The sequence below is a fragment of the Rutilus rutilus genome (assembly GCF_951802725.1).
Source record: "Rutilus rutilus genome assembly, chromosome: 15".
NCBI classification, from domain to species: Eukaryota; Metazoa; Chordata; class Actinopteri; order Cypriniformes; family Leuciscidae; genus Rutilus; species Rutilus rutilus.
In genome coordinates this window covers 34,662,682-34,806,860 of record NC_140220.1, presented here as the reverse complement: position 1 = coordinate 34,806,860, position 144,179 = coordinate 34,662,682, and the positions used below count along the sequence as shown (strand labels likewise).

Here is a 144,179-nt window from a genome sequence, read left to right as displayed (position 1 = left end):
GAACATTATAAAGACACCTGGACTCGGTCGAGACCTAAAGCCATATTTGGCAAGACCAGTGGCCGAGACCGAGACAAGTCCGAGTCCGAATTACAGCGAGTCCGAGACAAGTCCGAGACCATAGAAAAACGGTCTCGAGTCCAGACTCGAGTCCAAGACCGGACTCGAGTACTACAGCCCTAGTTTGAAGGTACGAAGTATCAGTACATGGTCCTACCCTTCGAGTGCTCCATAGCCAGTTGGGTCTTCAGGTCAACTGGGAAAGAGTAAACTCGCCCAACGAAGGAGGCAGACCTAGCCCTGGCTTTTTCTCTCTCCGTCCGTTCAAGTGTTTCAAAGTTTCCCAAGATGCCCGTGCCCACCTGGGCGGTGAGCTCCTCCTAAGCGAGGGTATTGCTCCCTCCTAGGCGTTGACACAGAGTGCCTCGCTGAACAGATGTTAAATAGAGTTGGGGGCTGGGCAAAACATATACACGTTCGCTAGAGAACTAGCCTATGTGTCGAACCGTTGCTTCCCGTGGGCTTCCTTCACATGAAGCCAGTTCACTGTAAGCATGGTTCGAAGTGTCGGCTTGCTGCGCCATTACCCTCCTATGGACTGGATACGTGTGCAGTTCTTGCTTCAGTGAGTTCCCCTTATTAGCCGAACCCTGACGAGTTCCTACATACCCTTCGGCAACAGACGTGGCGGAACGTCCGAAGCCAGATCTATCACTCGTATGCACTGGTGGAACCTGTGTTAGGCTGGGTCCATATGTTGTGATCCCTACCTCAATCCCATATGTGTATTCTTCCACGGTACGGCTCCCTGCGGCGAACCCACGTCTTACCTTGGCAGAGTCCGCTCTGCCGTCACTGTTCGGTTGACCCCCCCCGTTATAGGCTGGAGTCATCCCAGTGACATTCCATATGTTGTACTGCCGGTCATCCGCTCAGTCCATATGTGTATTCTCCACATGTCACCTCCCTTCGGGCAGGATGTGGTTTCCGCAGCGTCCCTTCCTTCCATTGATAGGGTACGCTTTCCCAGTGGTCCTGTGGAACAGCAGTTGACTTCCCTGGCCTAAGCCTTGCCCTTCTCCGCCTCAAAATTGCGGGGGTCAGGAGGCTTTTGTCCAGGCACTGGAAGGTGGCAGCTCTAGAGGCGCTTTCCATTGTAGATCCCATTCAGTCGACGTCGACTACGTTGAATGTGAACGACTCAAAGCGAACATCTCGGTTGTGTATGCAACCCTCATTCCCTGAAGGAGGGAACGGAGATGTAGTCCCTTAGCCACTATAGCTGGACCACCGCTGACTCTAGTGCATGCATCCACTTCCGTATTTATACCCGCGCCGTGGGGGCGGAGTGTGTGATGCGAATCACGCACGCCAATTGCATTGGCTAGTTCAATAGTACTCGAAGATGACAGGGTCCCTAGCGTGATCCCATTCAGTCGAAGTCGACTACGTCTCAATTCCCTCTTTCAGGGAACGAGAGTTGCATACGCAACCGAGACATTCCTAGCCATATCGGCCTAGAAAATTGCAACTTTTCATTTTCCGTCGGTCTAAGTACACGATGTAACTACAGAAGAGTAAAGTTTTAAATAGGAAAAATATTGAAACTCTTTGGTCATTTTTTTTGCGAGAGATGCTAACGGTCTAATCAGATTCAATTCGATCTATGCTAAGCTATGCTAAGAGTGCTACCGCCAGACCCGGAGATCTGCTGAATGGATTCGAAAACGGTAAAACTCAACTGTTTAACACCAGGGGAGTTGGAAAATGAGCTTATTTCCAAAAAAAAGTGGAGTGTTCCTTTAAAGATGAACGAGAAACAGCGAGTGCTCTTTGCCATCGCGGCTATTTATCTGCAGCAAAATGGCAAATGCTGGTCTATATGGGCTCACAAATCCATTCAGGTTCAGAGTCAGCATGGCGAGTACCACCGAATGTAAATGGAAACATGTCATAAATTATAGGACAGTTGCTGACCTCTAAAATGAGCTTCTCATTCATCTTGCCTCGGCACTGAAGAGCGATGGTCCGGATCACGTGCACTCCACTGACTATACACCTATTGGTTGTCGCTCCCGAAAGTCGCTCTTCATTTCCATAAAGTTGAACAGATCTCAACTTTGTCAAGTCACTGGACACACCCCATCCGGTTGCCAACGGTCGCTGTCGACAGAAATCGCCTCCTCTCCAATGAAATAATTCGTCTCGCTTTGTCGCTTGTAGTGTGAATGCAGCATAACAGCAATCGCACCAGGGTTCGTATTAATAAAACCAAACCAGCCAAGTGTGAACACACCCAAATATAATACTTTTCTATTATTATTTCAGGAGCTTGATGATCATCCTTATTTTTTGTTGTTGTCTAAGCAGAAACGAAACAGAATAGCATTTTAAGATTACAATCATATTGAAATCAGCATTTTGTTCAGCCAGGTAAATCTACCCTTTACAACAAGACCAAGGCATTTTAGTTAATTGCTTTCAAGAAAATGTACAGACATAAATAAATCAAAATTAATTTTAATACACCAATCCTGAATGCTTTCCGTTGTGAGTCTACGACAAGAGAAATACATTCTGTCTCTTTTCGAGAGCCTTTGACACCTTTGGAGTTCTGATTCATCTGAGGACACATTTCATCTATAAATAATCTTGTGTCTGATTTGTCTGTCATTCCATCAAGAGTGTCAAGTGGGTACGAGAAGGGCGAAATTTACAGTCATGGCTTGACAACTACAGTAGTCCTTGCAGTGATGCTGGTGGCTTAAAATTTGTCTCTGATCTCCATGGCAACTGTGCAATCTCTCCGTCTCAGCCCAGCGATCTGGATGTCAGAGGTTGCAGCGCTCGCTAAACAGAATAATACATTTACATTCAACTGAGCTGTAATGTGGCATCAACACAAAAATCATGTATTTTAAATATTTTGGTCTAATTGGATTGCATTGAATGATCATGGAAACAAATTCATTGCATTCAGTAAGTTCATTAACAGTAGTTGTGATGTTACAGGGCATTTTGGGTGGTACCTTGAGGTCTGATTGGTTTGGGTGGGGAAGGCTATTTGTGTCAGGATTGTGCATGTGACTTTCAGTCTGGGGCAGGAGAATCATTAGACACTGTATGAAGAGAATCAGAGATTGAATATTAAATGGCTACACGGAGACACCACCACTTAAATTCACAATAGTGGGAGATAAAACTGTAGGAGACATGCATACAAGACAGTGAGGTATATATAAGGATCACGTGACACTGAAGACTGGAGTAATGATGCTGAAAATTAAAATTAAAATGTTAATTTAATTTTAATTTTAAGAAATACATTTTAAAATACATTCAAATAGAAAAAGTTATTTTAGGATGTAATAATATTTAACAATATCGGTAGTGTATATGGACATATATGATGCACTTGTATCATTTTGTTTCAAAATGTGTCCTCTGATAATATAAAAACAGTCTCCATACTGGAGGGCCTTCTGTGAGCCTGTGAGGGTTGCCATGGGAAACAGTAATTAATTAACCATGAACTGAAGGCACCTGTTCCCAATTATACACTAAGCATCCTCTGAGAAAGGTGAGCATGTTCTCCCAATGAAATCTAAATACTCTTCTCATATCCTCCTTCATGTCTGCAGTGGAAAAGGTCAATGATTTGAGCTTGTCTAATCTGCATATGTTGAAGTTGCACAGACCCATCATGTTCATTAACCGTGGATCAGCTGTGAGTTGGGGATACTGTATGCATCAGCAAAAAATAAAATGGGTGTCTTGTATGCTATAATTGTGTCCTACATTATTTTCAACAGAATACATTGCTATATACAGTAAAGGGCTATTGTAGAACACCAAAGCAATGCTAAGTACAATGTTAGAAGGTTAGAAACCTGGAATGTCTTGAACGTTCACTTATTATGTCCCATATCACCCTTTTCTAGGTCCAAAAGCTCCTTCAGATCCCAAAAGCAAACAATAAACGCTGCTAATATACACTCATGGAAGGCAATGTCTTTTGTGACTGTCAAAACATTTGGTAACTAAACAGAATTTCAATACGTTTAGTGACAACATTTTACAATGTTTACATGGCACAATGACTGGTAGGCTACTGTATTTATTAGTGCTTGACACAAATTTCACAATTTCAATTCATAAGCTTATGATTTGATTCCGATCTTGATTCAATATCAGTTAATTCAGATAAATATCAGGTATAGTTCCTACATGTAAAATGTTCTCAAGAAAAAAAAAAAAATCTCAACTAATGCTGTAAACATACAGGGAGCCCTGTCAGCTGGTATTGTTATTAAATATTAAAATGACCAACTAGTTAAATTAATAACTAATAATAGTTATCTTAGACATGTAAATCTGCTTCCCTCTCAGTCGGTCACATTCGACACCACGCCGGACTGACCGAAGAATAGGAATGTCGCTAGAGAGGCCAATCTACTTCGAGTCTAACTAAACGAGTCAATGCACATTGGCATGCAATAGTTGCATTACTTGCATATTTGCTTTGTTCCTGCTTTAAATCTTCGAAGAGTGTCTTCTGAATCAGAGCCAGTTCTTCTACCCTTTCTGTTTGATCTTGGTGTTACGGCACTACAGCGGCAGTCCGGTTTCTCTCATTGAGCACTAAAAATCTGTTCTGACAGCTGGTGAGTGGTGCACTTTAACAGTGTGCTGAAAATCTGTTCTCACTGCTGGTGGGCGGTGCACTTTCAGAGAACGCTGAAAGGCTGTTCTCACAGCTGGTAAGTGAGCGTTTTCAACATCGACATCGTTGGACATCGATTGCTCTGATCGATTGCTCTTGTCTGCCTTGTTGCTCCTGCTGCTGCGTTGGCTTTTAAATCATTATTTACTATCATTCCTTGTTGTTTATACTGCTAAATATAACTTACTCAACATCACACATTAACCTGACATCGCTAGCTTCAATCTAAATCGTTATTACTAGCACAACACGCTAGTAATTCGCTAGCCTGTTAGCGTGCCATCCGTTCGCTCTTTATTTATTTTTTTCTCGCGTGTGCTCGCGCCTTTTACGAGTTCATCAAACAACTTAGGTGAGTAGGATCAGTCAACAAACACGGTGAGTCATGTTATTGTTACTTGCATCTCATGTAACATGTTTAGCATAGCCTTCTCTGTCAGCACAGGATTTACATGTGATAAATGCAGGGAGATAGTCAAGCTGACGGGGAAGATTTCAGAACTAGAGACACGCATCCAAACTTTAATAGAGGATAGTATACATGCAAGGGCTTTAGATACTGCTTTGGATGCGTCTAGCTTAGTGAACTCTGTACATTGTTCCTTTCCGGCTGTAGAGCCCGTGCAGCAGGGCAACTGGGTGACGGTGAGGTGCTGTAGTCGCGGGACAAAACACCGCTCTTCCATTCCGGTTACTACTTCAAATAGATTCTCCCCACTCAGTGAAACACCCACTGAGAATCCTGTTGAATGTGCCCTAGTTATTGCCGATTCTATTACACAGAACGTGAAAATAGAGACACCAACCACCATAGTCACATGTTTGCCGGGAGCCAGAGCACCTGACATCAAAGCAAATTTAAAAGTGCTGGCTAATGCTAATCGTAAATTCTCTAAGATTATTATTCACGTTGGCACTAATGATGTTCAACTCCGCCAGTCGGAGATCACTAAAATTAATGTTAAAGAGGTGTGTGAACTCGCAAGTACGATGTCAGGCACTGTAATTTGCTCTGGCCCCCTTCCTGTTCGCAGGAGTGATGAGATACTTAGTAGATTGTCCTCACTCATTGGCTGGTTGTCTAAGTGGTGTCCGCAAAATAATATAGAATTCATAGACAATTGGAAAAGTTTTTGAGGCAGACCTGACCTGTTGAAAAGAGATGGTATTCATCCCTCCTGGGATGGTGCTGCTCTTCTCTCTAGTAATATGGCACAATGTCTTAGAGCTCAAGCATAAATTGAGGCTCAGGTCAGGAAGCAGACAGACTGGCTAAACCGACCGTCGGCCAGCCGTCTCACGTCACCAAGGTCAGATAAATCCCATCACATAGAGCCTCTTTCACCTAGATATCATCATATAGAGACTGTGTCTGTTCCCCGAATTAGGACATACAAAAAACTTCCAAACCCATCTAAGGATACAAATTTGATTGATGTTCAACAAATAAAAAACTGATATAATACAAATGAGCAAATGATAAAGCTTGGGTTGCTGAATATTAGATCCCTTACTTCAAAAGCACTTATTGTTAATGATATGATTACAGACAGTAATCTAGATGTGCTGTGTTTGACAGAAACCTGGCTAAAACCAAACGATTACATTACTTTAAATGAGTCCAGCCCGCAAGATTAATGTTATAAACATGAACCTCGTCTGAAAGGCAAAGGGGGAGGTGTTGCTGTAATTTATAGTAATATTTTTCAGCACTTTAGACACAGTTGCTCCATTTCACTTAGAAGATTAAAGAAAATAGTCCAATGCCGTGGTACAACGAGCACACTCGGACCCTTAAGAGAGCAGCCAGAAAAATGTAGTGCAACTGGAAGAAAACAAAACTAGAGGTATTTTGCATTTCATGGAAAGAAAGCTTGATTGCATACAGAGAGGCCTTAAAAGCTGCTAGATCTGCTTATTTTTTCAACCCTATTAGAAGAAAATAAACAAAACCCTAGGTATTTATTTGAAACAGTGGCTAAACTAACGAAGGTTAGACGGCTGGTTTCTCGGGGTGGCTCGCGCTGGTTCTCAGCGTCCTGCCCCGGTTCGTTTCTTCCTGGAGGTGCATGAGGAGCTCATTAGGTCCTGGACGGCACCTTTTTATGGCACCTCGATGGTGGGGCGGCTAGAGGTTACGCACAGATTTCCCCAGTGTTCAGTTCAGTTCAGTTCAGTTCAATTTATTTGTCATTGTTACAGGATAACAACGAAATGTTGTTAGAGCAAAAACAGACAGACAGGCATATAGTTTTAAGTTGTTCACCCATTTGCCTTATCAATATATGTCCCCATGAATTGAATTACCCATGACTTTGTACCTAATTTAACTCCCCATAGAAAACCCCATAAAGTGCTATGTCCAGTAAAGTGCATGGTGCAATTGATAAATCAAATAGAGGTAAGGTTGTTGGAGTGTTTTTGCAGCAATGCAATGTCCAGGTCACAGGTATTGAGGGTGTATGGACAGAGACATTATGTCACAGAGGGATGTCCGATGAGGAATGGGGGGGTAGACTGCCCATTAAGCAGCCTGACTGCATGGGGGTAAAGACTGTTGGCCAGCCTGCTGGTTTTGGCCCTGATGGACCTATACCAGTGGAATGGGCCGTTGCTATGCAACTGTGCCCTAACTCTTCCTCACGGGGAAATCTGTGTCTCATTTCCCGAGCCTGTAAGCACTCGTCTGATTTAACGGGCAAGGCTTACTAGGCTTGTGGAGAAGCCACCTTACACGCTATGGTGTTGTTGCTAAGGCACAGGCACTGAAGGACCTGCACGAGGGTGGTCACGATCCAGAAGTTCAACAACAACTTCTTACCGCAGCAGACCTCGCACTTCGTGCGACGAAGGTTACGGCGCGATCTCTGGGTCGTGCGATGTCCACGCTAGAGGTCCAGGAATGCCATCTCTGGCTGTGTCTGGCCGACATGAGGGATGCCAACAAGGTCAGGTTTTTAAATTCCCCCGTATCCCAGACCGGCCTCTTCGGCGATGCAGTCGAGCCATCAAGCACATCCTGCCCCGGCTGACAGCTGCTGCTTCCACCTGACCGTTGGCCGCTGGACACCAGTCTGCTCGTCACCAAGTGTGCCCCCCTGCATCTGCCCCAGCTCCCGTGCCGCAGCAGCAGCCTCCATCCAAGCAGCACCATGGAGCCGGTCGCAGGAACGGCGTCCAGTCCGTCCAGGCCCCTTCCAAGCCTGGCAGCAAGTACAAGTCCAAGAGACTCTGAGACGGTCTACCCGGAGATGGAGGGGACAGCTCTTTGGGAGATGGTGACCGCACCACTCCCTCCCCCAGAGGAGGGCCGGGTGGAGAATCCTTTGTTTCATTTTGTTTTTGTTCCCAAATTCTCAATAAAATAGCAGTTTCCTATATCTCTGGATCCCAAGAGGGCATGTAGAGCAGTGGACAGTGCAGAACCGGACCACTCTCAATATCCTTTTCTATCGCCACCGGGCCGGTTCCCTGCGTTCCACCTTGCTGCTCCACTGCGTCTCGCTGGCTCATTCGGACCATCAGGCTCGGCTATGCGATTCAGTTCGCCCGCAGAAACGCATTTTCAAATGTATCCGTCCACAAGATTGGTTTGCAGCGATCGACCTGAAGGACTCGTACTTTCATGTCTCGATTCTCCCTCAACACATGCAATTTCTGCGCTTTGCATTCAAGGGTCGAGCACATCAGTACAAGGTCCTGCCCTTCGGGCTGACCCTGTCTCCCCGTGTCTTCACTAAAGTCACAGGGGTGGTCCTTGTTCCCATGAAAGAACGCGGCATTCGCATCCTCAACTATCTCGACGAGGCTCAGTATGGAGTTGGATTCGGTCGGACAGACAGCACGCCTCACATAGGAATGGGCTCAGTCGGTGCTGAACTGCTTGAATACGGTCACCGGCTCGGCTCCTCAGCAAAAACCTAAAGATGCGATGCACCTTCTGCTCATTATATACCCACGCTGCTAGGCAGAGCAGCTGATGCAAATATTGCATGCCAATGTGCATTGGCTCATTTAGTTACACTTGAACTATATTGGCCTCTCTAGCGAGATTCCTATTCGTCGGTCAGTCCGACATGGTGTCTCTGTTCCCTCCTTCAGGGAACAAGGGTTACATATGTAACTGAGATGTTTGTGTGCACAAATAATACGTTTCACAATGCCGCCTAAACATATTCGGTGATTGTCACGCAGGTGGGTATTATATACAGTGACCCTGTACGGGGAAAATGTGATTGGTACAGACTGGTTCAATTAAGAGGTTGCAGGTCTTCTTCATTGGTTTAAATAAAAATCATACAGTACCTTGTCAATATGTGCGTTCGACTTGCAGTGCTGCGCAAACCGAATGGCATATGACATCAAAATACAGCAAGAGTGACTCGAAAGCAAAGTATTCTTGATGTCATACACCCAACGGTATGTATAGCACGTTGGCTTTTTTATTTGACGTGAGATTTACTTGGGCAGCGTGAGAGTGTGAGTGTCTAACGCCAAATGCATGAGAGTTGGCAACCCTGCTCACGGTGTGCTGGAAAACCATGATCTAACCTTTATCTCCATACCGAAATCTCAGTTGGCCTGACAGTGATTTATTTTCTCTCAATCATAAAAAAGTGCTGGGAGTATAGTAACGCAGCACATTAAAAACAGGATTGGGGCAAACAAGCTGCGCTGCCACAACAAATACTTGCAGTGTTACACGCTTTGTTGATTATAATGGGAGCAATGTAGTTTTCTTCCATCACCATGCACCACTCTGTCTCAGTGTGAGAGTAAGTGGAGATTATTGTGCTTAGTGTAAAAGTTTGTCTTAATTAATTGTGTAAATAGTGGGTGGGGGGATTAGAGAATTCAACACACTGAAGAAGTCCCACGAGCCATAATGTCTGTTATATTATTCCCCTGTAAAATAAAATGATTTTTTAATTTTGAGTACGGATCACAGCTATATTCTTGAAGTAATTAAATAGATTAACACACAAAATCAGAATACAAGACATGAGACGAGAGAGCGTGGTGTAAATGACTCTGTGGAACCATAAAAATTATGGTGAAGTGCATAATTTTATTTTATTGTTATACTTCAGGGAAGTTAGTTCCCTGATCATCTATTAAAAAAAAACAAAAAAAACGTATTACACTCTGGCTGTTTTGGCCATTTTTGAAATGGAACAATACATGTGTTGTGACCCTTTTTAGAAAAGCTTAAAAGAATAGTTACCTTCAAAATGAAAATTCTGTCAACTTTTACTCACCCTCAAGTTATGTCAAGCCTGTATACATTTCTTTCTTCAAAATATCTTCTTTTGTGTTCAACAGAAGAATGTCGGTAACCAACCAGACAGTTGATGGACCCAAATGACTTCCATTGTAGATTGTACTATGGAAGTTAATGGGGTCGACAACTGTTTGGAAATTCCTACAAGTTTGAAACAACTTGAGGGTGAGTAAATGATGATAGAATTTTCATTTTGAAGTGAACAATTGCTTTAAGAATGTAAAAAAAAAAAGTCTCCCACTAGTAATGATGACATTGTGGTGGTGTTCATGTGTACTAATCTCATAAATACGATCATTTTGACATGACTGAGGGCAGGACTGTTATAATCACATTCACTTACCTTTTGACTGTGCCTCTGTGCATTTGGTCATGGACGGTTGGGAATGTTCAACTTATGATGTCAATGAATTTCCTCACTCCCTCGCTGCAGTGTATGCCTGCAGTTGGGACAGAGTAATACAAAAGACTTGTGTGATGTTGTGCCTTCATTATGTGCTGGGCTTTGCAGACATTGTCTTGGAGTGTGGTAGACTTGAGTGAGCTCTCTGTTTCCATTGCAGGTGCTCGGCTGCCTCATGCAGTGCCGGAATGCTGACATCCAGTAAATGCCACATAAATGCTGTCTATACTGACTATTCTTGCAGAAGAATGATAAAAAAATTATAAAAAAAAACCTTTCATGCATTTTAGAGCTATCCAAAAGGGGGGAGGGGGCACTCGTGAAGCATCTACAGTATATTAATATGTAACTTTAATCATATATATTACAAATAACTCATTATTTAATCAGAATACATGGCTATTTTTGCATGGACGTCAATGGAGCACAATGCTCTTTGTCCACACAATGGTGTCATTCTATTTTCTTTACATGCGATGTATGGTCTTGTCTTTGTCCTCTCATTTTTCCTTTTGTCTTATCCTTCCTTATAAATCCTATATGTTTTGCTCTCACAGTTTGTCGGTGAATGCCTTTAGTTCCAGTTCATTTTGTTTGTATTGTACTGATATCTCGATGGTCAGCGTAATCCGGGATGAGGCCGTTGAGGTATAAGCTTCCGCTTCGTACAAATGTGTAGGGATACAACTCTTCTCTCTGATCTCCGAGGTTAACTGAATGTGCACGTTTCCCTGGTGTCATCTGCTGATTGATGGGTGGGCTGAGGTTTATTTCAGCGGACAGCTTGCGGTTGACCGATGCAGCACGCTGGAATTTGTCGTAAATGTCGACACTAAGTCGCCGACGAGTCTCCTTAAACTCAGCGGACACGTTAGCAGTCCATTCAGCGGCATGAGCTCGAAACTCTCCTACCTATGACAAAAAGAACAAGATTAAAAGGTTACTGCGCCAAAAATAATGTCATGCCAGACCAGTATGTTTTTTTTCTTCTTCTTTTTTTCTGAAATACAAAAGGGGAATTTCTGAATATTTTTTATACAATACCTCTATTTCCATACTGACACAGTGTCAAGCTCCAAAAAGGACAACAACAAAATAAAACAACATATGCAAATATATACCAAGTCTTCTGAAAGCATGGTAGCTTTGTGTGAGAAACCGACAACAACTACATTCAGTAATTATATGCACATGTACAGTATATGGAATTTTTTTTAACTTTAGCTTAAAGCCAAATGCCATAGGTTCTCACATGCTTTAATCGAACACAATTTTAAATTTATAGAATGGAGAATGACATTTGAGAGCTGGACCGAAGGCTAATATTATCTGTCAGTAATGACTTAAATTACATTTTGGTCAGTTCTTTACACTAAGCTATCATATGACGTCAGAATAGTTAGTACATTAATTTAACTGTATGGATATTAATGATACATCTATGGCTATTTTATAGTGTTGGTTTGCCCTATTTAGGGCTTGACAGACATGCTGACTATGAACTGCCACTGGAAAAAAAGCAGTGCAAATATTTAAAAAAAAAATCTCCTTTTGTGTTGATGTACAAAAAACATCATATGGGTCTGGAACATTATGAGGGCGAATGATGAAAAGCAACGTGATATTTAATTTTGACAGTTGCTAGGAAAACTGGAGCTATATCTGATATCCTAATATAACCATAACCATAATATAAGTAAAAAAAAAAAAAAAAAAAATGGTGCTTTGTATTTGTATATATCATTTGTGACCCTGGACCACAAAACCAGTCACATGGGTCAATTTTATGAAATTGAGATTTATACATCAGATATTTATACATAAATAAGCTTTCCATTGATGTATGGTTTGTTAGGATATAACAATATTTGGCCGAGATACAACTATTTGAAAATCTGGAATCTGAGGGTTAAAAGAAAAAATCGAAACATTGAGAAAAAAATCATCTATAAAGTTGTCCATTTATGTTTGCGATTATACTGCACTAATGATTTTTGGCATAAAAGAAAAATCTATATTTTTGACCCATACAATGTATTTTTGGCTATTGCCACAAATATACCCGTGCGACTTGTGACTGGTTTTGTGATCCAGGGTCACATTTCTGATAATAATCTTGTTTACAACAAGTGACAAACTTTTGAAGTCAACATGAATTACTGTTTATGACCCATTTGACTTCTGTAAATATACATTTTTAGTGATCTTATTCATTGGGAATTGATTTTATTATAGAAATATTGGAGTTCCAAAGCAGAATGCAGTCAGATGTAAATTAATGGTTGCAGTTGAAAAAATATTGCAATGTTGACAAACATGATTCTTTAGAATAAAATGGTCTGATTAATTATTTACATAATCAAAATGAGCAGATTTTTTTTGTCCAAAGAGACTTAGGGCCCTATCATACACTCGGCGCAATGCAGCGCCAAGCGCAACACAAGTGTTTTTTGCTAGTTTCAGCCCGACGCAGTTATCATTTTCACGTTCTGCGCCACGTTGTTTGAATAGCAAATGCATTTGCGCCCATCTGTGCACCCATGGGCTGCTGGTCTGAAAACGAGGTGTGTTCAGGTGCATTGTTGGTGCGTTGCTATTTTGAGGCAACTGAAATAGACTGCGCCATTGACCGACAAAAACCTGGTCTCAAGTCAATGGCACAATTTTTTACAAATTTTTATTTAAAGAGCGCGTTAGTAATGTGCGCCTATAGGCGGGTCTACAATGCGTGTACATTCTGCTTATTAAACACACAGGGATGCACAGCAGCACACAAACATGCCAAATATTAAAAATAAAAGGATAAAAATTTAAAAGATAAATAATGTGTACATAAAGATATGGTGGATTCCCGCTTTAACCTTGCGCAACGAGCAGATCCATTTGCGCTCTGGAGAAGCGTTCAGTTTTTCCGCTTGCAAATTCCGCCATGTAAATAGCAATCCGCCATGGTGCGTGCACATCTGGCTTTTAAAGGGAAAGGGAGATGAGACTCTGGTTGGTTTATTTCACGTTATGCTTAAAACACACCCATTACTCATTAATAATAGGGACAACCCTTTTTAGACCATGCGCCATTTTTCCGGTCGTTAAACTAGCAAAAGTGGATTTGGATTTGGTTTACACACTGTCTCCGAAACTTTCATCCGTCATAAAACAATTCGGATCGGGTTCGATTTTCTGCGTTTTTTGCATCCGTAGCAAGCATTTTGAGAGGTGTTTTGACAATTCAGAGTCACCAAATGACGAATACGAAAAAAAGTATAAAAAAATTTCAGACTCAGTGTGCAAGGACGTAAAAACGTATTAAATGCTTAGTAGAACATTGTCCAGGAAGCAGACACACTCTGTCAGTTCAAAGCTAGACTAAAAACACATCTCTTTGACCTAGCATACACATAACACATTATAGACTTCAACAATTAAATGTTAGGCTGCATAGATTAGGTCAGCCGGAACCTGGAACACTTCCCATAAATCCTGATGTACTTGTTACATCATAAGAAGGATGGTGTCTACGCTAATATTAGTCTCTCTGTTTATCCCGAGGTTTACCGCAGTCCGCCAGATCCAGGCCGTATCCAGATCTGATTAAGGACCCGGACACGACGACAACGCAGTCCTGAAGTGTCAACTAGTCTCTCCCCTGTGAAGGCCTCCTTCCCTTCCCTTTACCTCTGTACAGATAAAATGTTGTCGGGATAATTCCGGTTCACGTGGCTACGCGGAAGCGATAAATAATTATTTATTATACATTTGTTTGTTGAGGGTTGGTTTGTAGAGAAGGACTACACGCCTGGGCACATATATATTGAAATGCGCATCCCTATAGACTAAACAATGATGCGCATGTGCACGGCGTCTGCGTCTAAGTGCATGTATTGTAAAATACAGTGCAACCTAAAAAGTCTTATGGGTTTGGAACAACATGAGGGAGAGTAAATGATGAAATAATTGTTATTCTTTGGGGTAACTGACTTTAAAGCATTGCACAGATTTGTGGGTGCAGATGTTGTTTGAAGGTGACATAATTTATTGCATCACATGAGAACACACCTCCTCCTTTGTTTTCTTGGATATGACACGAAACCAGTCTCCAATCATACTGAGAACAGCGGCGAAATATGCTAAACCAATCAGGATCCAGAACCAGACCAGGGGCTTGTAATAGTCCAAGTACTCCAATTCAGAACCACCTGAACAAACGAGACACAATGCTAGAATCCTTTTTGAAAACAGCTGCAAACATGCAGTCATGCGTGTCCTGTGTTAATGCTCACCACTGCTCTCTTCATGGAGGCGTCGCTCACCCTCGCCCGCAACAAAATCTCCAAAGCCGATGGTTGTCAAAGTAATGACGACAAAGTAGATGGACTCCAGCGCACTCCAGCCCTCAATGTGTTTGAATATGACGGCCGGCAGAGTGACGAAGAGGAGACAACCAAAGAGAATGAAAAGAAAAGTAGAGATCACACGGATCTTGGTTTGACTCACGTTCCACTTCTGAGGAAAGAAAAAAAAAAAAAAGCATGGATGGAAAGATGTAGGTGTTAATAGATGGATGGATGGATAAATAAATATATAAAGGGTTAGTCAATCCATGGATGGACAGTTTGATTTGAAAGTCTGATAAACTAATTTGAAATACAATATGTGACCCGCGCTGGCAAAATGAGTTGCAATGGGCAAATTTTCAAAAATGAGTTATCGTAATAACACCCTAGTAAAAACACCAATTTTGCCACAAACCAAGTCAAAACCAAATATCTATAGGATTTTTTTTTTTTCTACAATTGTTTGATTAACATTAATGAAACACACAGCCTATATATATTAAGACCTACTGTACCGCATGGATCTGATATAAATGTTACACATCGGATGTTTTTCCTCAACAGGTAACCAAACGTTCACTTATGAATTTTTTTCCCCCCAGATTTGACAGCTAAGTGAATACTCACCAAGAAAGAGATATTTTGAAATACTGTAATTCTGTATCTAAGTGTATATCGGGATTGTGCACTGTCTGAGGCGTCTTTGTGCACATGCTTCGGATTGTCAGTCAGTGCCAGTAAGATCATTTTGTTTACATCAGCATGAGTTTGAAAATCACATTTCATTGGTTCAGAGTCAGACTCATGCCATCGAGAATTCGCTATGAATATTCACAAAGTTGGAACGCTGCACTTTAAAACAATACCAAGCTTGTGCTGAGGGGAAGCTCCTGTCATCGAGAAGCGAGCGGAAAAAACGGAATTTAATTGCTATTTGGAGCATTGGGGGTCGGTAGAAATAGCAAATTTTTCTGAAAACCTCAAATTAGACCAAAAATAAATAATTTCACTCTTTTCCCATTTTTGACATTTCAACTAATTGTGCCAGCACGGGTCATATATAACAAACAGATGGAGGCATAAATGTACAAAAATCCACTGAATACGGTATATAAAGAAAGAAACAAGACAAGTCCAAGACTTTGATATCCTAGAGCTGATATATGACTTGGGCCTCCAAGGTCACAAAGAATGTATAATACAAATACACAGGTATGTACTTGTTGCAATAGCTATTTGAAAGAAAAATACTAGGCGCATAAAAATGTATATGTGCCATTCTACTCTCTAAAAACTACAAATCCACTGCTCAATTTTCAAGTTATCAACTATTTCATTTGTTATCTAAAATTTCATTAATTAACCCAGAAATTACAGTTAAAGTTGATATAATGAACAGCATTATTATGTCAACAGAACTTAAAATAATGTTTGCACTTATTAGGTTTAATTCAATCATTTATAATTGAACGTACAACCATGCATGTAGTTAAGTTGTAGTAATAGGTCCCCTGAATTTCTTTTTAGAGTGTAGTTGTTGGGCTAACTTTGTTGACCAGCAGCAATGAATAAATGGGGAGAGATAAAGCATTGAGAAGTGCCACGTGTGAGGAGGAGAGATGGCCAGATGGAATCAGGCCCAGGGTCCTCAGGGCATGTGTGAATCAGCTGTTTGCCTGGTTTCTCTCAAGGTTTCGTTCTCTACTAATATCAGCAGATGGGGTTTTGGTTCCTTGCCACTGTCGCTCTTTGGCTTGCTCAGTGGTGGTTTATATTCAATCAATCGTTTTATTTCTAAAGCACATTTAAAAACAACACGAGTTGACCAAAGTGCTTTACAGACCCGAACTTACAACACATATAGACAAACACACCATAAAACAAAACGAAGCAGTAAATAAACCACATGTAGCTAAGAACAGTTAAAAGCAGCAGAGAAGAGATGGGTCTTCAACCTAGATTTAAAACACTCAATGGAATCACAGGATTCAATGTGTAAAGGGAGACAAAGGCACAATCTCTCCCTGCCCACATTTAAGGCTTTTACAATGAGTAAAGCTAACATAAGAGCATGTGTGACAACCAGTGCTGTGAACTCCGGATAGTAACATATGTTGCTTGCCAGAGATCAGTTAATGCTGTGGACGACTTAATGGACATACTGAAAGATGAGACCGGAGCATTCTAGATGCACAGAACCAAATGTACAGCTGCCATTAAGTTCTTGCACTGCATTTTAAAGAAGAACTTCAACAGGACATTGGAGACTCACCTTTCTCCTTTTATTTGGATGAAACAACCGACATTACATGTGAGCACTTCCCTGGGACTGGCTGAGCTTTTTTGATGTGGATATTAGTGGGATTGTGGATGCCAACATTGACTTTATGCAAGCTAATTCGCTGGTTATAGCAAATATGGTTGGCATAGCAACAGATAGAGCAAACATCTTGATGGGAGACATCATTCTGTGTATAAGTTGCTCAAACAGAAACAGCCTAATTTACAGTTAATTTGATGTGTATGCCATTCTTTGGACATTGTAGCTCAAAAGTCAATTCAGCAGCTGTTGAATATATGATCAGGGAGACTTACAGCTGGTTTGCACATTCATCTAAGCATCAGAATACCTACCAAACTCTTTATGAGACTAAGTTAACAGCAGAGGATGTTCTTTGAAAATGCTTTCTCCAGGATCTCACCGCTGGTTAGTGCCAGCAGATTGCATTGACAAAATCCTCGAGCCAAAAGATGCATTCACTTTACATTTTAGAGTGAGTGAAATGTACAAAGACAAGACCAACAGCCTTTACATGCATTTTTTAATATATTTTTTAATAATAAAAGCTGTCTACAAGTGCTTTTAGATAGAGACCGGTGATAGCCTTGCAGTTTTTAGGGATCTCAACCGGGGGGATTTAGGGATCTAAAATCCTCACTCTACCCTTAACCAACACTTAAGTTGAAAGAGCATTTTCTCAAGTCACTGCTAAGAGATGACACCAGAATTTGAATGGGATTGCCGCTCCTTTCGATGTGCGCTCAGGGCTGGCATGGAAGGGATGGACATTGTCTACTTTTCATCCTCCTCAACAGCTGCCAAATATCGCTTGCTGTAAAGGGACTTAAAGACGTGAAATATTATTTCCAAGCATTTATATTGTCCTGCCGAGCAAGACGAGGCATGATATACAATTTCTGCTAATAATCTCAGATATTGTAATGTAGGGCCAAGCAGGAACAGAATGAGCTCACCAAACATTTCAGCCAAGAAGGACAAGACTCGGCAAGGAACACTGGGGTTTAAATGAAGGGCAAACAAGACACACCTGGGAATAATAACAGAACTAATCATCAAGAACTACAAAACACAGAACGGGAAGACATAAAAGTCCACACAATGACCAGGGGAACACGGGCTGGGATCATGACAGATATCTGTTCATATTTAATATGAGTTGAAATGAAGTTGCTTCTACCGGCATGGCGCCAGTGTTTGGCTTCGCCGCTGCGGCTGGAGGTTCATCCCGACTGTCACGGTTCATGGTTTCACTGACTCGCCCTCGCTATGTGTGTGCGTGTTGTGTGAGTGGGCGTGAATGTGATGTCCTATATACTGTTTGTTACTTCGTCCTGTTTTTGTCAGATGATTGTTGAGGCTCACCTGGGATCTACTCACCGTGTTTCTCCTGCATTCCAGTCCTGTTTCCATGCAGTGGATTTCCTGTGGTTTCCCGGAGGAATACCTACCTGTTCTTGTATCTACGTCTGCCAATTGCATCCCTGCGTTACCGAGCCTGAGTCTTCTTCTGCCTGCTTCCACTCTGATCCGCACTACTATCTACTAACTATTGTGTCAATAAATTCTACTGTTCACTCGCAACTGAATCCTTTTGACTGTTTCCTTCTGAGTTCTGACACCGACTCGTTTTATTTCTTTAGAATTTTGCCAAAGGTATTCTGCTGGTGGTTTTGAAAGTGATAAATGACACTTTAAAAACACTTTAAAGACGTCTAACTGCATGCTTTACGCAAATAATTTCCACAGGGGGAAAGAAGGGTGGGCCACACTGTGTGTGTCCCTTCTGATGCCAGCAGCCAATCACAGCACTGGAATGGAGAAGCACCAAATTGCAATGTCCTCCTCCTGGGAAAGGGATAAAGGTATCCTTTCAGCAGACACTCCTTGTTCTGAGTCCTGACCTGCAAGGGGGAGACTGTAACAGATTAACCACGTTCTGAGCCTGCGGCCCGTTACAGGGAAGGCAACAACAGATACAAGTTCTGAGTCTCAGGCCTGCAAAGGTGAGACAGAAACAGATCAACCAAGTTCTGAGTCTCCCGGTGAGTCATAACAGATGCACTGTTCTGAGACTTTGGTTCTTCCAGAGAGACAACAACAGATTCCATGATCTGGATCTACAGCTTGTGAGGCAGCAAAAGATACGACCACGTTCTGAGTCTCCAGTATGTGAGGAAAGAGATATTAACAAACGGAAATTAATATTTCCGAGTCTTTGTTCAGTGAGACAACTACAACACGTTCCAAGTCACCATTCCAGAGAGATAAAAGCAGATTGACCAAGTTCTGCGTGTCTGGCCCACAGAGACAGAAGACAAACAGACATTTGCAACAAGTTTAAGCTCCGGAGAGCAAACCTTCACTTCAAGGTTCCTTCGTCCAAGTGTTCCAGATTGTTAAGGACCTTCTGCATCTACTTCAGAGCCTCATCTGCGTAATCCAGATTTTAGGACTCTTTGGTGCTCCAGGAGATCAGAATCCCATAAAGGTTTGTGTTCAAGGCTGTTGAAACTGATTCCGGCTCCTTTCCCCACTGCATTGTCACCTAGCACAACCAGTGGAAGATGTCACCGCAATCGGACTGCTCGACAACGTGGAACGTAAATATCACTTTACCAAAACTCTTTCCAGAGACCTTGGCATTGTTGTTTATTATCAGTATATGATTTTCTAATTTACATTAGAGGTAATATAGCTGATGATAGTTAATAACAAATAATCTTTCATTTATTTGTTTGATGCAGAATAAGTTTCTTCACCTAATTAGTTTCAGAGAAAAACTGTTTATCTTTCCATTAGATAACGTAACACTTCTGTAGCCACACTCAACTTAATCACTTGTATTTTATGCATCTCATGCACTTTATTCCTTTATCATTCATGGTATTCATTTAGTAGTTGTGTTAGTTATTCTTGTTTGTCTTTTGTTATATATTTTAATATCGTAATACATATTTTCCCACCGAATCCCGAAATGAATGCAGAATATTATGCAACATTATACAACATAAAAATTGTATATTTTAAATATTTGTCTATTGGCATCTTTATAATAAGTGGAATGAATTAAGGCCAGTATCTCCAATACCAATACTGCTATGTCTTTATTAAGTGGATTGTTTCTTAATTTTTGGAAATGAAATAAGAAATCATACCAATTGAACATTATACTTTTTGAAAAAACATTTATTTTTATTTTATTTTTTTACATTTAATAGGCTTAAAAACATTTATAAAATTAAGTGAACTTTATAATAATCATCATAAAAGCCCATTTAAGAAATGCCACAACATATGTCTTTGTTGTATATAGTGTAAAAACTGATTAGCCACAACATTAAAACCGCTGATAGGTGAAGAGAATAACCTTGATTATATTGTTACAATGGCACCTGTCAAGGAGTTTTGTAGAATTGAACGTGTTGGAAGCAAGAAAAATGGGCAAGTGAAAAGATCTGAGTAACTTTGAGATCTGCTGCTAATGTCTTAGTGCCAGATACAAGACACAATATTAGGCAGATGGTTTTAATTGTTTGAATGAGAGCTGTCAGTTCATTTCTCCCCCACTAAGTTTATTTTGCACATTCATTTTCAAAATAAGTAAGAAAATTACTAGTTAAAACATTTGGTATAAAAATTTGTATGTGATCTATCAATCTATTCTCTCGAAGCAATACTAGAATCGCAAGTATTTCAATTTATTTCCGCTGATATACCTGCACGTCTTAATCCTTGAGACAAGTTTGTTACTGACAGAATCAAATACAGACCCTGTGGGTCTTGTGTGCCCATCGGTCTACCACAGCGCGGCTGATCACAGAATAGGCCTACATGTGGACCGCCTCGGCCACTCCATCTCGCTTCACGGAGCAGGTGAGCAGAACTCAGATAGAGTGATCATATACTCTAATGCTTGCCAAATGATGTGGAGAGACATTAGCATATCTACTTAAGGAAGAGGAAAAAAAAAGATGCTGAGTTAATTACATAAAATATTTTTTATGTGTTAAACCAAAAAAATTAATCACATAATTAACACATTATTTTTTGGTAACCATAGTTTATATACCAGGTAATTATTTTGGATTAATCTGTTCAAGATGTTCAGAGATATGTTTCTCCTGCTACTTCATGTTGTTGTTTTTCACACAGTGTGTTTTTTCATTGTCTGTCACCCAGTATGGGTCAATATCACACTGAAACATTTCTTTTTACCGTTTACACATGGCCACATGACCACATAAAAGAGAAATAACAACAAACCTACATTGACTTCACCAGGATAAGTACTGCATTATGCTGTCAGGATGGTTAGGGGGAGTCATTAAAAAGATAATGTCATAATTTTTTTAAACAAAGAGAAGATGAAATGGAACATTTGTGTTAAGAACACTCTATAGAAATCATCTGTGATACATTTTGAAGTGTGTTATTTTAAACTGGTATTTTAAGAACTAATGGCAGAGTAAATTATGGGACAGGTTTTGTCACACATATCTCTGTGAAACGCCATTGATTTTGCTGTACAAACAGTCAACGAACAAGTCAACGGAGCGCAAATATATACAATTTGAAATTGACTTTATTAGCTCTGAAGGTCTGTGTTTGGTTAGGAGTGGACAGATGAAAGATTGAGATAGTCTGCAGTGGTGGGAATGTATGTGACATACAGCTACACTTTATTAATCTCCTGAATGAATGGAGAAAAACAGAGACATGAGGACCATAAGTGTAGAAATGTGTAGACAGGTTGAAGTGGTTATGATGAGAAATGGAAAACATCTCTGCTCTATGGGGAAATAATTCATTTGATTCACTATCTCAGGCATGTACAGTATACACCAGGATTGGGTACAACCCTGTGTAATATCACTTATTTAAGATTATTGAAAATTGTATCTGTTTTATGGACTTTTAGTTTGTATTTCCTGGCTTAGCCTATGTATGATGTTCCCTGTCTCTTTTGTTTCCAATGTTACATATTATGTTCACCTGCACCCAGTGGCAGCTCCTAACCATACATTTGGGTAGGGCAGATTCTGGGTCTTGGTACTGGAACACAGCTGATCACATGCAGTCACACTTTTGGCAGTGGTCTAGTGTCCTTGCGTTATTCAGCCTGAGTGAAGCACTCGACATATGCATAGAATGCTATCTTAGAATTTCCCAAATGTTGCCTCAGAATATTTTAGAATATTCCACGCTTGCGCATCCTGGAGCGCTTTAGCAGCGCCGCTGCCCCTCCAACTAAAATGTGTACTGCTGAATGTTCAGCAATTCATCCCTGGTAAAACTAATTATAGGGATATAACTAAAGACAGGACAAACTAACAAAAACAGTAAAACAGCTGTGTGCAGCGACACCCCGAGACAGCCTTCGGGGGCGCCATCTTATTCATCATGGACTCTCTGGTCTGACCAGTTCCCTAGACCTTCCTTCCCCTCCTGGTCCCATCCAGAAGTTTCCTCCTCGCCTCTGGTCCCGCCCAGCCTCAAGTCTCCTTCATCGCCACTGGTACCCCCCAGTCTCAAATATCCTTCATCGCCACTGGTCCCCCCCAGCCTCAAGTCTTTTTCTTCGCTGCTGGTCCCGCCCAAACTCAAGTCTCCTTCTTTGTGGATGGTCCGACCCAGCCTCCCATTTCATCCACCTCTCCCAACACCATACTGTTCCTCGGATCCACCTTGGGCTTCCAGGTCTCTTCATGTATCTCTACTTTTAATCACAAGTGTATTCACTATTGTTGCATTGAATTTTGGGGCCTATATTTTCAATATAGTATTTGTTTTTAGTTGTTTATAAGAGGACTTTTTTTTTTATAGTATTTGTCAACTTAGAAATATTGTAATTATTGAGAGGTGATACAATTTATAGTCATTTGACATTATAGTGATATTGCACTGGGGTGTACTCACTTCTTTTGTATACTGTAAGTAAGAGGTCTTCAACCCTGCTTTTGGAGTCCCATTGTCCTGCAGAGTTTAACTCCAACCCTAATCAAACACACCTGAACCAGATAATCAAGGTTTTCAGGATCGCTTGAAAATTAAAGGCAGGTTGGAAATAAATCTTGCAGGACATTAGGTCTCCAGGAACAGGGTTGAAGATATCTGTAAATAATGAAAAAATGTAAAATGGTTCTGTACAGACTAAACAAATATTTATTATCGGTGTAAATATTTAAAAAAAAACTGCTTTAACTCACATCAATCATACCCTCTACTTTAGCGATTGCCTTTCCGAAGATTGTTCCAAGCTGGTCTCCCACTCCTGCCAGCAAGAATCCGAACAGAGGAATTCCCAACAGGGCGTAGATAATACAGAAGATGCGTCCACCCTCTGTGTGAGGTGAGATATTCCCAAATCCTGGAGTCAATAAAAGTAAAGTTTAAAAAAAAGTATTTATAAACATAGTTATTATTATTATTATTATTATTCAATTTCTCTTGAGGTGAAGTTCTTCAGCATGAGAAAGCCTATCAAGTGATATGAATTATGCATGTCTGCATCAAACAATGCATACATAATATGACAATAGCTGATTGGGTGATGGTGGCAATGTATTTTGTATTTCTTTTTGTACCAAACTCATTTTGTTCAAGTTACAGCTATTTAAATAAAATTGGTGAACCCTTACATTATTTATTCGAACTCTTGTAGCCATAGAAGATTATCATAAAACATGAATAGTAGAGAATGTATATAAATCTGGTCACCAAAAGCACCTTAAGAAGAGAGAGAGATGCAGCGACGACTAAAGGGGCCCCAAACACCTCTGATACTTTGAGAAAAGCTAATTAGAATTGGTGAGTGCAATTTACACGTGCCAATCCCTGGACTTAAAGGAATAAAAGGAGATGGTGTGCATCCACTCATTCAGATTTGTTCTTTGGAGCTGATCGGTTGCTCAAGCAATTTATCAATCCATTCACCTCTGCAAAAGGAAACGTTTCAGCTGTAGTTTACGGCATATATCAGTGGTCTCTCTATCCTTTCCATTGCAAAGCTAACTGCAGAGAGTTCCCCTAGGTTTCCAAGAGCACGATTGCATACAGAAAGGCCTTAAAAACTTCTAGATCTGCTTATTTTTTTTACTCTCTTAGAAGAAAACAAACACAACCCTAAGTATTTATTTGATAGAGTAGCTAAATTAACATGAAATAAAGCTTAAACTTCTGACATTTCCAAACAGCACAGCAGTAATTACTTTATGAACTTTGTAGCATCTGGACTGAATCACGATGACCGATTCATATCAAAGCTTTTAACCTTTTGTACTTCATGTAAATCACAGGCCTAGCACCCGATGAGTCTGGATCGAATTGCCCCTTTAGTTGCCTGGCAAATGCTAAACAGACAACACCTCAAAGCTCCTTCATGAGGTTCAAAAATATCTTAATCAACTCAACTTCCCTCCTATGGCAGGAAAGTAAGGCCATGTGGCATGGACATTGGAGAAACTAACCCAATTTACATAGACATAGAAATTATTTCCATTTAACTCATAATTAAGTCATCCCAGAATGTATATGATATATTATGTATGTCCCCCACATTATATTAGCCTAGTTACGACTTTTTAGTTGTGTTAGTTAAATTCTTAGTGCTTATATTCAAGTGTAAGAATGTATCTCTAATTTTATATCTTCCATCCATATGTGCCTTGCTATTGCAATATTCCACTCATTACGCCTTAATTAACGATGTATAGTATGTTACGATAAAATGTATTATAATATTTTTACCATCCTTTGGAGTAAAAATTACCAATTCTGACACCATCATAAAACATGCAAATTAGGCTGTCAGAAAGAGACAAAGAAAACTCTCTCCTGCTATGGTCATTTCACCCAAAATAGGTGTGGACTGATTTATCCTTAACCCTCTGAGGTCGGCAAACGCGCCGGCGCGTTTTGCTGGATTTTCTTCACATTGTAGCACTATAAACTTAAATTACTCCGTCATTTATGGTCATACAGAAAAAAGAAATATAAAAAAAGAATCTGTGATATTTCTAATTTTGTATGTGTCCACTTACAATCAAATCAAAACATTGTGCTTTTGTAAAATAAAGAAAATAAACAGGGTGTGCGTTCTGCCTCTCCGTTGCGGTGAACTTTTTTTTCTTGAGCACGTCTATAAACTGAAACAAAACTCAGCGAATATTTGTCACACATTTATGAGCCATATACCTTTATAAACATTTAAGTGTGTACTTTTAAATGATCGGATTCAAACTGAAAACAAATATTCTCTGTTTAAGTAATTTGTATAAAACCAACAAGATGTCGAGCTTCTCAAACGCTTCCTAATTATTTTAAATTTGAACAAGCCCACTCGCGCAAAAGAGATTGACATGCTCCAACTGTAAATTTTGTTGGTTGACCTTTTATTTAAATTATTTTCTGCATATCAAATTCTCCTAAGTCCGTCTTACTGTTGGGTTCACCATCCTCCAGTGGATTACGAATTGAGAGTCTGACTCTCATGCCGGAAACCCGAGTTCATGTCCTGGCTCTAACAGAGACGTACAATTCTCAAAATTACCGAAATGCATAGCTGAAATAAAAAATTGGATGACTAGTAATTCCCTACTACTTAATTCAGAAAAAATAGAGTTTCTAATTATCTAGAGTGAGCTCTTAAACCATTATAGTCCTTCACGTCTATTGCAATCTCAAAATTCTGGTTAGTTGATAATACCTAGAATATCAAAATCAACTGCAGCCGTTTGATCCTTTTCCTATTTAGCACCTAAACTTTGGAACAGTCTTCCTAGCATTGTTCGAGAAGAAGACACACTCTGTCAGTTTAAATCTAGACTAAAAACACATCTCTTTAATCTGGCATACACACAGAACATTATTCTAGTCTAATTTCTATTATTCAAATCAGTTAAATGATTGTTATGCTGCATATACTAGGTTAGCCGGAACCGGGAACACTTCCTACAACACCCAATGTACTTTTTATATCATAAGAAGAATGACATCTGCACCAATATTAGTCTCTCTGTTTATCCCGAGGTTTACTGTAGTCAGCCGGATCCGGGCCATACCCAGATCAGATGGTGGACCTGCGCCTAGACACGACCACAACACATGTTGTTGTCAGCCGGATGAAGGCCGTATCCAGATCAGATGGTTGACCTGCGCCTAGATGCGACCACAACGCATCCCTGAGGTGTCAGCAGAGATTGTGTCAACTAGACTCTACCTTGTGAAGGCCTCATTGACACAACAGCCAGTGGCACTGATCTTTAACAAACCCGTCTCCATACCGGCGTGATGACTACAATCTTCAACCAGATGGAACTGGATAAATATTCTGAATGTTTCGATCCCAAGTGCCTCAAACGAGGTGGAGTCCCCTCACATATGCCCCAATCTAGTTCTTCTTCTGGTGCACCAGAAAAGGGCTACTTCTGCGTATAGCCAGGGTGACCGGAGGATTATAGTGTGGGCTTCCCCGCCCAGTAACCAATCCGTGTGGGCCCCTCATTCCTCTATCGCATTGCAAACATGTTGAGACTGTGTTTGTGGGTGGTTATATTCTCTTATGAGAACATGACCACGTCAGCACGTTGTTCGTCTTGCCTTTCTCATTAAGGCTTAATCGATCAGCCTTCGTGTGCCGTCGAGTTGAACGCCACATTCACTCTCTCACATGCCTGGCTGCTTCTAGATGGGATTGCTGGTCATTCTCATGTTGGACCTAGCATTTCATTTGGGGCTCCAGGGAAGGATTAGATATCAATCGCTGCATCAGAGAAATGAAGATGATGCTGAGCTCCCACTATAATGTTGTGCGTGCTCATGCTGAATCAGATTCAGACTTGACAGTCATGCTTTCAAGGGTTACGCTGGGAGAATAGTGCGACGCGGAATCACCTTGCCCCGCCCTTTTTGCAGAAAAAATTACTTTTTGCAGTATGTAGGCATTTTGGCGCCAAAATGGCAAGCCATCTGTGCCAAAAGCTGCAGAAAAAGTTTTCCTCTCTCACTACCCTCAATGGTGGGGCGGCAGTGCTACATGTGACGGCCACCCTGCAAAAATAAAATAAAGTAAAATGTGGAAGGCCAAACAGTCATAATGCATGAGGGTAGTTCTGAGTCGGGGTTGAGTCGCCAACACTGTTGGAGACTGTGCCCAGCGGATCTCCACAGTTCAGAAGCAGGCTGAGGTAACCAAAAGCTTGCACTGATGTGCTCGCTGGTGGGCTGCCCCTCAGTCTGTTCGTCGCCAAGGGTGTCAGTCCCCTGCAAAAAAAAAAAACTCTGCCACAGTCAGCTCTACTGCTGACTTTTCATGCTGGAGCCACCCCAGTGACATTCCATATGTTGTATTGCCCCTAAGCCGGCCAGTCCATATGTGTATCCTCCACATTACCTCCCTTCGGCAGGATGTGGCTTCCGCAGCTCCTCTGGAAGGGCACGCTTTCCCAGTGTTATCCAAGAGTTCCACAGTGTGGCTTATATGGAACAGCAATTCGAACTCTCTCTATGCAGGCCTTCCGCCCCAGTCAGCAGGGGGTCTGAGAGTCTTGCGTAGGGCGCTGGATGTGGCAGCAACCGTGGCGTGTTCCATAGGGGTCCCAATTACATCGGCACGTCGACATGACGTTCAGGTCAACAAGGGAACGGTCCTCCTGAAGGAGAGAACGGGAGACGTTACGTCTAAGTGTCGACGTAATTGGGATCCCTATGGAACACCCCACGGTTGCTGGACCATCGCTGTGTGACCGAACACGTCTCGGCTCATCAGCGTAAAACAAATATGCGATGTACCTGTTGCTCGTTATATGCTTGCGCTGCAAGGCAGATCAACTGATGCAATTATCACATGCCAATGTGCATTGGCTCGTTTTAATACACTCAAATTAGATTGGTCTCTCAAGGCGATCCCAATTATGTCGGCACGTCGACATAACGTCTCCCGTTCACTCCTTCAGGGAACGAGGGTTACATACGTAATCGAGACTTTTCATGCGAGAAATGCTCTTTTTCTAAATAAACTTTCAGTGTGAAAGCACCCTAAATCAATGCTTGAGTTTATAAGATAAATACATAATATCTAATAAGCTATGGCCCTTAACATAGCATCATGTTAATGTCTGATTTAATTAGAATCAAGTGTGAGTCAAGTATTTTGTGAGAGAGTTGCTATCTATGTAGAGTCTTCTAAATCAGACATTTATCAGCAGTCCCAGAGTGATATTAAATAAGTATTCATTAAAATTAGTACAAATATTAATATTACAACAAACAAACACACAAGTAGCAGGGATTGTACAGAATTCCAATTCTGAGGAAAGTTCTGCAGGAGCCTGCTTTTGAGATTCAATAATGGTTAAGATGCTGCTAGTAGACAGTGTGATGGCTCACTAGGTTTTAGAACAGTAATATAGTGTTTGCTAATGTGCTTGCATGTGTACTTTAGTACCTATAGTTGTAATAACTGTTCCAGCGAAGAAGAAGGAGTTGCTGAGGTCCCATAAACTGCTCTGATTGGAGTTTCCTGAAGGGTTCACTCCTACTCGTAATGCTGACACCACTTGCTGTTATAAGAGAAAAAAAGGTTTGTATAATTACACATATTCCAAAAATATTCATAATTGCATGCACATTTTAAGTTAATATTGTTTCTGCCTCCACGTATGAGAATATTTAATCCACCAAATCAATGACAAAAATTTTGATCCAAGCAGATTTCTTAAACATTCCTTCATCTGTAATTGTTTGGGCAAACACTTAATCCCACCCTAAATCACACCATTGGCTGAGCAGGAAGTTCATATATTGAGCAGCAGTTTTCTCCTGTGGCCTGTTGCACGAAGCCGGATTCAGCTGCTACCCAGGTAAGTTTGACATTATTTTGAGCAAACTCTGTTTTTTCGGGCTCAAGAAGGTGGATTGGTTTTAAGCAGGTTTCATTGCCATGGTAACTTACGCTACATGGCTAACCTGCTTCGGAGCAGGTTTTTTTCTGGGTTAGAGATCGCAAACCCAAACTGGACCAATCAGCTGTGAGCAAAGTGAGTAAAGTGAGGTTTTCTCCAGCGAGAAGTGAATCAAACTGACGCTCTCCATGTTCCATGTGATTGGTTGTTCGCTGCACGTGTCACACTTTCATGTGCACACGCTTCAGAGTTAATCACAAACTCTGGATCAAACCTGCGTTGACAGAGAACATGTATACCGAGCGTTGGATTTATATGCATACCTGTCAACATTTGGATAACATTTGGATACCATTTGGGGGGGTATATATATATATATAAATGCCTCCTCTCGTGCTGATTGAGTAGATTGACCGAGTGTGCTCCCCCCGAACTTTGTTACCATACCATATACTTGGTATCGCACAGACGCCAGTGCTCTGAAGTGTTTACGTTTTTTTTCATTGATATTTAAGCATTATTTTATGGATATTAATGAATGAAAATGAAAATTTGTGATGATCAAAATAAATGTGATGATCAAGAAAAAATTAAACAACATGTTCTTATTTAAAAAATAAAAATGAGTAAAACAAGCCCAGCATCAGGTCAATATAAGATGACATAATGGACAGATAAACAACCCTTAAATGTGTAACCCAAGTAGCCCAACATGTGTTCAGTCCAATATTTGGTTTGTGTGCACGTCTGCTGTTTTACCTTCACTAAATATTCCAGATCTGAGGAGTTCACACATGGATGCTGCTCGAGGAATTCCAGTTTTTCCACTAGGATGGCCAGTTTCTTTGACATCTCATGAGGCTGTTCCAACTCTTTAAACACAGTTGCTCCAATAATTAAGTACAGCACCACCAGCAGGAAGACGGTCAGCACTGTTTTCCAGCGCATGACGGTCACACGAGTCTCAAAGTCTTCAGAAAACTTCCGCAGCACTGGCTGAGCCGAGAATGAGAGACGAGGTCTGGAGTTATGAGCGGCTGTTTTAGGATCAAGGAGGTCAGGAGCAGCCACTGAAAGAAAGAAAGAAAGAAAGAAAGAAAGAAAGAAAGAAAGAAAGAAAGAAAGAAAGAAAGAAAGAAAGAAAGAAAGAAAGAAAGAAAGAGCATGAGATAAGCTAATGACAGTGAATTGAAGAATGTTTTGCTCACCAGATTATACACACAATCACACCAGTAGCCCAGTGGTTTTCTGATTAGCAGGATTTGTGTGTCCGTTCAAGTGCTCTTGTTTCAGTCTTTCAAATTTGCACAGAACAGAATAAAGATGCAATGTCAAATTGAATGAATGTGTTTACTAAGTTACATAATTTACTGTGTGTTGAACATGTTTAAATAATCTCAAACTTTACTTTTATGCTTTTAGCATTACTTAAAGCAACATAATTATGAAACAATGCAACATGCTACTTTTAGAATTTACATAATATATTATAATTTACCATCAAACATTCAAGAGCATATAAATCTAAACTTTATGCTAACTTTATCGAATAAAATGGTAAACCAAGGCAGAGGTATAAGACAAGCTTTAGGGGTGTTGATGGACTCAAACTATGTTTTTCTATGATGTAGTCATTAGCAAAAACGTGATTTTCTCACCTTTTTGTTCAAAATGTTCCTTTTTTTAAATTAAACTGAAAATGATTTTGAAAAAAATGCTAGCGACACATTTTTGCTGGCAAATTTTTTAATAAACGCTGGCAGGGAAAGTGTTAAAGGACCCCTATTATGCTCATGTACATGGTTTATCTTTTTTTTTTATTGTTCACTAGAATAGGTTTTGGTCTACTTGAATATGTCTATGATTTAATGTTCAAATAATGTTCAGTATTTTGTCTTATAATTACACAGTTGAAGCACATGTTTTTACCCTCTGTCTGAACATGATTTAGTTTTGGTTTCTTTAAAACTGCCTTCTGAAAAGCCCAGTCTGCTTTGATTGGTCAGCTGGCTAAGTCTGTGGTGATTAGTTAACCTCTTAGAACGTGACAGAATTATAACACCCCTCACCATAACTGGCACATTCATTGCTGTAAACAGAGAGTCTATCTCTCCTTTCCCATAAACCGCAACGTGGTGTCTGAAGGGTAAAGTTGTAAAGCACTGGCACTGGTGTAAGCACTGGCACTGATCCCCTTTACTAGTGTTATCTAACCATTAGTGGTTTATGAATAAAAATAATCTGTGGAGAACATTTCTCAGATTGGCTTGGGCTTCATTAAAGTTTTGAAAACTTTAGTCCCATTTACTATGGAAGATATAAATATTTCTTGTTTTGTCTGTACTGACTTTTACATTTTCTTGCAGACACTCATTTGGTCTGGCAATTATAATTACTGAAACCTCTGCCACTCTGCTCACTCTCACCCACATTTTAATTGCACACACCTGGCCATCATTACCTGCTCAACAGGGATGGCTGCATCTGAACATTTTAAAATGCTACCTTCAGAGCATGCATTCCAAGGTAAGGCACATCCGAATCCAATGTTAGCTTCACTCCCTGTCTCCTAAGGTTTCTTCATCTGATCGATTATTGAAGGCAGCATTGATGTATCCTTCGCCTTTGTTATCCCACAATCCTATGTGCTCCATTCGTTGACAGTTGAGCTTGAAAAAGAAAAATGGCATCTGAAAGTTGTGGTTGCTGGTCAGTTTGTGTGTAAATGTACGTTTTTGACCAACGTTTTCCACTTCTGATGTCATTTCTAGCGAGAAATTACTACTGTAGTAATTCAATATTTGCTTAACTATAAAGCTCTCCCTATTTTGCTGTAGATCATTAAACTGTTACGCTGCCTCAGATGTCTGTCCGAAATCAGTTTTGTGAAGTACCTTTGTGCGCAAACACTGCCTGTAAAGTCTTTGCATGATAATGCAGTGAGGCAACAAGTCCGCTGCCAAAGTTTTCGAATGCAGCCCATTTATACTCACTTTGTCTGGTCTCGTTATTGTTTACCAAAGAATGTTCAGACTCTTGTGTTGATCTTACCTGGTGGATATACTTACATGGACATCTCCATCGTCTGTTCACCATTACCTGTTCTCCATTGTTTTCCTTCATTGCCTGTCTGCTCCTTTGTTGATCCGCTGTGTTTACTCCATGGTCTCCTTGTGTGCTCGTCTCACTTGACAAGAGAGAACTGTTAACATCAAGTCATGTTCTTTCCTTGTTTTATCTATCCATATACTTACCTGCATTACCTGTCATTCCACAAACCTTTAAATAAAACCCTACTGTTGAGTTCATCTTCTGTCTTTGCCTCTGAATGAGAAAAAGACAGACCAATCACACTGAATTCAGCGGGAATGGATTTCATCATTCCAGAATTTAGCCTCATCAGCCTCACCCAGGCCAATTTTACCCTCAAGGAACAAATTTGTGAATTTTTACTAATGGCAAATGTTGTGAATTATGAGGATGAAATACTCATTAGTTTCTTCAATAAGAAACCCTTATGATTACTGTTGTCTGTCAGTGGACCACAAGGGATGCTCTGCCAGTTTCTGGTTCTGGCCCTTTAACAGAATGGATTCTCTCTCTAGTGCCTCCACTGTTCCCTGTGATTATCCCAGAACCTCCAGAGTCCACTCCAGATTTCCTTCCCGCTGTCCCTCGCAGTCCCCATCCTCCAGTCTGGACAATGCACTGACCCTAGCACAGAGGAGGAGACCGAAAGAGGAAGAAGTCTGCCTCAGAACACTCTAGAGAGCTATCGAGTCTGGTGGGCCTACAGCTCCCAGTCCAGTAGTCCCAGAGCTCCCAAGTATGACATTCCCAGAGTTCCCATGTCCCGTGTCTCAGAGCTCACAAGTCCAGTGGTCCAGGTAGTCCCAGATAATCTAGTCTGGGTGGTCCCAAGTCCTGTGATCCCTGTCACAGCCATAGAGGCCACTCCTTACTCAGCTTTCTCTCATTTGTCTTGGCCAAAGAGTCCGTTCCTTGCTCCTTCATCTTGGCCGTGGAGGCCATATTTCGCTCTTTCATCTCGGCCATGGAGGACGTTCAATGCGTATTTGTCTCTGCCACGGCGTCAGAGACCGTGTGTGTCACTCTCTGTTACCCCTTTTCCACCAAGGCAGTGCTGGTGCCGGTTCGGAGCCGGTGCCTACTCGCAAACCAGTTCTTTGTATTTCGACAGCCAAAGAACCGGTTCTCGGCCAGGAAAATTGGTTCCAAAGCGGCACCAACTCTTTGCTGGACTAGAACCATTTTTTTACCACGTCATGCTTAAGTCGGGGGCTGGGGGCGGGGTTATTGTCGACCTTCTTCTCGAACGTAACCTCCGTCAATAGCAATCCAGACGAGCAGCACAAATGTGTTCTAAACGTCTTCTTCTAACCCCAATATAGGATCGCAAAGCCAGGAGAAACAGTTGCAGAAAGACGATGTAGTCCGCCATTGTAATTGTTATGCTTGAAGTTCTGAGTTTCTGGGAAAGCTACACAGTGACGTAACGACGTCGTTCGCTGGGCTCTCAGGTTCTGAGAAGGTTCGCAAGTTGAACCAACTTTAAACCAGCACCAGTTCCGAACCAGTTATTTTTTGGTGGAAAAGGGGTATGTGTGTCACTCTCCTTCTCTGGTTCCATCTGCTCCACCCTGGTCCTCAACCCTGCTGTCTACGTTGTGGTGGTATCCATCTCTGCCAGCTCCACTATGGTCTCCTGCTCAGCCAGGCTCCCCGTTCGGCTGGCACTCCAGAGCTAAGCTGGAATTCCAGACATCTCTCGCTCACACGGCACGTCTCCCACTCCACTGTCACTACTAAGATCTCCCACTTCGTCCGCACTCCCAAGGTCTCCCGGTCCACTACCATACGATGACACACAGACGACTGAAGAAGACGAAGACGAGACATAGGTGAGTTTTCCACAGGTAGGTAGTCAGGTAAGAGTCCAGTGTCGAACAACAAAACCAGACAATGTGAACTGGGGTGTGCTGGTCTTTATGGTAACTGTGATGATTGCATGCAAGTGGTGCTGATTAGTAATCAGGTGATTGGGAGCGTGTGTAGGAGTGACGGATGGTGTGGCTGATTCTATGACAATACCTATGTAATACCTTATACTGGATAAATGTACCTCTTGCTTCCTATATTTACCTTCCACTGTAGGACACAATTCTGTTCCAGGTGTCCTTAACTATGTCACTATTAATGTCTCTTTGCCAAATCAATCTCAGATTTTCACAGTTCTTATCACCAATCCTTAAACTGAGTTGATAAAATTTTGATGGTAGTTCACTAAATTTTCGAAAACATTCTTCTCCCATAGAAACCTTTGCCACCAAACAATTTCTGATCTGTAAATATTTCCAGAAATGAAATTTCCGGCATCCTAAATGAAAATTTTATTTTAAATTATTTCATAATCCCTTTATAATCACTACATAAATCCTTTAGAGTATGTATTCCACTTCTAAACCACTGTCCCCAAAACTAGGGCTTTTCCCTACCTTAACACAAGGATTATTCCATTTGATGAGTAATGCTGAGACATGTGAGAAATCTTACACTTTTTGTGGACGATTTTCCAAACCTCTTTAGAATGGAGCAATATTGGGTTGGTCATATGATGCTTTAAGTCCCCCTCTGAGTTTTATGAAAAAGCCTCTATTGGCCGAAAAGGGGAAGTAAGTTGTCATTCTATTAATACCCAATCTAAATCTAAATCATATTCCCCCCAGTGTCTAGCGAGCTTAGACATCTCAAATGCTATTTTATAGAGCTCTACATTCGGTAATGCAACCCATTCGGTAAAATACTTTATGTTTGTTTATTTGTTTATTTGTTTATTTCCACAATTTCACACATTGCATTTGTTGCTACATCAGAAAAAGTTGTTGGGGTTAGCAATCACAAAAAACAAGTTACAAAATATATTACTTTTCCAGCAGTCAAGGACTACACACTTTACCCACACAAAATATGATAATATATCAATCATCACAATACAAATAACTTGAGTTTCAGACAATCATAATGCAGCATGCCAACTCAAGCTGGATACTGTTGTACAAGATCTGCAAGAGCTTATAGCCAACGTCGAAACAAAAACACAAGAGAATGGGTAAATGAAAATCTTTATCTGCACCCCGGCTCGGTGGTATCACTATCATTTCAGTCCATATCTTGCCAATGGTGTCAAGCAATTGAAGTAGTTACTCAGTTACACAGCTACATTTTTTTTTTTTTTTTTGAAGCAGTGTAAATTTTACGGTACAAAACACATTACATTTCAACTGCAGCTACAACTAGTACACACCACAATTCAAGGTAACTTGATCAACAGCTGTTCTGAAAAAAACAAAAAACAATTGTGTTTTATTGTGAAAAAATGAACTCCCAAAAAGCAATAGCTTATAAATAGGGGTCCATCCCACCACCAACACCACCCCACCCACCTGGCAAAGATTATATAACTGGTCCAACTTTAGATGCCAGGACAACCATTCTTTAAATTATGGGTGTTTAGAATTCAGTTACCTTAAGCAGACAAAAAAAGAAGAAAAAAAATAAAAAATAAAAAATCTTAGTGGGCTGTGAAAACTCTCTCAGAAGCTGAGCTTGATGCTGGAATGCAAAGGTAATATTTGGCAAACATTGAAATAATAGGGAGGCTTGATTCATGCCTTTTCCACCAAAAAAGTGGAATCTGTGGCATTGTTCTCATCCATGAAATTGTATGTTTAGAGTTCTTTGTTTAGTCTGTCAGCTGGCATCTTTAGATATTCTCTCTCGGCTTGACGTTCATATCCCTTTCCCCTCTCTTTTCTTGTTTTTCTCTTATACAATAGTTGACAGGAGACTACCCAAGTCTAGTTTTTGTTTTTGGCAGCTGTTTGTTCTTCCTGCTCTGTTTGTTCTCCATCAATGAGTGTTGATTCGGGAGATCAGCTGTTTCAGCTTTTTGCATATGTACTTCCGTCACTTCCTTCTCCTTAGTTACAAATGTGTTCTTAAATCAAGGATCAAAGAAGGCTGCTGAATTAAGAATGATTTGTAACTCTTCAGTGCTGTATCTCATCTCCAGATATTTCCTGATCTAAGTTTTCATATTGCAGGTTAGCAAAGAGTCTGTATCACTGTCCTATACATGTGACCGTATCTTCCACATCACAGGGATGACAGAAGAAAGTGTTGCCACTTTTTCTGCACACAAGGCATCCATGGAAGTAATTAGTGGGCCCAGGGCCTCTCGCACTGTCTCCAGTGTGGTGATGTCTGTGCCAGTAGGCATTAGGCACCACTTATTCACAGATGGCTTGCTGCTGTTCACAGAAACGGTCCACCATATCAACTGTAGAACCCCAGAAAGAGGTGAAGGCTTCAAAAGCCTTGTCATTTTGTTAGATCTAGAAAATGCAAATATAGTCTTTCTAAGTCTAGACGCCACCCAGGCTTGTAGCCTTGTTCACTGCCAGATGTACTGTAGGTTGTGGCCAAAGCATGGAACCCAGTGGCAAGACTTTCCCTTAAATGCCTTGATGTTTGAGGATGCATTATTAGTTGTGATTCCACTCAGGAGTGTCATATCCAGTTTCCATGTTTGAGTTACTGTTTTTTCAAGAACCTCCCTAATATTATCTCCTGTGTGATCTGAATGTATTTCTGCACATCCAAGACACCAGGACTGCATTTCCCAAGAGTCACTTATTAACTAAATTGTCTACTGTTCGACTCATCCAGAGGTCTGTTGTACAAGCAAAGTAAGGCTATTTGGACAGTTGTGACTCAATCACATACCTTGTTTCATTGACCTAGATTAATAAATGCTATAATACTGTTAGGTAAGGTTACCTAATAAATGTTGCCAAAGTGTAAATATTATTAGACCTTCATTGGTTCTAGCGTTTCATGCATGCACAGTTGAGCTTTCGTCTTTACCGTGTCATATTTAATTTATACACTCTTATATTTGTGCGTTGATCAGTGTTGTGAATAAAAGTCTAAAAATCAGTTGAATGATGCACTCACCTGGCAATCTCTCAACTCTTGTAACAATTCAGGAGGAACAAGCGACAAATGCTTTGGCAATATTTGATGTGTTGCCTCACGTGAAAACACATGATTTATAGCAGCGTTTGCAGATTGGTGCATTAAGGTCTGTTGGTTCACCTTTTTCATCAATTGAGAAATTGAGCAAAATTATGATAATATATACCGGTATAATTATAATTAAATATAATATATACCGCTATTTTTTTCAGTATAGTCACAGACCTGGTGGCATCATAAGCTGGGATCTGATCTGTAAGTGGAGAAGTCATTTGGTGTATGCGATGGACACATAAAGAAACGTTTGAAGGTTTCTTTGTATGGGCAGACTTTCACCTTTTGAGAGTCCAAGTCCTTGGGGTGAAAAAGCTTGCATTTCAGTGATGGTGTTTGTGGCAATTTTATGCAGTTTAAGATCTGATTCAAAAAGTGATGCCAGAGTGTGCTTGAGCAGATTGATGGCCTTAGAATCTGTGGGAACAGATATATGGCTGCATTGTCCATGTAAAAAGTGCCTCTTTTAATTATTTTCTCTGCAGCTTGAAAAAACAAACACACAAAAAAACATGTACAGACCATCTATAATGGTCTAAAACAGAATAATAGAATATACCTTTTAAAATTTTACTTTGTGTTCCACTGAAGATTAACACCCATGGCCATAAAAAAGGCTCAGGGTTAGGGCTAGGTTTGTGAGTTAAATTTCACTGGTCAGTCATCCTGAGCAGGTAGGTCAGAGTTTTAGATCATCCTACTCAAACCAAAATTTCATTTAGATTTTCATATTAAGATTCAGTATGGCATCTACCCTAATTAAGGTTTTATTAGGGTAATTCGGGTTTATTAAGGTTTAATTAGAGTCAACAGACACAAAGATGATCACTTCATCTGGCCCAATGAAGTCCAACCATAAATTATGGCCATTTATATTCCGTTGGTAATCAACAGTATGTACAGACATTACTAATCCAGGATCCAGAGGCAGGGAGCTCTGAAGTACATATTTAGAGGCATTAATTAACCCTCTATGTCTGAGGTGTTTTCTGGGCCCTGGAGGTGTTCTGACATGCTCTGACATTTGTGCTTATTTCTGTTACTTGTAACATGGCTAAAGTCTGATTACACGGTATTCAGCACAAACTCTGCTACAATAATGTCAGCAGCATGTATGTAAAAGTTTGTAGTTTTGAGAAAATGACGTTTATGTGTGGTTTGTGAAAAAAACAAAAAAATTGTCACTGAAATAAGGTCATGAAACCCATACTGATTATTTCTTCACATAACTTTTGAAAAATTGTATCATGTATCATGTAGAAGATTTGCTTCAAAACTATGTGAAAATCATCCTGCCTACTCATTCAAATAAAACAATATATTGATTTCAATTTTGTAAGACATGTTTTGTGTAAGAAATGCGAGGAGGCATGAATCACCATATTGATGTGTTTCACACCTGGGAAGGTGGGACTGTGAGGTACCCAGAACAAAGAATGAGGAGAGATTTAAGAATGGCTTTTTGATTGTTTGGATTTATTTACAACACAACATAGTACAAAAAAGCACACTACTGAACACACTGACTGTCACAGTGTGGTGCAGGCAGAAGAAGAAGAAGAAGAGTCAAAAGTTCCAATGTAAACTTTGAATCACAATTTAAATCATACAGGTACATAGAAGATGGGCAGAAGGTTCACACACACTTAATACGACATAGATCAGACCAAGACTGACTGAACAGATAGAACTTAAATACAAACACAGATTACACTGATTAACAGAACACAGGTGATACATATGATGACGATGACTAAACAGGTGACAAAACTGAACTGATAATGACAGTAACCATGGATACAATGGAATGATGGGAAAAGAACAGAGGAGAACAGGAACCAATCAAAACACAAACTGAAAGTCCAAACAAACACTGACACGTGACAGTACCTCCCCCTCCCGGAAGGCGCGTCCTCGCGCCTTAGACAGACCAACTGCGGAGGGAGGGGGTTCAGGAGGAGGACGAAGAGCAGGTGAAGGGCAGACAGAAGACAGGAGTGACCAGGGCGGAGCAGACGGTGCAGGCGGTCAGGGCGAAGCAGGTTGTGCAAGCGGCCAGGGCGGAGCAGGCTGTGCAGGCGGCCATGGCGGAGACGACCATGCAGGCGGGCTTGGCGGAGACGACGGAGAGAGGAGCCATGGTGGAGAAAGGGCTGATGACTCCAGTGGGGCGACTGACGGAAGCGGAGCAGGTGGAAGTGGAGACCCGGATGGAGCCGGACCAGACAGGGCGATGCAAAAGATCCCGAGGGGGATCCCGAGGGACATGCCGATGCCGACGGCTCTGGCGACCGAGGCGCAGGCGGGGATCCAGAAGGCCGCGGTGGAGCCGGAGCGACAGAGGACCAAGGTGGAGCTGGAGGGAGTGAGGAGCCCAATGGAGCCAGAGGGACGAAGGAGCGAGGTGAAGCCAGAGGAGTGTAGTCCCAAGGAGAGGGCAGGCCAACGAACGACCAAGGTGGAGCCAGGGGAACAAGGGAGCCCGGCAGAGCTGGTGGACTGATGGGCCACGGTGAAGATTAGGGAAGTAGGAGCCCAGGTTGAGCTGATGGATCGACGGGCCGAGGTGGATTCCTGGTGGAGGTTGGAGCTGGAGACCGGGGATCCACCGACCATGCTGGAGCTGAACACTGGTAGACCTGCAAGCTCACCTCACTAAATGTGGCATGTGGGTGAGCTGTGGGGCTAGCAGGGTTGCGTGGTTGAGAAAGGGATGATGGGAGTAGGTGGGAGAGGGAGGCTGGGTGGGAGTTCAGGAACAGGCTCAGGCTCAGGCACCATCTCAGGCTCAGGCACCATCTCAGGCTCAGGTTCTGGAACAGACTTAGGCTCGGGAACAGGCTCAGGCTCGGGCTCGGGAACAGACTCAGACTCAGGCTCAGGCTTGGGAACAGATACAGGCTCATGAACAGATACAGGCTCAGGAGCAGTCTCCGGCTCAGCAGGCATGACGAATCATCTCTGGCTCAGCAGGCATGACGTGAACAGGCTCTAGAAGGGTGGTCTCGACAGGACGAGACTCTGGAGGGGTGGTCTTGGCAGGACGAGACTCTGGAAGTGTGGTCTCGGCAGGACGAGACTCTGGAGAACGTAGGGGAGCGGCCTCTGAAGAATGTAGTGGAGCAGCCTCTGAGGGGCAGACTGGGACTGACGAAGATGGTGCAGTTAATGTGGCAATGAAGATGGCTGGTGTTTGTGGTTGAGCGGTGATGCCATATTCAGCCTCACCCACGGTGAAGGCTGAACCACACAACCTCAGCACATGATCCAGGTACTGAGCGAGGGTATCCGGGATCGCAGCTGCTGGAGCTTGCTGGCTGCCCAGTTTACCTCTTGAGAGATTTCCAGGAACTTCTCAACATATACTTCAATCTGGCGGCCATCCTGGAAACAGCTTACCAGACGACTAGTGGGATTTAAGAGGGTGCGGAGAACACTCATCTTTTAAATTTGTTGGTCTGATCTTCTGTCACAGTGTGGTGCAGGCAGAAGAAGAGTCAAAAGTTCCAATGCAAACTTTTACTCACAATATAAATCATACAGGTACATAGAAGACGGGCAGAAGGTTCACACACACTCAATACGATGTAGATCAGACCAAGACTGACTGAAAAGATCAAGAAAGAACTTAAATACAAACAGATTACACTGATCAACAGAACACAGGTGATACAGATGATGACGATGACTAAACAGGTGACAAAACTGACCTGATAATGACAGTGACCATGAATTCAAAGGAGTGGCAAGAAAAGAACAAAGGAGAACAGGAACCAATCAAAACACACACTGAAAGTCCAAACAAACACTGACACGTGACACTGATCCAAAGACAGAGACTTGAACAGTCACACACCTTTGTGCCATTCCTGAAACATAGTACATACCTGTCATTTTCAAGGTGTTTGACTTTTCATTTGACCATGTTCATGTACAGAGACTCATGTGAATGTTTAAGTCAGCAGGACTCATCAGTGGTATCAGGTCCCTGTAAAAAACTAAAAAACAAAAATGAAACAACTGTGAACATGCTGATATCAATAGAAACTATAGGGCTGTGCTATTTTGGGAAGACATTTTTTATTTTTCTGGTTAAAAAAAAAAAAAAAGAAAAAAAAAAGAACACATTATTATAAAATAATAATAACAATAGCCTAATAATCATTTGTACTTTACAAAAATGCAGGCGACCATAACAATAAATCGTTAAAAAGGAACACTTCAGTACACTACACTAGAGAAAAATATATGGATTATCATATGTTACTTCAAATTTTTCCATTCGTTATGACGTTATGATATGAGATTGGAGTAAAAATATGAAGCCTGATGTTTGGCGCATTTTGCTTTTCAAACGCACAGCGCGAGTGACTCAAACTCACAGCGTGTGCAGAGACCATTTACTGAAGCGATCAAGTCAGACCAAACTATGAAACATTACTGTTACCACATTATATCTAAGTTTGAGCAGATATCCACAAACACAGTATTTAACAGTAAACACGGGTCTAAACATTATAATATTCACCATAGTGGTGTAAACACTAGCCTACTTTTATATCATGCTGTGTTTTATTATCAAACATAAAAACATCCTTGTGTCGTACAAGTATATAAATTTAGCATTGAAAGGTTGCCTACCTGTCTATAGTTCATATTTCAACATGTTTCTGTCTATTTCATACATTTTAGGCTGGCACCAGCTTAACTAGTTGCTACAATGTGAAGCTTATGCAACAATAACATGCTTACTATGAGTGGGAATTGCTTACCTTAAAAATATTTTTCATCTTCAAATGGTGTTCTTCTAATTCTTCTGAGGTAAATCCAAGGTAAACAGCACAGCACATCAAAACGTGTCTTCCAAACTTGATGAAAAGCAGAGGACTGATGAAGTCTAATGCTTTGCTTTGAGGTGATGGAGGCGTTTACAGGTCTGCATTCCTTCACGTGGACTATTTGCATGTGAAATGCTCTTGCGCGCGTGGGTGTGGTCAGATTAGAGCTAATGAGGACACGCTTGAGAAACTGTACATCTCATTGCTTTCATACAGATTACTTAAACAGAGAATATTTGTTTTGATGTGATTTACATCATTTAAAAATAGAGACTAGCTTTGTTAAGACATATGTCTCTGTGGCAAGCATTCGCTGAGTTACAGTTCATTTTCTGTCGCGGTTCAGAATGAACTTCACACTGAGAGAGACGGCAGAACGCGCATCATGTTCATTTTCTTTATTTTACGAAAAAAAAATTTGTTTTTATTATGAATGTTCACAAATAAAAGTAGACATTTAACAGTTTTGAATGATGTAGAATACTTGCCTGTATGACAAAAATCGACTGAGTTATTTGAGTCTCTTTCGCACTGATAGGAAAAAAAGCGAGTTAATCGGGCTGGTGCGACCGCATGTTATGTTAAATGTGTTAATTTACACATGTAGGAATAAGTTGTAGATAAAAAAAAACACACACACAAAAAAAAAAAACTTTCAGTTGATGCAGATACATCTGCAAACTCAATACCTAAAAGCGGTACACTTTGAAGTCATCACGGAGCAGGTTTAGAAATCTTACTTTCAAACTGCAAATAGTGTATCTTCACTGCACTTTACCACCGATGGATGGCTATGGCCATCACACAGCATTTGTTAGATTACACAACAGAGGCTGAGAACTACAAAGAACTACCAATTAAACAGAAACGCTGAAAAAAACATAATCAAGCAATCACACTGCTATCAAGGAAAATCAGCAAATTCAGTAAATCAGGGCTAAAACGCACAAAACAGATGCACACATTACAACAATTCGTGCTGAGGGTGTCTGCACCAAATGCCATGAAAAACAAGGTTTGCATTTTCAACTTTTGAGAAAGGCATTAATGAACATCTTACTCAACAGATTAAAACAACCTTTAAAAGATTTATGTCAGTGAGGCACAATGCAAGTGAATAGGGCCAACTTGTAAACATTCAAAGTGTTCACTTTTTTAATAGCATAGCCACAAGACTTACCGGTAAATAATATCCAAATAACATGACTTAGTGTTAACCTACTAACATTTTCTGTGAAGTTTTTACAACTTTGTTGAAATTACAATGATATGCCTTAAACCCTATGACTGTACAATGAAACAACTGTACACCTCAAATACTATACATGTATTAACAAGAATTTATGTAAATGCTTTTACCAACATAAGCTTTACATTTCTGCTTGTAAATTAATTTTTATTGTAAGTGTCTGGCCATAATCTTTTTTTAATGAGGGACAAAGCTAAATATTTTTTTGTGGTAATAATCAGCATTGAGCCAAATGCGTTAAATTACATTAAACCCTGAACAATCCAGTCTATCATTCTGAAGAATGAATTTGGAAATTATTTTAAATTAACTGCACCATTTAAAAAAAAAAAAAGTTGTCTTGTTAATGACAGTATTGCCTAGGTTGCACAATTGTTATTGAGTAGAAATCCACCCCAGAAAATCACAGCACACCCAACTCAAAACATCGCATTTATATGTCCCACTCATATCAATACTACTGTTAAACAGTTCTCCAAATGATCACGAACTAATATTCAGGTGATATGATTTGAAATATGGTATGATCGTACGCATGCATCACATCTCTTCGTGATACGCAACACATTGATAATTTATGAACCATTTCATAAGGCTGCCCAGTAGGTTTTTTCCCCCATGTACAGATTTGCTTTTTGATCCAAGGAAATTATTTACTGATTTGGTTCATCTTGTAGGGTAATATTAATAATTTCGTTTATTATCTTCAGTTGAAATAAAGGACTAGGCTATACCAAATCCAAACCTCACGAGTAGCCTACCCTCTCTCTTCCCCTCTCTCTCACACACACACACACACATACACACGCATAATAACACATCTGATGTATAACGCCGGCTGTGTTCCGGTGTTTATGTAACTTACTTCTTCAGTCCTCTCCTCATCGACGCTCGCGTTACCGTGTGGTCGCAGCGGTTCGGTTTAATTTCTGCAACTCCATTTCTTCTGATCCGTGATAGGGTAGATTTTTTTTGCTATTAAACTGTCCGAGCCTCTCAGAAATGTACAGCTTGTTGAATGAGTGAGACGGATGGGAACAGAATCGCACCTCCTCTAGATCAGAGACTTCAATGACGCAAGACGCGCGAGAGCGGTTCGTGAGCTGTGATGGTAGGTTTCAGCCAGGCTGAGCATAATTGTGCTCTTGACTCTTAAACTAAGATCAGCCCCTGCTCCAGTGCTGTTCTGAAATGGTCCATCCAGAAATTAAAATTAAAATGCATTAAGGGTAAGGCAATAGGCTATTTATTATTCGAACTGGCTTCCATGTTAAAGTATGCATAGCCTATGCTTGCCTGTTCAAATGATAGTGTTTTGATGTGATGTTAAAGCATTAATGCTGGGATGTGTAGGTGTTTTTAAGGAGGAATCGCATCTTGCCTTAACCTAGGGTTGGTCAACCTTCCCCCACTCTCTCTCTCTCTCTCTCTCTCTCTCTCTCTCTCTCTCTCTCTCTCTATATATATATATATATATATATATATATATATATATATATATATATATATAGATATGCTATATCATGTCCCAGTTACTGCTTAACTAAACATTACTATGCTTAAAATTGAAAAAACAAACAAATAAATATTTAGCATTTTTACATTAACAATGTAATTCATGTTTTATTTAATAAAACCAAGCTCTCTCAAGTTAGTGCTTTTAAGCATTTTTACATTTATTCCAAAACATAAAGGCAGTAACAATTCAAAAATATATTTTATTTGTGAACTGATGTTCAGCTTTTCTTTTTAATAGTCAACTTATGTTCGGCTGTCATCAATCTTGATAAACGCTGGTCAAAGACACTAGGCCTACCTTTAATTTCACCAAACTAATTGCTCACTTAACCCACTCCCCTACTCCACCCCCCACTTCATTTATGAATAATTTTAATAATAATAAAAAAAAAATATATATAATATAGTCATGGTTTCAGTAAAGATATAGGCTACTTACCAAAACTCATAATTTTGTTATAAATATAATATTTGATGTAATGTGTCCACTTAAACACTGACAAGCATCCTCTGTCAGAAATTGCAGCCACATCAGCAGCAAAAAGACTTTGTTGTGCAAGCAGATATTTTGACCCAGAAAAAAAGGCACAATATGAGAGAGGGACAGAATAAAAAATATAAAATTGAAGGCAATGTCTCCCTTCAAAGCGGTTACATTCTTCAACCCCGTCACACTAATCTCAACTATTCTTTTGGAAAAAAAAAATAGGGAAGATGATTAAAAATGGCACAAAAAAAGGCATTTACCATTTAAACATTTTACAAAAATAAAGAGACCACAGACAAACAATTTGTCTATTTTTAACTTCAGCCCCATAAAAATGTGAGAATTATCATACATATTACATTTGTAGTTATTGTTATGAGATGTAGGTAGATGTTTGTTTTATTGCAAGTTTTGTGTAAAATCCTTTTTAAACCAATTCCATTTAGTCCGTTACGGGGTTGAGAATAAAAGGTTGCCTCATTTAGTATACGCAGTTCTATGAATATGCAAATGATCCCCGCCTCCACTCACTCACAGCAGCTCAGAGATCCACTCGTTGACTATCACACGTTGATCTGATTGGTTACAAGGTAGTTTGTGACATCAGAAACCCCAGTGATTTCAAACCACGTTTTTGAGACTGTCTTTGGTTCACTGCAGTTTTAAGGAGAAAACACTCAGCAATAGTGTTGACTTATGACTTTGCACATGGTTTGTCTTAAAGCACATTAAAAACACCACATAGACACATAAACAACATTACAAACTTGATTTTCAACACAGGGGGTGTGAGGGACCAAGCAGTCAAGGGCAAAGAATGCAGGATTTCCAAACAAAGAAAATTATTTATTAAATGCCAAACAAAGTTACCAATTAAATTACTTAAACGGAATGAAATAAAGTCAGGTCTGGGTCCATAAAAAGGGTCAACTGAACAGAACCAAACTTAACAGTGAGCAAACGAAATAAGCAAACCAAACTAAACAAAATACATGATCTCCTCAATGACACACATGGATAACTTGTATACACAAAGGACTAGTCCATTACACACAGCAAATAACAAATATCACTTAACATAATTAAAATAAATAAAGTAATTAATTTCAGAAATATGAAGAAATGGGTCATAAACAAAGTAGTATACACAAAGAATTATAGTCAAATGGTACAAATACCAAGGTCACATGAGACACAGCCATCTTCTAACCATATACATACTGGGAACTATATTCTCAGAAGGCGACGCACTGCTACTTCTGCGGAGTGATTTGCGCAACACTCTGAGCGACCTCTCTTCTCAGGTGCTGCGAGCAAATCACTCCGCCCAAGTAGCAATGCTTCGCCTTCTGAGAATGTGTGTTATAGTCCGTGAGGCGGGCAGAAAATTGATATCAAAAAGGGCACCAATTCTAATGTTTATTTTTCAAAACAGGCATGCCCCCTGACCACAAAAATGTATGATAGCAGTGCCATGTAGGTAGCTTAAGGTATGAAAATTACAAATTTTACATTTAAACGTGCTGAAAAAATCTAATTATGCTAAATACATCTCAACATTGATAAACTGTGTTATATTGACATATCTATTGCTTTAGATCTTCTCTTTTATGATGAAATATCACTGTGAAATGAAATAAAGTAAAATAAAATCATATATAGGCTCTTTAGGACAGAAAATATATAAAAAAACTAAGGAAAATATAACACAATTTTGACATTTTATTAACACAAAATAATATTTTGTGCAAATATGGTTCAGTATATCTCCCAACATTTCCACACAGGTGGTTTCCTCTTTGAATAGCTTCCAGCAGGTTTCACCACAGGTAATAAACAGTCCTATGTTCAAGCTTGGTTCTGTGTACTGGATCTTTCCAGTAGCTGCGGATGAACTCCACCAGACTGTTCTTGTTACTTGGTGATGCAAGGAACTTTCTCCATTGGGTAATGCTATGTCCTGCTGCAATGTTGCGAAACTGGACGATAGCCATGCCATCAACAATTGATGCTGAAAACTGTGGAATTGTTTCAGCTGGGGCGACATTCTTCTGTAGTACAGACGCTAATGCAGCTTTGTTGGTTTTTCTTAGGAGACCATCAGAAGAAGCCAGATACCATGGAATTGGTCCATGGCCAGTTCTAAGCATATGCTAAGCATAAGGAATCAAAATATGCTTGGGCATTCTTATTCTTCCTTGAGTCACTGCATAAGTTATATCTTGTCCAAAAGACATGACAAGTCTTTGTACCTTTTCAGAAGCCTTTTCAAATGAGTCACCACTCAGCAATACAGCCAAAAACTTTTTGATTTCACCAGCCAGCTTTACTGATTTCTGATCAAGTTCTGAAGGATTAGGTGGCCACGATACTGACGGCCACTCTTTCTTGATGGCCGTGCGTAGAATCAAAGCGGTTTCCTCTATGCGGTCTGTATAGGTTGTTTCTTGACTAAGCTTGTCACTTATTTCACTGTTCTCCACAACAAGATGCTCCATAGACAAAGTGTCAGGATACATCAGTATCCTGCCATTGTTACTGTAGACTTGCAAAAATGTAGGGAATCACCAAACTCTGCCTCTAGTCTTCTTCTGAGGTTCTTGATCGTTGATTCCATCAGAGTATCAACACCACGTTTGTGCATATACTCTTCTGATTCTGCATATGACAATTGTAATCTTCATAACACAGGGATGTTCCATGAGTTATTCCCGTATGTATTCAAACAACTCGTCAAATGCAGCTGCTTCTGTGGCTTTATACCTGTTTTCTTCAGACACTTCTGACCTCTCTGAAGGGGCATCACGAGATGTAAGGACTCTAGTATAGTTCCTGTAACAACTCTTGTGGTAATGAGCTTCTGCTGCTATCAACTCTCTGCTAGTAACTGCAATCATTCTTTTATCCTGGTTGGCTAGAGCTGCATTTCTTACTGCAGCATCAGACTGCCAAGACACAGACTGCATTAACGGCTCTCTACTTTTTGTTCCTGGTCTGACTTCTCACAAAAGATGCAGATTTTTTCATACACCAATGAACTAGAGCTCTGAGTTCGTATGGACCTTCTCTAGCCATTGTTTCTGTTGTAGTGTCTAATGGCTTGCTTTTGAGTGTTTCCAAATCCCTTTTCATTGTAAAGAGACTCCGGCACCTCCTGTGAGACCATATTTGTGGAACCTCTCCTTCAGAACAACTCTCAGCCAAATCTAATATGTCTTTATGATGTCTTATTTCTGCTGCCTTAACCAATGTTGTCCACGAATTCCAGTCCTTTGGTGTTGTTAAATTCTTCTCTGGGTCCTCTTCAGTGCAATGTATTAAACACTTGTTTTCAATTTTAGGCCGTTTCTTTTGAGGAGATCTCTCTTCCTGAGCCTTATATATATTTCTGCAAGCAGTAAATTAATTTGATGTTTATTGTCTGCCTTCAGGAGTGTAATATAGTAAATGTCTGCTTATGTGTGTTTCTGCATATAGTGTGCATCTATTATAAAGATATCTCAAGCACCAGTACACGGACAGTCACCAAATGTACAATTTGGGCAATTAGCATTCATTTCACATGTTGTTTAGTTATCCATGGTAATTAGCATACAATGAATTGACTTGATAGATTAATCAATAATTGTATAATATATAACATTGCAAAACCCATTCTTGCCTGTTACATGGAAGCATATTCAGACTGGTCTTCAGTTTAAAACAATGAGTGAAAGCTGTACACCACTATGTTTTATGCAGAAAAATAATCATAATAACTATATTATTGTTTTGACAATATTCCAACCTAGATATCACCAAGTATAAATGGTTTGGTACCAAAAATAATGAATTAAAGAAATAACTGACCTTACGTGGAATTTGCCAAATTTTGGGAGGGTCATACATTAAATTGGTGATTTTTGTACCTTAAGCTACCCACTAAGAACTGCTATCATGCATTTTTGTGGTCCAGGGACATCCCTCTGTTGAATAAAAAAGAGCAACATTGGTGCCCTCTTAAATTTGCCTTTCTTAAATTTGGGGGTCTGCCTCACGGGCTATTATTTGTACACGCTGTGACTATACGAATCACAACATGTAAATAGGAAAATGTTGGCGTTTAGTTTGTTAGCTGCTTGCTAGCTGGAGCCGTTTACCTCCAGTCTTTGTGCTAAGCTAGGCTAGCGATGGGTGCGTCAGACAGAGTTACGGCACGCACGGGGATGAAAGGGTTATGTATGGACTTATCTAACTCTGGGGGATACGGTGAATAAGCTAAAGACACAAAAAGTCAGCGTGTTCCTTTAAGGTCTAGGCCAACCCGAAATGTAGGGCTAACAGCCTGACACCATAAAATATCCATGATGGAGAATATGCTAAAACACATTCACAAAAGAATGAAAGGCTTAATCAATAATACTTAATATAGACTAAGCATGCTTACACACACATGCACACATTTTGTTTTAGATATACAGATATTATGATGGGTAACAAAATGTTTACTGCAAATGTCTTCTGTAAAACACCATTTTCAGGTTTCACATTACTCATAATGTAGCACAATTGTCAAAACTAATGTTTAAATAGATATGAAGTGATGGATTTTCATAAAATATGATTGTAAATCTTATAATAGTAATTTTATCATTTCTAAATATGAATTATAGAAACACATTAGTAAGAAAAAAAAAAGACCAGCATTAACTCATTAGCTTGCTTTCATTTAAGTGTGTCTGTTTTAAGTGTCAGTTTGTCTCCACTAAAGCAAGGCACATTTTCCATGTTAAACATGCTTACACACACACACTTTTTTGTTTATATAGATATTTGAAATAAACGATAGTTAAATAAATGCTTATTTCAGGCCTCCAGTTTAAAATATAATTTTCAGGTGTCATTGCAATCCTAATGTGATATTGCAAAATATGATGCATAAAATGAATAATTGAAGAGGTAAATTCTGACAGTCATTTGTAATGTTAGTTTAATGATTTTATAAAGTTTAAATATTATTTCAAATGCAAAACCCTTGAAAATATTTTTTACAGAGCAGAATGAGCCAATGAGTGCTGTCCTCTGCTATTGTGTGGTGGTTTTGTGTTTTAGATATAGATATGTAACCCCTTTATAGGCAAAGATTGCAGATGGCCTCAGATTATTGTATAGAATATCAACACTCTTATGAATTCACTCATGTCTACTGCGGTTTATTTGTGTTCACATACATGCAGACAGCATCCGTTAGGGCACTTAGTTCAAAAGTGTGCATATTTGGAGAAATGTTGATTTATTGCCATGTTTGCTAAATCTTTTGTCATACAGAATAACCTTTTTATTTATTTCCCACTGAATTATGCGATCTGAAGAGTTGAAAGAGCGTTCAGAGCGAGTGCTGTCTCTCCTCTTCCTAATTTGCATCAGTTTATGACTCGTTTCATTTGATCTCTACAGCTGTCAATCACTGTACGTGAGTCAACATAACCATAATCCTGCCCTTTGCATGACACCGTCCTGTACATTTCCTTGCCCTGTGCTCTGTGAAGAACGAACCAAAGAAACATTTCTACACTTGAAATAATTAACACAAATAAGATGGATGATGGTTTGTGTGTGATTTTCATATTTTAGTATTTTCATTTGAATAAAGAATGTTTACATTCTAAACAGGTGTAGCGATTAGCCGCAAACACACAGTGAGAGCAATCATCTAGTCTGATGCATTAAGGGTTCTGAATGAAGGATTTGGTGTAAAGTGCTCTCAAAACGTGGAGACTGGTAACCAGCCGAAAGCTTTATAACAAAGCTGTAGAGATCCCTTGCAAGGTTTCATTTTTTTAATGAACAACACTACACCTGAGAGAAAGTTTACCATTTAGAATACAGCCTCTTTTTTGAATGCATTTATTCAGGAAACACAACACTCCATTTGTAGTCAGATAGTCAGATCTGCGAGAGGGAGAACATTCTCTGTCAGACTCGTCTTGTGTCTGGTGTCTCGTACGGCAGCATATTGTGCCATGTTAGGCAATCCTGATGCTACGCAACAGCTCAGAGCACTGCGGGAAATGGCCATTTCATTTGCAGCAAACCTGTATAGAAAACGGATGCAGTGAATGCAATGAAATATAGCCTGCATTAGACTTACACTTATATCTAATGCAGTGTGAAATGATCTGTGAGATTTAGTGTTTGTGGAAGTTACCATTGATCTGTCTTCTCATCGTAGCGCTCCACATTAGAGCTGGTGCTTAATCCATTATAGCCTCCGACAGCAAACAACTGACCTTTAACTACCTGGATTTTGAGGAAAGGAAAAAGGAAAATGAATAATGTACAGCTAAACTCTTTAACTTGACATCAATAAATCTTATAGATGCAACACTTCAATTAAACATAGTAGAATTTTCTGACTCTTTGAATTAGGTAGATGTTTTTATAGTCACACACATTGATCTTTGAAGCCTTCAACAATTTTAGGGTGCAACTTTCCACTTATTGTCAATATGGGACCAAACTTTTTTTTTTTTTTTTTGCATATTCATTATCATCAAATCATTATTGTAATGTTATTTCATAGTTTCACCAGATACAGATATTATGTCCACATCTCACCTCAATGCCAAAGCTGCTGCGTGGGATGCACATTGATGCAACATCACTCCAGATGTTAGTGAGCGGATTGTAGACCTCCGCACTCCGCAAATGACTGGCACCATCAAGACCACCAACCTTTAAATAAATACACTCTTTATTTATGTATTCTGAGCATTTATATATGCACATCCATGCATGCATTTTTACAGAAGTGCAACCTTTAAACTGTGATTGTTCCATATTTCTGTATTTGTGTTATCATAGCACTATAAAACTGATATGTGTGTTTAATACTCACAGCATACACTCGATCTGCAAAAGCGATCACACCTAAACTAATACGGCGGCTACTCATGGGAGCGATGAGAGTCCACTGGTTTGTTTCAGGGTTGAAGCTCTCAGCAGAGGAGAGATACTCGGTCCCAGTAAAACCACCACAGATATAAATCTGACAAACACAAACATAACATGCATGATGTTTGTGCACAATCATCACAGACTGATCAGAAAAGCAGTGTTTAAAACACTCAGTAAATTTTATGATATTCCTTTTCATATTTAAACTATTCCCATGCATGCCATATCCCCATTTCACCTTTCCTTCATGCTTTACAGGCATTAAGAGTCTCCAGTAGAAGAGTGTGGAATCATGGGTAAGTGCTCTTACCCTGCCCTGCAGTGAGGTGGCGCTGGCACAACTCCTCTTTTCATTCATGGGTGCCATCATTGTCCACTGATTGGTGTTTGGATCGTAGCGCTCTGCTGTTTTAAGCCATTGGTGTCCATTAAAACCACCAATGGCATAAATGAGCCCGTCCAGAACAGCAACACTAATAAAGCCTCGACGTTCATACATGGGGGCCACCTACAACACACCAAATACATCAGCGTGCGAACACACACCAATACACCATCTCATTGGTTCTGTCCTATCAGTTGCAAATAAATACAATGGTACTACTATTATTATTTTTCTTAATGGTATTTTTTTGACACAGTCATGATGGTAACTCTGGTGTATTATATTATATTATATTATATTATATTATATTATATTATATTATATTATATTATATTATATTATATTATATTATATTATTAAGCTACAACAATTGCTGGAACACAAACAAAAATGTATCATGGTTTGTATCTATTCTTTGAAGTAATGTGGAGTACAGCACATCTTTCAGCACTATGGTCCATGTCAAAGTACAATCCGGTACAATCACTGTACCACAATACTGTTTTGTGAAGGAAGCTAAATTTAAAGTTAAATGTTGAGCTACAACATTACTCACCTCATGCCAAGTCTGACTGATAAGATTGAATTTCCTCACACTGTTGAAACACTCCATGGGGTCATCATAACCACCAATACAGTAGACAAACTCATCCAGGACTGCTGTACCAAGATAGGCTCTGGGACGCTCATCCTCTTGAGTCACACTGACCCAGCAGTCTGCCTTCGCATCGTATGCCTCAATCTCATTGGTGTAACTAGTGCCGCCACTCCATCCTCCGATGGCCAATAGGATCGATGAGGGCAGACGTGGACGTGTCAGTTGATGCATGAGTTCTGAGTTGTTAGGTTCATCCATGTTGAGGTCAAACAAAGTCTTCATTGCATTGATGATAACAGGCATGCAGGCTTCATTCTCCATCACTAACGCATTGTACTTTACATTATTGATGAAGTAGTCTGATGACATCAACCCCAATCGAACCTGAAGCACAAGGGAGAGTTTAGACTTTCAAGACTGTTACTAAGCAGTCGTTTTATGAAATATTAATCAAAATTAAGTGAGTTACTGCTTAAAACAAGAAGAAGAAAAAATCTGTCAGAAGGGGAAGAAAAATAAACTTGTTTGCCCTTTGAATTAAGTTTATTTTTCTTTCCGCATGCCAGGATTATTGTAGTTAAACTAAAACCCTAAAATAAAATTAAAAACCTTTTGTCGTTTTCATTTAGTCTGATGTATACTAAAATAACAAAAAATTAAACTGAAAAACTGATATTAAATTATAGACAAATTAAAATATATATATATAAATGGCAAAACCAAACAAAATTTCTAACATTTAACTAACATTAAAATAATAGCAGAAAACGTATCTTGATTTAACAGTTTTAAGATATTTGTAATGAAAACCAAGACAAAAATCTCTGTTTTACCTTTGGCAGAAGCACGGCAATGTGTTGCCTCCTGTTTTCTGGTGCATGATTAATCCAGTGGAGGACGGCTTCAAAAACCACCTCCTCCTGTCTGACATTCAGCTCATCCTCATCAATGATCTCCTCCAGCTGTTCCAGGGAGAGCTCCAGGAACTCCTCGGGTACGTGCAGAACCTCCTCAAAGTGCTGCAGGATGTAGTGCTGTGCTTTACAGAGGAGCTTTGAGCAGGAGGAAAAGTCCTCTGTCAACTTGCAGATGCCAATGCAGTTCTCTGGGCATAAATGTGACTCCAGGAACTGACAGCAGGCGTCTACAAGACCTGAGACTAAGGTCATGTCAGCCGCCACCAAGAGGTCCATCACATTCTCTTGAGTAATGAGCACAGATCTTGTGTATGCATACTGGATAATAAGACGCATGATGTCTCTGGATATTCCTAGAATTTCACAGAAATGTTGTGCTGGGCTGCTCCAGTTGTTGGAGAAAAGAGCCCTGTGAACAAATTTGACAAATAATTAATAATGAGCATAAATAAAATAACTTTTCGTTATTTACATTTTAATTTCAGCCAAATTTTCTCATGTAAAGAATCCAATTAGTTTCACCGTGCCGCTCTTCAATTCCATTAAAATGAAGAATTAAATTTCAAGAAAGGGTTTTCCTAGATACTGTAGTTACATTCTTTGTTCTGGCAATAAACATTCATTTTCATGCATTTATATATTTGGAAAGCTTAGGCAGTTTCAACAGTATGATGTTAGCAGTGGAAATTATGTATATAATTATAATTAATTATTTCTTAGTAATTTGCGCACAACTGCAGTTCAAATGCTTCTTCTCACCTAAAGTAGCTGCTGCAGCCACACATGATGATCTTGTGCACTTGAAATTCTCTGTCATTTGACTTGATGATCATGTCAGTGTGTTCGTCCAGTAAACGTGCTTCATCAAACACATCAAAAGCTGTGGCTCTTATGTTCTCCATGTTCTCTCAGGACAGTAAATGTATTCAGTCGTCTCACCTCAAACTCTGATTAAAGTCACCTCAGGATCTTGCCTTTGTGGGGACTTTTGCTCAGAAGAGTTCTATAGAATGTCTCTGTGACATCATAGTAGTAGAGCTTGAATATATATATTTTTTCAGTTTGTGTCTTGGCCACAGAATTATTAGAGTTTTGTTTTATCGATTCCTTTTGGATTAAACATCTTCACAGTCACAAAGATATTACAAATTATTAAAAACTCAGTGACAACCCAGATAGCAAGGTGACATTGATTAAATGTTGAAATTCCATCAGAATCATCATTTTGGTTGAGGTTGAAAATTCAATGCTAAATAATATTGGATCAATGTTGAAAAATCAATGCTAAAATAATATTGGAACAATGTTGAAAATTCAATGTTAAAATAATATTGAATCAATTTTGAAAATTCAACATCGAATCAATTCACACGGATTCACACACCCGTATCAAAAATGTGAAGTCACGGACAAAATTTGCACACCCGCAAATTAATATGCGAATCCACAATGAGAGTTGCACACTTGTAGAATATCTGGTCACAAATGCATTACTTTTCTTGGATAGTTTTCTAACACAATCACAAGTCCAATCACTACAACTGCTTGAATCTGCTACCAGTCTCAAACGCAGTTTTTTCGCCTTCAAATGACAAGTTCCGCGCGCTCTCACTTTTGCACCATATTCCATATACTCCGTGAAATGTGGAGCAAAAGTGATTTGAGCATCTGTGAGGCAGCGGCAGGCCCTGTTCAGAGAGCAGAGTCAACCAGAAGAGGTCGTTTGAGCCGTCGGCGCGCGACCGAGAAAGGGAGAAAAAACAACATGACCATTTTCCCGAGCTGGCGATGTGAAGGACCAATAAAGGTATGTTTTTTTTTCTTCTTTTTTTCTTATCTTCCCCCTGCAATCACTCACCGTTATACATTTGTTTAAGTAGTTTTAATATGTGAGTTACACTGACACTAATCTAGCATATCTGTACTGTTAAGTTTGCTATTCAATCGTCTCATAATCAGATGCGGACACAGTAGGCTACACAGCTTCATTACTTGAGTAAAAGTACAGATACCCCTTGCTAAATTTTACTCAAGTACAAGTAAAAGTACTACAGTCAGATGTCTACTTAAGTAAAAGTACTGAAGTACTTGTTTTTAAAAGTAGGCTACTTGAGTATCAAGAGTACGAGAGTACATTTTCTAAATATTGCATTACTACTGCCACAGTGCTTACATTGGTAAACACAGCAAACACTTGAAGCGAAAACTATCATTAACTTGTTCAGAAAATTGAAATAGCCTGGCGAGGTGGGGCCACGGGTTGGCACATTCCTGGGATGGACCTGCTGCGTCTTCATCCATTGTTTCGTCCATGGTTTCGTCTCTTATCTAAATCTGACCATGGAGTAGACTTTGGCGGAAAGCTGAAGGTGATTGCTGATAGGCTGTCCCAATCAGTGGCGCCTGCACAATCCAATCACGTTTGAGAGGGAAACAACAAATTGAGGGTTTCCGAGATTTTTCTTTTTTCCTTTTTTTTTTTTTTTTTAGAAGAAGTAACGGGTACTCACGGTTATAGATAGAAATGTAGTGGAGTAAAGAGTACAATATTTGCCTCTTAAATTTACTTGAGTAAAGTCATGAGTACTCCCCAAAAATTATACTCGAGTAAAGTACAGATCCCTCAAAATTGTACTTAAGAGTACTGTACTCAAGTAAATGTACTCCGTTACTGTCCGGCTCTGCTCATAATTAAAGATACTCTCATATTAAACAATGTATTCCTTATATTCTCTTCTGCTTTATCTTCTAGAGAAATAACAGAACAGGGTGGGTCTTCGCAGGTCCGTATCATATCATATCAAATGTGTACAATGTTTTTCTTTCTTTTGGTTTGGTTTGTTTTTGGTGGATGATAACATTTATAGGAATACCATAGTAAAGTAAAGGTATTTTATTTGCCCAGTAGGCATAATTGGAAGCTGCAGTGAGTCACAGAGCAGGTTCATTAACATTTTATAAAGCCAATGCGATTTAAAGCATGTTTTAAATCCAAAATTACTGCAAATTGGTGTTCCATGAAATATAAAATCACTATTTACATTTAACATTTAAGAATAGTTGGTTCACTCCCATGTGCCCTGCAGTGTCTCAGATCAGCTGACCTGCAACAGATGCTTAACCACTTAGAAACAGGCGCTTCCTCACAAAACTAAGCTAGACTGAGTGCAATAATGTTTGCTCATATTTATCATTGTTTCTCTGTGCCATGACTATAACATAATTCCAGTATTTTTATTTCAGGTTTGACTTATGCAAAACTTATAAATGATTATAGTCTAGTCATGTTTGTTTTGATAATTGTTTATTGGCATAAATGTATCATTTAGGCAGCCAACATTGTTGAGATGCTAGAAGGATTTGTTTGAACTGTTTTTGTTTTCTAGGAAATGCTACTCAGTCATTTACTTGACAGGCTCTACATCAAGTTGCCTTGATCGTGCCCCTCTGGACCTAGATTATTTGGTATGTTCACAGGAGCTTGTTGTACTTCAGTGCAGTGTCAAGCCAGCTTCAGATCCCTCAAGCAGTGTGTGATGCCCTTACGGAGTTACATCACCTAGTCTCTGAGCAAAATGACAAGGAAACATGTGTAAAAGTTTCCCTGGAGAGGGGAAATAGTGGCCGCCCCAGAGTTATAATATCCAAGGAATATGTGGCTGAGCTTCTTAGTATGGGCCTATCTGTGCATTGCCAATTTTGTAGGGGTTTCTACTTTCTAGGTGGACGCTGCAGAGACGTATGAGTGATCGGGGATTATCTGTGAGGGGTCTGTACAGTGACTTAACTGATGATGAACTTGACGTTCTGGTATCAGACATTCACTCCAGCAACCCACATGCCGGGTATCGAATGATGTTGGGACTGCTGCAGGCTCGGGGACATCGAGTTCAGTGGTGGAGGGTCCGTGTATCAATGCACAGAGTTGACACTGCAGGGATTGTATCAAGAATGTCAGAGTTGCGCTGTGTGGTACGCAGGACATACTCTGTCCCAGGCCCCAGATCACTGATGCATATCGACACAAACCACAAACTTATAAGGTTGGTTGTGTTTTTCAAACAAATCTATTGCAGGGCTAGTTCAATATAAAAGTAAGGTTATGGATGTTTCTACACTTTTTTCACTTTCTCTATTAAGGTACAATATGGTGGTGATATTCTGAGGAATTGATGACTTCTCCAGGAAGGTACTGATAATTATTTGATGCAGGTCTTTTTTTTTTGCAGTATATCTTAACAGTAGCATAACAATTACTTAACCTCTTAACTTGCACCCCCTTTTTCACATAGACATGCAAATAAAGTAGCCTATCTAAACTTAAATGGTTGAAATTCAAGATTAATTGTAGAAGTGGAATAAATTATGAAAGTGAAAAATAAATAAAAAATGTATGAAAATATACAATGTAAAAATATAATTTTTATAATAAAATATATATTTTACAAAACATGTTTGACTCTAAAACTGAAAATCAAAGCCAAATATCTGAACAAATTTGAGGTTGATATCTCAAAAAATTAGCTTTCCATAATTTTCATACAATTTATGAAGTAGACATCCTATTCAGAAGTAGTATGGGCAGTTTGGAAGTATTTGATTTGAACTTAACCTCTAATAAACGCATAACATATGTGCATTATAGCTCACCGCATCACAAATGGAGAATATATATATTTTTTCTTTACATTTAAAACATTTTCAGACATGTTTTTCTCCAAAAATGTAATAAATGTTATCTTTTAAACTCTTGACATGAAAACAAACTGAAGTTTCAACCAGTCTTTCATGATTTCAAAATAAAGGTCTAAAGATGCCCTATGAGTATGAAAATATTCTTGTTGCAAATTGATAAATTACTGCTCTGTAATTTGTTTTGAAAATCAGACTAGAGATTGTAAGCTTTCAAATGATATATATATATATATATATATATATATATATATATATATATATATATATATATATATATATATATATATTAGGGGTGTAACGATACGCGTATTCGTATCGAACCGTTCGGTACGAGGCTTTCGGTTCGGTTTTCGGTACGCATTACGTACCGAACGGTTCGTTGGACCATTTTTTCTGCCGACCAAAATTTCAATTTTATTTCAAATGAAGGCGCGTCGCGGGTGGCAAGCGCGCTCATAGAGGTTGGCGCGACCACAACATCAACTGGCAAATGCAATGTAAGGAACGAAACGGAGCTACTCTTATTGTGTTTGTGTGGACCGTTTATCAGTTTTGACCTGTGAAGCGGGACTCGCGAGCCCTATGCGCGAGCCTGATTAAGCAACACTACCACACAGCGCTAAGAGATCCAGACCAGTAAAGAAAGCATTTGAATTTCAAATGCTTTTTGAATTCACCACTGAAGTAATAACATCGCTGCGAGATCTAGTGAGAAACATGCACATTTCTCTGTTATTAACGGATCAAACAGCGCTGACGTGGAAACCAGGAAGAAACATCATGCCATGAATGAATGAACTGACCGGTATCCACAGATCAGCAACATTCACCATGGATTTACTGTAGTAACACTAACTGCAAGGTATGGAAGTTTGTCAGGAATAGTGGGCTATAATGTTTCTAAGTAACATTACGTCGGTTTTATTTTGACATTATGAATACAATTGCTGCCCTCAAATGTTACTCTGAACTAAAATAAACCTTTGTTTAACTAGCCTACTATTATAATATTACATTTCATTTTGTCCAAGGAGCTGTTTTGTTTTATATGCTCATAAGAAGAGTCAAGCTCCATTATTACTCAGTAATTATTTATTAATCATTAATAATTAATAATTATCATTAATAATTAATCATTATTACTCACCGTGACACAAGTGTATCGTATCGAACCGAACCGTGAATTTTGTGAACCGTTACAACCCCTAATATATATATATATATATATATATATATATATATATATATATATATATATATATATATATATATATAAATTAAAAGGTTTGATTTTGTGTATGATGAGTTGTTCTGTATTATTATGTATCTTGGTGTTGCCAATAACAACAAGGCCTCCACTACCCTTGCCTTCTTCAGTGAAGCTGTTGAGAGATGTGGCTTACCACAAAGGTCAATCTTGTAGTTACATTTACATATTTTACTCTTAACTATACCACTCTGATTGTCCTTCGTTTAAATGGCCTCTTATATTAGCTGAAAGTTGCTGTCTTAAATTCTGGCACATTTACTTCTCAAGGGTTCGTGGTGACCATGGTGTGGAAAATGTTGATGTGGCCCGCCTCATGTTCTCCATCCGGGTATCCGGGAGAAACAGCTTCATTGCAGGGAAAAGTGTATATAATCAGAGGTAACCATGAATATATGTTTATACGTATATATAACCGGCTAAAATGTTTACATACGCTTTATTTTTTACAAACAATACTACATAACAAAGCATGACAAATTCAAACTTTATTTTCATTTTCTGTCTGAAGAAGTCTTTGTAGTCTGAATGTAGTATTTTGTAGTACTTTGTAGTATTGAAGTCTGTATAGTGCAAGCGGTCTTCTGGGTACAAAATCGAAATTGAAAACCGTAACTTTATTCTTAAGAAAAACCTTGAATCATTATTACCAAATTTGGTTGTGTGGGCTGGGGGTTTCTAGGCTATAGGACAAAGTGTTATTCTATAGTCTTTGTGCGGCTCTGTATATTATAGACCCCAGCATGAGTTTTTTTTAGGCGTCCGTTATTTTAGAACGTTCAAATTTCCTTAGCGTCGTGTCACATAGCCTATGTTTCACGTTTATTTAGTCTGTCCCTTTTTATTCAAAATATTCACAAACTTGTTAACAATGTCATGAATTGTATATCTATTCCAATTGTCAAATATGTGGAAATGAATGTGTTTTTGTTGTTTAAACACCATAATGTCCATGTTAGTTGATACAGTAGGATATATACACTCACCTACAGGATTATTAGGAACACCTGTTCAATTTCTCATTAATGCAATTATCTAATCAACCAATCACATGGCAGTTGCTTCAATGCATTTAGGGGTGTGGTCCTGGTCAAGACAATCTCCTGAACTCCAAACTGAATGTCAGAATGGGAAAGAAAGGTGATTTAAGCAATTTTGAGCGTGGCATGGTTGTTGGTGCCAGACGGGCCGGTCTGAGTATTTCACAATCTGCTCAGTTACTGGGATTTTCACGCACAACCATTTCTAGGGTTTACAAAGAATGGTGTGAAAAGGGAAAAACATCCAGTATGCGGCAGTCCTGTGGGCGAAAATGCCTTGTTGATGCTAGAGGTCAGAGGAGAATGGGCCGACTGATTCAAGCTGATAGAAGAGCAACTTTGACTGAAATAACCACTCGTTACAACCGAGGTATGCAGCAAAGCATTTGTGAAGCCACAACACGCACAACCTTGAGTCGGATGGGCTACAACAGCAGAAGACCCCACCGGGTACCACTCATCTCCACTACAAATAGGAAAAAGAGGCTACAATTTGCACGAGCTCACCAAAATTGGACAGTTGAAGACTGGAAAAATGTTGCCTGGTCTGATGAGTCTCGATTTCTGTTGAGACATTCAGATGGTAGAGTCAGAATTTGACGTAAACAGAATGAGAACATGGATCCATCATGCCTTGTTACCACTGTGCAGGCTGGTGGTGGTGGTGTAATGGTGTGGGGGATGTTTTCTTGGCACACTTTAGGCCCCTTAGTGCCAATTGGGCATCGTTTAAATGCCACGGCCTACCTGAGCATTGTTTCTGACCATGTCCATCCCTTTATAACCACCATGTACCCATCCTCTGATGGCTACTTCCAGCAGGATAATGCACCATGTCACAAAGCTCGAATCATTTCAAATTGGTTTCTTGAACATGACAATGAGTTCACTGTACTAAAATGGCCCCCACAGTCACCAGATCTCAACCCAATAGAGCATCTTTGGGATGTGGTGGAACGGGAGCTTCGTGCCCTGGATGTGCATCCCACAAATCTCCATCAACTGCAAGATGCTATCCTATCAATATAGGCCAACATTTCTAAAGAATGCTTTCAGCACCTTGTTGAATCAATGCCACGTAGAATTAAGGCAGTTCTGGCGAAAGGGGGTCAAACACAGTATTAGTATGGTGTTCCTAATAATACTTCAGGTGAGTGTATATAACGTGATGAGTTAGCACTGCAATTCAAAGGATCTCTCGTATACATAACTTAAATTTTAAGTGCATTTTTTGTGCATGTAAAAGGTTTCTGAATGAAAATGGGACATTTTCTATATAATGTGTGTCTATAATAAAATGCAGATGTGATACATCACACAAATGTGGAAGTAAAATGGCTAAACAAAAAATAAACCTATACTGCCGCATTATCTTTGAAAGCACAGACTGTTTTTTAGGTCAGTCCATCTCTATTTATTTATTTATATATTTAGCATTAAAAAAAAAATATTTGCACTATTTTCTTTACTGTAGCTCAAACAGTAGAGCGTTGGCGCTTGCAATGCCAAGGTCATGGGTTCGATTCCCAGGGAAAGCAAGAACTGATAAGAATGTAAATGTGTACCTTGAAATGTAAGTGGCTGTGGATAAAAGCATCTGCCAAATGCATAAATGTAAAACAAAAAAGATTATAACAAACTTAAGTAATTTAACCTTGTTGGTTATATCACCTGACAGTTATGTTTCAGTAAAACTTTGTTTTTTCAGGTTGGTTGAATAACATTACATAAAGCAATTTTATTTTACTCTCATTTATTTGCTATTTAATTCTCTTCTCACACATCTTAGATGTGCATTCAAAAGGTTTTTGAATGAAAATGGGACATTTTCTATATAATTTATTTCTATAATAAAATAAAAATACATCACAAATGTGGAAATTTAATGACAAAACATAAGGTAAGGTACACACTTTTGTTCCTTTTAGGTACTAATATGACTGATATGTACCAATATGCACCCTTTAGGTACAGAAGTGTACCTTGTGAAAAGGTACTGCCCCAGTGACAGCTCTTGTACCTTTTTGTCTGAGAGTACTGCCGTATTATTTTCGAAAGCACAGACTGTTTTTTAGGTCAATCCATCTCTCTTTTTTAATTTATATATTTAGCATCAAACAAACAATATAATTCTTGTTCACAAAAAACTGATTAAAGAAAGATAAAAAAAAAAGCAAAACTGCCCAGTAGGTTGCGATATGCACTCAGAATGTAAATCGTCATTACACAAAAGAAGAAGTGTCACATCCTCCCCAGTCTACGGTTGGAGATGTCAGTGACAAGAATAAAGCAAAATAAGGGACTATGATTTTTACCGGCTGTGTCCCAGCTCACACACAATCATTACAGGGAGACAGTGTCGCTGTTAAAGAATGGCTCTTTATTCACAAAGCAATGTAAATAACAGGAAGTGAAGATCCTCAGAAGTTGTTCAGGCCAAAATAATGAGCAAAAATAAATATGTCTAAAGGGATTACATGTATCCAAAAAAATTATCAAAATAAAATACAAGAGCCTCCCCTTACTCCCTGACTAACCAATAAACAGGAGAAAACAAAGATTCACAATGAAAATGGCAACCTCCTCCCTACGGCTTCCAAAATAAGTAATTACAAAAAAAGTAAACAAGGTTAATATCTCAAATCACAGAAAGGAAAGCTTAAAGGCACACTATGTAGAAATTGTGTTTTTGTCAAACAGCGCCCCCTAGAGTTGCTGTGGAATACTTGCACTGTCGTTAATAAACCTGTCGTGGTTGGAACAGGCACAGATAGACTCCGAAGATATTGACCAGGTAATGTTTCACGATTTCATACAAATATTAGGCTACTGCATACTGCATAGTCTACTGAACTACTGATGATGGTAATAGGATAATAATAAGTTTAATTGACTCATAAAAAACACAATTTCAAGTTAAGTTACTGTCGGGAAGTTCACTGTTAGTCAGCTAAAGTTTGTATAAGCACAGTACACGCGCCATTAGAAATCGGAACCAGACGAAGGACTACGTGATAAATACACCTCACAACACCTGAGTTCAGCTGGCAAACTAGCTCGTGTGGCAAGCTAGGCAATAAAACATAACGCAAAAACACGTAAGAGAACTTACTTCACTGGCCATTTTTCCAAACCTCAACAATTCTTTTTCAATGTCACTGTATAATATAAAGGGGGGCACATTAGAAATCGTGACTCTAACAGATTGTGACACAAGCGGTGACACAACAGTAAACGCTCCATTTACTCTAATGGCAGTTTCAATTAGTTTACTCTGCACCAAACTTTCATCTTTAAGGAAAACTACCACGGCTTTGTTCATCCTTGACGCTGAAATTATATTTCCGTATCCAATCTGTTCACCAACAGCGACAAGCACGTCTTCCACATTAGAATCTGCGTCAGGTACACACCTGACCCCATGGCGGAGCGAGAGTGAGGCTACACCCCCACTCGGGTGAGCCTCCATCTCAGGCCTCCACCACGAAGTCAAAAACATCCGAAAACCGAACCGTATGTAATACTCGAAATTAAGTTAATCAATTTATACACAAAGCAAAATAAAACTTAAAGGAAAAAAAAAGAAAAACCCTAATTGCTCTTCTCACCTGTTTGTTGCTCCCATAACCCAAACCCCCAGCATGCAAAGAGAGAGAGAGAGAGAGAACAGAACACATCACATCACCAAGAATGCAAATAAAGAACAACAACAACAACAACAACAACAAAACTTTACATCTAGGGACGTAACAAGAAGAAGAATCAACCCAAGAGTTCAGGGTGTATGTGACGGTAAGTTAAACCTCCTCGTCTTCCAGAACTCCACCGTGGGACTCGAGACCAGTGTGCCTCACAGGTGTAGCTCATTAACCGTCGCTCCACCAGCCTCGCTCTGCTCCCACTGCTCTCTGCCCCACCGGGCTCATGACAGTGTTTATGATCACAGCTCTTCAGTGCACAGGTTCCAATGAGCCTAGAAGGAGGTCAAAAATGGCCTGTGCTGTAGTTGCAATGGCTTAGGTCAATTCTATTAAGAATTCTGAATTCCAATTATATTCTAATAAAAAAAGATGATGATTTTCCTGGTATCGTAGCGGGAGAAGTACATAAGCTTATGCTTTATGCAGATGACATTTTAATATTTGTTTCTGACCCTGGTAGGTCCATACCTTGTCTCCTTGGAATAATTTACGTTTTCAGGTTTACCCTAAGTTTTCAGGGTGAATTGGTCTAAATCAGAAGCTCTTGCACTGACTGCATTTTGCCGTGCTTCAGCGTTTCACTCTGGCCCGTTCCAGTGGCCTAAGTCAGGCATTATATATTTAGGCATTTTATTTCACCCAAATTTGAATGATTTAGTGAGAGCTAATTTTGACCCCTTAATGAAAACAATTTCCTGTGATATGGATTGATGGGTTCCACTCTATATGTCGATGGCTGGAAAAGTCAATGTAATTAAAATGAGTTGTACGCCCAAACTGAATTATTTATTACAGTCTCTCCCAATACAAATAGCCTACCGCTTTCCTATTTTTAACAGTTTGACAGAATATGTAAGGTTTTTATTTGAAATGGTAAGCGACCTCGGACCTACAGGGACCTACAGGGACCTGTTGAGAAAGGCCTGCCTAATGTTTTGTTTTATTATTATGCTTTCAATCTTAGACACCAGGCTCACTGGCCACTTCCTCCTGAGCGAGCTCCCCCTTGGTAAATGATTGAACAATCTGTCTTGCCTTCAATATCACTATTGCAGAGTCTGTCTAGTAAACTGGATGGAGAGGTGAAAAAAACATCCTGTTATTCCACACTTGAATGCAGTATGGTTAAAGATTTCCCGTCTGCATAGCTTTGCCCCTTACCTCAATGCTTGTTCAAGCATATGGTTGAACCCTAAATTGTGTATTAATAAAACCCCATTTCTATGGAAGGAATTGATTAAGAAGGGTGTTATTATTTATGAAAATGGTAGTCTGAAGTCATTTGAACACATACGACAGCAGTATGGTATATCTAGATCTCAGTTTTTCCTTTATTTACAGTTATGACATTTACGTTGTACTACATTTAACGAGTTTGTTTGCCCATAAAATCTTTAAGATATTAGGTTAAACTTATTTGGCTTGCTGTCCACTGAAGAGGGGCTCGATGAAGCAGCTTCAACTCGAGCTCTGATATACCCCCCCAGTGGCTAAAAGTAGGATATGATAATTGAAGGCCAAGGTACCTGAGATGAAGGTGGAGTTTGGGGAGGTGGAGGGATACTGGAACAGCTGATGCAAGAGAGAGGTAAGCGGCTGCTTATATACTCAGGCTGTTGGTTGATTGAAAGATTAGATGGGCTCACTCCTCCCTAACTTGCGTTTAGGAACTTCATTTGGTTCTAATACACAGCTTCCTGAATCAGCAGACGTCCACAGTATGGCAATTTTGGCATATGGGAAGGGTCATGATGAAGCATCAGTGTATTAATCCTGGTTGAGGAGCTTTCTTACCTCTTAAGAAAAATTTGAGAACGAGATCTGAGCTTAACATTTGATGACGAAGAGCTTATTAACTAACCTGAGTAGTGCTGTCTCAGTACTGTGGAGAGTGTGAAAACCTGACTGGAAGCATTCGTAAAGGTCGTGTGATGACAAATAACTGTGAAGCTGAGCAGCGAACACTTTCTCGAGTAGCTTCAAGAGAAGAATTGGACTATAATTAGCCATGTCAGAAGCACACTTTTTAAGTAAGGCAGCTGGGGCCTGGTCAAGATGGCTGGAAGATGTGTTTGATGTCTTGATTAGCTCCGAGATATGGGAGATATGTATGGGAGGGTCAAATTTAGTGAAGGTGCCAGGAGTGACGGGCCAGGAGTGAGAAAGTCTTCTGAAAGGATAGAAGAGGACATAGACAGCAAACTATTATATATTAGGGGTGTAACAGTACACAAACATGATGGTTGGGTCGTACCTCGGTTTGGTACGTTTTCATGGCAAATGTATTTAAACGTACATTAAATAATCAAGACGTTAATAACAGGTTAAGTAAATAATGAATAGGCTAATATATTGCACATACAAAATGCTTCTCTCTAGAGTTAATTTCTCTAGCGAACTAACATGCTGTCGACACTAAATGCCTGAGGTCAATGTAATGCTATGTTAGATATTATTTTCAAACTGTTTTATTGATATCTTTCCACAGTTGAGAGATGTAAACAAACATACTGATCGATTGTTTCTTTTTACTGGTAGCAAACAGCGTTGCAATGGTGCACGCGCCCCATTCTGGACTGAAGTGTGGATCGCCTGTGACTTAATGTATTCGTCGTGCAAGTGCATGCACCGAACCGTGACATCCGTACCTTACGGTTTGGAATGAATACATGTACTGTTACACCCCTATTATATATTCTATTTATTATATCTTGGAAGAAGTGTAGAAATTGGACAGGTCAGTCATGTCAAATTTTTACCAGCTCTGAAAGGCCCTCATGTGCTTGTTTGTCACATCCTTACGGCTAAGTGACCAGCTGGATTCAAGAGAAGATTCTGTAAGTGGCGGATGCTCTGCCCAGGGATCTGTTACACCCTTGGTTAGAGACCTGCACGGGACAGATTTTTCCATCTCACTACCTCAAGATTCTGTCCTGCTCCCGCAAAAATATATATGTTATCTTCTCTCGCTTTCACCTGCAACATTCACATTTTGTCCCTCTCCTGCCTACAAAAGCCCACAGGTAAAAGTACCTAGACTTTTTCAGTACATTGACTGCTTCTGCCCGCTCCTCTGATAATATGGTATTTTTTCCACATGCTCCTCCATTGAATAAAATAAAAAAGAAACAGAAAATAAACAAAAATGTTTCATTTTATTTCACTGAACCGATGAACATGATATGAACAACTTTTCATAACATATATATTCAGGCCCAGTCAGAAATAGCCTAATAAAATAAAAAACTTTGATTGCTCGCGTAGACTTTTAGAGCCTATACAGAAAAACATTTATAGAAAAGCATTCCGAGACTGTTTTGCCTTTAGCAATACCTATCCAAACATTAAACAAAAGCTATTTATAGAAAATAGGCAAATCATCAATATTTAGCATCAAATAATAAAAAAAAAAAAAACTGAATTAACAAAAAAAAAAACTGTCATTCAACGCAATGAGGGCTGCAAATTAGCCCAAAAGGAAATATGAATAATTAATCATAACTGGTTATAATTAATCATAAATATTTACATTAGCAGTAAGAATTAACTTGATATAGCATAATTACTACCACAATCAACTAACCTGTTCATCCGGGGAACACTCAGAATTATTCATTCATTCTAAGAAATGTTAATTTCCGGGGGAATGGGAAATAACTTTATTACTATACAGTACTAGAGCATGTAGTCAAAATCTGCATGATTAGAGACTCTAGTTAATAAGCATGAACACAAACAACTTTAGGTGTGACAAGAACAAGACTTTATTAATTAAACACTTCGGATTAATCTAACATACACACATTCATATAGTTAAGCAATGGGAAGAGAGTGAAATTCAGCAGATCAACAGCCCCGAGCAAAACCATCAGCTTCTTTAAAAGGGGTAAGGAAGGATACTTAATGTATCAAATAATGAGACTAAGTTTGATACTTGCATGTCTCACCCATTTTAATAAAACTGCCCTGATGCAATTTGTTGAGGCTCCAGTTGATCTTTGCTGATGTGGTCTTGATAAGCGAGAACCAGTGGGAGTCAGAAGATCTTTGGTGAATGGAGCCTGGCACAAGCTTAGGGGTCCTTAGAAGACTTCTAGCTCAGCATCATCTTCCACAGGATTTCTCAGAATCAGCCCATGGTGATTAAAGATTCTTATAATATGACCAAATATGACCAGCAGTTAGTTAGGAGTAATCAGACATACTTTTCGGTATCTACGGTTTTATGTAACTGACTTAAAAAAGTTATTAAAGAAACTGAGAATTTTGACAGTACCTAAAAGCTACATCATGGTCTGATTATTGGGTGAGGGGTATTGTGGATTATTTGTTAAATATAGCAAATGATTGTGTGTCTGATCTTTCTCTCTCGCTACAAGATTAATGTGCCTCTGCTCCAGAATGAGACTGCAAAAACGTCTCGGTTACGTATGTAACCCTCGTTCCCTGAGTAGGGAACGGAGACGTTACGTCGGATGACGACGAATGGGGTTTCGCTTAGAAATCCTATCATCTTCGAGTATTAAAACACGAGCCAATGGCAATGAAATGCCATGGGTCTGCGGAATTTGCATAGCGTAACTCCTGCCCCACGCAGGGGGTATATAAGGAAGTGCGCGAGCAACATGCAGACTATGTCTTCGCTGAGGAGCCGAGACTGAACTCAGGCGTTCCAGCGGTACAGCGGAAGTGGCAGGGAGACGTAACGTCTCCGTTCCCTACTCAGGGAACGAGGGTTACATACGTAACTGAGACGTTCCCTTTCGTTGTCACTCCGAGTTACGTCGGATGACGACGAATGGGGTTCCCAGTGTAATCACGCCACCTCTCGACTGTCTTCCAGTGCCCTGCGTAAGTCTGAGCTCCCTGTCGTGAGACTGGCACGGACGAAGGACTCCTACTTAACACAGGAATACCAAGGTACACTGGGAAGCATATCTCAGTGGAAATATGCAATCATGCCCAACCCGAAGGGGGGGACTTGGAATACACATATGACCCCGAAGGGCTGCATACGGAGTAACACTGGGGTGTCCAGCCGCAGGTGGAATATTTCAACCCCAGGGGTGGCAAGGTGGCTTGCCAAGGGAAAGACACATGCTCAGAGAGGCTTACAGTGGAATACACATGTGGGGGTCGCCCGGAGGGGGAACCATGCACATGGAGGCACCTAGTCAAGCGCGAAAGCTGCCAGTGGCATAACTCTGGCGTTGACGTCGTCAGTGCTGGAGGAGACTCAGGGCTTATTAGGCTCACCTGAGGAAATATCGCACGTATCCCGTCCGTGGAGAGGAATGGCGAGCAAGCGAAGACACCTGAGCAGAATCTAGCACCGGCTAGTTGAAGCGAGTACATGAGAAGAAACTGGCTCAACTCGGAGATTGTAGAATCTCGCGAATGTGTTAGGTGTCGCCCAGCCTGCAGCTCTGCAGATGTCTGTTAGCGAGGCGCCATGCGCTAGAGCCCAAGAGGATGCCACACTCCGGGTGGAGTGGGCCGTCACACCAAGGGGGCACGGTCGACCTTGCTGCTGGTAAGCCAAAGCAATGGCGTCCACTATCCAGTGAGACAACCTTTGCTTGGAGAGAGCCTTTCCCTTCAGCTTCCCACCATGACAGACAAAGAGCTGGTCTGAGGTCCTGAAACACTGCGTTCTGTCTACGTAAGCACGAAGGGCGCGTACTGGACAGAGCAATGCCAAGGCTGGGTCTGCCTCCTCCAAGGGCAGCGCTTGCAGGTTCACCACCTGGTCTCTAAAGGGTGTGGTGGGAACCTTGGGCACATATCCAGGCCGGGGTCTCAGGATCACGTGAGAGTTAGCCGGCCCGAATTCCAGGCACGCTTCGTCAACCGAAAATGCCTGCAGGTCCCCTACCCTCTTGATGGAGGCCAATGCAACCAGGAGCGCTGTCTTCATTGACAGGAACTTAAGCTCCACTGATTGCAGAGGCTCAAAGGGAGCACTCTGCAGGGCAGTTAAAACCACTGAGAGGTCCCAAGAGGGAACGAGAGGAGGGCGGGGAGGATTTAGTCTCCTCGCTCCTCTCAGGAACCTGATGATCAGGTCGTGCTTCCCCAGAGACTTACCTTCAACTGCATCGTGATGTGCGGCAATAGCGGCAACATACACTTTCAGGGTGGAGGGAGACAGCCTTCGCTCCAACCCTTCTTGCAGGAAGGAAAGCACGACACTGATCGGGCATTTCGTGGGTTCTTGCTGTTTAGAAGAACACCAGTTGACGAAGAGGTTCCACTGCAACGCATAGGCATGTCTCGTGGACGATGCTCTAGCGGAAGTGATGGTAGCCACCACCGCTGGTGGTAGGGTACTCAAACCTACCTCCTCCCGTCCAGGAGCCACACGTGGAGGTTCCAAAGATCGGGACGAGCGTGCCAAAGGGTGCCCCGTCCCTGAGAAAGCAGGTCCTTCCTCAGAGGAATTGGCCAGGGAGGAGCTGTCGCGAGGAGATTTTAGTTCTGGGAACCAGGTGCGGTTGTGCCAATACGGGGCAACCAATATTACCTGCTCCTCGTCCTCCCTGATCTTGCGCAAAGTCTGCGCAAGGAGGCTCACTGGGGGAAACGCATACTTGCGTAGGCCCCGCGGCCAGCTGTGCGCCAGTGCATCCGTGCCGAGCGTGCCCTCGGACAGGGAATAAAACAGGTCGCAGTGGGACGAGTCGTGGGAGGCAAACAGATCTACCTGTGCGTCTCCGAACTGATCCCAAATCAGCTGGACCGACTGGGGATGGAGTCGCCATTCTCCAGCGAGAGGCCGAACTCGAGACAGCTCGTCGGCCGCCTGGTTCAGGTGTCCCGGGATATAAATGGCTCGAAGCGACCTCAGATGCTCCTGACTCCATATGAGGAGGTGGCGGGCGAGTTGCGACATACGGCGGGAGCGTAGACCACCTTGATGGTTGATGTACGCTACTGTGGCGGTATTGTCTGATCGGACTAGTACGTGTTGACCCTTGAGCAACGCTCGGAAGCGGTGCAGGGCAAGGCGTACGGCCAGCAACTCGAGGCAATTGACATGCAAAAGGCGCTGAGGACCTGTCCAGGAACCTGCAGCAGCATGTCCATTGCACATGGCACCCCAGCCCGTGGTGGAGGCATCTGTGGAGACAACAACATGCCTGGAAGCTCATTCTAAGGGCACTCTAGCCCGTAGAAAATTGAGGTTCGACCACGGGGTGAAGGTCTGACGGCAGGTCGGAGTCACTGGGACTCGGAGCGTGCCGTGTTGCCATGCCCACCTCGGGACTCGATCGTGAAGCCAAAGCTGAAGCGGTCTCATATGAAGCAATCCGAGCGGCGTTACTGCGGCTGCGGATGCCATATGCCCCAGGAGCCTCTGAAATAGTTTCAGTGGAACCGCATTCTTGCCCTTGAATTGGCGAAGACAAGTCAGCAGTGACTACGCGCGCTCGCTCGTAAGCTGCGCGCACATGGCGACCGAGTCGATCTCCATACCGAGAAAAGAGATCCTCTGCACGGGGCAGAGTTTGCTCTTCTCCCAGTTGACCCGAAGGCCCAGACGAGCTAGGTGCCGGAGCACAAGGTCCCTGTGTTCGCAAACCTGGTCTCGAGAGTGAGCTAGGATCAGCCAGTCGTCGAGATAGTTCAGGATGCGAACCCCGTGTTCGCGTAGGGGAACAAGGGCTGCCTCGACAACCTTCGTGAAGACGCGAGGAGACAGGGCTAACCCGAAAGGGAGAACCGCGTACTGTATGCCTGTCCCTCGAAAGCAAACCGTAGAAACGGTCTGTGTCGAGGAAAAATGGAGACATGGGAGTAGGCGTCCTTCAGGTCGATCGCTGCAAACCAATCCTGCGGCCGCACGCATTTGAAAAAGCGTTTGGCCGTGAGCATCTTGAACGGCGTCCTCTTTTTTGAAGGGAGCGGTTCAAGACGCGCAGGTCCTGGATTGGTCGTAACCCACCGGATTCTTCGGTACAATAAAGTAGGGGCTGTAAAACCCAGACTTCATTTCGGCTGGAGGGACAGTCTCGATCGCACCCCTCGCCAGTAGGGTAGCGACCTCCGCTCTCATGACAGGGGCATTGCCACCGGCCATAGTGAGCGGATTCCCCTGAGGCGGGGAGGAGACCACGCGAACTGAATCACGTAGCCGAGCCTGATGGTTCTCCGACCCGGCGGGACAGTCCGGAAAGCTCTAGCCAGGCCTCCAGAAACTGCGCCAGCGGGGTTATTCGAACCACAGACGTACTGTCGGGGGTGCAGCGAGGCGGAATGACCGGCCCAGGCGTGGGTGGCATAGCGGCCCGGTGCGGGGGCACGGCCATAAACCGCGTCCTGCCAGAGGAGGCCAGGGGAGGACCAGCGTCCCACGGGGGCGTGCTCTGGCAGGGGTCTGGCGACAGAGGGGGATGAGAGGAGCGTGGCCCGTGGGCGGCGCGTGCTGTCATCCACAGCCTCTTGGGGCTCAGAGAAAGAGCATTAGTTCTTTTGTAGAGATCTTCACCCAGCCCTCAAGCGGGGGAAGGAGTGGTCCTGCTACCAGCTCCTGAAGAACTGAGCCCTAACTCCAAGCTGCCTGTCTCAGGTTTGTGCTGCTCAGCCAGGTGTAAGCCGGCTAAGGGGCAGAGACAGGCGGTGCCAGCCTCCAGCGACCCCCTTGTGCTCAGGCCAGTGAAGGCTCGAGGGAGGAGCCGCAAGGAGGCGGCGTCGGTGGGAAGCAGACTAAGCAGACCACACCGACGGATGACCGTCAGTGCAGAAGCCTCAGTCTGCTTGTGGATTGATCGAAGACTGTTGGGCGCAGTCCTCAACCACCCCGCCGACCAGGCTGCCCGCCTCAAGGTGCTGCTTAGGCTGGTGTGGCAGTCTAAGGGGCGGAGACGGGCAGCGCCGCCCTCCTGCGGCTTCCTCCTGCTCAGGTCCGTTTGCAGGCCAGAGGGGAGCAGCAGCATGGAGGGGGGCTTGGCGGGAAGCAGACTGAGGAGGCCGCACGGATGGATGACCATCGGTGCCGGACCCGAGTCTGCTTCAGGTGGTCGAAGCCACACCGCCAAAGAGCTCAGCCTGGGACATGGGGGAGCTGAGAAAATGAATTCTCAGACCCTGCCACATCAACCTGGCTAAGCCCATGTCTGGACCACATAATGGACATCACCTGACCCAGGATCACGCAGGTACCGATGTCACCCGAGAGCGAGGTCAGTAGTGTGCGTGGCGGAACAACCAGGCCGGGCATGGGAGGCATAGCGTCCCAGCATAGGGGCGTGGTTAGAATTTCCGCGTTCTGCCAGGGTTGGCCAGGGAAGGACTAGCGTTCCACTGCGGCCGGTTCGACAGAACTCCCGGGACAGCACTGCATCGAAGGCGCAGGCGACACACAGCACTGCATGACCGTGCCACTATAGTGACAGGGAACATACAGACCATGATCGCCGTGCGATCGAAAGCAGCGAAGGCGGAGGACACCCGCGGGCCGCGAAAGTCACGTGGAGTCTCGCGCAGCGCAGGCGTCCTGATGCACGTCCGGGAGAAGCTTACAGCGCTCGGGGGGAGGGCGGGGCCACTCCAGCCGATGCTTTCAGCTGCCCGGGAAAGCATGGCTGACAGCTCTGGATCGGCCCCGGCAACGATGGCACTCCCGTGGGAGGCAACGCAGTCGAAACTTCATTTCCAGAGGAATCAAGCCCGCCTTGTGATGCTGTGAGTGCATGGTCTGCGATGTGGAGGGGGGTGTGGCCCGAGGAATTGAATCGTCGGTTGTTGTGCCACACCAAACCCTCAGATCACCCTGGCCACCAGCCAAAGTATCCCTTCTCGAGGAAGAGATAAATTGGGGTGTGGCAGAGGGGACTCTACTCACATGGAGATCATTGAGTCTTGATCTATAAACATCGCGATGGTCATGTTCCCGCAATGAAAACATGACTCATCAACGAGCGCTGCCAAGCGTGATGAAGCCCAACACGCAAAACAGCGCTCGCGACCGTTAGGCAGATGACTGACGCACACACATCCAGAAAATACACGGGCGAACCGTCTTGAAAAAGACGTGCCGCGTGCAGCTCTTTTTAGAGAGTGGAAAAGCTCAGCAGAGTGCTGAAGCACCCAGGGAGAAACACACTCACTGTCGGCAGATTACTGCACAAATCAGCAGCAGGAAATGCGATCTCGCTGGAAGCGCCGTCACACCAACACACTGAAGAGCCGCTCGTCTCGAAGAGATTTGAGATGACACTCAAAAGGCTTGTGGAGTGAAGTACTGAACTTGGCTCCGAAGCGAAAACATAGTCTGCATGTTGCTCGCGCACTTCCTTATATACCCCCTGCGTGGGGCAGGAGTTACGCTATGCAAATTCCGCAGACCCATGGCATTTCATTGCCATTGGCTCGTGTTTTAATACTCGAAGATGATAGGATTTCTAAGCGAAACCCCATTCGTCGTCATCCGACGTAACTCGGAGTGACAACGAAAGGGAACTGAAAGCTCTCTCCGATGGTGCGCTGGAAGCTGGGATGCAGAGAACTTGACACATTCATTTGCTTTATCTTGGAAACTCCTGACATCATCTTCAACACCACTGGAGGACATCCTTGGGCCTGTATGCTCCTGATCTGTCCAACTTGACCTTTAATTATCTTGCTATTTTTAAAGCTAACGGCACGTCGCTGTTCATGGTATCAGCCTACTCCCGTTCCGCGAAGTCTTGAAAAGAAGCCTTTATCATGGCTTTATCAGCCTTTAATTATGATCAATCATTTTGAACTGATTTAGTTTGGGAGTGAGGAATATTGCTATTTTGTAGAGCATGTAAATGCCATTTGCTGATAAAAATTGTTCAGTGACATTAGTTCGTCCAGACATTGACATTGCTGTGTGAAGAAGTCTGTCGCTAACCGCACCTCTACAATCTGTTGTTAAAACAATATAAAGACAGCCAGATGTGCAATAATTCGTGGAGGGAAATTGCGTGTGGAAGTGTACATGCCGATCTACTGCGCATGTGTGGAACACGTCCGCCGAGCGCACCCCTGCAAACACTTTCAGTAGTATAAATACAAGTAGTCCACGTGCTATCCGCAGCTGTCCGTGTACGCGTCCGAACTGAAGTAAAACCGAGGCTTCAGTCTTACGGACCACGGCAGAACTAGAGATGCACTCAAGGCTGTATTGTCTGACTCCAAGCCATTGGTTGCATCTTTGAACGGCTTAAAAAAAAAGTCACCAGGGTTTTGAGAATATTCTTGTTGATGCACCCTACTTTGTCATACTGTGTTTTATCCAGTATGATTGTTGCAATGTCATCATACTGTTGAGAAACAGAATCTTGCATTTCAAAAATAGAATTCCATCTTTCTTTAGAGACTTGCTGAGCTTGACTTCAGGCCAGAATATTTGAAGTAGGTGACTAGTTTTTTTTCACATCTTCCAGAAGATGGCTACCTTCGAGTGTTTTAGCCATCACATCATATCAGAATGCATGTGTAAGAATGACATTGAGTACGTGAGCAGTACAGTTCAGTCTTGTCAAGTCAAGTCAAGTCAAGTTTATTTATATAGCGCTTTTCACAATACAGATTGTATCAAAGCAGCTTCACAGTATTAAATTAAAATAATACATCAATGTTTGTCTTGTGAAGCAGCGTAAAGCTGCCACTATGTTCACTCTTCTGTCAACGACGAAGACAAGGTTTTTTTGCCTGTGAACTACCTATTACAAAAACTCTGAGATTTTGAAATAAGAGAGCTCAAATGTTTTTGAAATGCTGCATCGAACAGGGTTGCAAAGAGCACCCTTGACACCAAGTCATAAGTTGTATATGTAACGTATTGTGATAGGAAGGAGGTTTTCCTAGAGATTTCTGTCCAGATGTCAGTTGTCAATGTGCAACCATATTGTATCAGTTATGTCATCAAACACAGCTCTTCTTAGTGTTTGTGCCCTTTTACTCAGATAGCTTGACAATGTTGTTGGATGAGGCAACATCTGTCACAATCTCTGTTCCAATCTTGGCTGCTGTCAACGAGGACACTTTCAATTGATTTGCATAAATCACATTGAAGTTTGTCCTTTCGAAACTGTGCAGACATTATGCTTCAAGTTCCAGACTTGTGCCCATTACATGTGCATATCTTGCTGTATTTGTCACAACACGCAAAAGGAAGGTGCCTTCCCTAGCTGGCATAATATCAGATTTTCCTTTGGTTGGTTTTGTGTGTTTCCTTTAATAACAAACTGAATCTGCAGCACGAAGGGATCCACGTGGGATAAAGCAAAACAAAATCCTGATCCTGAATTCTTTTCTGGGGGTGGGGGGTTGCGGTGGTGGACACATATGCAGGGTTATTATGAAAAGAAAAAAAAGTGCTGAGGCATTGGCAATATTAACTCTACTGCCCTGCCAGATGTTGTGTTGTTACTCTGGTGGTCGCATTATCAAAAAAGCAAACAAGAACATTGAGAATTTTGTCCATGTTCTGGCTAGAGGCTTCATCAATATTCAGCGAAAAGATGCAGCTTTTGAGCTTCTCGGACAGACGCTTCTTAAACTCTGGTGTAATGCCTTGTGTATTTACATAACTGGCATGCTGATTTGAAAAAGACAGCATATTGTCTGCAGCTAATTTTTTACACAGATTTACAAGCGGTTGAGAGATCGTGAATGATAAATTGTGTTCTGCAATAAATATGCACACCCGTATTTTCAAGTCACAAACATGGTCAGTCTATGACGGTTCGTCAGCTGTGTTGCTCCCGGTAATCGTGTGTTGGAGAGCGCGGACAGCTCCACTATGACAGGGGTCTAATTCGTGACGTGGTAGATCTTTTTAACTGCAAGTTGCATACATTAGCTTTCTCGAGCACAACGTGCAGAATCAAGCACCTGGTTCTCTTAATTTCTTACACCAGCTACCAAAATTGCCATCTATCTACCTATTTCTTCTATCCATGCCCAACACCATTTATTTTGAAGTCCTTAATCAATTAGGACGTCTTGCCCAGGCTTCATAAACGTACTCTCCATCCTGCCGACTATGTTTGCTTGCTACTCTCCAACGTGACGTCTTCGCTCCGGCATCTATACATAATAGGACTCGGTTGCAGCTAGATCTCAACCACACTTTTTCCAAGACCCGCCACATTCTACTTCTGATTGGCTAGTAATGTTAGTTTGGTTGAGAGTGAAAGCTGTGTTCCTCTCATACCACTGGTAGGCGAACTCATGAACTCAAACGTGATATCAACAAGTTTTTTTAAATGTAGGACTATCTTTTTTTTTTTTTCGCAGCCAAACGCTGGACATTTAGCACGGTGCCGGAAACTTTAAGCCCTGGATCCAACTGTGTCATGCTCAGACATTTTGGCTCAGTGTGGTAGTCTACTTTCCGCCACATGGACCACGACAGAAAGAGTTAGCCTCCAACTTTGCTCCTGTAAATAATTTTTATTAGGGGTTCAAGCACGTAGTGCTGAAATCTTATTGTTATTGTTAATTTTCCCATGATGCAGCATTTTTGAGCAAACTTTGAGGGCTGGTAGTACTCACACCGCCTACAACGTCACCAAGGCCCGTCCGATCTGCCAGCGGTCAAAAGTACGAAATGGCTCATAACTCCTAAACCGTTAGACGTAGGCTCAAGTGTCCTATATCGTTGGAATTTGGATTTGCTCCAAGGCAAATTTTCGGGTATTTGGGTTTTTTCCAAAAACCTACTTTTGCAAACTAGTCCTAGATTTTTGGCCCAACCTGAACCAAACCCAGAACCGAACCAAAAAAGTGGAAATTTCGGATCACGGTCCCTGAGGGCCGCTAAAACGTTCGAAGTGGTAGGAGCCTCTTTTACTAAATTGGCTATAACTCGTGAAGTAAATGAGATATCTTCACCAAACTCGGTACACATATGTATGAGTTCAATCTGAGGTCACAGTAAAAAAATTGGTATGCAGTGTCTTGGTCTAAGGTGCCATGTATGCCTATGAGGACATTGGCGTATCTCGAAAAACATGGCCGCCATCGGCCAATGAAGTTTGAGCACCTATTAGACAAGGTTAACGGAGGCCGATCGGAACGAAACACGATGGGCGAACATGCCCATTGAGTTTCATTCCGATCGGCCTCCGTTAACCTGTGGTAAACCCCGGAGTCCCGTGAATCATTTTATTCTCCCGCAACCCACACACACATGACCGCCTGCTCTCCTCCATCACATCTTGTCCCCCATTCCATTCACCTGGCTTCTTTTCAACTGCCTTCATCCCACCCTAATACAGATAGGAGAGCTCATTTTAAATCTCTTCAACCCTTACCAGAAGGTGTTGCTTGCAAATTCTACCAGGGTCATCTCTTAGTCTTGGCCCATTTTATGGGGAGTTTCCTTGGCAGATGTCTGCGCTTCGTAAGCGTGTACGGTAATGTGGCTGATGTGAGCTCTGCAGTTCTTTTGAGCAAACTTGGTGTTTTCAGGTGGGTGGCATTTCGCATGACTGTGTTGGTGTGTGTCATCCACTGGTGCTTAGAAATGCCTCTGGCAGTCATGAAGAATGAAAGAGAATGTGTGCTATAAGAAATGACAGACTGCCTCGACCCGAATTCCACTTCAAGATAGATGGTTGAAAATTGTAATTTCCCAAAATGGCTTAAATTCCCTAAGTCGACAGTTTCATTGTTTGTGCACCATTTGTGTGGATCATGTCCTAAGGTAGTGTTTCCCAACCTTTTTTTTTTTTTGCCACGGCACAATTTTGATAAGCAAAAAATCCCACGGCACACCACTAGCCTATTTAAAAATATAACAAAATTATACACACATGTATTGTTTCAAATGGAATATATATTAGGCTATATTAAAAGTAGTACTCAATTCTAATGTGAAAGTTTAAGTCAGGTAGGAACACAGCAAGTATGATTTTGTTGGTGATGATAAAACAACACATTTACATATCATCGCTGTTGGGCGGAAACCCCGCATAAATTAAACACTGTCATCGAAGTTTGTATTGTGGCTTTATATAGCTATGGTCAGACACTTGCACGTGTCATTATAATAATTAACATCTTATGAAAATCAAGCTCAAATTGAGTAACGGGGTTTGTAACATGTAGTTTGTCTGTCACTGGAACAGCCACATCTGAGGCAGTAAATGTTCGGTGCATCTCAGTACTCAGGCTCAGTGGTTTTGGGAAACAATGTCCTAAGCAAATGGTCATCATTTCAAACTGCATTAAAAGTTCTTCTTCATCAAGGTCTTCAATGTCCTCTTCATTTCATATTACAAACAGTACTTTTGGGAAATATTACAATTTAAAATAATTTTCTATTTTAGTCAATTTACTAAATAGATCCTTTAGAAATCATTCTAATATGATGATTTGCTGCTCAAGAACCTTTCTTACAATCATCAATGTTGAAAATGTTGCTGCTCAACAGGTTTGTGGAAACAATGAAACTTTCTTGAAGATTTTTTAAAAAGAGAGAAATTTTAAAGAAAAAAAAACTGTTTTCAACATTGCTAATAATAATAAATGTTTCCTGAGCATTAAATCATCATATTAAAATTATTTTTGAAGTATGACACTGAAGACTGGAGTAATGATGCTGAAAAGCTTTGCATCACAGATTTTACAAAATTACATTTTACAATATATTCAAATAGAAAACAGTTCTTTTAATTTTTAAACGCATTTCACAATATTACCGTTTTTACTGTATTTTTGATTAAATAAATGCAGCCTTGGTGAGCATAAGATACTTTTTTTCAAAAACATAAAAAAAAACATTTTTTTTTTACATTTTTGACAAGATGGGTCCTTTTTATTTTATTTTTATACCCAGTTAAATTTACAGTTAATTTTTTTTTTTTACGTGTGTTATTAAAACTCAATTATTTTATACAACTATGAAAAGAACTTACAGGATATACTTAACAAAATAAAAGCATACTTAGACAAATATGTTAATTCAGCTACCTGGCAGTGATTTTCTTTATATATACATGAGAACACTGAACAAAACATATAACTAAACTGTTTATTACTTATAAAATCCACAAACAGAAATAGGCAAATAGTAAACCGAACATCCACCAATACAAAACAGATATAATTAATTATATTCTATATTCTAAATCAATTGAAAATGTTATTTTAAAAAGTGAGAATGATCTATAAACTATTTATACAAATAGACTATTTATAAAAATAATTTATACGTTCCTCAAATTTGATTAGGTAAGTGGACTTCCACTAGTGTTGAGTATAAAAGCCTTGAGATGTTTCACTGTGTTCATGGTATTCCAGACTGTGCATAGTTGAAGCAGAGCTGTGCAGTCCTGCTGGAATTCCCCTTGTGCCTGTTCTGCATTTCATTGACTTCTGATTTGCTCTGTTTGTCTGGTTATCAGATGTTACTGTTCTAATTTCATAGATGCTTAAATTATGTTATGAATTATTTTGTTTTCCCTTTTTGCACACTTGCACTTTGATTTTCAATTACATGTTGTACAGAAATACTTAATCAGCCTCCTAAACGTATTACTGAAGAAAGTCTCTCCATTTGCTGAATTACAAAATGAAATTCAAGTGCAGTCTTAAACGGTACACACCATTTACATTATTCCCCATGTATTTCTTGTTTGAGCTGGTTTACATATGCGTGGTCCTTTCCATGAACAACCTCCATGATGGCCAATGCCTGTAACACAAACAATAATTACTTAGTACTGGCATTTACAGAGTATATATACATATATATATATATTTTTTTTTTGTCTGTAGTCCTAAAACCTGAAAGAGAATTTGAATTTTCTGTAGTTTTAAAAATGTAAGTTAAGGGTCTTAACAAGTTGCTACAAAGTACAAGTTAAAAATTCGCCTTATGTATTAAGAAACCTTGTGCATTTTGATTCCCAAAGTCTTAAGAATCAAAGAATTGATTGTTTTTAGAATCAACTCATATAGATTGCTGCATCCAGGACAAGCACAAGTGAACAATACAACACACGCGTCCTCCCACTCTGCTGTAAACAAACTTGGCGTCAGCTCGCGTGTGAGTTTGCTTGTCATTTGCATATGTGCATATGTGTCATTATGCGACAAGAAGCTCGTGCTCCAGACTGCCGTGAGCATGCTCAGGACCGTTTGCCCTCAGGCTGTGGATTGCAGGTAATAAGGATCAAGCGTAGCGTCAGTTCTGGCAGGTCACGTTAGTAAAGCTCGCATCAGCTGACTCTCAGCTGATCCACGTCTACCTATATACGACGTCTATCACTGTATTAATATATCTGATCCACGTCTACCTATATACGACGTCTATCACTGTATTAATATATGCTCCTTCAGAATTATCAGCAGCTATCGTGTTTCTCAGGAGCTAATTCCCTCCTCCATCCCCAGCTCCTCTCATCAGTCAGGATTTGGCAGTCTGATTCAGGGGGAATCAGAAATTCAGAATCAGAAATTCTCTAATTATGTTGTACATTAAAATTAATTAATGATTTCTGCAATACATTCATGTTGGTTCTGTTCTGTTTACCTTAAGGGGGGTTATTGTGCTCTTATCCATGCTAGGCTGCATGGATGCGCAGGGAGTTTTTGCCCAGAACAGAACCATACCGCCAATCCAAACTGTATGCTAACTGTCAGTCATATTGACGATAGTGGTCCTGACAGAATTGTAAATAATGTTCAGCTCCCATTTAGTCAGTCACGTTCGACGTTACGTCGATACTGACGTAATAGTGTCTCGCCACGGAGCCCAATCACCTCCAAGTGGCAACTAAACAAGCCAATGGACATTGGCCAGTGCGATATGCATGCCTAGTCACACCCACCCGGACATACGGGTATAAATATGCCCGGCATTAGTCACTTCATTCATATTTTGCTTCGGAGCCGAGTGATTATGACAACAATCGCTCATTCCAATCATCAAAAGAGAATTTCTTCAGAGAAAGAGCAAACAGCTATTTTAATTGCTTTGAAAGCAGTTCATTTCGGGAGATTTCTCTGCTGGTGTGAAGGCGCATCCAGCAGTGATTTGCATCCAGCCTGCTGTGCACGAAGAAGTGCAGTGTTTCACCCCTCGGCGCTTCACCGTTCAAGTACTTTTGCGAGTGAAGACTGAGTGTCTTTTTAAATATGTCTTTCCGTCCATGTGTTTCTGGATGCGACTTCCTGACTCTGATGGCCATGATTGCTCTCTCACATAGCGTTTGTGGATGGTACATGCTCTCACTGCGAGAACATGTCCATGTTGGCACTGAAGTTGTGACTGCTTGTCGCTGAGGGCATCCCCCTGCGGCGTCTACACCAGCTCCGGGGTGACCGGAGTCATCCCGTCAGCCCCACCGAGGTACCCCCAGGAAGGCGACGCAGCCTGTCCATGCCGCTAAGCTCTCGAAGAGTACATCGAAGCGGCCCTGAGACGGGTGGCGCAGAGATGGAGGGAGCTGTTCTGAAACAGGAGATGGTGAACGCACCACTCCTTCCCCCAGAGGAGGGCTGGGTGGAGACATGGTCCCACCAGGTTCAGCGGCATCCTGTTTACCTAAGTTGCAAGCAAAAGACATGTCCTGCGTGCAGAAATCGCAGTTCTCCTGGTGAAGGACGCAATAGAGCCTGTCAGCTCCTGTAGAACTTGATGCTCCTCACAACAGCCCCTCCCTGGCTTGCAGGAAGGAACTGCTTTCTCAGGGACGGGGCGCTGGCGGTGGTATACACTATCACTCAAGCTAGAGCCCCCTCTACTAGCCTTATGCTTTTCTTAAATGCTTTAAAGTGGAATCTGTTCGCTGAGTGGTGTTCTTCCCGGCGGGAAGACCCCCGGAAATGCCCGATCAGCTCTGTGCTTTCCTTGTTGCAAGAGAGGTTGGAGTGGAGGCTGTCCTATGTTGCCGCCATCGCAGCACATCACGATGCTGTTGATGGTAGGTCACTTGGAAAGCACGACCTGGTCATCAGGTTCCAGGTGACAGGAGATTCAATCTTTCCAGAACGCACCTCATTCCTTCCCGGGAGCTCTCTGTGGTCCTTTCTGGCCTTCAGAGAGCTCCCTTCGAGACGCTTGAGTCAGCTGAGCTTAAGATTTGTCACTAAAGACAGTGCTCCAGACCGTGCCTGCTTCCTTCAAGTGGGTGGGGGACCTGCAGGCATTTTCGGTCAGTGAATCATGCCTTGAGTTCGGGGCGGCCCTGTCTCACATGATCCTGTCCCTGGCTCCACTCCTTTCAGGGACCAGGTTGTGAACTTGCAACACTGCCTCCAGAGGAGGCAGATCCAGCCCTTGAGTTGCTGTGTCCTGTTCGTGCATTGCGTGTTTAAGTGGACCAGTCACTGTATGCTTTCATTGTATACACAAGATAACATTCTGCTAAATATCTGCTTTTGTTTTCCACAAGAGAAAATCATACAGGTTTGGAATGACGTAAGGGCCAGTCAGTTTTGGAGGAGCTTGTACCTTTTGAAGGGCACTGATGCCTGTGGACTTCCTGTCCAGAACGATGTAGAGTCTGCCCATCTTCAGATACATAGATGCAATATTTAGAGAGTGTGCTGGGTAAAGGACACTACAGATAAAATGCAGACGATATAAATATTAGTATACGCACAAATATCAATTTATTTAAACACAATTTATGCATTATAAACATACATATTTACCTTCACATATATTATATTTGTGTATGTGTGTGTTCTTACGTGTATGACTTCATGACTTTTTCGCCATAGCGAACTGCTCCATCGTAATTCTCCATGTAGAGACAGATGCCCATGGCCTGGTACATCATATGAAGGATGTAGACATTGGAGTCATCAAACACGGTACTCATCTTATCCATGCTGAGCTCACACATCTCCAACAGCTCAGCCGGGCGTGAACGACAGTCAAGATTCAATAAATGTTTGACTTAACCTTTTATGTTATTTAATGACCTTTGACTAAACATAAAAACACCATTCAAAAACAACAACAGTTGTGAGCTAAATTGTTCTGGTTGGTTTCTAGGACAATGCAAGGCTGATCTAGGTGGCTATGATATTGTAAAGGGCTCATGACATGACAAACCAGCTTTTCCCTAATCTTTTGACATATAAGAGGTCTTTGTACCAATTAAACATTCTGTAAGTTTTATAACTTAAAAACGTACTACTCATTATAAAAAAGCATGTATTTAATAAAGCTTCAAAAATGGTGTTGTGGAAACTGTGTCGTCACACGGGCAAATACATTTGTATATGACTGCCTCCAAAGCAAGACATTGCCAAATAGTTTTACATCATAGGCCCCGGCCACTGGCGTTCAGCCATTGAACAGCTGAATCCTGTCTACGTGAGTGTCACGTTAAAAGCAAAAAAAAAAAAAAAAAAAAAAAAATTGTTTTTTTGCGTCTCTGTACAGCCTTTAGAAGGACCCAGTGTCAGGAACAAGTGGATGGTTTATTTTTAATGGTGGTCCAGGTCATGTCGGAGGATTATATCTCTGTTTGGAGCATTTTAATGCAGATTGTTTTATAAACGAGACCCAGTGTAATGAAGAGTACAATGAAGATGAAGAAGCCAACTGTATCTGACAGCAGCTACATTGTAAATCGTAAGTAAGGTTTAATAATGCTTTGTCTGTTAGTGAGTGAATGTTGATACTTTTTCCTATGCAATGACGTCCGCCAATCTTAACAGTCTGTTTACTGAAAAGCCTTAAAAAATCCCTTAAAAACTGATAATTTCAGACAAATAGTCAAAATGAGGGTTGAAAAAATTACTTTCCTGCATATTTTTTAAATAATAAATAATAAAAATGTCATGATATTTTTGCCTGTTTCATGTTCTGTCCGATAAAAAGTTTGTTCACTTGAAAAAGCAACATAATTTGAGACAGAAGTTTAAATAAATGTTTAAATCACCCTGTAAGCACTAGTAATAGTGATGCTTGACTTAGCAAACATTATTAATCACAACTTATTTAAAACATACACTGAACAATAATATTTTGAATAACTGACAGTATTATGAATCAAACAATCAAGTAACACTGTAGTTAATATTAACTACAATATTAGCAAAAGGGTCAAAAAAGGATATTTTTCTCAAGTTTGGCCCTGCGGAAGTCTTCCATCGTATTCCGGGCATAACGCACCATATCCCTGATATCTTTTTGACTGATCTTATCCCTCAGCTTCCGTACCTTCATCTTCACCACATCCTACAGACCCACAAGAGCAAAATGATATGATCAACATATTATATTATAATAATACATTGTAATACCATATAATGTCATTTAGTAAAATCTCTCTCTTGTACATGTGATGGATACAGATTTTCACACTCATTTGAGGCCTTGCTAAATCCCCCCAAAATATTTTTAAATGGTAGTTTATAGTTTACATTGTATTGCTTAATTATGTTGTGCTATGAGGTTTATATGTGTTAATTTTGTATACGTGTAATTGGGTCCAAAACAAATTTCCCTAAATGGGTAAATAAAGTGTATTCCATCCATCTCACACACCATGGATTTGGTTGTGCACTCTTTGCAGTCACAGGTGAAGTAGTAGACGTCTCGGAGTTTCTCGATCCTGTCCTCTGTAGGGTACAGTAGGTCTATGTAGCTGGTGTATATCTACAAAACACAGAGGAAACATACAGAAAGCTGTCAGTCACTGAAACTCAACGATAAGGATACCTGCCTCAATGATATATATACACTGTGTACCCCCTTTTTTACTGCGCTATTAAACTGTGGCTGTCATAAGCTGTCCAATGTGGAGCTGTGATATAAACGAAACACTATTGGCTATTGTTCACCCTGTCTTCCTGTTTCACTGGAAATTACGTCAACACATTGAATAACTAAATGTGATTTTCAAGGCGCTTCAGTGGGCCTTTAAACAAATAAGATGATTTTTGTAATATTGTTCTGAACTGATATCAATGGTGTGTTCAAGTCAGAGGTGTAGTCTGTGTATTTGTCAGGTTTTGTGTCATCTGAGGCCAAAGTTTGAGAGAATATGTTTTTGAGTAACATATTTGAGATATGTGGTTCACTTTAATATTCAGTAACATTATTAATTTGACTGCACTGACAATGCTCAACCCAACAAAACTGCTGAGCTGAGCTGAGCTGGATGATGACACCACTGTTTTCTGCAGAGCTGTTTTATAGCTGATTCGGCTGATGCCTTTCCAACTTCGACACTGTTTGTGAAATGAATTAAAACAACATTGACTCAAAGTAAATAACAACACTACTGTCTTTTGTCGAGCTGCTTTAAAGATGAATTGAACTCATTTCATAATTGATGAACTTTAAACAGAACTGAAACTTATTTTTGCATCAAATCATATTTTTTTCTGTTTATCACTGTAAAGCTATCTGTATTGTATAAAGCACTACATAAACTAATGTGACTTGACATTGTAATTTTGATTTTTGTACAAATTGGTGTGTAGTTATTGTGTTTATAGTTGTGAGAAAATGGTGAGTTGTTTCATAAATTGTGTGTTTTAACAATCTAGAAAAACTGTAACTTTCCTCCATTGATCTAGGTGGTCACACTGGTCACCCAGGTGTAAAAATAATGTATTGAGGGGCTCAAATACAGGTCGATTTTCAATTTACGTCTTTGTTGAAGGTCACTTTGCATCATTTTTTGCAGATGTAGGCCTAATATTATTTCATATAGGAAGCGTTTGGGCAAGTTTAATGAGCAGTTCTCAACATTATTGGCTATACTGACTAATTGAAACATATTGTTTCTAGATTTGTTATTCTTTAAAAACATTGTTAGTGCATTGCTAATATTTTGCATGATATTTTTGTCAACAGTATGTTTTAATTGAAATGAATTATCACAATAATGTGACTTTTTGTCAGTTCTGTCAGTATGACATTCTGTCAGTAATTTTGTGACTAGATTAACACTGATAAGATGGCATACTGAGGACATACTGACCTCTTGCCCTGGACTGATCTCCTGCACAGCCCGTACTTCAGCGTTGACACCTCTGTATGTGATTATCACATTGGGACAGCAGCTGTGGTTCATGAGGGCAATGCTAAGAGAGCAACAGAAACACAATACAGGAATGTGGGAGACGAAAAGTGGATAAACATAAAAAACCTGAGAGCTTAGAGAAAACTGTAAAGGATGAAGACAGAAATGGGAAAAATGAGAGGTTGTAAAAGAGTCTGACAATGTCCTTACTCAGACCTTCTGGGATGTGTTTCTCTAAGTGCTGGATTATGTTTTCAACCCAATCGCTGAACTGAGACTGTTGGGTAAGGAAGCTGGATTGATTTGACCCAATTGAGGTTTATAATCACTACTAATCAGTAACCCAACAGTGCTGGGTTGGGAATGCGGACATGAAAGAGAGCAAGCACATCACACAAGTTCCAGCGGTTCCCTACAACGGGTTCTCTGGCCCTTGACCTGTCTATAACGTTCTAGTAATCCTGAAGACCTACACTGTAAGTATGGTTTGCTTGCAACATCCTGTAAAGTAAGACCTTTATCATGTCAGTTTGGTTATTCAGATTATTCCTTAAATAAACCTCTGCAAATGGATTTCCAACCTACTAGTGTCTCAGATATGTTAGGTCATAAAGGCAAATAGACACTTTTATATCATTTATACTGTGTGTGAGTAAATATTTAATTTATTTTATAAATAAACTAATTTTAGAACACTACTGTTCTTTTTTATGTGTTTGATCTTTCACCCCGAATCAAACTCCAATTCAACTTGAAACACAACCAATGAAAGGGAGCCAATTCTTATTTTGCTATTTGTGCTTTGCAAAAACATAAAGCCTTGTGAGAAGAGCACATTGTCAGAGAGATTGTGTATGTGTTTACTTGTGCTTACTCTGGAAAAATAGCTAAACCCAAGTTTGAGAGCTCCTCGTCCTCCACAGTAAAGCCGTTACAGTGAACCTGTGTGAAGGAGACACAACATATCATGCCAATCTTTGGGTTAGATTAATTGACCTGACTGTTGCTACATATCTTACAGAGTATCCCAGAGTAAAGAAATTAATTTAGTCATTAAGTGCCAATAATGGAATAGATTGTTGCCATTTATGGGGGGAATAGGTGGAAATAAGAAAGACAGACGGACAGATAGATAAACTGAAAAAAAAGAAGATTTTTGCTGCTTGTTCAAATTGATTAAGGCTTAAGCAACACAATTGCTATACATTTTGTCCTAACTTAATTTGTGTTCTATCTGCTTAAATATATGTACATTTTTAATTTACTTAATCCGTTTGTGTTGGATTACATTAATGATTTGTGTTGCATTAACTGAAACTGGGCGGTGCTTGTTAGTTCCCAGCATGCTTTGCATATGGTTGAATTAATTTGTTGAATTGTTATTTTATGTTTTTTTGTTGAGAAAATTAGAAAAGGGGAAGACTTGACAGTGTGCAATTGTGTTTAATGTTCAATTACATTGGAATTATTAGAAACATTTAAATTACAGTGGGTTACCATTGTGGAGAACAGTGGAACATTTTGTTAGGCTGTGGACTGATTAAAGTTCTTTCAACTGGCTGAAAGAGCATGTCAATCTTAGCATTTAAGATAGTGATGGGATTTATGGCTCTTTGAGGGGATCAGGATCTTGGCGATCCGTTCCTTTCAAAGAGCCGTTCAAAAGAACGGCTCTTTTTAAATATTTAGTCAGTTTTAAGAAGCCAACTTGGGGGCATCTCAGTTTATCCTGGAAATAATCACTGGGAGGAATGATGAGGTGAGATTTGTAGTCAAATAATTAAACTCAGATATCACACACCAATATCTGAGTTTGAATTATTCTGAAATATTGATTATTACCTTATTTGTCATGTGTGGACTATATTCCATAGGGTTGCACAACATCCCTCTGCTTAGACAGTGACATCACTATTTTGGATTTACCTTTAGTACAAAGTGTGTGTATGTGTAAAGCTACGTTGACTTATGTTATTCATACAATACCTACTCACAAATACACCCCTGCGCTGGGTGCGCCCCTCCCCCTATAACTGTTCTGTCTCGCGGAGGAGCTAATTTGTGTGCATCTGTGTGAAACACGCATAGGAAAAAAAGAACGACAGAAAGAACGGCTCCCCTCCAGCCACGACTCGGCTCCCATCGTTCATGTTTATGAGCCGTTCAAAAGAATCGGTTCGTTCGCGAACGTCACAACTCTAATTTAAGATGTTAATATGTGCTACTGCTAGCAAATAGCTAACAATAGTCTAACAATTTTATTGTATGCCACTAAAATAAATGAAATCTTAATGAATGAATGAATGAATGAATATGTAAATATGAATACCTGAATAATGTCTGGGAGCCTTTAACTTTGAGACTACTTAAACGGGTTGCTTAAAATTACTTAATTCCTTGCCTTCCACTATCCAACAGTTTTGTTTTTAGATCCTTGCCACAGTTGACTTTGTCTTGCACATTATGGACTATGTATTATGTATTACTACATATGTATTAAGAATTAAGGCATGACTTCCAATTCACTTTTCAGCTAAACAGCTTAGAGTTGTAAATGAATACAGTACCGCACTTCAAGCACTGAAGCCAGGAGCTTATTTTTAGTGCTTATTCTTTGACAGCTCAAAATGCATGACATCTTTTCATTGCCTGAGATTCCTCACAGACCCCTGCCCCCAATTTAAAAAACTCATCAAATCTACACAAATCACCACAATTTTGGATTCAAAACGTCAGTTGTAGCCAAAAGGTTTTCATCTCATTGGTAGATTACTGGGTCTTTATTGCCCAGCAATTGTTTTATTTAGGTATTTTTATTTATTAACTGGGAAGGACAGAGCAAACAGTCAACTGTCACACTTCTTTTACAGTATGTTTACCTGTGAGAAAAGTGTGAGCAGGGCCTGATGATCAGGGAAGTCCATGTGTTTGGAGTAGAAGTGATGAAGGCCAGCTATATGTGCTTCAGTCATCTCCCTTTTCTCATTATCCAAATCCTCCATGTCTGTGAGAAGATGAAGATATCATAACATTATCCAGCAGCTGTATACATGCTTAAAGTCAACACAAAAATGGCATGTCAACATTTCTCATTCCACACACATTCATAAATCCATTTGGAGACACTAGAGCTGTAGCCGTGAAATACATAAATATATATTTGAAGAAAAGAAAAAAAATGGCAGAATCATATATGGGTATGTAGTGTGTAAAAACTTAATGAAAGCTGTCTAACCTAAAACACAGAGATCAAAACAGCATAAATATTCACCTTCTTTACTCTGAAACACTACAACACAGACTCAGTTTTTGTTGACTCAAATATTGACTAAAATTGCAAAGTGTATTAAAAACTGACCAGAGAGCAAACGTTTCAGCCCACAGCTTTCCAGTGCTCATAGAAAATAATATTTAATACAATGGAAACAGAAATTTAAAGCGAAATGAAATGCTATAAAATGATAACACTAATTTTAGCGCTAGGATTTTTTTTTTTTTTTTTTTGTAATCGTCATCTTAAAATTATTCAACATTTATTACTTCCCTGACATCTGGAATCAAGGACTGATAACAACACCCATCTTTAAAAATGGAGAAAAATGTGACCACACTAATTACATGCATTTGTGTGAGCAGAAAACTGTGGAAGTTATTTTGTAAAAAATAAATTAAAATTAAAATAATTATAAATTAAATTAAATTAAAAAGCACAAAACACCACAATTGGATGCCACTCACACTTGTGTGATAACAATATAGCATACTACTATACAATATAGCATAACATTCATAATGCCTAGTATGCACAGTATTCAGTAAGTTAGTAATCCATTTCGAACCTGGCCTCTCTGTCAGATTTGTCTAATGTTTTTCTGGTACTTACGATCTTCCATATCCTTCAATAAGAGTAGTTTTTCTGATGGGCTTCTCTCTTTCTGGTCTCTCTGCATCAGCAAAATACACGTCAAAAACTCATTGATTCTGTATCTCTAAGAGGAGTAAGAAAATCGTGCTTGTATCTAACCAGCCTGACGATGATTCTGGCCACCAGTCGCACCGTCTCCGAGGGGCACCAGCTCTCTCCAAACGTACACATGGCATTACACTCCAGCTTGTGCATGGGCCAATTCTTCTTCTGTCAAATATACACAAAACTGACACATGAAACACTCTCTCACACATACACACAAAACACTGCATGAATGTCTATAGTGCTGGGGTGTCCTGGACGGTCACTGTCCTGAATATTAGGATGTGTTTATTAATATTCTATTTACTTTTATTTAAATCAATAATTAAAGTAATATTAAATCAATGAATAAATGAAATAATATAAATAACATGAATGAACTAATTAAAGTGATTTGTGTGAACAATCACATAGCTTGGTTTGGTGTTCGTGGTGTGATTGTGGCAAACAACTGTCTAAATAAAACTCAGAGGGAGTGGAGATGCTATATTTAAATCCTAATGTGTTTTGCAAAACAGGGGGAAACATGTCAATGACTTGCTACTGTTGCACATGAATATAATGAGGAGTCATTGATGTTTCTGCACTTCATGAACAGACAGTCACTTTGAAGTAGCACCACACCGTTTTCAGTTAAAAATGGATAACTTTTTATGCGTTTTGGCCGTTCTTTTACACGACAGTGGCGTTTTGGGACCTGAAAATGCAAACTTTTGAAAACGGGTTTCAAAGTGCACATTTTTGGGTCATTTACATGACAATGATGTACTAAAAACTGAAAAGCTTTTACTTTGCGTTTTCGCATACAGATGACAACATCGTCAAAACTATCCCAAATTCACATGTGACAACGACTAAAAAATGCTGTATTATTCATGCCAGGCCAGTAGTTGGCGATGTCACTTTGTAAAGAAACACTATACGCCTATAGACCATAGACAGTAAAATAAATGGACACAGCGACCCCCATTGGATTCAACGGAGAAAAGTGAAGTCAATTAGAAGCTCTCACTTCCTGATGGCTGAGCGTACTGCGCAGACTCAAACTGAGCTTGACGACGTAGATGTGACGTGAGCAACCCGTCTGTTTTCTAGTAGCTGTGCCAAGAGAAATCTGAATCATTCCCTTCCGAAACTTGCAGAGACGGAGAGTGTGAGGAGGAGCTGTCCATGAGCAGGAGCAGGAGAAACTTTTGCTAAGTATTCTGATTAATTACTTTGTCATTTTGCCTCCACGTCCCCCCAATCGCCCGCGAGCTTCTCCTCCTGTCCATACGGTAATCTCTCTACTGTGCGACAGAGAGTCGCGTGGTTATGACGCAATCGTTAGCCTACTTTTACAAAAACTGCTTCTACGGGGCCATAACGTAAGATACAAGGTAATGGAGCCTTTAATACTTGTTTTTTTAGAAATAAATAATGGACAAATGGAGTCTTTAAACGCCTCAGATGTAAAGTTATTCGCTGTCAAAGTGACACCAAAATGAATGGGAGTCAATGGATGCTAACAGCAGGTGGGGGTCGGCTAATCAATGGCGGCACCCGGGGAAGCTTCAGTGTTTTCCGAAACATTGGCCCCCTGCTATAGACTGAACATACAATGCACATGCATGACGTCACCGTTTTCACAAATTCGCGTTTTTGTGGTATACACAGAGACAATACCGGTATAGTCTTCAAACACTTTGAATCTCGTTTTCAAAGGTTTTCCCCCAAAACGCCATGTAAACTACAATAACGTGAATTTTGTGTTAACGGTGATGTCATGCGCATGCGTATTACGTCACGTGTTCAGTCTATAGGCACACAGTGTTTCTTTACAAAGTGACATCGCCAACTACTGGCCTGGCATGAATAATACAGCGTTTTTAGTCCTATGTGTGGTTCCGTGTGAACGGGATCGTTTTGACAACGTTGTCATCTGTTTGTCATCCATTTGTAGTACAACGTTGTTGTGTAAACGTAAACTTAAATCATACTCACACACTCATGTTAACTGTATTTTTTTGGGAATCCATATATAAAAAAGACAAACAATCATAAACTTTCATGTAGGGCTCATAAGATTCATCATTACAACAGAGTATATGTGCTAGCTACATTTATCCTTTGATGTAAAACTCTTAGATTATGTATTTAAAAAAGAAACAGACAAAGGCCATCCCCACTAGCTCAGTGTACTCTCTGATGTAAATATGATCCGCTGTTTCACTGAAATAAAAAGTCAATCATACCTATATTCCATTCTTGCCATGTAAGGACTTCGGATCTCAAAAGAACATCTTTATTATACCATAATACATCATTTAAGTGTGTTTATATTACTTTTTTTCAAGTATTTTTTTCTCAGTTTCTGAATGTGATACGGCTTTCAGAGACCGGTTTACTTCATGTATGCGTTTACGCCATTATTTGTATTTCTTCCTTTGCCTAATTTGTTTCTTTGTATATATAGTATGTGTATGGCTGTGTTCGTGTGTGTATTTTGTGTGTGTTTTACCTGACAGTTCACATTGCAGTAGAATGCTTTTTTGCACTTTCCACATTTTGCAAGACCTTTTTTCCTGTACATGGTAAATAAAAACACAAACAAACACCAATGATCACTAAAACTCTCAATGATAAAAATTATTGTGTGTGTAAGTAAGAACAAGTCATAATTTCATATAACAATGAGTGTTTCTTGTGAAAACACAGTCATTATTACTATTTGAATATGTAACTTGTTCATTTAAACACATTAATTCACTCTGTCTTCAAAGTCCCCTCTGCAGGGGCGTAATTTGTGGGGGGGTTGGGGGGGAGATAACCCCCCAAATATTTAAATCTATGCATTACAACCCCCCCCCCCCCCCCCCCCCCCAATATTTATACCATGATCACATGAAAAGGAGGCATACCCAAACTTCAACCCCCCCAATGTTCAAACCAAATCTACGCCCTTGCCCCTCTGTAACTACGATTCATTTAGAACTGAAACTGTAACAGAACACAGCGGAGAACAGCCATTAGACTGAAGCAGCTGTCAGAATGAGTCTGCTACTTTTAACAGGCACTGTCACTTACACCCACTGATCCTGGCCAGAGCAAATGTCCTAAGGTTTGGCCAGCTGCTTTTAGATGTTGGGTTGTATTTTTAGATGTGTCCTTTTGGAGCTTATCTATACTGTTCGTGAATCAAAATGGCTAATTTATCGTGACTATAGTAATGTATTTTATATCTCAGAAAACTTGTAAAGACCATGCCCCAGGCATGCCAAGTCTATTTCACACTAAAATTTAAAGAGAAAGAGGCAGATAAGATTGAATTCAACCATCTCTCTCTCTCTCTCGCTCTCTCTCTCTCTCAGACTTATGTTGTTATACTGTCATGTACTCATGATGTTAAATCCTGTCATTCATTCAGCTTTACCAGAATGTTCATGTGGTAACAAAGGAGTACGTGCCAATTAAAGTTTTGTAGCTGTATAGATCAGACATTAATTGAGGAATTTATTAGAAAACAATGATCATAAACGTATCATAAAAGTAACAAAGTAGTCTACAATGTATATAAATAAATAAATAAAATAAAATAAAGCACCAGCATGACATGACAACTGAAACTCCGTGAAGTCAGACCTTGTAAAGCACTGTTCACAGATGAGTCCTCTCTCTTTGACTGACAGCACGTATGAATAAGCAGGACAGGAGAACAGCAGTTCACCGACTCCATAAGCTCTGCTCACCCGCAGTCCTCTGCCCTTCCCCGGGCTGTCGAACTGCTCAATGCCCGCGATGCCCTCCGCCTTCATCGTGACACGGAAATCTAGTGTTTAATGGGAGCCTGCACCGGTTGTCCGAGTTTTAAGATTTCTGAGAGATTTTCGTTTTCACTGGGCGGAGCATATATGAATATTTATGAGTTTTCCCAGACATGCACGTGTATTTTAGTCCACGCTCCTCGAATCACAGCTCGCCTCTCTGGACCTGTGAGTGAGAAGCATTAGGTGACAAGGGTCTGTCTGCGTCCAGCTGTACTACAAACCACGCCCCCTGCGGATCACACCTACTACCAGTTACGCCTCCCGCGAAGAAACAAGCGTGGATGCCATTGACTAAAACAATCTTTTGAAGTAAATCAATTTATTTCTATATTTTATAAATTAAATGTTTGTAAGATGAGAGCTGATATTGCTTTCGAATCTTATTAAGTGTGAAATAACAGCTAGTAGTAAAACATAACATAAATTATGCTATCAAATTAAATAAATACTCATGGTAATTATAGCTAATAAACCTACACCCACACCTAAACCTACCCCTTCCATAAAAATAAAATTGACTGTAGAGTTTCAATAATTGAAATACATTACATGTATGTTATACGATCTTTATGCCTTATCACTATAGTGATAGTGAATCTTAAAAAACAAGAAAAATGTAAAAGCAGCACTAGTACCCCATTGCAGGACAAAAATACTATGGGGTCCATCAACTGTATGGTTACCTACATAAAACCTTCAAAATATTTTATTTTGTGTTATTTGGAAGCCAACGACAGCAAACGTTGAGGCAGACACAACACCTGATGCATTCACTACCTTTGGAAACCTTAAGGTAGCATCTGAATTTGGGATACACTTAACAGCAATATATCCAGAATAAAAAGGAACATCATGATCTCAAGATTATATTTATTTCACTGTTGTAAAAGACATCAAATCAAATGTTGACCTTGAGTGTTAAATAATAGCCTACTTGTTATGTTGTGAATCTGTACAATAAAGCAAAATTTTATACTGTTGTTTCCAGTACTTTTTTGTAATAAATGTTTGAAACAAAGCTCATTTACATATTCATATATTTACATATATATTTACATAAGTGTACGCAACTTCTATGGTCTGAAGATATACTATATATACACAAGACATTCTGTACCAAAGGTCTAAAATCAATAACAGAAACACAATAATGCCAAAGCATAAAATCCACAGTGTTCTCCACTACAAAAATACTATTCCGACATCCTTACAATACTAAATGTGCTCCTCCTGCCAAGGAACACAGCCTGCAGGCGAGACAAAATAGTCACACAGAAGGTTTCGTTGGATTTTCGCCGTATCTGATGCATCGCTTTCCCCTCTTTGCTCCGCCGGCTGGAAAGACCCACTTCCTTGCTTCCTCCAGGTTCCCTCAACTAAGCTGTGGTCCTCATTCTCCCAATCCGCAAAGCCTGGAGGTGTGTACGCCTCAGACCTGCGCTCGCGGAGGAAGTTATGGATGCATAGCGAGGCCATGGTTATCTTAACCACCTTGTCTGGCTCCAAATATATGGTGTTCCTGAAAACCCTTAACCTGTTGGCAAGAATGCCGAAAGCGTTTTCTGGCGCTCTACGTGCCCTTGATAGACGACAGTTCAGTACCTGTTGACTGCGGTCCGTCTGCTTGCATGGATACGGCGTCATGAGATCAGGCCTTAAAGGATATGCCTCATCACCCACAAACATGTACGGCATCTTTACGTCACTGTTGGGCAAGGGTTCAGGTGGAGGAAAGTTCAGCAAACCCTGATCCATGGCTTTGCACAAGTCCGAGTGAGCGAACAGTCCGGCATCAGAGACACTGGCCTGGGTTCCCACGCTGGCATAGATGAACTTGTAATTTGCATCTACCGCAGCCATGATCGTCACAGAGAATCTGCCCTTGTAATTATGCTCAACGCTCACACTTTTTGCTGGAGGCTGTAAATAGATCCGTTTCCCACCAAGCGCACCTAGGCAATGTGGAAACTGCCATTTCGACTCAAAGTCTTGAGCTATCGTCCGCCATTCTGCCTCTGTTGATGGTGTCTAGCAATAGAACAGAAGAATAGAACAGAACTTCATTAAGTTCATTTTGTACACTTATTCTGATATTTGTATTATGAGGTATTTATGATATTTGTATATACATAAATATGTAAAAAGTATATAAAATATGTATAGCACAATGTATAAATACCTTGTGGTCGTGACAGCATAATAAAGTTCAAATTATTACTAATTATTACATACCTTAAAAGAATATTTTTTGGGTATTTCTGTATAATATAGGCTAATCATTGTTATATTTTAGTTTCCCCTTCAATTCATGTTCTTCTTTACCCAATTAACGCTCTGTACTATTTTTCAATACGCAAATATTCCCTGTATATGTTTTGTTTATATTGTAAATAAATGTCTGACTATCATGCCAGTAAAGCTTTGGTTTTACTGTATATGACTATTTCTGTAGGCATTCACTTAATGGGAATTTAACACTCAATGTGTTTCGAGAATGTCTATACATTGCATGAGCAATGTAATATAATACAGCCATGCCTTAAAGGGGACATCTGTAGGATTGAAAATAATCCAAGATATTTGAAATGAACCAAGACATTTGCTTTACTGTTTTCCACCTTTTTTCCCTTTTTCTACCACAAGGACCACAAGGACCACAAGGACCACAAGGACCACAAGGACCACAAGTTCCTAAAGGCACAGATGGGCTGATAGTGATCTAGGCCTGTAAGCCTAGATGTTTTGGGGGTCGATGAATTGTCACACCTTTAATACGGTGGAGGACGTTGTAATTATCTGATTGATCAGTTTGAAGGTCTCACAATTGGGTTTTAGTCACATGGTCAGGAAAGGATAAAAGAAGATTGAAACTGTTGCTCTGTCTCTCTGGGTCCCTTTATTGGGGCTCTCCTCCTTTACCTCCTCTTTCCTCTCTCTCTCTCTCTCTCTCTCTCTCTCAATGTAACATTTAAGTGCTTTTTTTGCATTTAGTTAGGTGTCTGCCAGCTCAGAAGAGCTGAAAAGAAAACACGCAGCCAGTTTGAGCTGTCTGAGTCTGAAACTGTGTCATCCAGCTAGCGGCTTCAATTTGCAGCCAGTTTCTACGCAGATAGCTAGCTATTTGAATAAGACCACCTCCGAGACATACACAGAGTCTTCTTCCACGGATACGGCCCGAATCTGTTTTGCGACTGTTGTTCCCGCCCACTGAAACCGGGCCCGGGCCGGATCCGTTTTAGAGCAGTGAATTTGCCAGTTTGAAGACGGATCCGGCTCGCAGTCATGTGCTGTCTGGGTTATGATTTCACTTTAGTTAGCATGTAATGCTGCTGTTTGAGCATAAACAACATCTGCAAAGTTATGACGCTCAAAGTTCAAAGCAAAGGGAGAGATTTTCTTTTAAAGAAATTGCTTTTTAAGGACTACAACAAACGGCTGGTAGGGACTACACAAGCTTCCTCCCGGGTTAGTGATATCACTATACTTGATGTGCTTAGCACCCTCAACCTGTAGAACTGAGACTGGCTAAAGCCTTGTTTATACTTTCGCCTGGTACGCCAGCACGAGTCTCTGAGGACTGCGCGCGCACCTCCCCAAACGGACGAGGCGTTTATACTCGACGCGCTCGCCGTTGTACTATTCTGTGAAAGGACTCAAGTAATTGTCCTCTTAACCATCAGGAATCAAGGGTGAGAAGAAGAAAGGTCCACACGTGACAATGTTTATTTTAGTACATCACCACCAATACCACACTACAAAAAGAATTGTGTAAAATCTAGTAAACCCTGAGATTATTACTTGTGACATTAGAACAAAATATGTGGATATAAAAACATGTATGTCGGCTGTACAACTAAATTAAGGATCTCTTAAATATTTTGTAAAAGTTTCGTGGACATTTTATAAAACATGGACCTTTATTTTTATTAAAATGGCTTATGTCTGCTATAGACTCATTTTGTAAATGTAAGCAACTAATTTAAGACGCACAAACTGGGTGCCGGTGCAGTGAGACCTATGTGCTCGGCCAGATTCGGCTCGAAGTCGTGCATCTGTCACAAAAAAAGCCGTGCACACCGCCAAGCAAAATGGTGTCTTGCGCATCCAACGCGCACAACCACCCACACCGCAATGACGTCATTTTTGCTGTGCGGCGAGTATAAACCTAGCTAAAGCTGCTCAGAGGGAGAGAAATGATCTGGTACAGAAACAGAATTGATAAAGTCGGAGCTTATCTATACACCACAGGCTACTATAATAATTTAGCCGCTGGGCTCGTTTCCAGGTTTTGGTAACCACATGTTCCACAACAAACCTTAGCTGCTCGCAGATGCGCCTGCCTATTAATCTGCAGCACAATTGGCCGATACCGATTAATTAAAACATATCGGCCCGATTAATAGGTCAGCCAATCGGTCGACCTCTACTCATGAAGACCCTAAAGAATCACACTAACTTTGGAAATGTCCCCTTTAATGCTGCACTTTCTTTATGTCATTCTTAAATTTTTTTATTTTTATTATTAATCCCCATTTCTGGTAATCCCAGGTTGCTATAACCGTACAGGTTTACATATGAAACTTTATTCTCTCAACATAGGATCTGGGTCCCATGACTTCACATCGCATGGTCACACAAGATACTATCATGTCCTTTTAAGTTAATATGCAATACGTTTAGTTATGATTAATGTTACTACTGCAGATGTTTAGGATTGTGCTGAGTAAATGGAAATCAGAGTTTACCTTCAGGTAGTCTTTTTTCATGACCTGGTGCAGAGCAGCACAGGTCTCCATAACGATCTGTGAAATAGTGCTGGCCCCAATCTTGTACTGTAAACTGAGGGAACTGAATGTTTCTCCTGCACAACAAAAATAACCCTTAAAATAAACAACAGCTACGTTCAATGAATTCAGCGTTATTATTAATACTGCCCAGGCAGACTCACCTGAAGCCAAATAGCGCAAGGTCACAGACAGGCGATCTCTCGCGGATATTGCCCGTCTCATTTTAGTGTGTTGTTTGGTGATGAGGACCCCGACGCTCCCCAGCAGGAGCTCGAACTCCTCCTCCGTCATCCGCAACAGCTCGCGGCAGCCGGGCTCCTCGCTCGACTAGCAATACAATAACATATCATTCATATCAGAAGGCGTTTGACTAAATAATGCTTCTATCAGAATAAGCACACGCCACACCAGCAAGCAAGCAGTTAAAGTTAACTGCTTTTATTATAGTTATTTGTTTACCTCCAACACTCTCTGCGGAACGGACAATACGTGCTGCTCGCGTCTCTTTAAACATTCTCTCCTCCATATTCGTCTGTTGTTTTTCTTTTTTTCTTTTTCGCTGCAAATCAGCGCACAGATAACTTGGAGTGCAAGCTGCTTGTTGTTGTTGTTCGCCATATGTGAGGGAAGAATTACTACAGTCTCGCGCGAGAACTTTTGTCTCACCAGTGTATTTCCTGGTACGTCATTTCCTGTATCAATTCACTCGTGTGCGTTTTGTTGTTGTTGTGAAACGTGAGGCTCGAACCAATGGTTCCAACCAAAAGGCGTGTTTTTTACGTTAAATGTGAATCCAAAACACACTAAGTGCGAAATCTGTGTTGTATAGGTATTGTTGAAATAAATCTAAAAGAAAGTTTTGTTGTTGTAAGGCTCGTTTGAGGTTGTGTGTGTTCCAACCATAGACAGTAAAAGAATGAACAAGCTAATGAAACACTAATCACCAATATGGTGACATCAAAACAATTACAGTACTAAACAATATAATTTCTTACAGTGGCATCCCTTACAGAAATAAAATACATTTCCATATATTTATAATCAATATATTATATGATATAAAATATATTAAATAATATATTGCTTTAATAAATTGTGTTATATATTATAATATATTGAATTATACTTAGGGAATTGGCGCTTTTCAAATTTTGGAAAATATATTTACACTGTAAAATGTAATTAGTTGAGTGTACTTAGAAAACGTGGAAAACTATTGCCTTACATTTCTCAAGGACGTTTTATATGACGTTTCTAATATGAAAACAAACTAAAGAGAGTCAGGACAATGATAGACAGTGCATTTATTGCTTTTTATTAAACTGAAACTTAACTGAATAGATAAAAAAAAAAACATCAATTTAATGTCCATTTCAAACAGACATAACTGCACTATATTTAACTATATTTCTGCCTGTTAAAACATGCAGCATATTAGGCCTATAGTGTTTCTAGGTCTTCTGCTGGACTGAAGCAGGTTCTACTCTTCAGCACAATGGTGACCCACAAAACTCAGACAACAGAAACCCTTTCTGGGAGCTACCATATATGAATCTCATCCATGGTTCCCAGCATGCATTGCAGCATGTCACTGTTGTTGAGAACCGTAAATGCATTGATTGATGTAACAGACTTTTGTGATAAACCTTGGAATGAGATCTGTGACTCAACACAATTAGTGATGATTATGACATCATCAATCAGTCAATGAATAAAGAAATAAATACCAAATAGATAATCCACAGAATTTCTCACAACTTTTTTTTTCTTTTCTTAATTTAGTGCCCAACTAAAGCAAACACTGATCTCCATAATGGTAACTACTGAAGGGGTGGATTCTGTAATCCACTGATGCTTCAAATATCTAACGAGTGATTATAATCAAGGTATTAATCAATATTTTTCCTTCTAAATATCACATGAGTTGAATGACTTCTCTAGGCTTATGAGATTTTACTTTGTTATAGAAGTTACCAGTGTGATTTCTGAAATGTTCTTTTCATGTATTCTCTAATGTCTGTATTTGGTATCTGAGAGGTGACTGAGGGTCTGGCCACATGCCATGAATGCATTAACAGTGCTTGCTCATTTAGCCCGGCTTCCAGAAATTTACTGCTTTACTACTTTACTGCGTTAACTAAAGTGTCCTTTTCTTGAGAACTGTGGTTTATTAAAGAGTCCTCTCCTTGAGAGAAAGAACCTATTATCTTGATGTTTTGAGAAGACTCTCCTGTTTATAATTATAGCCTGGCCAAATCCAACCTTGAAGAAGCTGTGTGTGTGTTAGTCTTCTTGGTTACAGGTTAAGGAACAACTGCATTATTGGCAATTGACTGACTTCTTGTTCTGGACATGCTGACGCCCAGCAAGCCAAATCTGCGACCTGGGAGGTCACGACGTGCCTAACTTCAGGGTCTGAGTGTCAGCTGCATAATCGATGGAGATATGCTTCAGTCTGTCTGTATGTGTGTGGAAAATGACTATGTTTATATATTTTCTTAGCCAATGATAATCATTCAACCTGAGGCAAGGACATAGCTTAGACATTGGTGTGATCTTTGTATCTGTAAGCGGGGCGGCCTACAAACTCCTTGTGAGTCTTGAAGCTGACTTCTGCCTGATGAAACTGCAAACTATCTTCAGTAAAAAGTTTCTTTAATTTCTTATAATTCCGACTCTTGTCTTCAATTGACAGCACTCTTGACTCCAGGTCTTAATTAATCTTTAACTGTAAATCCCCTAACACTACAAACATTATTATATACATCTTCAACATCTAAACCTCTGTTAATTTTCAATAAGAACTTTTGTAGGCGTATGACAGAAATAAAGTCAAACTGTTAGTAATTAGTGAAGCTGGTAATGCTGTTCTTGTTGTTTATTCCTCCTCTACTAAGATCTTGAGAGATCTGTTAGTGTTTAATGTTCTGTTGGGATTTAAAGGGTTTCTGTTGTCTGAGTTTTGTGGGTCACTATTGTGTTGAAGAGTAGAACCTCTGCTTCAGTCCAGGAAAGACCAAAAATGTTTAATTGCCTCTGTCTGCTTCTTTTCTGCCAAGAATTGCTGGGAAAAGTCCTGTCCTGTCCAGCAGCACTGTAATCCCTCGTCATCATGGACAAAGTAAACTTCGGATGAGACCTTAAACTGAGGTCCTGACTCTCTGTGGTCATAAAAAATCCCAGGATGTCCTTCAAAAAAGAGTAGAGGTTTAACCCCGGCATCCTGGCCAAATTTCCCCATTGGTCTCTGTCCATCATGGCCTCCTAATAATCCCCATATACTGATTGGCTTCATCACTCTGTCTCCTCTCCACCAATAAGCTGGTGTGTGGTGGGCGTTCTGGAGCAATATGGCTGCCGTCGCATCATCCAGGTGGATGCTGCACATCGGTGGTGGTTGAGGTGATTCCCCCCTCCATATAAAGCACTTTGAGTACCCAGAAAAGCGCTATATAAATGTATTTTTACAAGCTCTGGATGGGGCCTGGGACGAACCTCAGTGTACCCCCGGCCTCTCCACCATCAAGGGTAGAGAGTGGAAGAGCTTGTGAAGTGTGCCCTGGCAGTGAAAGGTGCCTTCCACGACTGTGTGAGCTCCTCATGCACTTCCTGTGTGCTGCGGTCCGACCTCAGGAACCAATCATCCAGCCATGAACGGTCAGGGGAGCGCGGAAGGTTCCACTCAAGCCCGATGTTCGCGAATTATAATTTTTTCCGAAGTGTTAACAACTTAGTGTTAACTAATAATTGTTGCAGACTGGTACTACCAACAAAATATTAGTGCATTCCTGGAACTGGGCGTCGTTACACTACATCCTTACATCGCTTTCTGTCAGGACTTTTACGTGCTTTTCCCAAACCACTGAAGTGACGTCGACGTCCGGGTTAGCAGTAGCATGAGCCGTCAGGCAAGTGTTATTTAAATAAACTCCTGGTGTACTTACAAACTTTCCAATGCCTCGTTTTATGAGTACAGAACCTATTTGTACAACTGTAGAAGTTTGGTACCATTCCAGGCATTATTAGTTGGGTAATTTACGAGATACATCCTAGGATCCATTATCGCCTGCACTAAGCCATCCGGCTGATATCTCTAAATAAGCTCTAACTTTAATAATGTTCAGCCAAGGGAAAAAAGGCTTCTGGGGGGGTGTTTGGCTCTAGGTCATGGTGCAAAGGACCCTAGGTTGATTTTACTCCGAACCATCCCTTTAAGTTAGTCAAACTATACTATTATTAGTGCTATATCCACCGCTTCGCTCCAGATGGCCTTTATTAACTGGATTATTTTTTTATGATGGATAGATGCATTTTTGTGGGGGGCTTCAAAATCTTGCCCCCCATTTATTACCATTATAAAGCTTGGAAGAGCCAGGATAATTTTAAATATATCTCCGATTGTGTTCATCTGAAAGAAGAAAGTCATGTACACCTTGGATGGCTTGAGGGTGTATAAATCAGGAGATAATTTTCATTTTTGGTTGAATCATCCCTTTTAACACTTCTAAAACCAAAGAGATGCACATACATTTCAGGAAAGAGGCCAAACATTTTGCTACTATTATTTATTTATTTATTTATTTATATATATATTTTTTGCTTTGTTTGCTTAGCACAGTATAGAGTTGACAAGAAACGATGTAGGAGAGAGAGGGGATTGGAAAGTACTCAAACTCAGCTCGCCTGTGATGTGCCGAAGTGTTGACCGCCAGGCTATTATTTCACCCATAAATTCTGAACAGCCATTAAAATATCATGATATATGTTCTTTATCTAATGTCCCAGATTTGGAACATTTCCTTTGCAGGGCCACAATTAAAGTCTCGCATTGACCATTACAGTGGGTCTGGCACACGACAGGAAATGGGTGTTTGCATCCTCCACTTAAAGACAGGCTTTCCTCCATTATGACATCACGGGGAACAGGAAGTCATTGGAATGGAAAAAAAAAAATTAGCAGAGAACAGCCGTGAACCACACAATATACAAACAGATGCCAGGTGCCTGAGGAAAGACTGAGAGATGAATGAAAGGGAAGGAGACGCGACCTGCCCCAGCTCAGAGCGCTGATGGTGGGCCACATGCTTCGTTCAGGGCCTCTGGAGTGCTGCGAAAAGCAGGATGTTTTGGTTTATTTAGAGCTTAATGTGGGTGTTTCCGACAAGGTGTGCAGTGCCCTCCTCACCACAAAGAAGTAGATTAATGAGAACGAAGACTGGTGGCACGGGGCTAAAGTGAGGTAGAATCTGACCTGTGCTACTGCTGTGCTACAAAGTGAAACAGAATACATTTAGTTTAAACTGGTACATAAAAACATATGACAAAAAAGCATCTATCTATAATATCTATCAATCTATCTATCTGTCTATCTATAAACACGAATAAATTGGCAAAACTCAAAAAAATTTAGGTAATCAGTTACATAAAAACTTTAAAGTTAAGAAATTTAAAGTTTAAGTAAGCAGAACTAGCTAGCTAGCTATCTAGCTATCTTAGTATTAATAATAAAAATCTGTATTAGAAAATGTGGAGAGTGACTAAGATTTACTGAATGGAAAAGAGACACCTAAACAGTCTGCTACGCACATGAGCTCTCCTTTTGTGAAGATGGAAAGTCATGCAGGTTACAGATTACAAATTTAACATTTTTGACCGAACTAACCATGTATTCATATCAGTGTTATTTTGGAGCTAATCTATTTTCCAGAGTGTAATCTTGATGTTTAGCTGTCAAAAAGTTTTATATTAGTAGATTTTGGCAAAGCTTGAATTGATTCTCACCTGTGGTTGTTATTGTTAAGATATTGTTTTACTTTCTTGTATAGACAGCAAAAAGAAAGAGAGACAATTTAACCCATGAGGCACCAGGTCAACTATAATTACTGCATGTGTACTACAAACGCACCGCTCTTATCTATGTTATTCCACAGTCTCATATCATTTAAAGCTGGAGTAGCCTTCTGTTTGAAGTAGACTGTCTGGTGACCTTCTGTCACACAATCAGAAGGTCAATAGAGAACATCAAAGCATAGGAGTAGCACACTCGTAACGTGAAAATAAATAAACAGCAGATAGATAGATAGATAGATAGATAGATAGATAGATAGATAGATAGATAGATAGATAGATAGATAGATAGATAGATAGATAGAGACCCATCCTTACGGAACATATTGTGTTATATATTACACTATATTGAATAATACTTAAGGAATTGCCACTTTATTGAAAAATATATTTACAATATTTACACTGTAAAATGTAATTAGATGAGTATACTTAGAAAACGTGGAGAACTTAAATTTGAGTGGTATTTCATAATCATCATGAAACATCCTAAGCCACAGATCTCATCCCAAGATTTATCACTGATCAAAAGTGTATTAGATCATTAAATGCATTTAAAAATTGTATTATAAACACTGTGATGCTATAATAAGATACCTTTATTAACACATATTAATTTTATCAAAATATTTTTAATACTGCCATGTTTAGACAGACAGACATCGAGAATCAGCGTGTGAATTTCAACAATGGTGGCATGCTTCATGCTGCAATGCATGCTAGGAACCATGGATGAGCTTTATAGTATGGTAACTCATATAAACACACAGTTACAACCATAGATATCATATAAAGGCTAGATGTCTCGTCCGCGCTGCTGGCCAATGGAGCTCGACATCCGCACACGGCGGCCATCTTACGACAGGGTGCTCGCTCACTCATAACATGGTGCATGTACTTTTAAATAACCATAACTTGCTAAATTTTCTACCGATTTTCAAACGGCTTGGTTTGTTATAAACGTTAGAGATGTAGCTATTATACCGCATACATATGAATAATTATGTTCAAAATGTTTAAGCATTCAGAATTATAGCCACGTTAATAACGTTTGTAAGAAACCAAACCGTTTGTAAATCCGTCCAGATTTCAGCGAGATAAGAGGATTTGTGTGCGTGCTGCTCACTCACCTTAATTCACAGAGCCCTGTCCTAAGATGGCCGCCGTTGATGCCGGAAGTGACTCCGCCTTAAGACATCTAGCCTTTATATGATATCTATGGTTACAACAGTCAGAAATAAACTAATGCTAAAGAGTCAAGAGCCTAACTAAAGCAAACACTGATCACCATAATGGTGACTGTAATCGTTATTATTTTCAGTAAATCATCAACATCTTAACCTCTGTTAATTCTCAATAAGAACTTCTGCAGATGTCTGACAGAAATAAAGTCAAACTGTTAGTAATAAGTGAGGCATGAAATGCTGTTAAACCTTCTGCTGAGATCTTGAGAGATCTGGGGTCAGTTCTTCGTACTTTGCTAACTCAGTTAGCTAGATTTGATTGTTGATGATTTGGCATGATCTTAGATTGTCTGATTCTTCAAGCTCATCCTGGACTTGCTGTCATAGCAACGGGTCCATAAGCTCACACCTGCTAATCAGTGGAGCTCAGCTCCCGTCACCGTCTCGAGTGCAGTGCAGGCAAGACAGAAGAGTTCGAGGGCGATTTCACTGTTTTATATGATTTGACTGTAACTAACCACAAACATGGATATAATAAAATGATGCATGGAAAAGAAACTGTCGACAGTCTCAGTGAGTTTAATTCATACATTTATAGTTCGAGTGTTGTAGTTTTATGATGCAAGTTTAGCACTGCTGCAGTTCATTGTACAGTTTCCCCTGCATTATGTTGACTATTAGGGACAAGAAAATTTATTATTTGTCAAATTCGGATGATGTTTTAGTAATTTATGACAGTATGAGTGAGTTTAATTTGTACACAGCAAAAAGTCCAGTGTTAAATTAACTCTCCTGGGAGTTTATATGGCTCCAGAGTCAGTGTTAAAATATGAGTGTTAAATTAACACTCAAGAGTGTTAAACTTAATGAGCTCATTAAGTGATTAATTGAGTGATGATTGAGCATTATTGAAGACACCTGATGATAACAAGCAGAATCACCAAAGGAGAAAATCTAATTTTTTTAGACACCGTTATGGAGATCAGTGTTTGCTTTAGTTGGGCTCTTGACCCATAAACTGTAAACATTAGATTATCTTTGGCTGTTGTATCTGAGTTATAACTGCCAGATGAACAAAGAGAAAGTTGATCAGGTTTTATTGGTTATGTTTTGACATAATCATAATTTCACCTGAATCACTGATCTCATTTAGAGTGTAATCTCTGACTTAAATGTATAGTGTTGATTACAGCATCACTGTGATTCTACAGCATAAGATCTTTTTTTCTACCTAGTTTTAAGGATTTCTTAAAAGCTGTTCTGATAAAACAAAATCTTTATTTTAGGCACACACAGACATCAAGAATCAGTGTATTGATCTCAACTATGGTGACAAACAGAATATTCATTTAGGGAAAGGAAATTAGTAAGACAATTCAGATCATAATTTATTCATACCGCAATGCATGATGGGAGCCATGAATGAGTTTTGATTGGTGGCACTCAGAATGCACTGCAACATGCTTTATTATTGTCACCATTGTTGAGATTCACAGGCTGATTATTGATGTCAGTGTGTCTAAATAAAGTAATTTTCTATGTATTTTTTTTTATCAGAACAATTTTTAAGAAATATTTTGGATTATATTGATAATGATAAAAATCATTTGCTGTTAAATCACAGGCTGCTGTAATCAACAAGGTAAATCTGACTCTCTAAATGAGATTTGATATTCAGGTCAAATTATGATTATCAAATCATAACCAACACCACCTGATCACCTTTTCTCTTTGTTCATCTGAGAGTTATAACTCAGATACAACAGCCAAACAAAATTTGAAGTTAATGCGTCAAGGGTCAAGAGCCCAACTAAAACAAACACTCATCACCATAACGGTGTCTTAAAAAATTTGATTTTCTCCTTAGGTGATTCTGCTCGCTAACATCAGGTGTCTTCAATATTGGTCAATTATCACTCAATGAATCACTTAATGAGCTCATTACATTTAACACTCTTGAGTGTTAATTTAACACTCATATTTTAACACTGACTCTGGAGCCATATAAACTCCCAAGAGAGTTAATTTAACACTGGACTTTTTGCTGTGTAGCGACATACAGCGACAAAATCGCTGGCTGTGTGAACAGGGCTTATGGGGCCACGTGGGTCACTCAATCAGCAGACATGTAACGTGCGATTAGAGTGATTGACAGAAAACCTGACAAGTTAAAAAACAATATGACCTTTTCAGCTCATCATGAACCTGAACATGGGAGGCCTCTGAACTTGGGAGGCCCCTGAACTTGGGAGGCCCCTGGGCTTCAGCCCAGGTAAGCCTGTGCATTAATGCGGCCTTGACTGTAGGCTAATAAGTGTAGCTCTTGCTCTGCTGCAGAGAAACCAAAAAAAAAAAAGAAAAAAAAAATTGTGCGCGCTCTTTGACCACGAGTGAGCAGCCAATAGCAGCGTTGCTGATCAATGTTTCTACTATCGATACATATCCCCTTTTAAACCAGCGCATGAACGCGCAATTATCTCAGATAACTCAATACAGTGATACTAATCATAAACAGCAGGTGTGTTCGAAGAACCTAATTAGTCAGATCATGATTAGCACGATGATGTCATCTTGGATTTGTCATTTGATCTCGGATGAACGGACCCCTGTTAGTGATTAATGTTCTGTTGGGATTTAAATGGTTTCTGTTGTCTGAGTTTTGTGGGTCACCATCGTGCTGAAGAGTAGAACCTGTGCTTCAATCCAGCAGAAGATATTGAAACATTGATGATATGTTGCATGTTTCTTTATCTAAAAGGAATATTCTATTGCAGTGATGATGATTAACGTAATGCTTTTTATTTTTTGTTAAGTTTCAGTTTAATAAATAGAAATAAATGCACAGTTTATCATTGTCCCGACACTCGTATGTCTTTATATTAACAACTTCGAGTAAAACATCCTTGAGAAATTGAAGGCAATAGTTTCCCACGTTTTACAGTGTAAATATACAGTATTGTAAATATATATTTTTCAATATATGAAAAGTGGCAATTCCTTATGTATGATGTAAGGGATAATGTAGGCTACATCCAGCCGGTCGTCATCTGAGAATAAACCCCCGACAGGGTGATAGGGACCCTGACACGAAGCGTAGGTAGATAGATAGATAGATAGATAGATAGATAGATAGATAGATAGATAGATAGATAGATAGATAGATAGATTCAGTGACTGTGCTTTGACAGGGTCACTATAATCCTGACTAATCAATGCTATGATGACCATCTCAGATTAGTGGCCTGCGTGTCATTGCACTCCAGTAGTGTTTGCTAGTTGGCCATTAAGTGTGCTGCACATCAGACTCTCTGTTTTTTCTCTATCAGGCAGTCTTTTCTCATGTAATGATAGTGTTTTCTCGTGTAATGAGAAAAGTGACAGGGCCGGGGTGACTGGCAGCCTCCCTTGGGGCAAAACTGGCATGATTACCAGCTGCTTGTTCCAAAGGTCTTTTCTCCATTTTCAAAACCATCGTTACAATCATGACCTACATTTAAAATAAACATCTTTGTCCTCTACAAACACAGATATTATGTCTGATGATACAAGCTTTTCATAAGAGAACTTGGGTTTGTCAGATATTGATCTGATTTTTCTGAATAATCATTTTGAACCTGTTACTTATTTTTTTTTTTTAATAGTTAATTTGTATGATATGGAATAATTCCACATCACTAGCAAAACAGCATGAAGAAACAAAGATACAGATAAAAGATAAGCGAGGACAAATATGATTGCCCATTAGTCTGAACACTGAATGTGGTTTAATTTCAAAGGTGTGCAATTTAAAGTTGTTTTTTTGATTATCCTGACATGTACTGTGTGAAATGTTATCATCCCTCATATTTTTTGTCTTTCACCAGATAAAGATTTTAGATTAAAGATTATTTATTTTATTCATGAACACACAATGGTGCAGACAAATAGTAGAGGAACTTGAGAGGGGAGCAGTTTCCCATGAGCTCAATGGCTTCTCTGATAAGATGTTCTGCCCCATATAATCTTTAAGTCATGATATAATCAATAAATCATTAACTAATCTTTAACTAATTGAAATAGGTATAGGCAATTTTAAACTCTTTTTTATAGTTCAGTTTTATAGTTAAGTTATAGGCTACTAGATTCAACTCAATTTTAAAAAGTTAGTTATTTCCGGTGAAATGACTTATTTAGTCAGTTGAACGCACAGTTGGAATATCCCGCTGGGTGCATTGCTCTTATTGGTAGGTTCGGCGTTACATCACACTGATTTAATGACGCGGAGTCTCTGTTTCCTCCATCTGTGTCTTTAAGCGCTATACAGCTGGAGGAGAGCGCGCACAACTCTTCCGTAATTATCGCTCATTTTCTCCTTCAACCTTATGCCGCCTCGCCTTTACTAGAAGATTTGATCTCATATTCTGTTTGTCATCTCACAAACCACTGCAGCTTTTTCTCCAGTCATTTGCAAGGTAAGTGACCTTTTTGTCCTGTATGACAATGAATGAGTTGCAATCTACTGACGTTCACATTTTTTTTGTTGAGCAGAGTCCTCTGAAAACACGCACTGTCTTCTCTCACTTCGTAGCCTACTTTTAAACTGAATTTTCTTGTAGATTTTTACGCGATTGTTGTTTTCTTTTTCACAAGTTCTGTTTATTTTAAAGATATTTCGAGTTTGGGATGCTGAACATTGTAGGCTAAATTATATTTCTGTTTATTTCTGAGTTTGGAAACGTAATATGAAACGGTTACCTGAAGCGCAATTCTTGTGGCTATTTGACGTGAGGTTTAGAAGCCTAATACTTTTTCTCGTTGTCCTCATCTGTGGAATTTAGAGAGCAGTTTGATGTTTCATCAAACGTTTGATTTAGATATGGTTGTAGTAGTTTTGCTCACTTGGAAAGCTGCGGTGTAGGCTATAGGCTATTTAAGACGAATTGTTCTGTATTGATACGAATTGATAATGTGACAATGTTGTAAAATTAACTCAAATATAAATAAACATTGATAGGTTAATGAAGTGAAGATACTTTTTAATAGATAAAATCCCTCATGTATTAATTTATTGAAAAAAAGCAGTTTTGCAGTTGAATTCCCTTATAGGCTATGAGCAAGTAAAAAAGGTTAGGTTAATACAACTGTACTGATGGCATCTTGAAGGAACAAATATTTTAAAAGTTCTTTTTTTAAAAAATGATTAAGCTGTGTACACTCACACACATATTAAATATCTAAGGAATATTTTTAAAATTGCCTATATTTAAATGTTATTACTTTTACTGGATGGTTAATTGGACAATTGTTAATTGCGTTAAAAAATGTTACATTGAAACCTTTATTAAAAACGGTATACAAGTTTTTTCAAAAGTGTATGAAACCCCCATGAATAAAAGAGCATGTTTTTTAAAGATATTGGCAATGAGTTAAAATTGTTTAGGTTAAAAATCAGCTTTAACTAGATTTATAAACTTTAGAAGTAAGAAAAAGAAAGATCTTTTGTGTGGTGAATGTCTTGAAGTTGGCCATATTGTCAGAAATGAAGTCAAAGAAATAAAGTCAAGTCTATGTTTGTAGAGTGAGTGTTACACTTTTCTTCTGCAGTTTGAAACTGATTTTCTTTTTTTCTTCTTTTTTATTGGTTGAGCAGCTGCCTTTTATTTTAACCTAATTTAGATTTTTCCATTCATTTATTGTGGTTTATTATTTATATGTGTTTTTAAAGAATGCAAATAATTATAATATGCCAATTTGCTGCTCAAGAAACATTTATAATTATTAGCATTTTATTATTTATTATTGAGCATCAAATCATCAATGATTTCTGAAGGATCACATAGGATCATATATATATATCACGGTTTGTAGCAAACACGAAGACGATTGTGAAGGATCAATAGTACTTTTAATATAACGCTTAGATAACATGAACAATGCTCTAACATCCACAAAGCATTGACAAGGCAGGACATACTGAACAGAAAAAGAGAGAACTTAAATACTGGTGATCATGAGGGGCACACAGCTGAACCAAATGACAAATCAATTAACATCCATGACAACAAACTAAGGGAAATGGTGCAAACTTAAAATCAAGTTCAAACAGTTTGAGTGTGATATATACATATATAATGGTCTTTCCTTTGAAATCAAATAACAGTGATTTTTTGTTTCATCAATTGGAAGAAAATTAGAATAATATAAATGTTCCAAGTGCCCAACCACATGGAACACTAATCACCATAATGGTGAGTTCAAACTAAAACGTTTTAGGAAAATCAATATCGATGTATGAAGTTTATGTTCAAAATATTGACAATTGAACATTCAAGATGACTTTGGGAAATGAGTGAATGCAACTAGAGAAAGATAACTGCAGAAGTGGAAGAAAAATAGGTGGCCAAATAGGAAGATTGAAGTCACATTTTCTCTGGCTAAACAAAGCACAAAGTACACAAAGAGGATGAAGAGGGGAAAAAATGTACTGTACTCGCCTGTAATGCTAACTCCTAATTATTGCTAAAATTATTCATTCTCTCCCCTTCCTAATAATATTTATATTAAATTTAATGAGCCATTTTATATATTTTTGCAAATATTTGTTTTAGATTTTTTTTATATTTGGACATTTTCTTTTATGATTCCAGTACAAAAAACTTATTTTGTGTTTGCCTCACTTGTTCTGTTTTTCTGTCAGTAGGTGACAGTGATAATGGTTTGATAGTTCAGGCTTGTGGGAAATGGGTCAACAGCAGCACCACAAATGCCAGCCCATGACACAGAGTTCCATCTAAATCTACAGACCAAGAGAAGACGAGTGGACATTGGGGTGAAGAGAATTAGCTCAGCAGCCACATCAACACACACAGCTTCTGCTGTCATCACTGTCACTCGTGCAGCCAAATCTACTGTCAACTTTGATGCCATGAACTCCCATCACAGTGGGAAGCAGGATGTGCTTGAGTGCCAAGGGGCTCATCTCAAGCATCGGGACTCAGGTGAGGCTAAGTCAAATGTTCTCCGCAAACTGCTTAAAAGGGCCAGCTCGTATGAAGACGACATGATACCCTTTTCTGGTGCCTCTATCATCACCAAGCTACTGAACGGCAATAAGGCAACGAGAGGAACAGGAGGCAGGGAGCCAATGTTCCCCAGGAAAGCAGAACCTGAACCACCACAGGAGGACACTTGCAGCAGCTCATCCCAGGAGAGTGCTAAAGAGTGTCTCTCACCATTTGGACAAATCGCAGGGACTCACTTGGACTCGGAGCGGCTAAATGAAGAGCACCTTCAGGCCAAGCGTGCACGCGTCGAGAACATAATTCGTGGAATGAACCACTCACCAAATGCGATGACCAGTGGAAAAGATTGTGAGCGGGATGGAGAGGGAGAAACCGAGGTTCATGCTCAGTCTTTCAGCCCACGTGAAGGCTATCGTGAGAACAAGAGGAAACAAAAATTACCTCAGCAGCAGCAGCAGCAGAGCTTTCGGCAGCTGGTTTCCACACATAACGAGCAGAAGGTTGAACAACGCAGGGAGTTGAAACTACAGTTGGAAGACCTGCAGAAACAGCTGAGACAGCTTCAGGAGAAGTTCTTCCAGATCTACGACAGCACAGATTCTGAAGCAGATGGAGGGAATCTCTCGGAAGACAGTGCACAATCTGATGGAATGCTTGGTCGTGGCGTTATCGCTGAACACATTCAAAGTTATGTGGCTGATCGACCTAATAATGTGATAGCAGACTTGGATCCAGAATGCGTTCTAGATGAGGCCAGGGTCCTCAGGGCCTCATTGCTAGATGGAGAGATGGCCAAACGGGAGAGTTCTTTGAGGAGCAAAGGTTTGATGTCTATGCACGAAGTAGGCAAACATCTGGCAGAAACCCTGAAGCAGGAGCTGAATTCTGCCATGTCTCAAGTGATAGACACCGTGGTGAATGTTTTTTCAAAACCTCCACGGCCACTGTTACAAGTATTCCCATCACTTCCAGCAACCCAGGACCGCTTTGCTTTTAACGGGGACAACCCAAACTTCCACACTGCTAATCAGAGGCTGCAGTGTTTTGGTGATGTTATCTTTCCCAGGCCATTTGACTCCTTTGTTGGAGTCCCTCTTCCTAGTGCCAGTGACCAGACGGAGGCACTACCACTGGTGGTACAAAAGTCTGTATCTGAACACCACCAGTCCACAGATCTTGGAGCTCAAAGTGGCCACCCACATCCCTCCCTACACACTTCTTCTCTTTCTGGAAACACCGGCTTCATCTCCCCATCATTCCGTCATCCATTTCCGCTTCCTCTCATGGGTTACTCCTTTCAGAGCACTCTTGGTGCTTCATCAACAGGATACTCTAGTAAAGAATCTCCTGATTTGATGGATCTGTCAAGGGAGACCAACAGCTTACGGAAACGAATGACTTCCAGTCACCATCTGATGCATAACCGTTCCTGCTCACCAGCTTACTCAGAAAACACTTCTGAAGGGCTGTCACTCATCAAGTCTGAAAGTAGGGAACTCATTCCACTGTCAGACATCTCGCCACTCTCAGAGAGTACAATATCCTTTTCATAGTAGTGAAAGCTAATTTTTTGGAGCTTTAGATTGTACAAATCACTTTTTCTCATGTTTCTCTCATTTACAAGTGTGACCAAAGTTTTTATTTATACTGTAAATGAACTTCTGCCCCAAATGTCTTTCTAGTTCAAGCCAATTTTAAAGCAGTTAGTTTTGAAATCAGCTTATTAGGTCTTGAAGTCAGCATGATATAATAATTGACTTTAGTTAATATGTACGTCTTAAACAATCGAAATGTACTTACTCCATCTCTGAAATGACTATGCTTTTTGCCTGATGTCATCCATGTTAATGTTAATCAGGACCCAAGTAGCATAGAAGTGAATGTACTTTTCTTTTCATGGATATTTTGTTTAATTGAGCAATATAAAGAATGGCTTCAGATTTGGATGTAGTTGAATTTGGTAAAAAAAAAACAAAAAAAAAAACAAGGTTTACCATAACGTTTTACTGAAGAATAACTGTAAGTAGATATATCCTGATTTCTCCAGCTAGGTCAAATTACTTAATACGTTTGATATAATATTTTTTGTTTTATATGATGTAAGTCTTTTTCCACCTTGATGTAAATACACTCAGAAAATAATTCATTAACCTTACTCAATTTAATTGAAATAATCTTTACAAACAATTTAATTTAGTTAGTTCAAAATAAACTAGTTTAGATGGGTCTATACAATTTAGTTGGTGTAGGTCACATTAATTTTAACACTAATATTTTGATCATCATTACATTAGTCAAACAAAAGTTTAATTAACTAATTATTGTAAATGCAAATAACTAAACTTGGTTTCTGAGGCTTAATTTGTCAACTAATATTGTTATTATTAATCATTATCAATACATTTAATAAACAAATAGCAGTAGATGGGTGCAAGTAGAATCAACAACATGGTTTGCTGAGTGTCCACAGCCTAGGCAGCAGCGCTACTCTTCAGCACAATGGTGACCACAACATTCACTAACATAAACTCCTCTAAATGTCCAACTGAACATTAAACATTAACATAAACTACCAAAATCTTTCCCTTTACTGAAAAACACATAAAATAACACTTAAAAAAAAAAAAAAAAAAAAAAAAAAACATCCCTACATTTACTCTCCGAATGCTGTGCCTTGCAAAGCATGCTGGGAAATACAGATCCACCAGGGCTGCATTTCTCAAAAGCATCATGAGCTAAGTTGATCGTAGAGACCATTGGTGGCAAAGGCTTTACGATCTACGATCAAAGGCAGTGAATCTGTAGTTCCCAGCATGCTTTGCAAGGGACTGCATTAGGAGAGTAAATTTAGGTATTAAGTGTTATTTTATGTGTTTTTCAATTAAGGGAAACTTAATTTTCAGTTGGACATTTAGAGGAATTTCTGTTATTGAATGTTGTGGTCACCATTTTTCTGCAGAGTAGCGCTGTCAAATGTGAATTTCACTATGAAGCAACTGGTGTGTAGAACCTTTTAAATCATAATATCTCATAGAACACAATCCTTTTCATCTTCTGTGTCCTTCAGAGCGGCTGTCCTGTAGCAGACTCAAGTCATGACTATGTTGCTCTACATAGGTGTGGTGCATGTGTACAGTATTGGAAGTTGTATATTGGGTCATTATAATTCAATTCAATTAAAACAACATTCCCTTAAGTTACGTTACATAATCCTGATTAAATTAGGTAAAAAAAAAATATATATATATATATATACAGTGAGGAAAATAAGTATTTGAACACCCTGCTATTTTGCAAGTTCTCCCACTTAGAAATCATGGAGGGGTCTGAAATTGTCATCGTAGGTGCATGTCCACTGTGAGAGACATAATCAAAAAAAAAAAAATCCAGAAATCACAATGTATGATTTTTTAACTATTTATTTGTATGATACAGCTGCAAATAAGTATTTGACCACCTGAGAAAATCAATGTTAATATTTGGTACAGTAGCCTTTGTTTGCAATTACAGAGGTCAAACGTTTCCTGTAGTTTTTCACCAGGTTTGCACACACTGCAGGAGGGATTTTGTCCCACTCCTCCACACAGATCTTCTCTAGATCAGTCAGGTTTCTGGGCTGTCGCTGAGAAACACGAAGTTTGAGCTCCCTCCAAAGATTCTCTATTGGGTTTAGGTCTGGAGACTGGCTAGGCCACGCCAGAACCTTGATATGCTTCTTACAGAGCCACTCCTTGGTTATCCTGGCTGTGTGCTTCGGGTCATTGTCATGTTGGAAGACCCAGCCTCGACCCATCTTCAATGCTCTAACTGAGGGAAGGAGGTGGTTCCCCAAAATCTCGCAATACATGGCCCCGGTCATCCTCTCCTTAATACAGTGCAGTCGCCCTGTCCCATGTGCAGAAAAACACCCCCAAAGCATGATGCTACCACCCCCATGCTTCACAGTAGGGATGGTGTTCTTGGGATGGTACTCATTCTTCTTCCTCCAAACACGTTTAGTGGAATTATGACCAAAAAGTTCTATTTTGGTCTCATCTGACCTCATGTATTTCTCCCATGACTCCTCTGGATCATCCAAATGGTCATTGGCAAACTTAAGACGGGCCTTGACATGTGCTGATTTAAGCAGGGGAACCTTCCGTGCCATGCATGATTTCAAACCATGACGTCTTAGTGTACCCACAGTAACCTTGGAAACGGTGGTCCCAGCTCTTTTCAGGTAATTGACCAGCTCCTCCCATGTAGTTCTGGGCTGATTTCTCACCTTTCTTAGGATCATTGAGACCCCACGAGGTGAGATCTTGCACGGAGCCCCAGTCCGAGGGAGATTGACAGTCATGTTTAGCTTCTTCCATTTTCTAATGATTGCTCCAAAAGTGGACATTTTTTCACCAAGCTGCTTGGCAATTTCCCCGTAGCCCTTTCCAGCCTTGTGGAGGTGTATAATTTTGTCTCTAGTGTCTTTGGACAGCTCTTTGGTCTTGGCCATGTTAGTAGTTGGATTCCTACTGATTGTATGGGGTGGACAGGTGTCTTTATGCAGCTAACGACCTCAAACAGGTGCATCTAATTTAGGATAATAAATGGAGTGGAGGTGGACATTTTAAAGGCAGACTAACAGGTCTTTGAGGGTCAGAATTCTAGCTGATAGACAGGTGTTCAAATACTTATTTGCAGCTGTATCATACAAATAAATAGTAAAAAAATCATATATTGTGATTTCTGGATTTTTTTTTTTAGATTATGTCTCTCACAGTGGACATGCACCTACGATGACAATTTCAGACCCCTCCATGATTTCCAATTGGGAGAACTTGCAAAATAGCAGGGTGTTCAAATACTTATTTTCCTCACTGTATATATAGGTAGAAACACCTCCTTAAAGAAACAACTGCAGATGTTCAATTTTTTACAGTCTATTGGGGAATGGGTTTATTGCCTGGGGAGACAATATGGTGCTCCTCTTGATATTTGGTGCTCTGCATCCTGCGTCTAGGAAGTGGCTTTATTGGAATATTAGGTCACACTTTAGATTACAGTGCAGTTAGGGTTAGGGTTAGGGTTAGGTTAGGGTTAGGGTTAGGGTTAGTTAGAACTAACCCTAACCCTAACTATTAACTACGACTTTTGCCTTAAGAAACTCATAATTACTGCTTATTAATAGAAGGATTAGGAATATGGTCATGCAGAATAAGGCATTTATATGTGCTTTATTAGTACTAATTAACAGCCAATATTCTAGTAATAAGCATGCTAATAAGCAACTAGTTAATAGTTAGAATTGGACCCTAAACTAAAGTATTACTGCTTATTATTAATACATTTATAGAAATTATTGATAAAGTTGTGGGGCAGCGCTGACAACAAGTTTCTGTGTGTGAGAATGACTGTGTGAGTGTGATTGTGTGCATGGGAGAGAGAGAGCAAGAGAAAGATATATTGTGCTTTACATAAAAGTTATTTCGTCTAAAAAATGGAAATAGTTTGCCATTTTTTTATTCTATTGTTTGTCATATTTATTTGCTTGGCTCATGTGTTTGTGGTTTTGGTTCTGGCAGCAAGACTCTTTGAAATAACTGAAGTAACTTGATATGGATCTTTGAGGTTGGCAGATTTCGAACCACTTCATATCTGTGGGTTTACTGGAAAATAATTGCACACCTTAGAATGTCTGTCAACCAATCAGAATCAAGCATTCAACAGCATTTATTTAAGTGAATATGTTGCTTTAAGGAGGAATTTCTACCTGATTCTACCTACAAATTCTAATTGTGTTGTTGTAACCTATACTTTAATCAGGCCTTAATAAAGGGAACTCTGTTTTAACTTAACTGAGTTACATTGACCCAGCACACAATTTCCAATAAAGCTCAGGATGGACAAATTCAACACATGCACACCTGCTCTGACGATCGGCTAATTTTGCTTAAACGAGAAATTATGATTTTATACAAAACACATTTAGTTAGGTCAAAGTGAAAATCGCAATTGACAGCGCTACTCTTCAGCACAATGGTGACCACAACATGGTAGCTCTGGGGCATGTACAAAATAATTGTGTAGGCTCAAACTGTGACTTTGAAATGTAGTTTGCCCCATTATACAGATGAATTAGGTGGATTGGAGATATGGTTATATTAAGTTATGATTCAGATAAACATACATGTAAACAACATGGCTTTGATTGCTGTTGGCTTTTTTAGCAGATGAAAGCTCCTCTGTTTGTCCACTTTTATATTGGCAGAGGTTGAGTTTTTTTTGTTAAACAGTCACACAGAATGCTTTGCGCTGATGTCAGAGCTCAGAGAGGCCTTAAAGGAGGCAGCTCGGCCCTCTTTGTCTGGAGAATTTGCCCAGTCAGCAATTTAGTTGTCTGGCAGAGGTCAGTGCAGGACAACGGCAGGAGTGTCACACAAAGTGCAGTTTGAACTTTCAATGTGTTCTTATCTTGATTATTGATGGATGCTGAAAGTATGGAGGAAAATGTGCAGTGTTGGCAGAAAGATCAGACAGTTAGCCAGACTGTCGTTTCCCTTCAAACATCTATGGTAGACCTTGGTAGATTCATAATATATGAAATCGGAATTTTTCATTAGTAAAAAAACAAAACAACTTTGATTTGAACTTAATTTTAGTTACTATTTACGTCTTAAAACATGTTTTGAGTCAGTGCACATTAGTCCCCTAGTTAATAAATGTCTCATCTAATTATTAATAAAAATTGAACTGAAATGTACTTACTCGCTCAGCCTCTGAAATTCAACAAATTTTCCGATTTTTTTTTTTTTTTTTTTTGCCCGATTCAATACTGCAATCTTGGTAGCACTTTATTTCACAGCTCTCTTCTGCATGTACGCACAATGTACTTATTATAGCAATTACAATAACTGGGTAATAACCTATACTTGCTTGGGTAACTACACTGTAAGTACACGTACTGTAAAATAAAGTGTAACCGTAATCTTCATTTATTTTTAAGAGTGTCGGGTCAGATTATTGTCACCTATGGAAAACATTCCTACGCCATGTCCTCCCAAAGCCCTTACCGCTATATTTGTGTTCAGTCCCTGGTAAAATGAAGGTTACAAACACATTTGAAGGTGATATGCAAATACTATATTTATCTCTTTGACATCTGGAGGTTTGGGATCAGGGCATAGGGAGAGACGTTGCTCGCTTTGCCTGTAAAATGAGTTTCTGATGTAAAATACGTTGGTGTAGTGTTTTTCATGTTTTATTGAACGTGACGAGCCGACACCTTGAGTGATGAGACGATAATGTCAAGCAAATCTTGTGCCTTAGCATTGGGTTTATTTTCCTTCACCGCTGGTCTCACATCCAGGACGGCTTGTCCCCAAGTCACCTGAAGAAGGCCAAACTGATGTTCTTCTACACCAGGTACCCAAGCTCCAGCATGCTCAAGATGTACTTCTCAGATGTGAAGGTGAGTGCAGACTGATAGAGATTCTTTAAAACCTGATGTAACTCATTCGTATGTAACATTATGTGTGTCTTAGTTTAACAGGTGCATCACATCTCAGCTGATAAAGTGGTTCAGTAACTTCAGAGAGTTCTACTACATCCAGATTGAGAAGTTTGCCCGGCAGGCCATAAATGACGGTGTGGTGGCAGCGGATGACATCAGAGTGAGCTGTGATTCGGCGCTCTACAAAGTGCTCAACATGCACTATAATAAGGCCAACGATTTTGAGGTATGTGCTCACTTACAAACACATACACGTGCTCATCACAATGATGATCATTGTGATGTTTATAAACTCTTTCCCCGCCAGCGTTTAAAAAAAATAGTCGCCAGCCAGCGGCAGCATTTTTGATGATTTTCACAAAAAATGTATGGCCCCCAGAATATTTGCTTGTATGCATATTTGAACATGCAGTGTATCAAAAAAATGAACAGAGCCTCTGCATTTAAACTAAAAACATTTTGTTCGAGTTTGATGCATTCTTTTTATATCAACACTTGAATGTGGGTAAGCTTCATTAAGAAAAGCAATTTTTGGAACAAAAAGCTGAGAAAATCATCTTCAAGAAAATCAAGACCTCATCCAGATTGAAATCAGAACGATGATCAAAACATAGATGGATTAGATCGAGTCCATCAACACCCCCAAAACTTGCACAGTCCTATAGCTTGTCCTGGTTCGACATTTCATTGGCTTATTTCATTGGCTTTCATTGGTTTTGATTTGTATGCTGTTTAATGTTTAATGATTGCGTTATTTGACATGCGTAAGCAATGCTTCAAACGCTTGTTTCTGCTTCTTCTTCGCCTGTGTTATGATCTGGAGATTATGTCCTCTTTCAGAAGATGTATAATAGTGCCCCCTACTAGCCTAGAAATCTAGACGCACCCTAGCGGCAGCAAAATGTATTTTGCAGCCAGGGTAGTCTAGCAACTCTCCATAGACTTTCGAGCTGCAAAAACCTAAATTGGGTCAGGCCAATCAAGTCGCGTATAGAGTAGGCGGGGCGGGCTTAACATATGACGACGGAGTTGCGACGGTCCCTGCTAACGTTACTTGAAAACAAAGAATGACGGCTGCTGGAGAACAGTCTTTCGAATCGGCTTTGGCCGCGACTCTGGAGGACTTGGAGTTAAGTTTTTCTTTGAGAAAAGAGCAAAGAACAGCACTTAAGTCATTCTTAAAAAAAGGAAGATGTGTTCGTAGTTTGGCTGGCCAGATATGGCAAAAGTTGAATCTATCATCTAACGTTAGCTCCGCTGTTGGGAAAACGCTCTGGTTGGTTGAAGAGCTGTCCTATTGCGTGCCGAGGGAATTTGAAAGACAGCCGTTTATCCCGCCCCTCGGATTGAGCGTGTCTATGGTGAGTTTCCAGACCTAACATCTTGATGTAGGTCTGGCTTGCCAGGCTAGCCCCCTACCATATAACAGTGAAAACATGGATTGCCGGAAAAAAGTTTGGTCAACTTTTGTAATGTTGAGTCAGATAAGGAAAATAATTATTCAAATAATTTTTTTCTGAAGAGTGTAACCATTGTGGCTTTGTTGTGCTTTTAAAACATTGCTTCAAAATGCAGTTTTGTGCTCCAATTTGCACACTTGCACATTTTGAGTTGCAATCGCGATATACTGAATGGATTTATTGTATCAAAAATGTGTATTTTATCTTGAATCGCTCAATCTCTTCTAGGTTTGTATAAAAAAATTATAGGTTTTGTTCTCATGCATCTCACTAATAAAGACACATAAAGACGCTATTTAGGGATTTATGGACACAGCCCTTCAATAGAGTAAAAAACAAAACAAAAAACTAAATAACTATAACTTTTTATAACACAAAACTAAAGTCTTCATAAGAAATGATCCAATACAAAAAGGAGCAAAACATGTAACCGGAGCTTTTGGACTCATATCGGCAACATAATTAGCTTATTATAAAAAACAATGGAAAGTCTTTGCTGGAGAATGCAGAAGACATCATTTTGCGTCAGAAGTGCTGCGAAAGGGTTTGTTTGAGTGTGTTTATAGGGGAAGGTGACCTGCCAATGCTGAGTGTTCCTATGGCAGGAGTCCTGCCTTGACCCCTGGAGTCATGTGATAGAAATCTACCCTCTCCTTCTCACTGCAACAAAATCTCTCCATCTATCATGTTCTTTTCAGAGTTACAAAAATACTAAATGTTTGCATGGTTTCAGACGTTTTTGTGATCTTTTGTCAAGCACATATCAAATATGTCACATTAAAGATACAATATATTACATGATCTCAGTGATCTCATTTTTCTTTCCTGTTGATGTACACACACACGCACGCACACACACAACACACACACACACACACACACACACACACACACACACACACACACACACACACACACACACACACACACACACACACACACACACACAGTGTTCTGGTTCCAGGAACTGCATCAATATTATTATTTACATAAATAAATAAGGAATTTGCAAATAGTGCAGAGATCAGTGTACAAATTTACGGTTAGCTCTGTCGCATGCTTCGTGAGTGTGTATCTGTGTGAAGACATGGAAGGGAACATGTTTTGCATGTTAAGGATTTTCTCAGTAGGTGTCTAAGAGATGTGACGGTTGATTAACTTTGCTTAGGGAAAGTGTGCCAAGCCATGCAAATTTCACACACAAATCAACCACCTTGACTTTTACCTTTGTAAGTGTGTGTGTGTGTGTTTATGAGTCTGCGTTTATCCACTGAAATGGAAAATCATGCTACTTGTGAACTTAAATCCCCTACTGCTTACATCATCAACTGAAACCAGACCCATGCCATACTATCAGCACACACTCAAGGATGCATACGAAAGCCTATTCTCTTGAGTTCACATTACGAGTGCTAAGAAAGAATGTTTCTATTTAGTATGTATGTGTGTAGTATGAATGTAATGCCATGTTGTTTCTGTCATGTGACCTACCAACATCCGTTGTGTTGCTTCACTGTCATTCACAAATCCTCTCCCATTGCCTCATGGGGTATTAAATTGTCTGTTGTATGCACACTTCAGAATCATGCCGGAAGTAGTAGGTCATCCGGATACTTTTTGCCTACATATTTATGAATACTGTGAATTCAGACATACTTCTTTTGTCACATAGTGTTTTTCACCTACTATATAGTGGGGAAGTATGTGATTTCTGATGCAGTCTTTTACACTTCTACAGATCCACAGCTTTGGGAATCTAATTTCTGACTCTGTGCTGATGCTAATGTGATTTGTTGTCTCACTCACTCCTTTTGTTTTCTCGTCTCTTTTTCCTCCTTTTCTTCACCCCTTTCATCAGTCTGTGAATTTTAATAACATATTTGTCTGGCTTGCTGATGGCATGATTTACTCAAACAGGATATAGAGTGTATATTCAAATTTATCACTTAAAACACATTTTTTATCACCAAAATGTCATATTGAAACATTTTCCTTGAATTTTTTTCATGCCTTAAAATAGCTTGAATATAACTCTACACCCTTGCCTCAATTAGTATATGCGGTTCTATTAATATGCAAATGAGCCCTGCCTCCACTCACTCACAGCAGCTCAGAGATCTACTCGTTGACGATCACACGTTGATCTGATTGGTTACAAGGTAGTTTGTGACGTCAGAAATTAGAATTTTTTTAAAATGTAATATGATATTAAAGGGACAGTTAAAAAAAAAAAAAAGATAAAATTCTGTCATCATTTACTCACCTTCATGCTGTAACGCGTCTGGTGGCTGTAGAAAGGAGGAGATGGTAATAGATACAACAGAACAGGGAATATTGTGCATATAGTGTCTACACTTTGTTTGTTAACGAGAGGATTCGCAAGCGCTCAGAACTCAGCACTGAACAAAGACTGTGATTCCCCTGCAGTACAGCTGCAAGAGCCTTGGTTTCTGGGTGAACTATACCTTTAAGTTATAGGTTTATCATAGTCACATTGTGGTAAATCGTACAGTACATCTAGCAGTTATTGAAAAGTGTCAAGCTTGCTGACTGTCCTTTTTCAGTGTTTGTTCCATTTTCAGTGATGAATTGTGCTGAATTCAGGATTCAGATTTCTAAAGTGATATCAATTGTTCAATTAATTGTTCTACACTTTTACCTGAGGGTGAAACACAGTCTTTGGTATATCCACACCTCTGACCTTGAGCCATCAATGTCTCTGTGGTGCAGTGAAAAACAACACGCTTCAGTTTCAGAGGTGTGATTGAGTTTAGCCATGCTCCAAGATCCCCTAGGGTCCTCATTTGAACACAGTCTCAGTCATTGCTGGAGATCATATCACCATGGATATATGAGGGCCATACTCTATACTCATCCAACAGAGGACTGACAAAGACCTTTTGGATCTATTTCAATGTACCTTTGTATGTTTTTATGGAAACATTTTATTGCGATAGTCTACAAACTATATGGAACTTTCAACTTGACTGTCTGCTTAATATCTGCTAACTCTTTATTGTGATGGTCCCCCAACAGACATTCTACTGACTATAAATAACTTTGCAAGTACCTACATGTCATCTTGTTCTACTAACCCTAACCCCTAACCTAACAGTCTTCTAATACTCTAATGACAGTTAGTTAACATGCAGTTGCAAATTATTGAGTTAGTTGACATGCAGTAGCAAAATTACTTTTAGTTAAAGTGTAACCGTTTTTACTTCTCTTTCCATCTTCTTCCGCTTATCCTGGGTCGGGTCGCGGAGCAGCAGTCTAAGCAGAGACGCCCAGACTTCCCTCTCCCTAGATATAGGTAAGAGTAGGAACGTAGATCGACCGGTAAATCGAGAGCTTTGCCTTACAGCTCAGCTCCTTCACCACGACAGACCGGTACATTGTCTGCATTACTGCAGAAGCTGCACCGATCCGTCTGTCAATCTCCCGTTCCGTCCTTCCCTCACTCGTGAACAAGACCCCAAGATACTTAAACTCCTCCACTTGAGGTAGGAACTCTCCACCAACGTGAAGCGGGCAAGCCACCCTTTTCCGACTGAGAACCATGGCCTCGGACTTGGAGGTGCTGATTCTCATCCCAGCCGCTTCACACTCAGCTGCAAACTGTCCCAGTGCACGCTGGAGGTCCTGGTCTAATGAGGACAACACGACCATATCATCCACAAAAAGCAGAGACAAAATCGTGTGGTCCCCAAACCGGACACCCTCCGGCCCCAGGCTGTGCCTAGAAAAAAACGGTGACAAAGGGCAGCCCTGCCGGAGTCCAACATGCACCGGGAACAAGTCTGACTTACTGCCGGCAATGCGAACCAAGCTCCTGCTCCGGTCGTACAGGGACCGGACAGGCCTTAGCAGAGGTCCCCAGACCCCATACTCCCAGAGCACCCTTCACAGGACACCGCGAAGGACACATTACAATGCCTTCTCCAAATCTACAAAGCACATGTGGATTGATTGGGCAAACTCCCATGAACCCTCCAGCACCCTGAAGAGGGTATAGAGGGTATACATGATCAGTTGACAGCTCCGCCCCTCTCTTCATCCGAGTGTCCAAGACATAATCGACCTCCGGCCTAAGGCGTCCTGGTGGACCAATGGACACCCTTATGCTTGAACATGGTGTTCGTTATGGACATGCTGTGACTAGCACAGAAGTCCAATAATAGAACACCGCTCGGGTTCAGATCAGGGGGGCCTTTCCTCCCAATCACGCCCCTCCAGATGCCACTGTCGCTGCCCACATGGGCGTTGAAGTCCCCCAGTAGAATGATGGATTCCCCAGTCTGAGCACTTTCCAGCACCCCTCCCAGAGACTTCAAGAGGGCCGGGTACTCTGCACTGCCGTTCGGCCCGTAGGCACACACGACAGTCAGAGACCTGTCCCCGACCCTCTCGTTCACCGGGAACAGTTTCCGTGTCCAGAGATCTGGTTGTCGGGGCCCCCGCCTTAGGCCGGAGGTCGATCCACTATGCACCGGCCCTTTACGGTCCCTCCTGCAGGTGGTAAGCCTTGATTTTTTTTTCTTCATAATGGGCTTTTGAACCGCTCTTAGATTGACCTGTCACCTAGGACCCGTTTGCCTTGGGAGACCTTACCAGGGGCATATAGCCCCGGACAACATAGCTCCTAGGATCATTCGGGTACTCAAACCCCACAATCAGTTGCCATAAAATATTTAAGTAGCATTGCTTCTACAATTTAAGTTATATGAAATTATATAATTTAATTTAATAACATTTAAAGTGACTTAAAAAACCTAAGTTTAGATAAAGTAAAATTTTGATATGTATAAAAAGGATATTTTAAGTTGCATAAGTGAAGTAATTAAAGTTGTCAGTACTTTGCATTAAAGTTGCATTAAATTAACATGAACAAAACACTAAATATATATATTTTTATTTAAATTAATGTTCATTTGTAATTTACAGTTATTCAACAAACAAAAAATAGCTATGCTTACTGGTGATATTTAAGTTTGCAAACTTAAAAAAAATAGAGGCAATCAGTTGCCTCAAATTTTGAGTTAGTAAAACTTATCCGGGTTTACAGTGTATACAACTACTCATGATTCAGTCTCTGTAATGACCATGTTAGACAACTGCAGCTGTTTGAGATACATTTTGAGACGCTCCAAAAGCAACAATGCTCAATACTTTTTGGATTGGATTTCATTTATACTTTATTTAGGTATTTTTTTTTTATAAAATGGCGCCAATAGGTTTATTATTACTACTATTTAATTGTAATTCTTCTGTTTTTAATTATTTCATTAATTAATTTGAAAAGGTAACTGCTGAACTGTAAGAAATCATATCTGATTAGTAACAATGTACCAGAGGCCAAACCACCAGACACTGAGGGGCCACCACAACAGGATGCGATAGTCAGATTAGTGGTAAACAAATGTTGTTGTTGTTGTTGTTGTTGTTGTTGTTTTTCAAAAGCTGATACTAAAACTAGTGCAACCTGTGCATAGTTCTTCATCCTTAGTAATAATACTTTTTATTTATATAGCGCCTTTCCAGGGCCCAAGGAAGCTTTACAATGTACATGCAACAAGGAAAGGATAACACCAACAGGGTAGACAATGATGACAAACAATAGTAAGTAGGTTAGAGTAACAAGCATACAGAACAGTAAAAGAGCATTATATAGACAAGGCAGAATACAGCAGAATAGAGATAAGCACGACGAAATACAGAACACAACTTAAGAATGATAACATTCATAAAATAAGGGAGTTTTGAGTAATGATTTGAATTCAGAAATATTATTAACTCAACAGAGTGATCAGACTAACACTCAGCAACAAGTTTTGCAAGTTTTATACACTAGCAAAACAAAAGTTTAGACATAATTGAACATTACTGTAGAAAGTAATACAGTGCTGCAGTGAAGGATATATTTTTGTAGGCAAACTCAGAAATCAGAATTACCCTGGTCCCCTCGACAAAAAGCGAGGATTTTTCCATTGGCTTTTGGATTATTGCAGAAAATAAACTCTGTGATCAACAAAAGTTTATGATTCTCACTTGTTTTGTTCATAATTATAATTAATACAACTTTTGTGAATTTTGAAGCCTAAATACAAGAAGTAAAAAGCCAAATGCATGATAAATGAACTACACCATAGACCAGGGATGGGCAAACTCAGTCCCGGAGGGCCACTGTCCTGCAGAGTTTAGCTCCAACCCTGATAAACTCTGCCTGCCTGTAGCTTTCTAGTAATCCTTAAGATATTGATTAGCTGGTTCAGGTGTGTTTGATTAAGGGTCCCAGATAGATAGCAACCATAGAAACAATGTTAAATCAATGTTAATGTGTACATTTTTGACTCAACTTCACTTTTGCTCCCACAATTAATGTTGAATTGTTTTTAAGATTTAATCCAAAAATCAATGGTAATGCCATTGAATCACTGTTACAAAGTGATGTTGATTCAACATCATGTTTTACACTCCCAGAAAATGAAACACAACAGCTATAACTGACTGAAAGCCACGCAGCCTGAAATCAGCTGGAAATAAATGAAGACAATAAATCTCTCAAGATCTCAGCAGAAGGTCTTTGTGACAATTAACAGAGGTTTAGATGTTGATGTTTCATTGAAAATGTTTTGTCACCATCATGGTGATCAGTGTTTCCTTTAGTTGGGCAGTTTGACTCTTGGCTTTTATGTGAGTTTGTGATATTTGCAACAGTGCGAACTAAAACATATAATTTATTGCAAATAAAGCAAGAAACAAAGATAATTAGGTGAAATAGTTTACTAATTTTACACCTGAACAAAAATCATCACTCAATACCTAAACCTAACCACCTCTCAACAATTTAGAAAACATAACAGTTAGTACCCTTACGGAACCAAAATATATTTCTGTATATTTATGATCAATGTAATATATGGTGTAATTATACTGAAAAAAAAATTCAAGTGAAATATACTGAGTTCACTTGAAAAGGTGGAAACCAATTGCTTTAAATTTCTCAATGCTGTTAGTTTCTAACATAAGTAGTAAGTTTCTAACATAAAAACATACAAAAGAATGTTGAGACAATAGACTGTGCATTTATTTGTATTTATTAAAATTAAACATCAATTTGAAAGAAGTTTACAGACATCATTGCAATAGATTAATGCATTTTTAATAAAGCAACATGCAACATATGCTCAATATTTCTCCTGGACTGAAGCTCAGGCTCTACTCTTCAGCACAATGGTAACCCACAAAACCCTTTAAATCCCAACAGAACATTAAACACTAACAGATCCCTCAAGATCTCAGTAGAGGAGGAATAAACAACAAAAACAGCATTACCGGCTTCACTTATTACTAAAAGTTTGACTTTTTTTCTATCAGACATCTACAGAAATTCTTATTGAGAATGAAGAGGTTTAGATGTTGATTTATTGAAAGTAATATAATTTTACAGTCACCATTATGGAGATCAGTGCTTGCTTTAGTTGGGCTCTCAACTATTGACTTTATAACATTAGTTTTTCTCTGACTGTTGTAATTGTATGTGTATATCACATGTATATTTTACCATATAATATATTGATCATAAATATATGGAAACATATTTTCATTTTGTAAGGGTAGTGCTACTATTCAACTTTGTGATAAGGAACTGTTCCTTCACACGCACCCTGAAAAACATGGCATCATGACACTGTGTGAAAGTGAACCTCAAGGCTCGACTCAAGGCCGGAGTTCAATGTGTTTACTTACCCTTCATCAAGGCTGCTCAGTTTGAAGCCTTGCTTTCAGAGAGGCCATCTCTGAGCCCTCGAAACAACCAGAAAGATTGTAGTATACCTGTGCAGTTCCCAGCTGACATGGGAAGTGTCCATGTTGGTTGGTTATGGATTAAACAGAGCAGTTTAGAGTGTGTATGCATTTGTGTGTGTGTGTGTGTGTGTGTGTGTCTGTGGTTCATGGATCCTTCAAGTATATCGCTTCCTCTATCTCTCATGGTCAGTGTGTGTTTGGGCAGTGCAGATCAAATAAAAACATGTTCCCAGAAGACTGAGTCAAAAAAACTGCTCTATGTACTCTTAACAAGGTCAACTCCAGAGTTTTGTCAACTATTCTTAAAGGAACACCCAAAAATGAAAATTCTGACTTTACTGACTCAAATAAACATAAATAAAGTCATTAACATTCCTTTCCAAACGAAAATGTCCCCTTTCTATGTAAATGTAATTAGGCTTATTATAGATTGCGCTTTATCCACAAAACACAGCTGGGTGCATTTACATGTATTGGGTCTATATGTCAGCTTGGTGAACGTGATTTCGCCAAGTACATATTTGTTGATCCTGGAACAACATTCCAATTGACCAATCAGATTTGAGGGACAATTTTACAGTTTATTTCAAGTTTTGGCTTACCAGGCTCTCTCTGACCAGACGGGATAGCCTTCGTTGCCCTTGTGCATTGATAAGTGTAACGGATGTGGAAAGACACACTGACACGTGGGCTTCTTTGTAGGCCTACTTGCCTTTATCTTTTTGAATAGAAAAAAGTACAAATCACTTTGGCTGAAGAGAAACTACTGCAGACATTCATAAGACTAGAAAATTAGAAATTACACATTCACTCAACTCATAATACAAATAATTGTCACAATGTTAAGACTTAGACAATAACCACAAGAAATTAACTTGTTCACACTCGTGTGACGCATGTGGAAATTCAGTACATTTTATAACAATCTCAACAATCATGTTAAAGCGTTAAATGAATTAAATATACGTTCAAATACATTTATAAAAGAAATTGCATAGAAAAGATTCACTTAAAACATTATTATCACAATTAATCTGTTAATGAGTTAGAGCCTGAAAAATCGTACTCGAATCTGCTGCGGTACGGCAAGAGAAAAGCGACAAAATACACTGTCTGCAGTACCATTAATAGCCACAGGAGGGGAGCCTTCGAACACCAATGAATATAACCAAATGCTTATTTTATGAAATTCACACATCAAAACTCTTTAAATTAAATACTCTTTTTAACCTTGTTACCTTGTGCACCCTATTTCCTCAGGTATGTGCTTTCTGAACTATTGTTTTCTAGATATGAAACAGACTAATAAAACACATTTTAACCAATATGTTAAGAGACATGAAACCAAATGACTTCAAAGCAGAGAAAGCCCTAAGCACCGACTTATAAACAGCCTGAACATTGTGTTTTGTGTCCTGAACCACAGCCTGTGCTGACATTACATGTATTAATCTGTCAACGGGTCAAAAACGTGACCTGACCCGAGTGGCTGAGCTAGAACTTTGTGGTACAGTCACAGTGTCAGCTACATGTGTGTTGGCAGGAGCCTGTGAGTCGGCTGAGCAGACAGGATTGCCTCAGAATTTGAGAATTTCATGCGAATCTGAACTGCCACTTACGTTGTCATCAGAAACAGACATTCTTGTATCTCTTGACAATGCAGATATGTGACTTTCTGGTGCAGCAGGAGTGATCTTAGTTGAGGGATCTGTCAGAATTCCACTTAGAAGATTGATCAGACTCATCTTGGATGCATCTTACATCTACTGCTTGTACTGCATTCGACGTCCTCTGCAGCCATATGATAACTCTGTGTGAGGAACATGGTGAAACTTAAGGTTTCTGAAAATCTTGCTGCTCTATGATTGCTGTCTCATCACATTTAAAAGATAATTCTGAATAGTAGCATGTCGCAAAAGGTAACAAGACACGAAAGAGCCGATGACATTTCACATCAATCCAGATTTTAATTTTCAATGCTAACAGACGTTTACATGTGCACCAATAATGTGATTATTGATGATAATCAGAGTAATGACTTTCAAATTAAAATGTTTACATGACAAGCAAACAGCTTCAATGCTATTTACATGCAGTTTTCTAGGTTACCCTCATCACCTGATCTCATTTCATTATAGCTTTCTTTACTGCAGCAAATGTGTTTGACAAACACACTGTCACAGTGACCAAAAACAAAACAAAATAAATAATAAGAGTTAAGAGCCCAACTAATGGAAACACTGATCACTGTTATGGCGACTTCAAATGAAACACATTAGAGTTAAACCCCTGTTAATTCTCAATAAAAACTTCTGTAGAAGTCTGACAGAAATAAAGTCAGTCTGGTTAGTAATAAGTGAAGCTGGTAATGCTGTTTGTGGAGTTGTTTAATCCTCCTCTGCTGAGATCTTCACAGATTTAATGTCTTCTTTTATCTTCAGTTGATTTCATCTAAGACTGTGTCTGAAGTCAGTTGTAGTTTGTGTTTCTGCTCGTCTCTTTTTCAGTTCTCTTCTTTCCTTCAGTGATTCTGCTTGTTAACAGGCTTATTAAGGCTACGATGACTCCATATTTAATATACACAGATTTTGTGGCTCAGATAAGGTCCAGTTCTGGTTTCTTTCTTTGCTCTTGGCTGACATCTGGCATTGCTATGGCCTGCTTGTGGCCCAGATCTGGCAAACAGGAGTGGGCCGTCATTCCTCGCTGCATGTGGGCCAGATCATCTTTCCACATGTGCCAGATGTGGGCCGGATCTGGGACGTCAAAATGTTGCTATGTGGGTTCGTCCCCACAACCTGTTATCTCATTGTAATCAGCAATAACACATGAAAAGTTTGTCCATGGTCGAAAATATGTGATATAACCCCATACGTATCTGTTGTTTTAAGGTGCGTATTTCTAGACACCTTTAACCTTATTTTGATTATTCTCAGGTTAGGTAAAGTAAGTCGAATCTGTCCTAAATCATAAACATTTGAATTTTCATACTCACAATCCATCGATCAGAAGACTTCTCTGTGGTCTGTTCAGCTCACTTTTGTAGAAATCAAAGACTTTTGGCAGGCAAGCTTCTTAGTTTCAGTTAAATATAGTTTACATATAAAGTACAATATATAAAAAACAAGCTAAAACAACATCAAAAGTACATCGTTTACAAGTGTTTGTCTGTCAGAGGCTTCGATGGCATGCCATCTAACACCGGAGAGGCCATTTCTAAGAATCAGCGTCTCCTTCATCTTCTCCTTTCAGCCTTTTATAGACCGTCTGAATTCTTGAGGTTGTCATCTTTATCCAATCCGAAGTCTTGAACTGTCATAAGTTCTGGACATTCCTTTCGGACATGTCTATATAAAGCCTTTCGACTCTTCGTCCTCCTTCTTCTGACTTTTTCTTCTTTGTTGCATTCTGTGCCTCGTCCACAACACATCCGACGGTAATGCTTGCGTTTTACTTCTTTCTTTAGCAAAGCTCTTTCTAATACATGTTTTGTTCCTCACTGTGCTTTTTAATGAATGCTTAAAACATTAAGTGTGGTATGTTTTTCTTTATAAACCACGTTCTCAATAGACCATTTTACAATAACAATTGCAGTGTTATTCTTTATAAACCATTTTCTTAATAAACAAGTTACACGTGTGGTTGATTGCAATACAGAAGTGTTCTACAGACAAAAAGGCATACTTGTGACAGGACAATTGCATATTGTCCACAACACTGTATAATGTGATTAAAATCATAGTGCTCTTCATATCTTATTGATGTTATGTTTACTCTGATTATGAGTATAATCACATTAACATAATTGCAGTATTCTGTTTACATGAACTAAAGTTTAAATCACAGCATTGCCTTAATTGGATTATACAGGAATTGCATTATGTATATTTGACTTGAAAAGTGAACACTTTAATTTCATCTTTAACTTCATCTCCCCTTGTGTTTCTGTAGGTCCCTGCACGTTTCTTGGAGGTAACTCAGATTGCGCTACGTGAGTTCTTCAATGCCATAGTGGCCTGTAGAGATACGGATCCATCGTGGAAGAAGGCCATTTATAAAGTCATCTGCAAACTGGACTCTGAGGTTCCAGAGATATTTAAATCGTCCAGTCGTCTTCAGGAACTTCTACATGAGTAACACGTTACAAAACATCACTAATTCCTTTCTATCCTTTTTTAACGTATATTACTAATTTGAGTTGCAGGATTTTACCTGTTTGTTTTTTATTGTATTTCTCTGGCTTTTCACAGTTGAATGTACTATATGAAAAAGCATTTTATTTATTAATGTTATCATTTTGTAACCTTTAAAGTATAACTCTAGCCCATGCAGCCTATTGATTGTGGACCAGTCTCACAGTCCTGGTGTGAGAAATTCCAATTTTGTAGTGTGTTTTATTAATTGAATGTGAAGGGAGAACAGAATTAAGGTGAAATAATTTGTATCATTAATTTGATGTACCTTTTGTATTCCTGCTCTAAGGTTTTCTATTTGTTCTGTGGTAACCAAACCATCAAAATATAGAACTCAATATGCAAATGTATACTACTGAAAAATAAGTAAAAGAGGCATTTTTCTAAAGAGAAAGTTAAATTTTTTCTTTCCCTTCTTTTGTGGTTTGTTGGGGTGACAGCTTAATATGCTAAACAGAGTAGTCTTGCCCTCTTGTCTGTGCTTGCTTTACAGCACTATACCTCACAACATAGAAAACAATTGTGCTCACTGTTTGAGATAAAAAAAAAAGGCTGACACAGCTGGAAATGCCTCTGCTATCAGCAAATTCATCAGCATATTCCTCAATCAGACTGTGTGTGCACTTGGCACTTGTACAGCTCTATCAGGATGTCTCACTAAACCAGATGTAAGCAGAGTGGAGTCACTCCTAAGTGTCCTAAGTCCCTCCTGGATGACTGTAGCATAGCTAAAGAATGTCATCTCAAAAAGCCAACAAGAGCAAATGGAAGTGTCTGTTATTGCTGATCTCAACCATTCAACGCATGTGAGGGTGTTTGTGTAATCTTATATGTCTGAAATTGAAAAAGACATATCGAAAATGAAAATGATGAATTTAGAGTTACTGACAAGATAAAAAAAAAAAAAAAAATCACTTTGAACTGAGATAAAGGTAGCATTTTTATCTGTGCTGCAACTAAAGTTATGACACTGATTTTATAATAAAGATTTAAAAAGCATGTTTGACTTGTTTCATTCTAGTTTTACAGAATAAACCTAAAATTACTTAAGCTGTAAATCAGGCAACTGAGGCGAAATGGGTGGGAGTTATCTATGTTCCCAGAGTCTTATTTTCCCAGGGTAACCATAAGTTCCTGTTAACCTACAACAGAGGTGCCAAATCATGGAGGGCCATTTTCCATTTTGGGTGCCTGAAAATGAAAATTTCCATTGAAAGCATATGTCGTAAATTAGATATATTTTTAAGATGGAAGAATGCGGATTTACAGATGCTAGAAACGTGGCTTTCAAATTAATGTTTGGTATCAAAGAGCACACCCAGGTTCCTAACCGACGACGAAGACTTGAGAGAGCAGCCATCAAGTGTTAGACAGTATTCTAGGTCAGTATGTGCGGAGGTTTTTGGTCCAATCTTTAGAAACTCTGTTTTTTTCAGAATTAAGTAATAGGAAATTACAAGTCATCCAAATTTTTGTATCAGCTATGCATTCCGTTAATTTCTTGAATTGGCAAGTTTCGTCGGGGTGCGAAGAAATATAGAGCTGAGTATCATCAGCATAACAGTGAAAACTAATTCCATGCTTCCTAATGATATCTCCCAAGGGTAGCATGTGCAGGGTGAACAGCAACGGTCCTAGTACTGAGTCTTGTGGTACTCCATACTGAACTTTTGATCGATAGGATATCTCTTCATTTGCTACAAACTGATAACGGTCAGATAAGTATGATTTGAACCATGCTAGTGCAATTCCACTGATGCCAACATAATTTTTGAGTCTATTCAAAAGAATGTTGTGGTTGATGGTATCAAATGCAGCACTAAGATCCAGTAACAGTAATAGAGAGATACAACCACCCCACATAGCAACATTGTGTCGGCCCAGATCCAGATCCTACGCGTACCCACCAGATGTCGTCATGAGTCATTTTGTACCCACCACTTTTTTCAGATAACGTCCATAATTATTAGACTTTGGGTTCGATTTTTTTTGACAGTTTTCAGTGGTTTGAGGAGCAATATGAGAGAGAAATTTGGTGCTCGTCGTTTGGGCACGTAAAACTTTTTCACGTTAGTATAAAGCCCATGAGAACCGTGTGGAGTCAACCCACAGCCGCTCCACTGCTCTGCTGAAAATGTGAAGCTGAAACGCTTAGTGTCATATAACATCCATAATAATTTGACTTTAGGTTCGATTTTTTGACCGTTTTCAGTGGTTATGAGGAGCAATATGAGAGAGAAATTTGGTAATCATTGTTTAGGTACATTAAACCGCGTCATGTCATATTGTCAACATGGTTTCTGAAGCAGAATAGTGGGTCATATGTCTAATGCTTTTTGAAAACTTAAGGCTTTCTTCTTCATAAAATGAGTCGGACATCATCACATTTTTGTATACATTTTGATTTATTTTCATTAGTAATCTTAGCTACAGGACATCGTATTTCAAAACATGACCTGCGAAAAAGAGAAAAAAAAGAAAAAAAATGCGTCGTTGTACCCAGCACTTCTGAAAATGCACTTCCGAATGGGTCTCTGTACCCAGCACATTTCAAACCAAACTGATGCCCATGCAGCTATTGAGTAAAGTAAGGTTAGAGAAGGCTCTGATGATGATGATATCTAACAATGCACGTACTTCAAAAAATATAACGAGTAAAGAAGGCATTACTACTAATTACCATAGTTAATGTTTTTCACAGTCAGTAATTCATACTGTAACATTCTTTTTTTCATTGTTTCAAGTTTCAGTTTGTTTTAAATAACAAACCTGTTCACCCAAAGAAAAACTAGAAGTGCTATTATAAGACATCCTGTCATAGCTTTTTAGTACATAACGGCTACCGTAGATGCAACGCGCATTTGAAAAAGTGAGGCGCTGGAGAGCATTATTCGTTTGAATGCAAAATACAATTTCACCACTAGATGGGAGAAATTCCTACACACAGTCCCTTTAAGAAATCCTTTGGATTACATTGAAAATGCTCAAATCATTATACTGTACAAGGACAGTGCTGCTCTAACCAATCAAGTAAATCTAACTCAGAGATCAGGCTCTAAATGAGATCAATGATTCAGATCAAAAATTAAACTAAAGTGATCTCGTTTTACTTTAGCTTTCTTTGCTGCTGCAGATGTGTTTGACAAACACACTGTCACAGCTGCCAAACGAAAACAAAAGATATAATAAGAGTTAAGAGCCCAAACAATGGAAACACTAATCACTGGTATGGTGATTTCAAATGAAACACATTAGAGTTAAACCTCTGTTAATTCTCAATAAAAAAATGTGTAGAAGTCTGACAGAAATAAAGTCAGTCTGATTAGTAATAAGTGAATCTGGTAATGCTGTTTGTGGAGTTGTTTAATTCTCCTCTGCTGAGATCTTCAGAGATTTAATGTCTTCTTTTCTCTTCAATTGATTTCATCTAAGACTGTGGCTGAAGTCAGTTGTAGTTCTTGTGTTTTTGCTCAACTCTTTTTCAGTTCTCTTCTTTCCATTCTGCTGCGCCTCTCCTCTAAAATGGTTTTGCGAAGTTGAATTCTGTGGGCTTTAACGTTTTCGTGACATTTGATGACTTTTCATAGCCGGGACCTGCTCCATTGGTCCTGGGCTCCTCTTTCCATTATTGGATTGCCACAAGGCATTCCAGAAAAGCTCCTGAAACAATCCACTTTCTCAAAAGGCACAAATGTCTAACAACGCTCAGATCATACCCCTTTCTTCCATATCGACAAAAGCAATACAGAACCTTCATAAACGACACAGAGCTGACGTCCAATGAAAAAGTCACGCACCTGCCAACAAATGCTAACGGAGGCATTTCTGCAACTTGACGTTGATTGCGCTCTTAAAAAACTTGCAATGGCTGACCTTGAAATGAGCATGTATCCAGAGCACTTTTTACCATAAAAGCCACTTTCTGCAACTGCTGTCTTACACAACATACAGTCCCACATCACAGCAAACAGTTCTGAATTTCAACAAAGCTTACTGCATAGGATCTATAGATGCAAAAACAAAAGAACTCCAAAATGAGACTTAAATGCCAAACGCCACTCAGAACATGCTCCTTTCTTCAGTATTGCAAAAAGCAATACAGAACGTTCATCAACAACGCAAAGCTCACAACCAAAGTCGCTGCTCTGCGCCCAATTCACACCCAGAAAAGAGCATCATGATTCTTCATCGTGGGTTGGGAGACAAGCACTTTCAAAACACATTTCCAAGCAAAGAACTATAGAAATGATCCCTGAAAATATAGTCTTAACGATTTATCGAAACTCAATCTGCATTCCATTCTGCTGCGCCTCTCCTCTAAAATGGTTTTGCGAAGTTGAATTCTGTGGGCTTTAACGTTTACGTGACATTTTAGCACATACATCGGAGCCAAAAGTAGAAAGGACTTCCACAATCTCTTTGAAGCCTACTGTTAAGATATGTGGGATACAAACAACAATCCATAATGTCATGCTTTTTTGAAGCATAGCATGCATTGTAGTTCACTCGTTGGAGCTAAATGTAGAAAATCTTTTAGAAGAAAAGTCACACGCACATTAACAATTCTTTATGTAGACATTTCAGAAACTTGACGTCGGTTTGCGCACTTAGAAAACATGCTAAGGCTGACTTGGAAATGCGAAATGAACCCGTGTCAGGCCCGTTTTTTCCATAAAACCTGATTTCGTATCTGCTGTCTTATCCGAGATACAATACCACATCGCTGCAAACATTTCAAGTTTTTGCAGTGATGTGGTATTGTATCTTGGATGAGACAATGTTGGCTTTATACAAAGGACGCTGTGACACGGGCCCCAAGACGAGGAGAGGTTTAAGCTGCCACAAAACACAACCACAAGAGAGACGGGAGCCGGGTTAACAGAAATGATCTTTTATTTAGCCAAGAACTTAGAAATTTAAACTGGAACGTAGGCTCCTCCCGGGCTGTGGTATCCGTGGCGGCTTTGTTCCCTACATCTGTTTCAACGCTAGGCCACCTTAAAGGGGGAAGACAGAACTGAAGAAAGGCAGAAATCATTAAAGAAGATGTTGCAAGTCTATCTCTGTCTTCTTACTCTTCAGCTGGTTTCTCGCTTGGCCAACGTGTGCTTCAGCACCTCATACTGAAGGATTCTGTACTTAGGACCATCTAGCCTTGAGTGAAGCAGAGTTCCCAGTTTTATGGTGACCTCCATTAGGCCATCATTGGCTACAGATGTGGGTGGTTCCAAGTTTGGAGGGTGAGTAGGTGGAAATGCTCATGATTGATGACTTTTCCTAGCCGGGACCTGCTCCATTGGTCCTGGGCTCCTCTTTCCATTATTGGATTGCCACAAGGCATTCCAGAAAAGCTCCTGAAACAATCCACTTTCTCAAAAGGCACAAATGTCTAACAACGCTCAGATCATACCCCTTTCTTCCATATCGACAAAAGCAATACAGAACCTTCATAAACGACACAGAGCTGACGTCCAATGAAAAAGTCACGCACCTGCCAACAAATGCTAAGGGAGGCATTTCTGCAACTTGACGTTGATTGCGCTCTTAAAACACTTGCAATGACTGACCTCGAAATGAGCACGTATCCAGAGCACTTTTTACCATAAAAGCCACTTTCTGCAACTGCTGTCTTACACAACATACAGTCCCACATCACTACAAACAGTTCTGAATTTCAACAAAGCTTGCTGCATAGGATCTACAGATGCAAAAACAAAAGAATTCCAAACACCACTCAGAACATGCTCCTTTCTTCAATATTGCAAAAAGCAATACAGAACGTTCATCAACAACGCAGAGCTCACAACCAAAGTCGCTGCTCTGCGCCCAATTCACACCCAGAAAAGAGCATCATGATTCTTCATCGTGGGTTGGGAGACAAGCACTTTCGAAACACATTTCCAAGCAAAGAACTATAGAAATGATCCCTGAAAATATAGTCTTAACGATTTATCGAAACTCAATCTGCATTCCATTCTGCTGCGCCTCTCCTCTAAAATGGTTTTGCGAAGTTGAATTCTGTGGGCTTTAACGTTTACGTGACATTTGATGACTTTTCATAGCCGGGACCTGCTCCATTGGTCCTGGGCTCCTCTTTCCATTATTGGATTGCCACAAGGCATTCCAGAAAAGCTCCTGAAACAATCCACTTTCTCAAAAGGCACAAATGTCTAACAACGCTCAGATCATACCCCTTTCTTCCATATCGACAAAAGCAATACAGAATCTTCATAAACGACACAGAGCTGACGTCCAATGAAAAAGTCACCCACCTGCCAACAAATGCTAAGGGAGGCATTTCTGCAACTTGACGTTGATTGCGCTCTTAAAAAACTTGCAATGGCTGACCTTGAAATGAGCATGTATCCAGAGCACTTTTTACCATAAAAGCCACTTTCTGCAACTGCTGTCTTACACAACATACAGTCCCACATCACAGCAAACAGTTCTGAATTTCAACAAAGCTTGCTGCATAGGATCTATAGATGCAAAAACAAAAGAACTCCAAAATGAGACTTAAATGCCAAACGCCACTCAGAACATGCTCCTTTCTTCAATATTGCAAAAAGCAATACAGAACGTTCATCAACAACGCAAAACTCACAACCAAAGTCGCTGCTCTGCGCCCAATTCACACCCAGAAAAGAGCATCATGATTCTTCATCGTGGGTTGGGAGACAAGCACTTTCAAAACACATTTCCAAGCAAAGAACTATAGAAATGATCCCTGAAAATATAGTCTTAACGATTTATCGAAACTCAATCTGCATTCCATTCTGCTGCGCCTCTCCTCTAAAATGGTTTTGCGAAGTTGAATTCTGTGGGCTTTAACGTTTACGTGACATTTTAGCACATACATCGGAGCCAAAAGCAGAAAGGACTTCCACAATCTCTTTGAAGCCTACTGTTAAGATATGTGGGATACAAACAACAATCCATAATGTCATGCTTTTTTGAAGCATAGCATGCATTGTAGTTCACTCATTGGAGCTAAATGTAGAAAATCTTTTAGAAGAAAAGTCACACGCACATTAACAATTCTTTATGTAGACATTTCAGAAACTTGACGTCGGTTTGCGCACTTAGAAAACATGCTAAGGCTGACTTGGAAATGCGAAATGAACCCGTGTCAGGCCCGTTTTTTCCATAAAACCTGATTTCGTATCTGCTGTCTTATCCGAGATACAATACCACATCGCTGCAAACATTTCAAGTTTTTGCAGTGATGTGGTATTGTATCTTGGATGAGACAACGTTGGCTTTATACAAAGGACGCTGTGACACGGGCCCCAAGACGAGGAGAGGTTTAAGCTGCCACAAAACACAACCACAAGAGAGACGGGAGCCGGGTTAACAGAAATGATCTTTTATTTAGCCAAGAACTTAGAAATTTAAACTGGAACGTAGGCTCCTCCCGGGCTGTGGTATCCGTGGCGGCTTTGTTCCCTACATCTGTTTCAACGCTAGGCCACCTTAAAGGGGGAAGACAGAACTGAAGAAAGGCAGAAATCATTAAAGAAGATGTTGCAAGTCTATCTCTGTCTTCTTACTCTTCAGCTGGTTTCTCGCTTGGCCAACGTGTGCTTCAGCACCTCATCCTGAAGGATTCTGTACTTAGGACCATCTAGCCTTGAGTGAAGCAGAGTTCCCAGTTTTATGGTGACCTCCATTAGGCCATCATTGGCTACAGATGTGGGTGGTTCCAAGTTTGGAGGGTGAGTAGGTGGAAATGCTCATGATTGATGACTTTTCCTAGCCGGGACCTGCTCCATTGGTCCTGGGCTCCTCTTTCCATTATTGGATTGCCACAAGGCATTCCAGAAAAGCTCCTGAAACAATCCACTTTCTCAAAAGGCACAAATGTCTAACAACGCTCAGATCATACCCCTTTCTTCCATATCGACAAAAGCAATACAGAACCTTCATAAACGACACAGAGCTGACGTCCAATGAAAAAGTCACGCACCTGCCAACAAATGCTAAGGGAGGCATTTCTGCAACTTGACGTTGATTGCGCTCTTAAAACACTTGCAATGACTGACCTCGAAATGAGCACGTATCCAGAGCACTTTTTACCATAAAAGCCACTTTCTGCAACTGCTGTCTTACACAACATACAGTCCCACATCACTACAAACAGTTCTGAATTTCAACAAAGCTTGCTGCATAGGATCTACAGATGCAAAAACAAAAGAATTCCAAACACCACTCAGAACATGCTCCTTTCTTCAATATTGCAAAAAGCAATACAGAACGTTCATCAACAACGCAAAGCTCACAACCAAAGTCGCTGCTCTGCGCCCAATTCACACCCAGAAAAGAGCATCATGATTCTTCATCGTGGGTTGGGAGACAAGCACTTACGAAACACATTTCCAAGCAAAGAACTATAGAAATGATCCCTGAAAATATAGTCTTAACGATTTATCGAAACTCAATCTGCATTCCATTCTGCTGCGCCTCTCCTCTAAAATGGTTTTGCGAAGTTGAATTCTGTGGGCTTTAACGTTTACGTGACATTTGATGACTTTTCATAGCCGGGACCTGCTCCATTGGTCCTGGGCTCCTCTTTCCATTATTGGATTGCCACAAGGCATTCCAGAAAAGCTCCTGAAACAATCCACTTTCTCAAAAGTGGAATACCGGACAACGCTATTGAGCTAGCGGGACGCCATACATTCCGGGCGGATAGAACATTAGATGGCTCCGGTAAGACCAGAGGTGGTGGATTGTGCATTTACATTAACAAAGCTTGGTGCACAAACTCTGCTATTGTTGGGAGACATTGTTCAGCTAACCTTGAGTTTCTCATGGTTAAATGTAGACCGTTTTATCTACCGCGGGAGTTCACTTCCACTATTATAACTGCAGCCTATATTCCCCCGCATGCTGATGCCAAGTTTGCTATGAAAGAACTTCACGCAGCCATCAGTAAACAACAGACCGTTCACCCGGAAGCTGCATTTATTGTTGC

General features: G+C 40.0%; 5 protein-coding genes across 8 annotated transcripts; 1 reads left to right on the top strand and 4 right to left on the bottom strand.

Moving 5' to 3' along the window:
• Positions 1–2,630: 2,630 nt before the first annotated feature.
• Positions 2,631–44,184, bottom strand: kcnk2b (potassium channel, subfamily K, member 2b). 3 transcript variants are annotated; one of them, XR_014629993.1, is made up of 9 exons: positions 44,008–44,184; positions 29,703–30,013; positions 28,487–28,601; positions 23,250–23,410; positions 14,688–14,910; positions 14,464–14,603; positions 10,348–11,319; positions 3,030–3,119; positions 2,631–2,850 (listed from the first exon to the last, which is right to left on the bottom strand). XR_014629993.1 is itself a non-coding variant. In XM_084432967.1 (7 exons), coding segments are annotated over exons 1-7 (1,278 nt in total). In that variant the 5' UTR covers positions 44,009–44,184; the 3' UTR covers positions 10,155–10,992. The 3 variants fall into 3 exon arrangements, 1 of the variants encoding a protein (XP_084289093.1); XR_014629994.1 differs by having other exon boundaries at positions 14,688–14,799; XM_084432967.1 differs by lacking the exons at positions 2,631–2,850; positions 3,030–3,119 and having other exon boundaries at positions 10,155–11,319.
• Positions 44,185–51,064: 6,880 nt separating this feature from the next.
• LOC311304774 (kelch-like protein 10) lies at positions 51,065–54,885 on the bottom strand (the record flags this gene model as incomplete). The annotated part of the gene is made up of 8 exons (XM_084432008.1): positions 51,065–51,221; positions 51,335–51,426; positions 51,745–51,861; positions 52,025–52,174; positions 52,394–52,591; positions 53,025–53,450; positions 53,900–54,392; positions 54,743–54,885. 8 exons carry the CDS (start codon positions 54,883–54,885, stop codon positions 51,065–51,067), a joined length of 1,776 nt encoding a protein of 591 aa, XP_084288134.1.
• A 26,249-nt stretch (positions 54,886–81,134) lies between these two features.
• On the bottom strand, positions 81,135–95,630 carry smyd2b (SET and MYND domain containing 2b). The gene is made up of 12 exons (XM_084431414.1): positions 95,254–95,630; positions 94,133–94,196; positions 91,687–91,797; positions 91,546–91,606; positions 90,542–90,666; positions 88,537–88,604; positions 87,621–87,723; positions 86,177–86,287; positions 85,747–85,867; positions 84,367–84,541; positions 84,125–84,233; positions 81,135–81,361 (listed from the first exon to the last, which is right to left on the bottom strand). Exons 1-12 carry the CDS (start codon positions 95,424–95,426, stop codon positions 81,281–81,283), a joined length of 1,302 nt encoding a protein of 433 aa, XP_084287540.1. The 5' UTR covers positions 95,427–95,630; the 3' UTR covers positions 81,135–81,280.
• Positions 95,631–96,292: 662 nt separating this feature from the next.
• On the bottom strand, positions 96,293–100,918 carry LOC311305579 (uncharacterized protein). Its single transcript, XM_084433382.1, has 4 exons — positions 100,685–100,918; positions 100,387–100,552; positions 100,184–100,299; positions 96,293–97,466 (listed from the first exon to the last, which is right to left on the bottom strand). The coding sequence occupies exons 1-4, from the start codon at positions 100,841–100,843 to the stop codon at positions 96,654–96,656; spliced, it is 1,254 nt and encodes a 417-aa protein (XP_084289508.1). The 5' UTR covers positions 100,844–100,918; the 3' UTR covers positions 96,293–96,653.
• Positions 100,919–111,540: 10,622 nt separating this feature from the next.
• On the top strand, positions 111,541–136,477 carry LOC311305200 (prospero homeobox protein 1-like). 2 transcript variants are annotated; one of them, XM_084432762.1, is made up of 5 exons: positions 111,541–111,707; positions 113,936–115,797; positions 121,596–121,701; positions 121,775–121,969; positions 134,964–136,477. In XM_084432762.1, the coding sequence occupies exons 2-5, from the start codon at positions 113,999–114,001 to the stop codon at positions 135,147–135,149; spliced, it is 2,286 nt and encodes a 761-aa protein (XP_084288888.1). In that variant the 5' UTR covers positions 111,541–111,707; positions 113,936–113,998; the 3' UTR covers positions 135,150–136,477. The 2 variants fall into 2 exon arrangements, with proteins under 2 accessions (XP_084288888.1, XP_084288887.1); XM_084432761.1 differs by having other exon boundaries at positions 111,557–111,707; positions 113,933–115,797.
• Positions 136,478–144,179: the final 7,702 nt, after the last annotated feature.

Coding starts and splice junctions, on each gene's coding strand:
- smyd2b (XM_084431414.1), bottom strand. CDS start 95,426: ATGAAGGCGGAGGGCATCGCGGGCATTGAGCAGTTCGACAGCCCGGGG. Junction 94,197..95,253: donor TGTGAACAGTGCTTTACAAG/GTCTGACTTCAC, acceptor TACCATGTACAG/GAAAAAAGGTCTTGCAAAAT. Junction 91,798..94,132: donor ACTGCAATGTGAACTGTCAG/GTAAAACACACA, acceptor TATATTTGACAG/AAGAAGAATTGGCCCATGCA.
- kcnk2b (XM_084432967.1), bottom strand. Junction 28,602..29,702: donor ATCTGGAATATTTAGTGAAG/GTAAAACAGCAG, acceptor CTCTTATAACAG/CAAGTGGTGTCAGCATTACG. Junction 14,604..14,687: donor CCTCCATGAAGAGAGCAGTG/GTGAGCATTAAC, acceptor TCGTTTGTTCAG/GTGGTTCTGAATTGGAGTAC.
- LOC311305579 (XM_084433382.1), bottom strand. CDS start 100,843: ATGGCGAACAACAACAACAAGCAGCTTGCACTCCAAGTTATCTGTGCG. Junction 100,553..100,684: donor TTCCGCAGAGAGTGTTGGAG/GTAAACAAATAA, acceptor TTGTATTGCTAG/TCGAGCGAGGAGCCCGGCTG. Junction 97,467..100,183: donor TGAAAAAAGACTACCTGAAG/GTAAACTCTGAT, acceptor TTCTATTGCTAG/ACACCATCAACAGAGGCAGA.
- LOC311305200 (XM_084432762.1), top strand. CDS start 113,999: ATGCCAGCCCATGACACAGAGTTCCATCTAAATCTACAGACCAAGAGA. Junction 115,798..121,595: donor CCACTCTCAGAGAGTACAAT/ATCCTTTTCATA, acceptor CTGGTCTCACAT/CCAGGACGGCTTGTCCCCAA. Junction 121,702..121,774: donor TGTACTTCTCAGATGTGAAG/GTGAGTGCAGAC, acceptor TGTGTGTCTTAG/TTTAACAGGTGCATCACATC.